Consider the following 144,179-nt stretch of genomic DNA (forward strand, 5'->3'; position numbering starts at 1 on the left):
GTCACCAAATGCTAAAGGCGCAAAGGACTCTAAAGCTTCTCTTAAGAGGTCCAAACAAGTGTCTCCTACACCTGACACTGGTCACAAAGACACCAATTCCACGCTTGAGACTATTCTAACGCGCCTTAATGATGTTCATGACATTGCGCAGTCTACCAAGACTAACACAGATTTGCTGCAAGTGGAGGTGGCAGCCATTAGGAATGATTTTAAGGCTCTTTCCCTTCGTGTTTCAGCCACAGAAACTCGTATTAGTGGTGCAGAGGATACTATGCAAAAACAATCTAGGTCTCTTGGTCAGTTGGAACGCTCAATGGCGGCATTGCGGAGGGATCTCACTGAACAAGAAGATCGTAACCGCAGATCCAATCTGCGCATTTTTGGTCTTCCGGAGGAGGTTGAGAAGGATGCACCTTCTATGATTGAGTTCTTATATCAGTGGCTTCCTTCCACGCTGCAAATCTCTTTCCAAAGAGACTTTGAGTTGGAACGGGCACACCGTGTTCCCGCATTTCGCTCTAAATCTGCCACGCAACCAAGAGCGATAATTTTTAAGCCACTGCGCCATCAACATACGGAACAGATTCTGGCTCATATGCGGAAGGTTAAGGTTGTCTCATGGAATGGCCATCGCATTTCAATTTCTCAGGACTTTGCCAGGGACACGGTAATAAGGAGGAAGGGCTTTCTTAATCTTCGGAAGCGTCTCTCTGAGATGAACATTCCCTTCTCTTTTTCTGGTCCTTCAAAATTCCGCATTACCTTCAAAGGTCGTTCCAGAATCTTTGATGAACCTGCTGATTTGGCCTTGTTTTTGGATAATCAGATGGAGCTGCAGATGGAACTTCAAGTGGAAGCGTCGCTTGCCCCTGGTTCCTCTGGCACCTGATGGGGTTACATATAACTGCAATGAGTTTTCTCTTATTCAGATCTATTAAGTTTATCTTTTTTAGGTCTGTGTGGTGGTCTTATTGTCCATTGTTGTTGGTGTGCTGTTGTTGTTTTTCTTGTGCGTGACGGTGTACGCTCAGTGTGGGCTGTGTTTTCTCTTCGTTTCTTTATCTGGTATACCTTTGTATCTCTATGATGAAGTGACCATTGTCTCCGGTGTGTCTACTTTATGTATTCTCTAATATTTCGTAGTATTGTTTCTTGATAGGTCAATCTTTTTCCTCTTTGCTTGTTTTTTTTTCCGTGTCAGGTTCCGGTTCATTCTTGTGCTTCCTTTCTCCCTGACTTCCATTAATGTTATTTCCATTGTCGTATTTTTAATTTGGTCTTCTCGCGCGTTGTTTCTTCCTTTTGTTGTTTTTGTCTCTATAGAGTATTTTATTGATTACTATCTGTACTGTTTTATGGTTTACTTTGCATTAATTGCATCATAGATACCTATTAATTGCTGTATATAGAGTTAAATTTAAGTTCTGTATAGCCAATTTTTATATTTTATTTCATTGCTATATCACTGATTGGTCTGTTTCCTTATTATTATGAACTGCTTATCTCTATTAGATCCAATTTACCATATTTATATTGCATTTTATTGTCTCATGTTTTTTTACTTATATAGTTATATATTTAGATACTCTTGCCTCTTTAAATTAAATTAAGTATAACAAGTGTTATATATTTGTGGATAGTTAACTAGATGCCTCTCTTTAAATGGTAAATTTTTTAGTATATACTTGCTTCTTCTATTTATCTTCCATAGGGCTTCATTGATTGTTTTCCTGACCAGCTATTTCATCCATTATTTCATTATGTTTCACTTATTCTCTTCATACTATACCATTTAGTCTTCTGTGGAAATGTATTTCTTTTTCTTTATTCTTTCCTGCTCTTCACGAGGTGTGTGTCGGTTTTGTTGTTACCTCATATTAGAGATAGTTATTAGCTTATTTTTCATCATTTCCTCATTTGTAACATTAGATCTCCTTCTTTTTTCTGCTTTCTCCATTCTTTTTGACATAATGTATTTGTTCCTATTTATCAAGTTGGTATATACATGTCGCCGGTTTAGACTTACATGATGATTTGTCTTTGGAATTCTCTAATGAATTCTAGTTCATATTTCAGATATTTCTTTTTCTTAGTTAAGTATAATCAGTTATGTACTGTATTGGGGCTGTTTATGCTGATTGTATTTATTCCTCGTGATGGTCCCCTTGCTCATCTTCCCATGTTCCCCCTAGTATGAATTTGGTCTTTTTCAGACCTTCCTTGTTGGTTCTTCTCTCTCTTCTTCTGTTTCCTTTCCTGCTTTCTTTTTCCTCTTCTTTCTCCTTTTCTCTTCGGATTTCCTCCTTGGATTCTCCCTATTCTGTGTTGTTGTCTGGTGTCTGGGCTCGACTTTGGTTGGTTGTTGTATATCCTCTATCAATTATAGAATATCATTTTTCCCTATTATTGGCTCTATGTCTGGACTGAATATACTTTCCCTTAATGTGAAAGGATTAAATCACCCAGTTAAAAGGTCAAAAATATTAGATTACTGCAAATCCCTTTCTTCGGATCTAGTCCTTTTTCAAGAGACAAAGGTATCGGCCAGAGAGGCGCTATTTTTGAAGAAAGAATGGGTTTCTGATGTTGCTTGTTCAGATGCTTGTGGCAAAAGAAACGGAGTAATTACTTTGGTTTCCAAACATTCTGGATTATCTATTGTTTCCTCTGAACAGGATACAGAGGGACGTTGGTTATTATCTAAGTTGACTGATGGTAATGCTGATCTCTTTGTCATGAATATTTATGCCCCTAACAAGGATGATCCGTCTTTTTGGAGAGTAATCACCAAAAAGCTAAATGACACACCTCATTCTGGTAATCTTATTGTAGGTGGAGATTTTAATTTACCAATGGATCCTATCCTAGATAGGAATTCTGCCTTTAATTTTCGTCCCCCTAAATCACATAAACAAATGATTAATATGTGCTCTCTTATCTATCTTCAGGATGTCTGGCGTCTTCATAATCCCACTGGCTGTGATTTCTCCTTTTTTTCGTCCCCCCATTCTTCTTTTTCACGTATTGATTATCTTTTGGTTCACTCCTCTCTTGTTCAATCTTCCTCATCTCCGCTTATTCATCCTATTTTGATTTCAGACCATGCCACGGTGACGTTCACACTCTTGTTTTTTACCCCTAGAGCGAGGCCTCGATCTTGGAGGCTAAACACGGGAATCTTACATGATGATTCCCAAGTTCGGGAGTTCTCCAATGCTATTGAGACGTTTTTCCGTGAGAATGTTGGTTCAGTTGATTCCCATGTTGTTCTTTGGGACTCTTTTAAATGCACTTTCCGTGGTCAGGTCATCAAATGTATGGCAAGGAGAAACGCTGCCATTAAAAAAGAACTCACAGACTTAGCAGCTGAGATTAAAACTCAGGAATCTCTTTTTCGACAATCTAAAGATAAATCTTGCCTTCAATCTATTAAGAATTTAAAATATACATACAATACTATAGTCACTAAGAGAGCTCATATAGGTCTTCAGGCTCAGAAATCTAAGAAGTTGTTGTTGAAAAACCGTGCTGGCAAGATGCTTGCGGCTACATTAAAGTTCCAGGAATCTTCTTATTAATCTTCCCAAATCTCTTCTATTGTTGATCATCTTGGTAAGAAAAAATTTCAGACTGAAGAAATTCTTTAGGTCTTTCGAGATTTTTATAATGAATTATATACCCCCTCTAATCAATCCTCTTTTGAACAATGTCAAGAGTTCTTAAAGACAGTTGCTGTGAAAACTGTATCGGAGGAAGATAATCATTCTTTGAATGGCCCGATTACTTCTGATGAAATTATTTCTGCAATTAAAGCTACTTGTTCCGGTAAAGCTCCAGGACCTGATGGATATCCTATTTAGTTTTATAAAACCTTTATATCTGAGATTGTGCCGCAGCTTCAATCCGTCTTTGATGCTTTTATTAAAGATGGTTCTGTGTCTGGTTCTGCTGCTGATGCTACTATTGTAGTAATTCCCAAAGAAGGAAAAGATCATTCGGATCCCAAACATTTTCGTCCTATTTCTCTTCTTAACATGGAAGCTAAGATTTTTGCTAAAATCTTAGCTAAACGTCTAGAATCTCTTATTCCTCAATTGGTTCATCCTTCTCAAACAGGTTTTGTAAAGGGTCATCTTGCACGGGATAATATCCGTACTTTTTGTCACATTCTTGGTTCTGCTAAGTGTTCCAATCTTCCGGCGGCGGCCTTGGCCCTTGATGCTGAAAAGGCCTTTGATAAGGTCTCTTGGCCTTTTCTACGAGCTGTTTTATGTGCACACAATCTTGGTGACTCCTTTATCCGTATGGTTATGTCTCTTTACTCCCGACCTAGAGCTAACATCAGAGTAAATGGAGCTACGTCGTCCTTTTTTAACCTTCGCCAGGGTACTAGGCAAGGATGTCCCTTGTCTCCTCTTTTATTTTTGTTATCCATTGATCCTCTTCTTAGAATGATTGACTTACATCCAGACATTAAGGGATTCTCTTTTGGGTCTCATCAGATAAAATCAGCTGCATATGCGGATGATGTTCTTATTTTTTCTGACGATATTGCACTGGCCATCCCTGCTATTTCTGATACGATTTCTCTTTTCTCAAAGGTTTCAGGATATACCCTGAACAAAGATAAGACAGAGATGTTCCCCTTAAATGCTTATTGTTTCTCTTCTCATATGGGTTCGGCGGGTTTTAAGTGGCAATCCAAGCAACTAAAATATTTGGGTATCTATTTTTGTTCCACTCTCTATGCTACGGTTACTTATAATGAATCTCAAACTATTCTTAAGGTGCAACGCCTTTTAGAAACTTGGTCTCCGAAGCATATTTCCTGGTGGGGTCGTTTGCAGACTCTTAAAATGATGATAACACCTATTATTAATTTTGCTTCCTCTATGCTTCCAGTAAGGCTTTGTGATTCCTTCTTTCATGAACTTGATTTACTTACTTCCAAATTCTTATGGAATAACAGAAGGGCTAGAATTGCCTATAAATTCTTACGGAAATCTTATGATATGGGAGGATGTAATTTTCCCGATTGGGGGAAGTATCAAACTGCCTTTCTGGCGTCCCAGGGTGCTCTTTGGTTTTCTTCTCCCTCTATTCATGTTCCATCCTGGTTGCTAATAGAATAAGCACTGGCCTCCCCGTTGCCGACTGCCTCTCTTTTAACCACGAATACTCTTTCTATTCCATTCTCTCGATCTATTATTTTAGATACTATTGCTGCAGTCCGCAAAGTGGATAAGAAAGTGGCAATTCCACTGCATAAAACTAGATGGTCGTCTATTTGGCGGAATTCTAAAATCAAAATCAATATTGATCCAGAGTTAATGTCTTATTGGGCTGCGAAAGGTATCTCACTTGTTAAACATCTCTATGACTCTAACAACGATCCTTTCCCTTTCTCATCCCTAGCTCAACAATTTTCTTTATCTAACTTAGACTTTTATACCTTTCTTAAGATAAAGGTACCACTTGCTAAAGTACACCTTCATCCTTCCTCCCCTACGATTACGCTTTTTCAATTATGGATCAGGACTGGTCATGTAGCGTCTAGGATTTACAAATTCTTGTCGTCCTCTACACTTCCTTCCCAAACTGTTGCACAGCAAAAATGGTTACATCATTTTGATCATAGTGTTACCGATCATATCTCTTCAGACACATGGCAAGGTATTGGTAAACTTTCTCTTCGTAACAAAACCGCCCCCTCCTTAATGCAGTCTAAGTTTTTCTCTATTAATCTTCTTCACTGGACTCCCATTCGTTTGTATTCACTAAATCTTAAAGAAAACAACCTGTGTTGGAGTTGTGGCCTTTTACCAGGCGATTTTCAACATATGTTCTTTGACTGCTCCCTTCTCCAACCCTTTTGGGATTTAATTCACAAACATCTCATGCTAATCTTTAATATTGAATTCCAACTTTCTTTTCCATTAATCCTTTTAGGTCCGTTGGCAGCCCCAGTCCCCCTGCCTTTAGATTCCATGGAATTACAATTGTTGGATCTCTTATTGACTATTGCAGTCAAAGTAATTCTCATGGAGTGGAAATCCTTCTCTTCAGTTTCTTACCATACTTGGTGGGCTTGGGTTTCCTTTTTACGAAGTGCGCATACGTCAGTTGACCACGCTCATCTTTCTCCCTCTATATCTACTGGTGTTTGGAAAGCCTTAGATACGTACATGGACCTGGTCTCCGAGGGGTTGGTGGATCAATATCCTTTTGATTTGTCTGGTTAATGTTGTCTTGTGTGTCGGGTGATTCCTTTGGAAATCCTCTCCTCTTCCTTCACTCCTCCCTGTCTTTCTTTCTCTTTTTTCATCTCTTTTCCACTTTTTTCGTCTTTTCTTCCTTCCTTTAATTTTTCCTCTCATCCCTAATTTGCTATCTGATGGTGATACTTTTCATAATTACTTCTGCCGGATATCAACTTGTTTCTTTTCTCCTTAATTAATCTATCTATCTGATATCTGCAGATTAATGAATGACAATGATGTGTTTGCTTATTATTTAATTTTAATCTAACATATTTATTGTCTTTGTCTGATATTAATTGTATCACTTTTGCTTGTATTTTATGTCCCTATTAGCGTCTTTAAAACAATAAAATTCTTTTGAAATAAACAAAAATATAGAAACAGAAAAATCTTCTGTGATTGTTATGACACAGGTGCTCGGCACTACTAATCTTACTTGTTTGCAACTTTGCGCTCGCTTAGCGTGATTATGTAAGAGTTTCTTTTAGAGGACTTAAATTAGGTAATGCTAGAGAGACTAGTCCTTCCTTTGTCCTCCTGTCACTAAGAGATAGTAGTGGATTGATACTTAGGTTTAGTTACTTATTAGTATGAGTTGGTAATTTTTTACTGGTCTTCGTGACGCACCCTCTGTTCGTCACGTGCTGCTTACCCCAGTCCTTAATAGAACCTTTTGTAGTTTGTTTAGTGAGTGGTAATAGAGGCTTAGCACTAGCAGAACATCAGCAGCAACCAACCAACAATTTGTCCTCCATTTATGCATTATTGAGGACTAAAATAACTGGAAATGCAGACTTAGTGGAAAATTGTGCCGCCTGGAAGAGGTGGGCTAGGTCAGGTGGTACTTAGGCTTAGTTGGAATTCTGGAATTAGATTGGAACACTGGATTAGTGTTGGATTAGTGTTGATAAATAATAACTAGTCTGTCCGCAAATCCCCCGATACTATTAGTAGACCAGAGTAGATAGCTCAATTTTATTGCAATTGTTGTTTCCATACATGTTTTTTTGATCGTTTTTACAAATATTTTATTTGTTTCACATCAATCATCAATGTTTGTCTCTTTCTTTCTTATATCTTTCATGATCAGCATCCAGGGGCAACAAGACTGGGTCGAAGTCTGCAGGAGCAGCTGGCCAAGAACACCAGGCACAGGAGGAACAGGACCAGGACCGCTCCTCTATCAAGGTTTCTGCTGCTGGCCCCAGTAAGTCTTCCTGTTGTTAATATTAATAATTATTATTCCCTAACTTTTACTGCACCTTATTTTTTCCGAACTATTTTTTCCGTTTCCTAATGCTATTTTTTTTACCAATTCTTCTTCGATCTAGACTATCTGTTTCTAAATTCTTGTTATCCCTGCCTCTAACTGCCTCTGCTATGACTCTCTGTACTACTTCTATTCTGTCTGTAGCTAAGCTTGCCCAGTTGGCTACTCTTTATTTGAAAGGTTTTAAATAAAACTCAGATTCACCAATAGCTCTAGCCATTGAGCCCAGTCCTTTGGGTTGTCTTCTTGTACTACTTCAAGTCTTCTGAATCTTGAGGCTTTCTTAATCTTGAGGCTTTGACAATTCCCACCAACAAAATGCCCAACCAGATTTAACTATTTTTGATAGGATAGGACATACTACTACTGTTGTAGGGATTCTGCACATACAGAACTTTGCACAAGAAAATAGGACGTTGGTGATGGGAGGTCGGACCTTCTTCACACCTCAGTCAAAGAACCCACCACAATCCCCTGACCGATAAGTTATAGACAGTGTCTCATTACTGATAGCTCTCCAAACCACCCCCATACCCAATGAGTAAACAACCCAGATTAGAACACTCCCGACCTCTCAGTCATGGAAGCAATGCACATGCACATTGCACACCCTTTCGCTCACTCACTTGTGTAAGTCCACACCAAATACCACAGAGTCTATGTAAATTCAAAAGGTTTATTTTCAAATGACAAGCTCTGTACGTTGTTCTATGATGCAGCACCAACAGCAAAATGCATACGATTAAAACAATAAACATTGTTACAGTTCGTTACACTTAGTTACAACAACTACAAGTAGAAGACAAAAGGCGAAATCATGATAACTGAACAGTGGTGGAAGCACCACCCTCCCTTTGCTAGGAATATAGTTTATATAACATTATAAATGAAGATCTCTGAGCGAATTCTGGGGACCCCACACCTTAGAAGAACCTAGTACTGGTTACATCCTAAGCTCTGTAAAGCTCTGGTTCGTAGAAGGGAATCTTCCATCTGTTATGAGAAAAATTGTGCGCATTACTACTATATTGCAAGCATTTCTCAGTCGTGCCAAAAAGTGTAGCATTTTTATGGATAAGCAATATGGACTAACACCAGAACTCCATAAGAAAGTGGCTTGTTTTTCGACCTTGTACACAGCGCTCATACAGTAGCAGTATGAGTTCATGTGGGCTCAAAGGCATCTTACGCTACAAGCTGCGATGTAACATGCGCAAAAATAAAAGGCACAAAGGTAAAATGGTTGCATGGCTCGGGCTAGATAAGCAAAGACTAAAATGACCCTAGGGACCATATAACACTACTAGTGTCTACTCTACTACCTGATTTGTACTAGTGATGCCTGTTGTATATGTATTTATTAACTTTTTTTTCAATCTTGCTGGTGAAAAATAGGGGGAGGTGTATATGGCATCTAAAAAATGTGTTATGTTTTTTCTAGGCGTACTACCGTCCACCAGTGCCGGGGCCAGCGGTGAAGGCGATGCGGCTGCTGAGGGAGGAGAAGAGGCAGCAGTTGCAGGAGGAGCTGCAGGGGGGGAGCCAGCAGCAGTGGCAGGCGGTGGTAAGTTATATTCCTAATCCTTACTTAATGACAATGCATTACACTCACTGCAAGGGTGTACTGTATACTGTACTGTTGAGACATATTAAGTAAGATGTTGTTGTGAACGGTTGAAGATACTTTTTACTTAGCATTAGTAAAAGCATTAGCGGCGGGAGTGTTGAGTAACCAATGGCCTTTTCTATCTGACTTCAACTCAGCTGTGAAAGTTTTATGGAGAAGACTAAAAGTCAGATCAGATGACCTTGATGGATGGGTTGAACGAAAAGGGAAAGAAGGGTGGAAGGAAGAAGAACGGGCGAGAGTTAATATTTATGACTGGCAGAGAAGGATACGTGGGATGCATGCATGCATAGGTGGCTGATAGGAATCAGATGCATGGGTGATTGAATGTCTGACACTCCCACAAATGTTAGAGGCCGAGGAAGTGGGAGGATAGACCACAAATGTTATGTACTGTGCTTGCTAGTGCTACTGTGCCACTATGTGTAGAATTAATTTGTCTTACTGCAGTGCTTTGTTAAGAGTATATTTTACAATAGTCTTGGTTTTTTTCTTGATATAGCTACTCCTTCCAAAGGGAAACCCGACAGGAAGGAGTTGGCAGCCAAGGCCCGACGCCAGAAGCTGGAGGCCATACTAAGGGAATACCGGCGGCGGGTCGTTTTGGCGGAGGAGGAGGAGGAGGCAGCAGCAGCTGCAGCCTCCTCCAATGCCCTGGGCCCCAGCCACCCCCCTTCCAGCATTACGGCACCACGGTCTGGCAGCCGCCCGTCGCCGCCCCTCTTACATCAATGCTGTCCCCCCTTGTGGATGCAATTGCCGCGCATTGAAGAGCCGCGTCGCTCAGCTAGAGGAGCAAGTCCGTGTCCTCCTGGAGAGGCGAGCCCACCAATAATAAGACCCAGTTAATTGCCCCTTTTTTATTTCTTCGTTTGGTGGGTGGGAATCGGGCATTGGGGTTAACTTTTGTTGGACAATTGGACTTTTTCGTTCCGGATAATGGTTGGGGTAAGGGAGAGGGGTGGGTCAAGTGTTGTTGTGGGTTTTTTACATAGTTTGATTTTGTTAGGGGATTAAATTATATATTTATACTTTACATACGATGTTGTTAATGTTTTGTGGGTGGGGTTACTGTTTTGCATCACACTTTTTCCTTGCTGGTGCAGGGCCACAGCCAGTGTTTGATTTAAATAATTGGCTGACTTTGTAAGACAGAAACAGATAGATGCGGTACTCCTCACCGAGTGACTTGTCCTACTAGTACTGTCAGTCTCTCCTCCTAGTCTATGCATTCTGCAACTGGACTCAAAGGGATGTGTGACATTGAATTAATGAAAAAATTCCCATTATTAATTATGCCTTCTTCTCTTACCTGTGCTTGATGTTTAACTTAGGCACAGCGATGACAGCATGGTGATGATGGTTTTCTTTCCCAACATGCCATTGGTTGTGGTGGTAGTAGTAGTAGACACTGGCAGTAGCTTTTGCAAAAAAAGAAAATGAGACAGTCAGTCGCCTGAGAGAGACTGTTGGAGGAGTAGTAGAACGGAGTATAGTACAGAACTTACTGCCAAACAATAATGTGCAAAAATCCAATAAAACATAATGGTGGTGGGGATAGCCTATTACATAGAGTTACAAACTCTAGTTGTGTCGAGTCACTCGACTAGGTCTACCTACAATACACTCGACACAAGCGTAACCGTTAGTGCTGTGTAGGAGGATGACAACAAATCCAATCGATGCCGGCAATTAATGCTGATGGATTAGGTTCCTTTGGTAAAAAAAATTACCTCGCAAATATATACTGCTCATGGGTGGGCAAGCAGAAGAAGATCCTTGCCCTTCTTTGAAATTGAATTAGTGTTGCTTTTGCCACATCCGCCCCAGCAAGCGTGTGATAAATTATTGGTGTCCATTTAATTTAGTTACACCTCAATAAGTCACACAGCCCGGGGGAAGAGGGTTAGGGTTTGATGAATGGTTGGGAAGGGGGGTTTAGGGAAATGTTTGACAAAGAAAAACAGTACGCATGGACAACAACAAAAGAAAAACAATCTTGGCAGACAACCATATCCATAAATCTGTTAAGGGAGAAAAAGGAAATGCATGCATGTTGATGATGATAACTTGATGGTTAATGAAGTACTTACTAACTACAATTAGAAAGTACAGGGAAGCAGTATATTATGCAATTTGCCTTGCCTGTCTGCCCTCAGAGAACCGAATTACATACGGTTTCTGTTCTGTTGTACCTTCCCGGGCTTACTATTAAAGATAGCAAAGGAAATTCAAGAATAGCTGTAGGGATGAAATGAATTATAAGCAGAGAGCAAACATACTAATAACAACAACACATAGTACTAATGATTGAAGACAACTAATGAATCACATTATTTAAAAGATGATGAAAGTTGATACTGCTACTGTATGTAATCCTGGTTAAAATGGGGAGTTGATTCTCGGCATTCCTCTTGGTCCTCCCTTTCATGGACGTTCCGGCCATCAATCTTGGGTGACACCACTGCCTGCCTGGCAGATGTAGATTTATTGGTCAGGTAAGTGTGAGTTGTTTTTCCCAGTATAACATAGGGTAAGGGCCGGCCTGTAAATGTTGATGGAAAAACAAAAGGCATATTGAAGATCAAGTAGAAAAAAAATGCATAAATTACGGTGGAGTGCAACAAGAGCACTTTCAGAGGTGACCTGGGTACATCATGTTTACTCTAGCCTGTTTCCAGCATTAACCTCCAACAACAACAGGACAGAGCAGGCACATGGCACCCGCCGTGACCCCTCCTCCATTTAGCGTACTTTTTTGGGGGGACAGAGGCAGACAAAGCACATAATATACAGCAACATAGCATTTTACAAATTAAGTGACTAAATCAATGCACCGCTCTCAGTCATACCCCCACACTCGACTCCACCACTACACAGACATGTAGGTCTGCAGTGGTTGTTGTTGACTTCTTTACCTTTTATTCCACTCATGAAACACCCTGAGTTATTCCATCAATCATCTTGGACCCTACTGAGTGACTGTGAAGATATTATGTCACTGGGTCATCTTGCTGTTTTGCACAAAGGGATATTCACGGAGGAGCCTACCTGTCGCCCATCAACTACTCGGCGCACCCGCTTCGCGGGTGCCCCTTCGCCCGTTCTTGAGGAGCGGTTCACAGACAACGATTGGGAGGAGTCCGGAGGCGGGAAACCTGCGGCTGGTGTGTGGCTGCAGCGGGGCTGCGAGCGTGCGGGGACTTCATTGCCCAGAAGTCCCTGCCAGACCGTCAACGAGCTTCCGGTCCGCTCTCCCTGCTGCCCCGCCCCCCATCCGCCCTCCTGAGGCTTAAAAACACCTCATTGCCACGAAATCAAGTGGGTCATCTTGCTGTTTTGCACAAAGGGATATTCACGGAGGAGCCTACCTGTCGCCCATCAACTACTCGGCGCACCCGCTTCGCGGGTGCCCCTTCGCCTGTTCTTGAGGAGCGGTTCACAGACAACGATTGGGAGGAGTCCGGAGGCGGGAAACCTGCGGCTGGTGTGTGGCTGCAGCGGGGCTGCGAGCGTGCGGGGACTTCATTGCCCAGAAGTCCCTGCCAGACCGTCAACGAGCTTCCGGTCCGCTCTCCCTGCTGCCCCGCCCCCCATCCGCCCTCCTGAGGCTTGATAACAACATTCTACTCCCGCAGCGCGGGACGCAGCCCGGGCTAAGACCGGACAAAGAGCGGGCCGTTTGTGGCCGTTCGTGGGCGGCTGTGGTCGGGGCGGGCCCCTTCCCTAATTCGAGCTGACTGGAACAGGCTACATACTCAGCTGGTACTGTGAGTACATGCACCCTTGCTAATCGGTGTCCTGCTCACATAACATTGGCCGCCCATTTCTTGAGTACAAACATTGTAGTGTGTGTTGGACATTTTTATTGATATTTATCCTCCTGTTATAAACGGTGGTTCTTCTGTTTCCTATTTTGCGAGCTTGATCGCCTGTTTGTTCATTCCCCAAATCATGACCTCCTTAAGGTCTGGCAGGAAGGTGGCTAGAAACAGCGTAGGGGGTCAGGTTACAGGGACACTTGACAATTTTATTACTAGAGCTGCTCGTGTTCTCGAACACGAAATTTTGTTAACGGAAAAAAGACTGTCCCTAGAACTTTCTGCCAAAAGTTCATCCCTTGGCAATATCATGTTGGCTGTCTCGCCTGAAAACAGCCTACCTCAAATTCCTTCTATTTTGTCTGGTGATACTTTAAATGTACTACCAGACACTCTTGACCATTGCCCGTTGGTGGATATTCAGGAGATAACTAGTATCCCTGATACTAGTAGCGACCAAACCACTGACAGTACTGATATCCCGCAACCTACCACTGTCCAGCAAATTACAGGAACAATGACCCAGGTCCCTAGGCCCAGGCATATTCCAAGTAAAAGGAAACGTATGGGAGCACCCCCTAAGGGGAAACGAGCCAAAATCCCCAAAGCGTCCAATCCACACAAATCTGCACCCACTAGCGAAGTCCTAAATCCTGCTATGTCTGCTAGTTTACATTTGGCGTCTGGTGCATTGAAGTCCCCGTTCCCTCCCCCTGTTCAATCTAACGCAGACTCTTCTACCTTCGATCTTCTCAAGCCTATAGAGAAGTTATTTAAATCATTACTCCTCCCATTATTAGAGCGAGTTACGCGTCTAGCCTCTGCACTTGAGAAGCTAGAGGGTATGGTATCTGCTAACACGTCCCTGTTAGAAAAGATTGCAGTGTCTTCTATTGGTCATGCACCCTCCTCTAACAACGACATTGTCGATAATTCTAGGCTTGCCTCCACTGCCCATCCACCCTTGGATGGAGTAATACCCAGCATTCCGACACACAATGTCCAGGAGGTAGACGTTCCATGTCCTCAGGCTAACACTGAAGTCCCGAGAGAAACTGTTTGTAATACCAACCCAGAGGCAGCTGTTTTATACCAATACTTTCCGTCTATCAATCTCCCACCTGAGTCGCAGCCATATACCATCATACTGCTGGATGTACCCCGGCTTCCACAGTCAAAGTCCGAGTGCCATAGTGACTTAAAGAATAAAGTCTCACATTGGCTAAATACCAACAGGCCATTACCTATTGGTCTGCGGACTGAAATATTGACCGTCCGCAGGGTAAGTTGGTTGGGCACTAGAGTTAAACAGGTGCAGGGTGATTGTGTGATTATAAATTTTCGCGACCCGAGAGCTGTCAGGCATATCTGCTCCTTTTCCAATATCTTGAAAGGGACTGGCATTTCTACAGTGGATTTGTCATATTTTTTTCCACACAAACCCGCTGTCACTACACGTGATATGTCCTATGTCTGGGAAAGGGTACAAAGGCCTTCATATCACCAGTTAAGGCCGGATTTCCATCTCCCCTTGTCAAACTTCTACACACCCTTGAGTTCATTAGATGGGGTTGACTGACAGTCACCCCACCTGGTAGATTCGAATAACTTGGGGGAAGTCTGTTTTAGTTTAGTTAACCCAGTGCAAGTTAGGAGTGGGTGTTCCCGGGGTGCTCGAGTTGGCTTGGTAAATATGTCTTCCAGTACTCTGTTTTCCCACCCTACTGGCCAGTCTCTCTCCCCCATTGACCCTTCCCTAACTAACAGCGGGACTAGGGGCCCCATTAATATCGATATCACCCCGACATCTGTAGTACCATGCACAATGCCATCTAGTTCTATGCCCCTGACCCTGGTCTCGTGGAATGTTGCGGGCCTTGGTACCAGGGTATCCTCTGAAGAATGGGTAGGCTGGGTCGACACCCATGATATCCTGGTTTTCCAGGAGACATGGGCTGTGGACCCGATCTATCTCCCAGGGTTTGTGAATTTTTTCAAGGGGGCTATTCGTGGCACTAGGGGCCGCCCGTCTGGTGGCCTTTGTATCTGGGTTAAGCAATCCCTTGGGTATTCAATCAAGGAAATAGCTATTGATAGCCCTGACCTACTAATTATTTCCTTGCAACATGACAATGATCCTGTAGTCTTAATTGTTAACGTCTATAATAGAGGCCTCCCTGGGGGACGTGGCACCAATACCTTTTTACTATTAGACGGGTTTCTGGACACTATTGACATGTATACAAATGTTCTGATTGTGGGTGATCTAAACTGTTGTTTTGAACCTCTGCTCTCTACTCTAGACTCATTAACCTGGGAAGTAGACGCAATTTTAAATATTCCTTCCCTCGATCTCCCACCTATTAAGAGGTGGACAGAGTCAGCCACTCAGTGGATGGGACTATGTTTGGAGCGGGGATTCAGGGCCGCCAACGGGAGGACTGCCTCTGACAGGGGTGGAAAGATGACGTTCTCAGACGGCCGTCGTTGTAGCAGCAGAATTGATTATGCTCTAGTTAAAATCGAGTTCTGGTTCACTCTAAGTGATATGGCGATATTAGACCGCCCGGAGAGTGACCACAACCCGCTGGTTTTAAGTCTCTTACTCTGCTCAGCCCAGAGAGCCAAACCAACAGAACTAGTCACTGCGGAAGCCGTCTTAACTAATGATCAACGGCGGGTACGTTGGGACAAAGTTGCAATGGATGCTGAATTATTGTTCAGGATTAGCTCCATGGTATCCGGTGCTCTGGCGGACATTCAGTCCCTTCAGTACACCGAGGATGTGACAGGTAAAGCAACATGCATACATGATCATCTTTTCTCTGGCCTTAAATCCCTTTTTTTAAAACCCTGTAAGGCCAAGAAATCCATAGCTCCAAAACCATTGTCCTGGTACAATAAAACTTGTCGAGAATCTTTTAGCAAATTAAAATCTGCCATTGCTAATAAAGAACCAGATAATGTTAGATTGGCCAGGATAAATTATAAAAAGGCAAAGGCCAAGGCCAAACAGGAGTGGGATAACGATCACTGGAACAACCTCTTGGCTGCTAGTAAGCACCGGAACCTATCCCTCTTCTGGCATACTATTAAGTGGGGTAACAGCCAGAATAGTCAGGTCCCCTCTAATCATGTTCCCCCGGAAGCCTGGGTGACCCACTTTGAATCCCAATTTTCAGATCCCACAGTTGTCGAGGGGCCTGCCCCAGTTATAACGGGGGACCCTTTCCTCCCCATAACTTTAACTTTTGACTGCGCTGAGGTCAAACAGGCTTTGAGCAAGGTTTCAAGTGGCAAGGCGCCGGGCATGGACTGCGTTCCCGCAGATCTCTTTAAATCTGATACAGTGAACTGGGTGCCCTACATCGCACACTTTGCCAATGCCGTAGCCAGAGGGGCAGATATTCCCGATTCTTGGGGGGGGGCCGAGATTCTCCCCATTTTTAAAAAAGGTGACCGTTCATGCCCGGGGAACTACCGCCCAATTAGTCTTATTGACTCGGTCCAGAAAATTATCGCCAGAATGATCTTGGCACGAATCCAGGCTTGGATTGAGCAGGAGGATATCATCTCTCCTCTCCAAGCCGGTTTTAGACCGTGTACTAGTACCATCGATCAGGCATTCAAATTCCAACTGATTGTCTGGAAAACGGTCTATTTGTGTGGCGGTACCTTATATGCTGCCTTTGTAGATCTTCGGTCAGCATTTGACCTAGTCAATAGAACTAAACTTTGGAGCGTACTGGCGGAGCTTGGGCTTCCCCCAGCCCTTTTGAATATCATCATTAGGCTCCATGACAACAACTACGCACAAGTCCGCTGGGGAAAACAGGGCCAGGTTACTGGACGGTTCAGGGTCAATCGGGGTGTCAGGCAGGGGTGTGTACTTGCTCCCACATTGTTTTTATTGTTCATTAACAGTGTTGTTAAGTACTACTCCAATACATCGACGGACGCTCCCACGCTTGGAGGTATTAAAATCCCACTCCTTATGTTCGCTGATGACACCCTACTTCTCTCTCAGACTCTATCTGGACTACAGGCGGCACTTAATGTTTTTACACATTTTTGTTCCGATTTTGACCTGGCGGTCAACGTGTCCAAAACCAAGTATATGGTTTTTAATAAAGGGAGAGGCATAAAGGGACATGTTTTTATGGACAAAGCTCTGCTTGAGCGTACACACGTTATGACCTATCTAGGGGTAGTTTTCGAAAATAAGCTGGACTGGAGGCCGCAAATTGATGTTTTATCTCTAAAATTTGCCCAGCTTTCTGGTTGCCTAGTTAAAGAACATAAGCAATCAAAGTCGAGAATGATGGGCCCCCCCATTAAAATTTTTAATGCGAGGATAAACTCTGCAATCCTCTATGGTGCTGAGCTCTGGGGCTTTGCAGATCTTTCTCCTTTGGTAAAGGCACAATATAAATTTTTTAGATTACTCACGGGCCTTCCATGTTCTACTCCAGTTAAACCTCTCCTGCTGGATCTGGGCTGTCGTTCGTTTGACGACATTGCGAGGTTTAAGCCACTGGCCTTCTGGAGGCGTTTATGGACTGTCCCTGAGTTGGCCCTCTATGCAAAGGCCTTCCTTGATGTACGCTCTATTCTAGGGGCTGGTAACATACCATGGTTCAAACAGACCAGGCAGCTCCTGGAATCTATGGGATTGGGCAACTTATGGACCGACCCGGTTAATAACCCCTTTCCCTCTAAGAAAGACTTCAAGAGTCTCTACTGGTCTATGGTGCAGCAGAAACATATTAATTCAGTTACTGCAGAGTCCTTGACGGGAAGGTTCCTGGCCCAAAAAAGAACACCATTCCTCGAGGCATACTGGGATACCATCACTAGACCTTGTGACAGAAAACTTTATCATCAATTCAGGGTAGGCACTCTTCAGACTAACCTTTTCACTAAAAAGTGGAAGGGTATGTCTAATGACTCATGTAAAAGTTGCCCTGACTGCATTGATTCTGTTGGTCATATTTTTTTTGCATGTCCTGCCTATGCTGCACCCCGAGCTAAATGGCTCAAGCCCTTATGTCGAACATTGGGCACTAGGCAAGGGTCAGAAGCCCTCGAAATGTTGAGATTTGAGCCCAGTGAATATGTTGCTATTGCTGTTGCTAAGTTCTTGGCTTGGGTTTGGTTTATTAGAAACAAGAGGCATTAAGACATTGACCCATTTTTAAACATTTTGATTATGTTTCCTTTTAAAATCGTGTTTTTAAAAAATTTGTATCTTTGAAAATATGTACTTTTATCTTTTAATGCTTTGTAAATGTCTTTTATGATGAAATGCATCGACAATAAAGACTAATGAAATGAAAAAAAAAAAAATGTCACTGTGGTCATCATCATGGTGTTGTCCAACTCAGTGTGCAATGTACAGATTGAGTCCCCTTTCCATATTCAAAATGCAATGGATCGGCCTGCAGTAGAAGTACAAATGTGTTATTAAAAACGAGAAGGGAAACAAACATTGCCTTGAGTTAATGTTAGTGTGTAGATTAGATAATAGTACACGATGAATAACTTCATGCACTACAAACAACAACACAAATCACTCAGTCAGCGTCCAATGCATGTCATCATTAGGTTCATTACCTGTTCCTTCGGATCTTCAATTAATGGGCAGTCTCTCTCTGCTCGGAAAGAGGATAGCTATAGTAGTCATCCTCATGTTCCACTTCTTTTGAAGGAACTCAACGAGGCAAGATTTTCTTCTATTATGCTAATCATCTTGCTTGAGGGCAACAGATTTAGGGCGATTCAGAAGGATGGAGGAGCAGGACTCGGAGGAGTGGACTGAAATGCAGAAAGCTGAAACTCATTTATGGCAATAAAAGACTAGAATACGGTGGTGATGGATTTGTTGTGATTCGAAGTTTCCAACCAGAAAGACAGACACACAAATAAAAGTCAATAAGGGAGAAAGACAGTAAGAAGTGGAAGTCTAGTTGTCAGGGAAGTATAGCTCGTCTTCAAACTCTGGGGGTTCAACCAGAAGTAGTTAATCATCATCTAAGACGCTACTTCCGTCACCTGAGCCGATGTCCTCACCTTACTGCGTTGATTCATGTATTATGTAGTTTGGTGGTATAAAGTGCTGATTCATTTTGATCATGGTTAACCTCTCCACGTTTTTGGGCGAGAGACTGGTCCTTCTCACTGTTACAATGGAATCAGCAGCACTGAAAACACGTTCAGAAGAAACACTTGCAACAGGGCAAGCCAGATAGTTTATCGCCAGCCTGCTGAGCAGTGGCCATTGGCCCCTTTTCCCATACCAATACCGCAATGGGTTTTGATCAATGTACACCTCTGTCGTGTCATCCAGATAGGCCTGGACCAACCGCCCAAGTTCAGGGGTGCTACACTTTGTTCGGCCTCTTTTGTCTTAGCATCAGCACTGGACCTTGCAAGCTCTTGCTGTAAATACCAATCCTTTAACGATTTTACTGGGGCTGATGATCCGGTTCTTGCTGTTGTCGATAGTGTTGGTGAGTGTTCTGAGCCAAACGCACTACCCTCAGGCTCCGAAGTTGAACTTGACGCCGGATGCACTGCTGCAGTACTTGTAGTGGTTGTGGGTGTATGGAGCGGGCTTTTAATTACCATCCGTTCATTTTCAACTTACTGGCTGCCTCAGCTATCCAGGTTTTGTACCGGGCAACATCCACTTCAGAAAAAGGAATTCATGTATTACTTTTCAGTGCTGATTTGGATCGTGGATCCAGAATTGTGGCACCAATGTAATGTTCTTGTGTCAAAATCTTATTTTGCACCCTTGTATTGTCAGCTAAGCGACGGGATAAGCTCTCCACCAATTTGCATGCTTTTTTTTTTCATCTACACCTTAGTACACTTCAGACACCTCCTTCAGCTGTTGCTCTAGCATTTGCAACAATGGGATAGCTTGGCCCATAGTACAGTCCTCCTTGCTGACTTCACGTGTGAAGACCTCGAAAGGAAGAAGCATCTCATTCAGGCATTTAACTAGGCACCATTGGTCCATCTGAAGGGTCATGCCTTTCACAGTAGCATCCCCTCTTCGCATGACATATTCATTGATTGGTCTGTACTGCTCAAACAGACGGTCAAGCATGTAATAAGTTGAGTTCCAACGTGTTGCCGCCTCCTGGATGAGTTCTTTGACTGGCATTCCATAGTCACATTGAATGATCCTCAGCTGCTTCCGAGCTTTAAAAGAATGGCTGAAATGAGAGCATATTCTTCGGCAGGTGGTCAGTAAGTTGCTGACTATGGCTTCTTTTTTCAGAAAGTCTTGAACTATAATGTTAATGCAGTGCGCCAAACACGGCACCCTGAAATAGGAACCAAGCTGCATGGCCTTAAGTACATTACTGCCATTATCTGTGGAAGCAAAACCAATCTTAAGCCCTCTTGGGTGCAGCCATTCAAAGACCTTGCTCTGAAACTCTTCCAAAATGTTTACAGCAGTTAGAAATTTCTCCATGGTGAACATGGCTACAGTTGCATGTTTCCGAGTAGCATTAAAGATCTCAGCTGTATCAACAGCACCTACTTCAGGTAGCTTCTCTCTAACCCCCACAAAAGAGACCCAGTGTGAAGTGATGCACATGTAATCAATTGCTTGGCAACTGGTCCACATGTCTGTTGTCAGGTGGATTTTGTGAACAGCACTCTGCTGCAAAGCTTGTCCAACCAATTCCAGCACATCGTGATGTAGTGCTGGAAGAGCAACTCTTGCGAAATAGGACCGGCTGGGAACCTTCCATTTAGGGCAGATGGCTGACACAAAGTCAAGGAAACCCAACCCTTCCACAAATGAAAAAGGGAGAAGGTCCAGCGCTAACATTTTAGCCAGCTTCGCATTGTACAACAGTGCCATTGGGTGGTTGCGTTCATACTGCCCCTCCGACCTAAACATGCTGAGAATGGTAGGCTGGATTTTTTTACTTTGTGGGGCAGCTGTTTTCTTGAACCCAGTTATGCTCAACAACACACTTTTTTTCATTGCAGTACTCGGTCGCCTTGGTGTCTCAGTCTGACTCTGAGTATGACTCCTACTGCGGTGCCACTGAGATGTTGCTGAGGATGTGGGCGGTACCACTGCACTGCTGGGGACAGGGCTAGAAATGTCTCCCTCTTGTTCACCTTCCACCGCGATCATATCTTCCCCTAATTCTTCATCCCCAACAACAGCAATGGGTTCAGTTCTACTTTTTTCTAAGCAAAGTAGGTGAGCCTCCCACTGGATACTGTGGTGTATTTTGAGATGACTTGTTTGGCCTCCGGTATCATAGTTTGTACCAAGCTTACCCCGTCTAACAGCCTGTCGACAAATTGAGCATATAGCAATGTTCTCCTCCTTACTGCTAACCGAAAAGAAGTCCCAAACTGGGGAGGAGAACTTTCTGGCGCTGCTGGATGTGCCACTTTCAATACCAGATGAACTGGAGGGTGTGCCTGGAATTTGTGCAGTTACACTACCACTACCTACTGAGGTGGTGGTTGAGCTAGATGTAGGTCCCTGCCGGGCCTTTGCAAATATGGAAGCTGGAGGTCATGTTGTTGTTACCGGTGTTGGAGGTATCCGTGCTACATCCCTCGCAGCGATTTTGGATAGGGTAATAATGTTGGTCTCCATCTCCTCGGGGCCGGGAGTGATGCTTGTGATGACTGGTTCGTCATCATCATCCCCCTCTTGTACATCTACCTCCATAACTGTAAGGCTTTCTGGAATCTTCCTTTTCACTAGCCTTGTCTTGTGGTGTGCATCACTTTCAGACTGAGCTGGTGGCTTCCAAGTGGCATCAAGATCATCAGAAGCGGGGCTTGAAGAACAAGATGATGGACTAACTCTTCTTTTCCTTGCTAGGGGTCTGGAAGACAATGGATCTTCTGAAACAGTGGCTTGCCCCTCTTTGTCTGCAGGAAGCTCGATCTCCTGAAATGCCCCTACTTCAGGAGGAACAACTACTATTGTGGGCTGTGGCTGCTGCTGTTCTTGCGGCTGCTGCTGTTCTTGCGGCTGCTGCTGTTCTTGCGGCTGCTGCTGTGCCTGCTGCAGCGCTTGCTGCGGCGCCTGCTGCTGCCCACTTATCTGCTGAGTTTCCACCTGCGTTGATTGTGTACTACTTTGCGATAATGACATTTCAACATCGCTGCTCGTTAGTAGACTGGCTACCTCTGCGACGCTCATGGGCTTGGGCCTAGGTTGGTGGGTCTGGCCCGATGATGCAGAGGTGCTGCTCCCAGCTTGGTCCCCGGACAATGCTGCTGCAGGTGTAATTTTTTGATTACCAAAAAACATCTGGGGCGGCACACCAGTCTTAGTAAGTGCCACTTCCTTTTTCTGTTCCTTCTCACTGACAACTTTCTTGGTACTGGATGACCTGCTACCTTTCTTTGGGCCATCTTCTTCAGATGTCAGCAGGACGCAGGTGCTCAAGTTGCAGAGATATCTGTGGTCACACGTGGACGTGATGTGGTGCGCAGCAGGACTTCTGTCTGGCAGTACAACGGGTGATGATGATGACACCTCCTCCTCTGTCTTTTTGTGCACCTAAAAGCAAAGAAGCCATGAGAAGAACATCAGTGAAATGTTGCATTTGTTGTTGTGGTTCAATTACTACTAGTACAAACAAACAAATAAAAGTTATAGCTTAGTGGAGCCATTTGTGAGACTTTGTCAAAAAGGGCTTTCATGGTATACTGTGTACACTCTCAGGAAGGATAGGAAAGAAGAAGAACAACAAAAATAAAAATGTAATGAAAGTGGACCCAGTTTGGCATTAAATTATTTGCTCGTCATCTCATTCCATCATTCAGCGAGCTTCAGCTGGCAAAGGGGATGGATGGAAGCAGTAAGCCAAGAGGAAAACCATGCAGGCCTATATGGCAAAAGCAGCACACTTATATAACTCCCACCAGAAATGGCCACTCACAAAAATTCACAAGCACCAAGCAGGAGGCCTGGAAAACAATGTACTGATAAAAGGCCTATAATAGCCAGGCAAAGGATGAATGCTAAACCACATTGATTTGCCTTTAATGCAATAAAATGCAGAAACAAAAATCCACAGGGCTAAACAAGGTCTGCAAGATACACACCACACAGGCATTTGTCTAACACACACCCAAAAAGAACAGAGGTACCCACAAAAATACAAATTTTGCAATTCAATCCAATGCCATCCATGCCCTAAATGGTGTTTAAATTCAACAGAACACACAGAAACAGCTGTATCATGCACCCTTGACTACCTATGAGCATACTGGATGAAAGGCCTGTCGGCAGACTAGGCCACAAGCTTGCAGGCCTATGGCAAAAGCACACTACCGTCCTTCAAAATGGCCACCAGCCACATGGCCAGGCCCACACACTACAAGAAACTGGAGACAGACAATGCAGGCCTATAGCAAAAAGCACACGGCCTGGCTTCAAAATGGCCACCAGCCTCATGCCCAGGCCCACAATAACAAGAAGCCTAGGCCACAAAGGAATAACATTCAGGCCTATATGGCAAAAGCATCACACTAATAACTCCCACCAGAAATGGCCACCAGCCAGAGGGACACTCACAAAATCAAAAGCAACAAGCAGGAAGCCTGGAAAACAATGTACGTACAAAAGGCCTATAATAGCCAGGCAAAGGATACATACTGCTAAACCACAATGCTTTGCCTTTTAATGCAATAAAATGCAAAAGCGAAAATCCACAGGGCTAAACAAGGTCTGCAAGGTACACAACAACACACCATACACAACAAAGGCCTTTATATAACACACACCCAAAAAGAACAGAAATATCCCCAAAAATACACATTTTGCATATCAATCCAATGCCATCCATGCCCTAAATGATTTTTGAAATAAATTCAACACACACCAAAGGAACAGTTGCTTCATCATGCACCCACCCATGACTAGCTCTGGGTCTACTGGCTACCCACAACAATTTTTTAAAATAAATAATAATAGGTACCAAAATTGTAGTTGCAGCAACTGCAATGCCCCAATCAAACAACAACGACACCAACTTACTTGTAAAATATCAAATTCAAAAGTCCTCAAATCCAATGATAATGATGCAGCAGACACAAAGAGTGATCCTTCCAGCTCAAAATCCAAAGGCAGAATGAACAGGAGAGGGACAAATCACTGGGAGGAGCCTGCTGGACAGGAACAGGAAGTTGGAAACATTGTGGCACTTCCTCCCTCAACCCCCCAATTTTTTTTTTTAAAGGACTCTTTGCACAAAAAAGGACAGCCAAATGTCAATCTGAGGAGTTCCTAAATCCAAATCATCATTTACAGAAAGTTTTATGCTGCTCGAGATATTATTCTTCTCCAGATTGAAAATTTTGCGTGTTCGGGATCGCGAGCTTCACCACACTTCTGCAGGATGTCGGATGGCGCATCCAAATGACGTGTTCGCGATCGCACGCTCACTCATGCGGTGGTGAATGACATGTTCGCGATCGCAGACATCTCGCGGTGTCCGATGGCGCTGGGAATGACGTGTTCGCGATCGCAAACTCTCGCGGAATAGTGCGACCGGTTACCAACATCTCGTGGCGCACGCGAACGGATCGGAAAACTCACTTGCGAATGCAGGGATCCCGGTAAGTCGACCTCGTGCGTGAGAACGTATTTTTAAAGCGTAAACATGAAAAAAATCTCTGCTACGCCGCATATCGCGGAAATTTGGACACCTCCGCGTTCCCCGCAGAACGCGAAAATGCCTACATTTTGCAAATTCCGCAAGCGGAACGGAATTTGATGCCCACCCTTAGTAGTAAAGCTAGGACTCCTATCTTTACTACTACTAAATACCTTTTGTGAATACCAAAAGAAGTAAGTTTAGGATTTTATCTCAGATTAGTTCTGTGAATCTGCCCCTTCCAGTATAGAATGGGGATTAACTACCCATACTACAAGAATCTGAGGACCTCAGGGATTCTACCCAGGAGAGTGCTGCTGGGCTGATGTTAAGAAGGCTGTGTGGATTATTTAGTGTGTCATACATGCTCTGTGTATTTACATTAAAAACTCCTTTTTTCATAATTGCTTTTATTTAACTGGACAGTTCATTTATTGCTGCTAATGTGTGTATGTTGAGATGCGAACCTGTGTTGCCTAGCTGTTACTTTACCCTGAGAAGTCTTTGACTGCTCGACCCGAGCTATCACTGATAGTCAAGTTCTGGGTGGGGTAGTACTTGGCACCCATAGTTGGTTGCATCGTGTGCCATCAGGAGTAAAAGGCCACAACCCTCATGGTTGGTCCTAGTGGCTGCTGCTTGCACCGTCGTCCTCTGAAAGGGGTTCTGATAGTGTATGATAAGTGAGCCCAGAATAGCAATCTTGTTTGGACACTCCAGAATCGACCAATTAATGTATCTCTCATAGATTGCATGCTGTGTTGAAATCGTTCCATAGTGGACAATGTTGATTTCACATAGAAAATCAGAGTAAGATTGCCCACAGCACAGCAGTAAAGACTATTGAGAGACCTGAAAAAATTAAGATTACAAACTTAACTAAAGGTAAAGCAGGAAGGGCCTGATTCACAGAACTTAAGACAAAATCCTATACTTACTTCCATTTTGGTATTCACAGAAGGCCCTTACTAATTTTGGTATTCACAGAAGTTAGGAGTCCTAACTTTAGGACTCCTAAATGGCTTCTGTGAATACCTAATATCTTAAAGTTAGGATTTTTCTCAGTTTAGGAGTTGTAAAGTTAGGACTCCTAACTTTAGGACTCCTAAACTGAGAAACATCCTAACTTTAAGACTTTCGGTATTCACAGAAGGCATTTAGGAGTCCTAAAGTTAGGAGTCCTAACTTTACTACTCCTAAACTGAGAAAAATCCTAACTTTAAGACTTTCGGTATTCACAGAAGGCATTTAGGAGTCCTAAAGATAGGACTCCTAACTTCTGTGAATACCGAAATGAGTAAGTGCCTTCTGTGAATACCAAAATGGTAGTAAGTTTAGGATTTTGTCTTAAGTTAGTTCTGTGAATCGGGCCCATAGAGAATTATATAATATCATTGCCAGTTGCATCCTGCATAGATTGTGATTAAAAAACACATAGATCAGAGGCGAGGCTCTGACAGCTACAAAGCACTGATCCGAGGAATTTTGGGGTCAGTGAGGTAAAATGATTGCCTCAGACCTGGAGATCTGCTGTACTTGGTTTGGATGTGAAGACAGCTCGATGCTGATTTGTAGCTTTGGCACTCCATCTGCGAACATCATTTACTTTTCCTACTTTTCAAAAAGCATTTATCATCAATAGTGAAATGCCAGGGCTTCGCGGTCAACATTGCCAAGAAATTGACGTCCCGTGGCCCTTCCCTTTCCCCTCTCATCCCACATGGGCATCCCCACCCACAGTTTGGCACACTCTCTGGAGCCTGCCAACAAAGCAATTTTGGAATACGTAAAGTATTATATAGTCCTCTTTTACATACTCCCACATGCCCAAAATGGTCCAACATGGAAATATGAATGTACAATTTGTACAGATAGAAATGACTGTGTCCTCTAAGCACTTTTATAATGAGTGAGATGGACGTTTCGAGCTGATTCAGGAAAGCATGTAATAGTGCGTAAAAGAGTACTACATTCCTATATTACTGCCTCCCATACTCATGAATGCTTTTGGGTACAGGCGCCCTGGTGTTTCTCACGAATGCTACCAAAGGAAATACGTTATCATACCCCCAAAATAGACTGTAAATGATGTTATGAATTAAATCGAGGCCTTAAAGCGAAGATTGGTGGGGCAATAGCAGCATTATCAGCTGTTCCATTTAATTATTTACTGATATAGCACAAAGTCCACCAAACTGGGTTTCAAAGCGCTGTACAATGCATATTTTAAAATGGAAACTGTGGTATAGATGTTGGAGAATGTTTTTGCAAGGTAAAGGCCAACTGTGTGTGAGCTCCTCTGTGTCCATTTGTCTGTCTGTGTTGCCACTGGAGCCTGCTCCCTGCTTGTTACTTCTAACACCTGGATACCTTATCCTTCTTCCAAATAAAGGACGCCATTTTTAACATATTGTTATCAGAAGAACGGCAACGCATTGGATATTGCTAATATTTCCCCAGGCACAACTCGCCAAGGCCTGCCGAATGATGTATGATGTGTCTGGCCTGTGTGCCAGGAACAGTGAAATGAATGTGGGATGAACAGACATGGAGGGTGCCTCCACCCTGGAACGTCTCACTCCTTATCTAGAGGTTGAGCCCGCACTGACAGGCTCTCTTGCTTAATTACACAGGAGGGGGAAAGCCCTGCTAGGCTCGGTTACATATAGGTTGTTTAATTACTTTGGGATTTTATCACCTAATGCTATTCTTTGTGCATAGGATGAGGGCTGTATGGGATGAGACAGCACCGTGTAAAAAGGATGCTATATTCCTCTCACACAGATGCTGTTGCTGCATCTTGCTTAATGCTTAAAAAAAGAGTCTAAAATCATACAAGCGCATTGCTAAATGTCACTGACCTGCCCACGAGCTCTCTTTTAACCAATCACGGTCCCGTAGCCTTAGCAAGCGTTCTAAAGGAAGTTCACAAAGCGCATTGTTGTGCAGGGTTTCATTGTGGTTAGCCTGGCACAGGAAAATGGCGCTCCCCTCTCACTGTGGGCCTATTCATGTAAGCAGGCTGCAGCATAATGGCGTGGTTTGCTCGAGACATTAAAAAGAGGCTGCTGGGGCATGTTCGGAAAAAAATATGCTCGAATAGCTATTGAGCCGAACAATTGTATTTTTGTCTTGGCAACCTGGCTAGTCATTAACACTCTAGGCAGTCAGTGTAATGAGTGGAAAGAATGTCACTTGAGAACATGTTGGGAAGTTCAGATTCGCAGGTATCCTAATGCATTCGGTGCTAGGCAGGCTGCCAGTGGCGGGAAAACACCTGGGTGCAGGGAAGGGGGGTTGGCAGCCTGTGACGCAGAGTTCAAACCTGGCTGGTGGGTGCAGGGAGAGACCCTCCGTGCTTCGCACGAAAGAGGCCTTTTCAGCAATAAATGCAGCCAGTGGCATTTACACGCAAATATAGAAGGCTACATGACGGATTGACTTCGCTAGATGTCACCGAACATCACAATAAAGTGGCAGGTTATCACACCAAGGGCCGCAGTCAGCCTGATGGGGATGGGGAGTTAAATGGCAAAAGTGCTCGTGACATTCAGTGATGTCCCATAATGAATTCCATCTGGGAGAATACAAATGTCAAGTGCTGCGGCTCTTTGTCGCTTTGCTTTTGCAGTAATTGGATGTCACAGGTTGCATAGCAATATCAAGTCAATGTTTCCTCTCCCTGACGCTTGGCAGCAGAGTGTTGTTGTTTTATAATGCTTCATAACCATGATGGGGGTCTGAGGCGCGTGTGCGAACAGGGCACATCGTCAGGTGTGCTGTGTGTGGAAGGCTACTGCAGTGTGGCCAGAATGTTTGTGTTGTGCTCTTGTCCTGTCATTGGTGGCTGCACTTAACACAACGTGTGTATTTGTAAAGCGCACTTTCACCACAACGGGTATCTTGGCGCTGAATAACAGATGTCTATTGTTACCCAACTCAATGGTACTCATTTTATCGACCTCAGAAGGATGAAAGGCCCGGATTTGAACCTGTGACCATGAGGTCAAACACAAGCCCCTATAGTGTACACATTAGTCCACTAAGCAACCAGACCCGGCATGGCTTTGAGTCGAGCGAAGAGGAGTAAGGGAATAGAGCACCTTATGGTAGTTTATTGTTGCATCTCCTTGGAGTGTTGTGGGTTATGATTGTGGCCTATAAGGGAAGTGTTTTGGTGTTGTGCATGATGGCCATTGGGTGGTTGCTGTTCAGCATGCAGTGGGGTGATAAGGAGTGAGGTATAGAATGCATATTGCGTATTGTTGCATCATGTTGGAAGGGTGTAGGTTGTGAGGAAAGTGTTTTGGTGTTTTGCATGATGACCATGGAAGATCTCTTATCCTGTCTTCGATGGCTGCTGTTAAGCATGAAGTGGGAATATAAGGAGTGTGGTATGGAATACAATATGCATATTGTTGCATCTGCTTGCAACTGTGTGGGTTGTGATTGTGGCCTTCGAAGGAAGTGTTTTGGTGTTGTGCATGATGACCAGGATGGATCTCTTATTCTGTCTTTGATGGTTGCTCTTAAGCATGGAGTGGGGTGATGAGGAGTGAGGTATAGAATACATTATGCTTATTGTTGCATCAGGTTGGAACGGTGTGGGTTGTGATTGTGGCCTATGAGGAAAGTGTTTTGGTGTTGTGCATGATGACCAGGGTGGATCTCTTTTCCTGTCTTTGATGGTTGTTGTTATGCATGAAGTGGGGTGATGAGGAGTGAGGTATAGAATACGTTATGCGTATTGTTGCATCTGCTTGCAACTGTGTGGGTTGTGATTGTGGCCTACGAGGGAAGTGTTTTGGTGTTGTGCATGATGACCAGGATGGATCTCTTATACTGTCCTTGATGGTTGCTCTTAAGCATGGAGTGGGGTGATGAGGAGTGAGGTATAGAATGCATTATGTGTATTGTTGCATCAGGTAGGAAAGGTGTGGGTTGTGATTGTAGCCTACATGGTAAGTGTATTTGGGGTTTTGCATGATGACCAGGGAAGATCTCTTATCCTGTCTTCGATGGTTGCTGTTAAGCATGAAGTGGGGATATAATGAGTGTGGTATAGAATACATTATGCTTATTGTTGCATCAGGTTGGAAGGGTGTAGGTTGTGAATGTGGACAGTGAGGGAAGTGTTTTGGTGTTTTGCATGATGACCAAGGAAGATCTCTTATCCTGTCTTCGATGGTTGCTGTTAAGCATGAAGTGGGGATGTAAGGGGTGTGGTATAGAATGCAATATGCTTATTGTTGCATCTGCTTGCAACTGTGTGGGTTGTGATTGTGGTCTATGAGGGAAGTGTTTTGGTGTTGTGCATGATGACCAGGATGGATCTCTTATCCTGTCTTTGATGGTTGCTCTTAAGCACGGAGTAGGGTGATGAGGAGTGAGGTATAGAATACATTATGTGTATTGTTTCAACAGGTTGTAACGGTGTGGGTTGTGATTGGGGCCTATGAGGAAAGTGTTTTGGTGTTTTGCATGATGACCAGGGAAGATCTCTTATCCTGTCTTCAATGGTTGCTGTTAAGCATGAAGTGGGGATATAAGGGGTGTGGTATAGAATGCAATATGCTTATTGTTGCATCTGCTTGCAACTGTGTGGGTTGTGATTGTGGTCTATGAGGGAAGTGTTTTGGTGTTGTGCATGATGACCAGGATGGATCTCTTATCCTGTCTTTGATGGTTGCTCTTAAGCACGGAGTAGGATGATGAGGAGTGAGGTATAGAATACATTATGTGTATTGTTGCAACAGGTTGTAACGGTGTGGGTTGTGATTGTGGCCTATGAGGAAAGTGTTTTGGTGTTTTGCATGATGACCAGGGAAGATCTCTTATCCTGTCTTCGATGGTTGCTGTTAAGCATGAAGTGGGGATATAATGAGTGTGGTATAGAATACATTATGCTTATTGTTGCATCAGGTTGGAAGGGTGTAGGTTGTGAATGTGGACAGTGAGGGAAGTGTTTTGGTGTTTTGCATGATGACCAAGGAAGATCTCTTATCCTGTCTTCGATGGTTGCTGTTAAGCATGAAGTGGGGATGTAAGGGGTGTGGTATAGAATGCAATATGCTTATTGTTGCATCTGCTTGCAACTGTGTGGGTTGTGATTGTGGTCTATGAGGGAAGTGTTTTGGTGTTGTGCATGATGACCAGGATGGATCTCTTATCCTGTCTTTGATGGTTGCTCTTAAGCACGGAGTAGGGTGATGAGGAGTGAGGTATAGAATACATTATGTGTATTGTTTCAACAGGTTGTAACGGTGTGGGTTGTGATTGGGGCCTATGAGGAAAGTGTTTTGGTGTTTTGCATGATGACCAGGGAAGATCTCTTATCCTGTCTTCAATGGTTGCTGTTAAGCATGAAGTGGGGATATAAGGGGTGTGGTATAGAATGCAATATGCTTATTGTTGCATCTGCTTGCAACTGTGTGGGTTGTGATTGTGGTCTATGAGGGAAGTGTTTTGGTGTTGTGCATGATGACCAGGATGGATCTCTTATCCTGTCTTTGATGGTTGCTCTTAAGCACGGAGTAGGATGATGAGGAGTGAGGTATAGAATACATTATGTGTATTGTTGCAACAGGTTGTAACGGTGTGGGTTGTGATTGTGGCCTATGAGGAAAGTGTTTTGGTGTTTTGCATGATGACCAGGGAAGATCTCTTATCCTGTCTTCGATGGTTGCTGTTAAGCATGAAGTGGGGATATAAGGAGTGTGGTATTGAATACATTATGCTTATTGTTGCATCTGCTTGCAACTGTGTGGGTTGTGATTGTGGCCTATGAGGGAAGTGTTTTGGTGTTGTGCATGATGACCAGAATGGATCTCAGTGACAGAGTCACAGTGACTGGATCACTGTTGCTCTAGGGTGTGCTGCTTCGTAGGCCTGCCCGCAAGACTGGAGATGAACTTCGGTATGGATTGTGGTGGACAGGCCTTCAAGGTTACCCCACAATTGACACCACTAGGGTACACCTGCTTGTGCTAAGACATCAAGCCTTCTAAGATCTAGTGGGGACTTCTAAGGTCTAGCATGGGAATATGCTCCCTCAGTAGAGTGGTCTGGTGGACTGGTCATGAAGGCTGAACTCAGATCCCCAGTTCCAAATTCGACAGCTCTGGCCATAGTGCCACATCCTCTCCCCCACTCAACACCATACTGCCCCACTGAGAGAAACTCGCACTGCCTTCAGCTACAACCTAATTGTGCCCGCTACAAACACTTGGATATGGCTCAATTCAAATGATGCACTTGATAAGAGTAATATGCTGCCTAAAAAAAAAAAGTAAAAGCAAACACTCATAGGGAATGCAAGATTAAGTAAAGCATGTGAAATATAAGCAGAAACAACATGGTTACCTTAATGATCTCTCACTCACTATGCAGAAATCAGCGAGTTGTTTTACCTGAAAAGTTAAGGACATGACTACAGGGCCCTGAAGGGAACCGTTTCAATGTCCATTGCTTCTATCCTTACAAAACGTAAGCAGTATGGTTTAAAAAGACTACATCCATAAACACAGAGCCATGGTACACATTTTGTTTTCCAATCCACCCATCAACCAGGTATCGCAGTACCTCCAGGAATGGTACACTTTCCCACCTGGAGACAACAATGCTGTTCAAAGAAAGACTAGAAAACAAAAGTAGCGCTTCACTGGCAAACTCTGTAAAGTGAGGCTGATGTATTTGGATGTGAATAAAACCAATCTGGCCACTTTGCAACCACTCTGTCTTGCTTTATTTAGTTATGTATTTATTTTTCATATTTAAAACCTTCTATTTCTCTCCATCCCGCTGCACTTTGGAATAGAAAAATGTCAGAAAAAGGGCATTTCCTGCAAGAGTGTTTTTCTTTTTTGGATCCATTTCACAGGGAAGCAACTAAATGAAAGAAGGAAAGAGAGGTTGTGAACCGTTTCTTCAAGTCACGGTTTTCAGTAAGTGAGGAGCAAGACAGAAAGAGAGGGAATAATAGGAAGAGAGGGGGGAACAGCTGCCAGCACAAAAAAAGAAGAGGACATTGCCCGAGTCCTATTTCTTCTCTGCCCGTCCCCGAACGTCCACGAAAGCAAGCCGTGCCTTATCTGAATGCCTTTGTCCACCCCCAAAATAGTGCCGCCTGGGGCGGACCGCCCCCCACCGTCCCGCCCCCCCCAGCTACGCCACTGTAGAATGCATTATGTGTATTGTTGCATCAGGTAGGAAGGGTGTGGGCTGTGATTGTGGCCTACCTAGGAAGTGTTATGGTGTGATACATGATGACCAGACTGATGCTGTTATTGTGATGCCACTGGCTGCACTTAAGCATGTAGCGGAGCAAAGAGGAGAGACGCATACAACACACTATGTTTATTGTTGCATCTAGTTGAAGGGTGTTGGTTGTGAGTGTGGCTTTTGTGGGAAGTGTTGAAGTGCGTGATGACTAGAGTGGAACATGGTGCAGAGTGAAGGATAGAACACATTATGTTAGTTTATTATAATGTCTGGTTGGAAGGGTGTGGATTATGCGTGTGGCTAACTTCAGAAGTGTTTTGGTAGTGTATGTGATGACAGGATGGGTGGGGCTTGTATCCTGACAACAGTGGATGAAGTTAAAAATGGAGCTGTGTGAGGTGTGAAGAGTAGAAAACATTCAAAGCTAGCTTTATCCCTGGTGGAACCTAGTGCGGCAATCTTTTTTGGCGCCCCCACTCCCCATTACCTCCTCCTTGTATTCCCTCACTACCACATCACCCAGCAAAAGTGCCACTCATCTCTCCATAGCACCTCTCTCACATACATTTAATTTGTTTTAAAGAGCTGGTAAAGTCTGACTTTACTAATCCACTCAGCTATCCACATAAAATACAGATCTGGTCTTTACAGCAGGCATATTAACCCTCTGCGTTACTTTATGGTGAGTCAAAACTACCACAAGACAAAACTCATACCTCTCTCTCTAGCACACAAGAGTTGCCTTGACATTTTTATTGCTGCCTGGAAGCTGGATGCTCAAGGAACTCTGCAGCAGGTGTTTTAAATCATAAGTTATTGCTAAAAACAGCGGCCCTCCTGAGGTCAGTGGCCCCCCTCCCCAGGTCAGCACCCAGTGCATTTGTCCGATTTGTTCAACAAAGTGAACCAAGACTGCACCAATTTGGGAAATGGAACTTTATGGCTGTAAACATGTCACTGCAACATGGGCCATCCAATATGACCTATAATAGAGACAGTAGTACTTCTAACCAGCAAATCCACAAGTGACTCCATTTAATGAAAACTGTTGCAGCACCAATATAATAATTAAGGAAACATGTGAAATTAGTGTCAGCATAATATGGGCCTACTACCTATCCAGTGATTCTTTTCAAAGTATAATGTTGCCATAGGAAAATGCATTTTTATGTCATTATATGTGACCATATATACTTGGGCTTAAAGATGTTCAACCCATGCATGGAGTTTCGACTAAAATTGAATAAAATATTGTGATATATAAAAATCAGGTCAAGAATATATAGATGACATAAATATCATTGACAGGGATATCGAAGGTGAGAATATAATTTATTTAATAAATTACAGAAAAATACTTAGAATTAAGCCACAAAAGCGAAATGTTCCCAAATTATATTTTTTGCCACAAGATTTTGTTGTAAAAAGTATAATTTGTGAACATTTTGTTTTTGTGGTTTAATTCTAAGTATTTGTCTGTAATTTGTTTTATTTTAGTTGTAAGTTAATGTTTATCTTAGTATGTTTTGTAATTATTTTTGATATGTGTACAAATTTACAAAATTATTTTATTGTAAATGTTATTAAGGTTGACAGTGAATGTAAATATAACTGTGTTATAGGAGCGGGATGTTGGATTTTCAGAGGAAAGGGTGGGTAGATTATTAAAATTGGTGAATATTAATGTGTTTGTATGTTAATTTTTAATAACATATATTAATCTTTTTTTATTAAATTGTTTAAATGTATTATTATTTTTTCTATTTAACTATTTTTTAATTTAAATTTTTTAAATGTATGCACATTTTCTCTAATATTTCTAAAAGTTAGTGCATTTGTGTGTCTGTAATTTAGTAAACTTAGGAAATTTGTAAGAATTTTATAAATATAAAACAAATAAAAATAAATTGTCTTTTTTTAATTTACCATAACATTTTATTTTAATTTGCAAACAATTTGTAAATATTTATTTGTTTAAACTTGAATTTCTAAATTATGTTTTTTTATTTTTTAAAAGATAATCGCAATATATAATGTTTTACTTTAGGGATCAATGTTAAGGTATTTTTTAAAATAATGTGTGTATAAAGTACGTAATAATTGTATTTTTAAATGAAATATTATCATGTTTTTCTAAATGTGTTTTTTATATATTCAATTTTTTATGCTGGAAATGTAATTAGCATATATTAACATCAATGTATTTAAAAAAAAAATTATTATCATTTTGTATTTTATAATGTATTCTATTCTTTAAGTAAATTAATTTTAATCAGTAGATAAAATATGTTTTCAAGTGTTTTAAATTAGGTAAATGTGAATATAATTGACGTATTTATGTGTATGATCATAAATGATTATACATTATACACATATTTACATTCATACAAGCTATATAAATATATATTAATAAATAATGTTTTCAGCTTTTTCATCTGAATATATACAGTTTTATTTTGATTGTATACACTTTAAAAATTATTTATTTAATAACATTAAAAGTTTTGTATAAATATTTTCATGTAATATATTAGAAATAGGTATTTAATATGATACTTAGTAATGTTTAATATATAAGAAATATTTATTGGGTAGGAGTGAATTATAAGTAATGGTTTTAGGAACACCATCCCCAAAATGTTTACTATTTGAGTGGGACTAGTAAATGTAACCCTTCTAGTGTCCAACACCTTCCTCAAAATGGTTTAGATTGGAGTGGGAATAGTAAGTGTAACCCCTTTAGTGTCCACCACCTTCCTAAAAATTATTTAGCACCCCATTACGATGGCTAGCGGACACCGTAACGGTAAACGGGACTGACCGCCAAAGGTGAGGCGGTCCCGCAATGCCAATTAGGATGCGACCACCACCCTCACAGCCGCATCCCGCACCTTTTACATTGCAGCGGGCGGTGCTGTAAGCAGCACCCGCCGCAATGTAAAATATGCATGTTGTGCATTGGCATGCACAACGTGGCAGGCACCACGCGGCGCCTGCCACCTTGTGCATGCCAATGAAGGGGGGTACCATGGGTAACCCCCAAGTGCAGACATCCACCCCCCCACCCCACCGGGGCCCGCAATGGGCCCCCAAAGCCAATTACAGTATGCCTTTCCATGGTGGAGTCTCCGTCATACACACCGCAGGCATGCTAATATGGATGGTGGTGCCTGCAAGGCACCGTCACCATATTGTCTGCCTTTTCTGCCAGGTCGGCAATCCGACCGGCGGATAAATGGTGGACGGACTTTCCGTCCGCCACGGTACCCCCGCGATAGTAATATGGCAGGGGGTGAATTGTGCCGTGATGTCGTGCGGATCGCCACCACCCACCACCGCCGACCGGGCGGTGGCAATCCGCACAACATGCTAATAGACCCCTTAGACTGGAGTGAGAATAGAAATGTAACCTCTTTAGCGTCCAGCACCTTCCTCAAAATGATTTAGATTGGAGTTGCAAAGTCTAATGCCTACCTATTGACATTGGGCAATGCACTGGCAATCCCATACCCTTTATTTTTAATCTTTATTTTATTGCTCTGAAATGGTCATTATCTATGTTGAAACAGTAAAGTAAAAAAGCCAAATTGGCAGGCAGCAGTTGATGTGTCACAACAGGAGTGGGATAAGGGTTAAATGGATTAGTGGGGGCGTGAATGTAGAAAGAGATGGAGGTTGGGGAGAAGAAGCAAACAGAGTTCAGAGCAAGAAAAAAGATGGGGCATATTTACAAGGAAATATCGCCACCAGAACGTCACTTTTAGTGAAGTTCTGGTGACGATATCACCTTCTCCTTATTTACGAGGCTTAACGTCACCTTATAAATAAGGCCACGGTTCACGCTTCACTTGGCGTGACGGGGCGTACAATGGGTGTTGTAGTGGGCGTTCCACTGCAACACCCATTTTTTTATGCTGCCTCATATTTACAAGGATGGGGCAGTATAAAAAAACTAAGGCCAGGTAAAACCTAGTCTTAGGATGGTAATACTTGGAGAAAATATGAATTTCTCCTTATATTTTGCTCTTTCTATGTATGCTACATTCTGCAGTACACATAGAAACATCAAATCGCCTTTCAAGATTGTTTATGTACAGGAAGCTGTATCATGACAGAATATTGATTGGTCACAATATGATGACCATAATATAAAGGGCCAAAATATTAAAAGGTAAGTTTATATAGATTTCCTATATCTAACTCCATATACATGCACCTAGGTAACATATACATATGTTCAAGATACCTATACATAGAGTTAATTATAGTGTAAGACAGGATAAAGATGGCAATAGGGTGCCTAATACAAGATACTAAGGAGCAGATTCCGATCTCCCTGGGAGAAGGCTCCGTCCGACTCGGATCCGGAGGTCTTTCTGACCGGGTCGTGCTCCGGGGCTCCAAGCGCTTGAGTACAATGCGAACAAGCGCTGACGGACACGGGTCGCTTGGTGCTCCATTGAAGGCAATCGGAGCCTGTTGTACGACTCGTACATAGGCTCCCATTGATGAAAACGGTACTGTTAGACCGGGTACCATTGGCGTGAGTCTCCCTTCCATTTTTTGGCACTGTGCCACCGCTATTCAGTGCACAGTGCAAGTGCTCCCTATGTTAAATTGATGTATTGCTTAGTGACTCCATGATTGGGTTATTTGATGATTTGCTTGTCAGACCCTAGTACAGTGCACCATGTGTGCCCAGGGCTTGTAAATCAAATGCTGCTGGTGGGCTTGCAGCTCTGGTTGTGCCACCCACAGGAGCAGCTTGTAAAGTGTGTCCCAGGTCTGCAATTGCTGAGCCTATGTGTAGTCTGGTACTGCCATGCTGACAGACCAAGTGCACCCACTTGCCAGTCCCTAAACCTTCCCTTATCTTCATATCAGACACCCCTATGGTAGGCCCAAGGGCAGGGTGCATTGGAAGTATAAGGTAGGACATGCCCTGGTGTGTGTGGCATGTCCTAATAGTGAATTACAGCCATTTTCGTTTTTCACTATTGCAAGGCTACCTGTTCCCCATAGGCTAGAATGGGCAGTTTGATTATTACATCTTATAATCCTAACTGACTCAGGGAACATGGTAGAAAGTCGAATTTAGTATGCCTGAACTCAGAATGATAAAATACATATTTTAGTAAAGTTGGTTTTAACATTCTGTGTTTGAAAATACCACTGTTAAAAAGTAGGTATTTTCTTCCTTAACTGTCCAAGCCTGCCTCTGCTAGGTTGTGTATTGTCTGTCTGGTTCTGTGAGTGACAGGGGCTGGGGATTCCAGGGGAGAGGGTGAGTCAGCACAGGGCTGAATAGGAAGATCTGCATGTATATGGGTGGGAGGAGTTGCACCTGGGACCTGAATAGGGCTGTGCCTTCCCTCCACAATGCTGGCTCCACCTCCTGTCTTGTGTCTGATGTCTCTGCCCTACACTGTGAAAGGAAAGAAGGAGTCAGGTAAACAAAGTGCTCCAGGACTGACCAGAACTGGTTTGGACTAGGCAATGGCCTCTCTGCCTTCAGAGAACAAAGGGAAAAGTAGTATAAAAATGGGGACCCAAACTCCAAGATTTTAGATCACTTCTGGAACAACAAGAATAAACTTCTGCCAAGGAGAAGAACCAAAGGGAGCTGTAGGAGTTGGACTGCCCCCCTGCCATTGTGCTGTATTGTTGGGTTGGCCTGCAGTGGTGTCTTCATTGCCAAGGAGAGGAGAAGGAACTTTTACAGAACTTTTATCTTCTTTCAGAATATTTCTCCAAGGGCTTGAACTTGTGCTTGCCTCCTGCTGAAGTCTCAGGGACAACAGACTTCACCACCAGCTCCCCTCTGAATTTCCTTGCTGGGAATTCTATCTGCAGAAGCCTGCGTGTCGCAGGGAGCTGGAAGCGCGACGCAACGAGAAGAAGTGTGTTGCCGCCGCAGCTGTAGTTATTGCATCGCTGGAAAAGCATGCCGCTGCCGCATCTCCCAGAAGCGTGCCTTCGTCGCAGCTCTCTGCTGTCGCGTCACCGGAGAAGCGTGTTGCAACCGTGAGGGTCACCGTCGCATCATCGGAGAAGCGTGTCGCAGGGCCTGTCGCGGCTCCATGTCGCAGGGCCTGTCGCAGCTCCAAAGTGCAGAGTCGCCGCAAGGCTGCCAGGGCGTGCCCGCATCGCCTCAACATTGTCGCATAAAGGGCGCCATCTTATCGCATTGCACCAGATTGTAGCATCGCATCGAGGCGCCATCTTGCCGCATCGCAACCGGGCTGCAGCACGAGAATCTATGCATCCCCTACTCTGCGCAAGCATTGAGGCGCGACACATCGTCTCCCCCGAAGGAAGGAACCGGCGCATCTCCAACGCTGTGAGCCTTTTGTTTATTTTGCGTTACGCATCCAGGTACTTTTGTGAGAACTGTGTTGCATTTACCATCAACTTGAACTAAGCTAATTCTATCATCTTTAAGTCAATTTTGAGTACAGTATTGTTAATTTTTGTCGTTTGTGGTCTTGTGTTAAGTCTATATAAAGAATACTTATTTTTATAAAACCTGTGTGGTGTCCATCTGTAGTGTTTTCACTGTATTACTGTATGTGTTCACAAATGCTTAACACACTGCCTCTGAGATAAGCCTGTCTGCTCGTGCCAAGCTACCAAGGGGGTGAGCAGGGGTTATCCAGTAATGTAATCTCCTTTCCCTGACTTAGAAGCAAGGGTCCCTATTTGATCAAATGTACCTACCTCTGCCAACTAGAGAGTATCCCAGTTCTAACAGGTACGTTGCGCACAAGGACACCCACTGTAGTGGGGACATGTCTGTGCCACCCGCACCGTATATGCATTTGTAGGGGGGACCCATGGGTGCCCCCCTGTGATCGACTTGTAAGACTACGGGTGAAGGGGGGTCAAGCGCGGACCCCCGAAGTCCGCATCCTGGAGCGTTTACGTGTCGGAGGCTCCGACTCGATCTGGCTGTCCGAATCATGCATCGTACTGGATCGGTCGGAAACCGCCTCCATTGCAAGGTACGGTTTGCTTACGGATGAGACGTACAGAGCGGTTCGGACCCGGAAACGATTCAGTCGGCGTTTTCGCATATCTTGCATCTTACTTGTTCACTCGTACAGCTGTACGAGTCGGTCCTAAACACGCCCTTCCGAGCGAGATCGGAATTGGCTCCTAAGTGGCGAACCTAAGGTCTGATAGTGATGATCTTGATTTGGTATGAGAATGTTTGTGAATAAACATAAAAATAGCGTGTATCTTTAGGTGACTACTAGTATGAAAACTGTAGACAAAGGTGCCTAGGTAATATACCTGGAGATTTTTTAAGATGGATTACAGTTCTTGTTTCATTTGTACTTTTTTAATGTTTGTGGATTAATAGTAGAGGGCACTTTTACATTAACCAAATATGTGATAGAATGAATGATACAAAATATGCCCCTCACCTCAAGTAAAAGTGCATATTTTTTTAATAACATGAGTGATCTACCGGTGAATTATAAGTAAGGAGGATTTTGTGAGATATATGAAGATAGCCGCTGTAGTTGTATTATGCTTGACATTGTCTATTTTTTTTTTAGTGTGACAATAAGGCTCCCTTTTTGGTATATGTATGTTTGTGAATAAATATAAGAATAGTGTGTAGTTTTAAATGACTACTAATGTGTAGATTGTAGGAAAAGGTGTTAAGATACAATACCTTGAGATTGATTATGATTGGTTGCATTTCTTGTTTCATTTGTATTGTTTTCTTGATGTTCTTGGATTAACAAGAGTGTGCTTTTGTCTCGAACAGAATATCTAACAGAATGCGTTATACGTGATAGGCCCCTCACCTCTTCTCCTCAACTAAAAGTACAAACATTCTTAGACTGACAGGAGCAGTCTACTGGTGACTAATAAGTAACAATGATTTAGTAAAATAGCCGCCACAGTTCTATTATGCTTGACCTATCCATTTTTGGGGTGTGACAATATGGCACCTGTTTAGTACGTCATAATTTTATACATTTTCTGTTTAGGATATTTGAGAATATTCTCCTTTTTGTAAATTGGAAATTGTCAAGATGGAATGTTATTTTAATAAATCTGTAACTATAATGTGGTAATAGTTTCTGCTTCAAGAATACATTTTATACTATATGTTAATCAGTTATGTCTAGACGAATAACGATTGACAGTTGCCATAAGTGGTAGTGGCTGAGATGTCCTTTCTCTTTGTCTACATAACTATTTATTCTGGGGTAATATGGCACACTGGGAGAATGTCAAATAAAGTGTCATGTGGAGTACTCTCGGTACAGCAAGTGTGTAAGTCTAATTTGATTGCAGTCTAGTGGGACATATATTACGTTTTTACTATTCAATGAGTGGTCTCGTATTACAGTGAGGTGTGGGTCTGGTCTGCTGTTTTTCTTTATTGTGTTGAGTTGAATATTAGGCCTGGGCTAAAATTCTGTTCCGCTCGCGGAAATTGCGATAATTTGACATTTTCGCGTTCCGCGGAGAGCGCGAAAATGTCAAAATTTCCGCAATCCGCATTTTACCGGAAATATTTTGCTTGCTCGCGCTGTAAAATAATACATTCTCGCGTGCGCGCGATCGCCTTACCTGAATCCCCGCGTACGCTGACAAGTTTTCCCGATCCGGTCGCGTTCTCCACGAGATGTTGAATTGTTGGTAGCCATTTGCGCTGTCTCGCGACAGTTCGCGCCCGCAGTAACGTCATTCGTCACGCGATCACGTCTTTCTTCTCGCGATCATGCACCGCGAGACAAGTGAAAACAAGATGGCCGCGCCCGCGAGCAACCGCATGGGTAAGTTGGCGAGCCGCGACCACGCAGAAAATACCGCGAATGGGCGGGAAAAAACTTCCGCATCATCGTGATATTTCCGCGTGTTTGCGGAGATTTTTAACATTTTCGCGATAATTTGCGAAAGTGAATTTCGCAAATTCCGCCCACCCCTATTGAATATGCAGTGTTTGCTTAATTTGGAATGCGCACTTAGAGAACATTGTTACTGATTTGGAGGTATCACTTACATGCATAGGTGTTACAAATGGGAGTCTCTAGTTGGCAGGTTGTTACCCTGTCCAAGTAGGTACCCTTCTTCCTAGTCAGGATAAGGGAGTTACACACCTAAAATAAGCCTTGTCCCCCCCCCCCCTTGGTAGTTTGGCACAAGCAGTCAGGCTTATTTCAGAGGCAGTGTGTAAAGCATTTGCACATAACATACAGTAATACAGTCAAAACACTACAAAAGGACACCACACCATTTCTAGAAAAATAACCAATACATATCTCTGCAACACAAGACCAAAATGAAAAAAATCCAACTTACGGTTAATCAGGAATATCAATAAATGAAAATAGACTTGGGAAATAGTTCCTTGAAGTGGACAGCTCCGTCCGGGGCTACCATGGTGGTGTGGATCAACAAATCCCATAGTACCGCCTGACCGCTGTGGTGCAGCCCGGTGGTATCGGAAGACCCTTAAACAGTACCTTTTGATCTGGCCGACCGCAGTGGTGCGTGCCGGCTGTGGCGGGCATCGAGTTTTCAGTGTAAAGCAGAAAGTTTATTCCAGTCCTTTCACTGCCTAAGACAGAAGCAGCCACTGTAGGGCAACACAGCAAAGCACACAGCAAAGTGGAAGTCTCTCCTCACAGCTTCTCCAGCTCTTCTTCTTGGCAGGTTCCATGATCCAAAAGAGCTCTGAAACACTGGGGTCTGAGCCTAAATATGTATACAGCATTTCCCTTTGAAGTTCTGTGGTGTTGGCACAAACAAAGTTCTCCTGGAACACGTTGTCCAGTTCTGTCATACTCAGGCCAGGTTCACCACAGGAGGTGGAGACAGCATTGTGGAAGGCAGACACCATCCATTCAGGTGCAGGTGGCAGCTTCTCCCACCACTCTAGATGCAGGGCAGACCCATCAGCCAGGCTATGAGTCACTCATGAAAGGCAAGACACACCTCAGCCCCCTTTGTGTCCCTGTCTGGTGTGAATGCACAAACCAGCCCCAGTCAGTCTAAAACCCAGACAGCTAATACACAAACAGGCAGAGGCACATGGATAGTTAGAGAAGGAAATATCAATTTTTCTATCAGCTTCCCCTGGCAGCGACATTTGCAAAAGTGTTACAAAGCTGCTCACATGCTAACCTATGGGAGAGATAGCCTTTCAACAGTGAAAACAAACTTCACAGTATGTCACTACATGTAACAAACACCAGTACATGTCGTACCTTTCCCTCACACTGCCTACAGGAGTACCTTGGGCATACCTTAGGAATGTCTTATTTGTGTGAAAAGGGAAGGTTAGGGTCTGGCAAGTGGGTGCACTTGCCGTGTCAACATGACAGTGAAAACTGTGCGCAGACACTACAGTGGCAGGTCTGAGAACACTTTGAAAGGCTGCTGTTGTGGGTGGCACAATCAATGCTGCAGGTCCAAAATACAGCATTTGGTTTACATGCCCTGGGCATACACAGTGCACTGTACTAGGGACTTAGGAGTGAATCACAAAAGTCAATCAGGGAAGCACCAATCCATAAACACAATTTTCAGTAGGGGCATTTGCACTTTAGTACTGATCAGTAGTATTAAAGTGCACAGAAACACTAAACCAGCAAAAACAAGATCCAGAGTACCACAAAAATCAAGAGGTCAGAAGCAAAAAAGACAGGGCAAACACGCCAAAAGATTCCAGGTCTAACAGTAGGTGTAAGGCATGTTGCACCTTACAGGTGATGCAATACTTTGATTAAATAGGTTGTATTTGTTATTATTGGTAAGCTTTTTTATTTGTAGCATGAATCAAAATGATTTTGCATTTGCACATATATTTTAGGTCTGAAGAGATACTTCTCAAGACATATATTTCTTTGGGGATATAACTTTGAAATGGTGAGTGTGTGTCTTTCACTTTATTACCTTATAGACTTTCTCTTTTAGGCTTCCAGCACATACCGATTTATTTATACTGATTTTATTTAGATTGCTTAAAGATATGTATGGCAAATGATATATTTTGAGGGGGAACATCCTTAACATCGCGGTTAGTACACCGCGATGCAGTTACATCGCAATCGTTACAACGACTGCATGTTACCACGCCATGCCATTACAACGCAAGTCTTTACATCGACTTGCGCTAGATGGCGTGCTAACTTTACAAATAGTGTAGTTTACTATCCCAACACCTTCCCTACTGTTAAGTGGATTGGAGTTGGAATAGTAAATTACGCTTTTCTAATGTTAGCACGCCATCTAGTGCAAGTCGATGTAAAGACTTGCGTTGTAAAGGCATGGCGTGGTAACATCGCAGTCGTTGTAACGACCGCGATGTAACGGTACGCGTTGTAAAAACTCGCGTTGGAACATCGTACATCCTATTTTGAGGTATGTGCTATGTCATTTTGTTTTAAAGATTGAACACCTATCTAGGTGAGGGCTTGTGTGGGGGGATTTTCTTTCACATGGTGATGGAGTGGCAATTTGTAATGTGGCACAAATGGGTGTATTATTGAACCTTGTTATGTAATTGTGGTTACTGGATTAATTCTTAAGTGTTTTTGATTTATTAAGTTGATATACTTTATTGCGAATAATGTTTTCACAAGTCTATTTTGAGGTGCCCACTTGGGATGATTGTTTGTAACTTGGCACATGTGAGGAATTTGGTGAAGGTTATCATCACAAATATTTTGGGGAATGTATTTATTGGGTTTGACAAGATAACTCAAAATTAGTTAAGGTTTGTTTACCTTTAGCCCTGATGAAGTTGAAGGCATACACTATCACAAGGAAGAGATACAAGGGAGAGCTTAAGCCTTCTCTGACTCCCCTAGCAAACGTTTAGAACTCACTATACAGAGAAGAGCTACCAAAACTTATTAGTAACAGGTAACCGTGATAGTAAGAGAGACACACTACTATCCCTTACTATCAGAACCTAGAATATTTGTGAAAAGGGAAAAACATTATTCTTTTAATACTGCCCTCACACACTTTGCAGTGTCATGCTTCATCATTGGGCCGCGTCAAACGCCCCGTGCAGACCAACACAGAGGGCGGAGCGCAATGTTTTTTAAGAGATGAAGAATGTAGTGGTGAGGTCACAGAAAGATGAAAGGTGATAACAAATACAAATAGTGACAACAAAAACAAAGCAAGGAAAAGTATTCCCTCAAGAAGGGACCACAGGTGTGCAGACATATATACTAAAACTACCTAGGGGGAGACTGTATACAATTTTATTCCTGTCACCTCCTGGCAGAATTTAAAAATAAACTGTTGGGATTGTTTAGGGGAGGTAAAGACCCCTAAATCCCAGCTGCTTGTACCAACATGTTTCTGCCAACATTAAACGCTCACAAGAGTCGTACTGGCATTCATCAGGGTGTTGGTCCCTTAGATGTTTAGTCTAACCCCTATTTGGGGATTCGTTACCTTCTAACGACAGGCAGCCGCTTGTCGTTTTTTGTCCTGTACTGTACTCTGAACAGTTTCCAAGAGTGAACAATTTCTGAAAAAGAGTAGAGCATATTCATTATCGTTCTACTTCTCTCATATACCTTTCATGAAAGTAACAACTTTCTCCTAAATTAAAATGCCACCGAATATCGTGTCTCCCAGGAGTAAACACCACACTACACCGCTAAGGTGAAACTGACACAGTGCGTAATGAAACGGTATCCATTATTCCCCCTAATGTGAGGAAAACAAATATCTTACCACCAAGCCTAAAAAAATCAAGTTTGAACACAACTTTGTGGTGCTAGAATGCCATGCTGTTACCCACTTGTCACCCCAAAGTACGTGCGGCTTCCAAAGAATATGAGAGAGGATGCAGAAAGGACTTACAAGGGTTTATTGGAAAGTCTCCAAACCCGGGACCGGCGAGGGACCGTGGTCCTGTAGTCACACTCTATTTACCAAACGAGATGGAAGGAACAAACACCGCCATCAGTTCAACTTCCCACTCTCTCGTAATTCATCACCAGTACTAGTCTCTCACATTCCTTCTACTCGTATTACTTACTACTCCAAGGACCCACGGAACTGATCGCCCTCACATCGGTCCTCCGTCGATGGAGACAGAGCCAGATAACATTCATTTAAATATCTGCATGTAAACTACCTCGACCGGTAAACGCTCTCCTAACACACGTCATTCCGATCATCAGGTACTATGCGAAAGGAAAGATGGACTACTCCCGAATGGGACTCTGTTCGTATGAGGTTTCAACCGCAGCCATGTGTGTGAGGGCAGTATTAAAAGAATAATGCTTTTTCCTTTTCACAAATATTCTAGGTTCTCATAGTAAGGGATAGTAGTGTGTCTCTCTTACTATCACGGTTACCTGTTACTAATAAGTTTTGGTAGCTCTTCTCTGTATAGTAAGAAGTTGAAGGCATAACACGAGTACAACGAAACGTGTTGGCTAAAGGCTTGAAGAATATAATTAAAAAATAACAAGTATGGATACTTTTGTTGTAGATTATTAATGACAGTGTGCTCAAAGGTCTTTTCAATAACAGAGCTATTATTGGCTATTGAAAACTGTGTGGTGGCCACCTTTCCTTGTAGAGCACCACAGGTTGGATAAGATAAACAGAGGTTGACATTTAATGTAATGGAGGGTGTGTGCCTGACAACAATGTCCCAAACACCTAGTGATGTATGATGAGGGGTAGATAAGGTTCAGGCATTGAACACGTTAAGGGATAATTAGGGGCTATTATAGTTGATGGAAGGATAACATTATGGGATATTTTGTACGGTTTAGGGAAGGGCTGCATTAAGGGGTGGTTAAGGGTTTTAGTGGCTTAGGCATGAGAAGCGTTAATAGGTACGGTTAGATAAATTAAATAATGCATGTAATAGAAATGACTTTTAAAATTTGACAATTTTGGAATTGGCATACGTAACAGTGGAGACGTGACATTATTATTATTTTGTTTTTTTTGCGAAAACCTTTATTGTACATAAAAAACTCAATACAAACATGGGCCTACAACCACCAGGGCCGGCCGCTAATATATACATGGTCATCAACATCAAGGCAGCAACAGGCCCCCTGGGGCTCAGCCGAATTAACAAATTACTGAGTGCACATCAGAGGCTATCAGGATACATAAATTTTTGAAATACAAACAAAGGAAGAAAAAATTAAATAACACCAAAAAGCAAGGCAGAAACCATCGAAAAAGGGGCGTCTAACCACAGCCAGGGGACCACACAATACATACTCCACCCTCGGGTGGTCAATGAGGATGATCAAGGGGGAGGTGGAGGCGACGGGAGAGCCACAACCATCTACAGGTAAAATGTAACAGTCCGGGAACCTCAGGATCAGGGGGACAAGGCAGCAGCAGATGTGTCCACGAGGGGGGGCGTGCAGATGTTCCCTCGGTACGCGTTCCACTGACCCCAGATTCTACCCCATGCCCCCGGCTTACCCCGGGCCACATACACAGTCTTCTCTCTGCACATGCACCAGTCCATGTTCTCCTTCCATACTGACACGGTGGGAGGCCGCCGGGAACCCCAAAGCTGTGCGATGTCCTTCTTAGCAATCATGTTCCCAAGGGCCGCCCACCGAGTCTGAGCCGCATTATAGTCATTAGGCTCCCACACGTTCAGCAAACATCGGCGAACCTCAGGCAACAGAGCGACCCCAGTGACACGTTCCATGACAGCATGCACCCGGCGCCAATACTCCGCCACCTCACAGCACTCCCAGAGAACATGGAGAAAAGTGGCGCTGAGCCCACAGCCGCGCCTACAGAGCCCGTCTTCAGAAAAACCCATCAAAACTAAACGAGGGCCCGACACGTAGACACGGTGGAGAATTTTAAGTTGGACAAGACGGAGACGTGCGGGTATGGCCACCTCCTTAGGGGAGGACAGCGCTGACTGCCAATCCTCATCGTCCAGTTCCACCCCATCCCCGATCCACGCCTCCCGAAGACGCACGAGGAGATCCGCCCGAACGTTTATTAGTTTTTTATAGATAAGGGAAATAGTACTGTCGGGCAAGTGACCGTCGAGTATGCGGTCCTCGAGTGGCGAAGATACAGGGACTGCAGTCTCAGTCCCGAAGACCGAGAGCAAGGCGTGCCGAACCTGAACATACCGAAAGAACTCCCTCTCACTCAATTCGTACTCACACTGCAGCGCAGCAAAGGATTTAACCGCACCCTTCACCCAGAGGTCACCTACTCTGCTGATGCCAATCGTGTCCCAACGCTCAAAGCCCTTCGTCTTCCAGAGGCTTCCCAATCTTTCAGACGCAAACAAAGGGGTCGCACCCGTCAAACGATCATTCCAGCCCATGGCCACATTCGCAGCCTTCCACAGGCGTACTGCAATCTTAGTGGGACCGGTTAAGTTCCTCCCAGCCGATCGAGAGTAGAACGCTCTGTTAAAGTTGCCGCCAGGCAACAAAAATCTATCCATTTCGAAAGCCGGATTCGGACCAGGTGCGTACGTTGCATGGTTAGTAGCAGATAGCTGGGAAGCCCAATAGTACCTCCTGATGTCCGGGAGCGCAATGCCCCCGTCATACCAGGGGAGAGTCAGTTTAGCAAGAGCAATACGTGCACGACCGTCCCAAACAAGTCTCCTTTGTAAGCTCTCCACTTCCCGGAAGTAGGCCGCCGGAATAATATCAAAGGAGTTCTGAAGTGCGTAAAGGAATCGGGGAAGAGACATCATTTTAAAAAGTGCCGCACGACCGAGGGGAGACAAGGGAAGCTTACGCCAACGAGCCACATCTAACCTCAATCTCCGAAGTGGAGAGAGGAGATTATGTTCGTAGCGGACAGTCGGGTCCAATGAGACGTACACCCCCAGGTACGTAACGCCGGAGTGGGACACCTTAATGGGAAAACGAGAAGGCAAGAGAGGAAAGCCACCGGATATAGCATAGACACAAGATTTGGACCAATTAATGATCAAACCAGAGTTCTTGCCGAAGGAAGTGAGGATGTCAAAGAGCACATTAAGTGACTTACGTGGTGAGGTACAAAAGAATGTCGTCCGCGTACAACGAGACACGATCCTCAAAGCCAGGGGCCCACTGGATCCCTCTTATCGACGGTTCCCAACGAAGCCAAGAAGCGAGCGGTTCCAAAGCCAAAGCGAAGAGCAGGGGAGACAACGGACACCCCTGCCTAGTGCCCCTCCCAAGAACGAAAGGCCGGGAAACCCTCCCATTAACGACAACCTGTGCCAACGGGGCAGCGTATAAGAGTTTAACCCAACTAATAATTCCCGCCCCGCAGCCAAACTTTGCCAGGGCGGCCCAAAGATACGGCCATTCTATCGTATCAAAGGCCATCGTGGCGTCCAAAGAAACCAAGATGGCCGGCTCTGAAAGATATTCCGCCCTTGCAAGTACGCCATGTAGGCGCAGCAAGTTAAGGGCCGTATTCCGGTGCGGGATAAAACCGGATTGGTCCGGATGTACCACATCACAAATAACAGTAAGCAGGCGGTTAGCAAGAACCTTGGCAAGGATTTTCGGCTCGGCGTTCAACAGAGAAATAAGCCTGTACGAGGCGCAACGGTCCCGAGGCTTACCGTCCTTGGGAATCACGACTATAGTGGCCAGACGTTGGTCATCAGGGAGAGAACCAAGTTCAAGCGACTCCGAAAACATACGACGGAGAAATGGCGCAATTTTATCCGGTTGCAGTTTATAGAGTTCAATCGGGAGTCCGTTGGGGCCCATAGCCTTGCCTGAGCGAAGGGAACGAATCGCGGTAGCAATCTCGTCGACCGATAATGGGGCATCTTTCTGCTCACGCTCATCCACCGACAGGCAGGGCAGAGCAAAATCCGTCAACAAGAGACGAGAGTCAGCCTCATCTCTAGCAGACACCGGGGAGTACACAGCACTGAAGTAGTCAGCAAAACACTCCACAATCTCACCAGGGTCAGTCACACTCACTCCCTCCGGCGTCTGAAGCACGGGGACCACTCGATTCACTCTCTCCTTCTTATCAAGCCAAGCAATCAATTTACCCGCCTTATCCCCAGCATCATACAATCTACCCTGCTGTTCCCTATACATTGTCCGAGCAGCATCCGTAACAAGGGACTTATATTCGAACTGCTTCAGACTGAGGGCGTCGTGCCCGTCCTGAGTGACACCCGTCTCCAAGGCAGCCTCCAACCCCGATATCTCAGCCTCCAACGCAACCACCGCCCCGTTCTTAGCTTTCTTGGCCTCCACGATCAGGGATAGGGCGTGTCCTCGGAGAACCGTTTTGAAAGCCTCCCACAGGGACACTGAGGACAAGACGGACCCCTCATTCTCAAGAAAATACTGTTCAAGCGACTTAATGAGACCCTTGCGAATCTTGGGGTCACACAGGTACCAGGGGTTAATGGGGGCGATCGAAGAGGAGCCACAATGGGGAATGATCGGAAATGCCCCGGGCCAGGTGCTTAACCTCCCGGACCCGGGTGGTCTGGGCCGCGGGCATAAGAAAATAATCTAATCTGGAGAGACTCCCGTAGGCCCCGGAGTGGAATGTGTACTGACTCTGTGTCGGATGTATCAACCTCCAGCAGTCCACTAGACCGAAAGTGTCCAAGAACCCGCCGAGCCACGCCTGGGCGGCAGAGAGGGCTCTGGGAGGGTAACGATCCAACTCGCCAGAAATCACGGAATTAAAATCCCCACCCACAAGCAAGAGACTATCAAGAAGTTCAAGTAACATACGACCCACATCCGAGAAAGTGGAGGTCTGGAGGCCCGGGGGAACATAGACCGAAACCAAGGAAAGAGTCTGCCCCTCCCACCGTCCAGTCAAGGACGCATAGCGCCCTCTATCATCAAGAGTGACTTTGTCAATCTCAAGCGGGAGGGAAGATCGCAGCAAGATGCCCACCCCTCTGGATCCAGTGGTGAAGCCAGAATGTGCAACCAGTCGGTAGCCCCCCCTGTTCATAGCATGACAGACATTGCCCACCAAGTGCGTCTCCTGAAGAAAAACCACATCAGGGGCCAATCGGCGCAAATATTGCAACACTACCCCACGTTTGATACGGTCCCCCAATCCGTTGACGTTCCAAGACATCAGTTTCAACCCGTCCCCCCCCATCCCAACACAAGAAGCTGGAGTCCCCGGGCACGCAGCCAGACACCTGAAACTGAAAGGGAACAAACATACCGCCTTGAAAAGAAAAAACACACAACCCAACAACCACTGCCACCTTCCCACCCCCACACCATTGCAACTCCCCCCACCCTGCACCCCTGCGGACTATACAGCCCCCCCAACTTGCAGTGTGCCTGTCGCCCTAACAATCCCATGACACAGAAAGACTCTAGAGGAGGAAAGGGACCCGTCCCCGCCCGCACCCAAACGAAACATTAATAGACAAAATATACAATTGAAGTAGAACCTGGCTGGGCGCAAAAGGAAATGTCAAAGTGGAGAACCAAGAATCATTCCTGCAGAGGCCCTCCGCCCTCGGCACCGCCAGTACGCCCAGGTCGTTCGCCCCGGTCCGGCAGGGAATCCAACCAGTCACTCACGGTGTCAGGGCGTTCAAAAAAGATAGTCCGATCTTCATATTCCACACGAAGCCTGGCAGGGAAAAGCATAGAGTATTTGAGTTCCAGATCTCGAAGACGGCGCTTCACCCCCTGAAAGCCCATTCTCTGTTTCTGAACGAGTTGGGTGAAGTCCGGAAAGAAGTTAACGGAGGAATTCTCATATTTAACTGGGCCGTGCACCATCGAGGCCTGCAGGATCGCATCCCGGTCTCTGTAATGAAAAAGTTTTGCAATGATAGGCCTCGGGGGAGCTCCTGGTCGAGGCCTGCCACCCGGGACACAATGGGCACGCTCCACGGCGAAGAACTTGATCAGGCCTGAAGGAGCAAGATGATTAAGGATAAGATCTTCGACCATGAGGTCCACCGGACGATTGTCGAAAGTCTCCGGTACACCTATGACGCGGATATTGTTGCGTCGTGCCCGACCTTCGAAATCCTCCAGCCGCCGGGACATCGTGTCGTTTGCCGACTTTAGATCGCCAAGAGTTGCCTGGAGGTCTGATACGTCCGTAACAAGAGTGGATGTCCTCAAGTCCAGCGACTGAACCCTCTCGTTAGTCTTAGAGAGATCTGCCCGAATTAATGTACATCAATGGCAACCATGTCAATTTTACGGGCCAGAGCCTCGTACTGCTGGGCGATGGTCTCCCTTATGCCGTTGATGGCGCCCATAACGTCCTGCAGCGACAATTCCGTGGGGACGGACGGGCCACCACCGGAGTCCTCCACGACGGCACTTGCTGGCCCGGGGGATCCTTTACCCTGGGTATAACGATCCATGATGTTACTCTGGACTGGTCCCCCACGATGGGATGTCTTGGCCCTCCGTTTCTCGGGATCCCCCTTCCCCGCCATGTTGAGCGATGCTCACCGGAGGGGTCCACCCGGACCGATAGCAAAGGGGCGCCAGCAGATCAGACACAGACTGCCCTAGAGCCCGCTCGGAAGCGTTGAGAAAAAGGCACAAATCAGTCCAGTACAAAGGCCGGAGGACGCCCCAGCCGCGCGAAGTAGCTCCTCGATCAGGCCATGCAGAAGTGCAAAAGCGAAACTGAAAGTGGGGGCGCGGTCGTTGGCAAGGCTCCGATGCCGTTGTTGTTCAACTACGCCCCGGCCCCACAGTTCACCAAAGCACCGGGCACAGTTTCCAGGTGGGCCTCCAAAATGCAAGACGCTGTATTTTAGGTCTCCCAGGTCCGATTTACGTTCTGAAAAGAGTTATGGATTCAGCCAAGGTTCATCTTCCAGAATCCGTCCACAAATCCAGGACAATGTCAGGATAAGTTGCGAGGAGCGGCAAGGGTCCGGGGAGCCCTGTGCTCACGCGACCATCTTGGATGCGCGCGAAGCTCCTCCTCCGAGACGTGACATTATTACCTTAACTTTAATCCTGTTGACTTTTTAAAAGTTAACTTATTACATGCAGCTGTTTCTTTTGGCCATCCTTGCACTGCTAGTGCTTAGAGAATAGTGAAATACTGACAAACTTGAAAAAGCTGTTATGGGGAATTTTATGTATTTTCTGCAAGGAATGCTGCAGGAATACATTTTCTCCAACTGTTCATTGTAAACAATTCTCGACACATATCCACATACAAAAAAACACAAAGACACACACATATATATAATTAAATCTTGTACATACTTATCTAGAGAAACTTGAAAACCTAGAAACATAAAGTGATGATTTGAGGTAAAATATGGACTAAACAAAACACTCTTTCCACTGAGATGAAAACTGAGAGCATATTGGAAATGAAGTGGTTTGTGATCAATCAAGAGTTACAATGTGTGAGTATACTACATTATCCATTGGAGTAATTTCTTTATTCAGTATACTTTAATACTTTCTGCTTACTAAACACTGAGAGTTGTAGAGGTTTAGATCACCTTCTGTCTGCAGAGAACCCATTATGTTTTTTTTGTTTAAAAAACATGACCTCTAAAACCAAAATCGAAAAGTCTGTGATGTCTCGTGGAATGGTCTCAAACGTAGGGTGTGCTATATATTTCCCTATCATATACTGTGTGCCCTCCTCTGCTAGTCTATACCCTCTTTCTCATACAAAGTATACATTGTTTGGAAGAATGTGCGAAGCTATGACTTTGTATGATGACAAGTGAATATTGGCATCATGTTACTTGATGGATTCTAAGGGCCCTTTGCCAGGATTTCAGCTGAGAGTTCTGTGGTTAAAGCTCTAAATATTCTCTTGTCCAATTCTGAATCCAGACTGAGTTGGACGTATAGGTGCTGAGGACGTTCAGTGAATTGAAGCCAGAGACAAAATCCTCTGCCTCAAAGTCATTGCCAAGCAGCTTGGAACAAAGTGAAATACGTGGAGGCCACAAATGGACCAGTTTTGGTCACCAATACAGAATCATTTTACATCTTTACCAAATTCAGAGTTCAGACTGCAATCAACATTTACACAATGTGAAACCACAACCTTTCAGGAAAATAATATGTGCCCATAAACGGATCCAAAAGGCTAGAGCACAAAAACAATGCTTAAACATATCCAGAAGCAAACACGGGCTGCTGGACTTAAGAAAGATGACTGTCACAGAAATGTAAAAATGTCACTGTAGTTGCATTAACACAAATGGTAACGAAAACCCACTGCTTAAAATAAATTACTATAATGGGTGTCTACCGTCAAAAGGTTTTGGGCTGAACCCACTCTAGAGAAAATTAATTGCTCATAATCGCATGTGCCTTGCAGAACATAAGGTTTCTTCTGATCTCACAGCTTGCGACCTCTACAAAAGCCATTTCCTTAAACCCTAAGGCTTGGCCTAAAAATATCTACTTTTGTGAGGTTTTAAATGCATTTTTAGACTACGCTTTTAAAGGCTATGTAGACACTGCAGGACTCTGCTCCAGACACAAGCACACAGCACTTGCTTGCCAATATGTGAACACAAGTTCCATTCAGGTAGTCACGCACTATATCAATGAGTGCTTTCAATGCTGAGAACAGGTAAATCCTCAGAGATTGGCTGCCTTAACCACCAATCTCTGAGTCTGTTTCTGAAGAGGGCAGGAGTTGGGGCGGGCTTGAAGGCCCTCACACAAAGCTTAAGTGGATACATGGCCCGGCAGACCCAGATTCTTTATTCTGTTCAGGGATGACTGCACATTCCGTAAGGCAGTGGTCTTCAAACTTTTTAATGCCGCGCCCACTAGGGGGGGAAAAAATCATCGCCCCCCCCCCCTCAGAATTTTTCTCAATTAATTTGTTAAATTGCTAATTCTTAAATGTCTATACATATTTAAATATTGCAGTTACGTTTTGTTACTGTATAAAAAATGCCATCAAATACATAATTGCCAAACATACTATTCCGGCCATGCAGGCTCCTTACTAACATGTACCAGATTCCACAGTGTGACTATTAGAAGTTGGGGTGAAGGGTTTGAAGAATATTTGGAATCCCTTCCCTTCTGACACCTTCTCCCAGCTCCAATAGAAATGACCAAACGTTTGTGATGGCCCATTACAGAGCGGCTTGGTGCCACTCATATTTTTAGGTCTCGCCTGGCGTAGGCTGCGCGCATACGCAGTCTCGCCCGGCGAGATTTAACGTTTTGAGGGATTTTCTGTAAGGGGCATTAAGCCCCGCCCCTCTTTTCCATTGGCCGGCGTCACCGTTTATGCTAAACGGTGGCCAGCCATTGGAAAAGAGGTGTTGGTGACGTATTTGCTTGGCTTTCTGAGCCGTCCCATTTGGACGGCCTGGCCTGCTTTGCGTTTGTCGCAAAAGGTTTCTTATCTTTATGGGGCCAAACACATGGCCCCATAAAGACAAGAAACCTTTTAGCAGGCGAGGCCGTCCAAGTGGGACGGCTTTCCGAGCAAATAGTCACCAGCGCTTGTCATGATTGGTGTGTGCGCCCCGGAAGTGGCAACAGCCCGCCTGAGACCGATGACGTGTGGGGGTATGGGGGTAATACTAAAGCCCTTTCAGCCTCATTGACGCCTTTTCGCGCTACAAAAAAATATATATATGTCCATGTCGGGTGGGCGGAGGCAGACTGGCCTATACCTGTGAACTACGTGGATCTTCTGGCAGGATGCAGTATCACTCCATAATCTCGTAAACGTCAGCCACAGTGTCGGTATACGATTCTGGAACATTCCGAGAGTTGACCTTCAGAAATGTCTGATAAAACAATGACTGCAGGAGCTGAAAATTTGTACCAACGTCGTGTGATTCTTTTCTACAGGGGAAACAGGAAACGCTTAGAAGTCTCGGGAGCAGAGGGGTTGTTAGAGGCTTTATACATTTCTATTTCCGTAGGAACTTCTTGGTTTAGGTCATGGCTTCCGGCCTTCGATCTTCATTACTCAGCTATCCATACCACCTCCTCTGCCCCCCCCCCCTGCTTCCCTCACATTGTGCCGTGCTCCCTGCCCCCGGAGTCGCTCTTGCAATGCCTGCTAAGGGATCAGAGCCCAGAAGAACACAATGGGCCCGCTTCTTCTGTACACACTGGGCTAGCCTCCTAGGTACACAGCGCCTGGTTTCATAGGTACACAATGGGTAGCTTTCTAGGTACATTCTGGGGTACCTACCTAGGGTGACTTTCGCCGCTTCAACTCCACCCCCTCCCTTTCTCACCTTTACAAAGCAATTGCTAAGCTCCATTCACAGGTGACACGAAATATGAATAATCCGCGCATAAGAACAGAAGGAAGGGGTGGGGTGAAGCTGACAATGGTCACGCTGATCACATCAAAGACTTTGCACGTATGCTCCTTTGCTCCGTGTCCTAAACGAATTAACCCCACCCTTGGGCTGCCTTAACCAGATCGATCTGATGCAAGTTTTAGACACTGTGTTTGGATAACATTAACATGGAGATTTATTTCATTACAAACGAACTGCTGGAGCTGAGACGAGTAAGGCTCTTACTATTTCGGACTCACAACACAATGTATAAAGCGGTGAATGCCTACAGGGGCCAAGGGCTACACACTCCAAACCCTCTTAAACCCAACATCGAGGGTGCGCGGAGGCAAGATTCTTGTTTTTACTGTTTGGTAAAGTGCATCCCAACTCTTGGATGCAAGTTTATTTAAAAATAAAACCGGGCAGCTCTCTGTCCCCGTTCGAAGGCATCGGCTCGCCCTGCTTGAAATAAATCGTGAAACATGTTTTCCACCACATGAAGACAATGCTGGCTGAAACGCTACTGCACAGCCCACGTGCGGAAGAGCAAAACACAGGATCGTACATAATCTACAGTAAATCAGTTTGCTATGAAGGACGGGTCCAGAGATAGCTGCTCGGGTTACCCCTAGCCTGGACACGTAAAGGGCTGATCAATTCTGCAATAAACGCATGCTATATATATAAAGCCGGGCGTTTGCATGCAGCCAGACCTCCATCTACAAGAAAGGACCCGGGCCGGGGAAGGCAAAGCCGGACCCGATGGAGGCCTGGGTAGAACGCCGGCCGGCGGCGGGACCCCCCCCACACCACGCCCCCGCAATTAGGAAACCCGGCTAGGCCGGGGAGGGCATGGAAAGGCCCGCAAACAAAGGAAGCTCCCCCCCCAATCAGGGGGCGAGAAAAGTAGGCAAGGGGGAGGTTAAGAGGGGCCAACGGCCCAGGAAATCTCATTTCAATCCTCCCCCTTGCGTAAGAAGAAGAAGAGAAAAGCGCGCAGCGATGGCAACAACATGGGGGAGCGGGGAGGGAGTGCTCACCGCCTGGACGGGGTTAAGGAAAAAGATAAGTTTCAATGCAATAAGTCTCGCATTTGCCAGAGTTTAACCTATTGGCATTATAAATGCCAATGCCTTTTATTTATGTTTTAAAAACCAACACATAAATAAAAGGCATTGCCATTTACAGTGCCAATCGCTCAAACTCTAACAACTGTGAGACCTATTGCATTGCAAATGCTTGTTTTCAGCTTAAAACAAAGCACAGCTATCAGCCCAATGCCTCTTTTGGCCACAGCCTTGGTCCCCCCCTGGGATCACTTGAAGCCCCTCTTGGGGGGCCAGCCCCCCAGTTTGGGGACCCCTGCCTTAAGGTGTGAACGGGTTGATGAGGCTCTCCAACCCCTTTCCTGCAGCCTATTATTGGGGTGGGGGTGCAAAATGCATTTCACCCAGTCAGTTTTCTAAAATTTGTGACCCCTTCCCTGAACTAAATTGCCCTGGTGCATTTTCTGTGATGGGGCGTTCAAGAGAAAATGAATCATCACAGCTTCCTGGAGAACACAACTATGAGCAAGAGATAATTCAGCACACCGGCGGAGAAACTTGGCTGACACAATATCATAGTAAGGTAGCAGAGCCCTTACTGCACTAACAAGCGGTGTGGAGATAGCAGAAACTGACTAACTCCTGATATTCCCTCCCCACCTCTCCCTCCCTTTCATACAGGTCATCTAAAAGATCTGCTCTGGTTGTTTGTAAACCGGTCCCACCTCAAAAGATAACCAATTCACTGGTGGATATATCTTTGTTCTACAGACGCATGGTCAATTGGGCATGCTTTTGTCAAATCCTTATGCCTCCAGTCCATTCCCAAAAGTTGGCACACCCACTGTCTATTGAAGACAAGGAACTGGAATCCTCGGTGCCTGCCAAGCAGGGATGATGCCAGCGTTTGAATGGGTTACTATTATCGTTGGTATGCAGACTGGGCACAGAGCCCTTCCATCTTTCTTCGATGCTTTTTTTCCCTCAAGTTGTGATTACTGTCTGCATGATGGGACATGGTTTATGTTCGAACCCTGGGGCTGCAGTAACATGAAAGGAAGCCAAGACATGATAGGACTGCTAATGAAAGCAGAGATGTGCTCGCGGAGAATATGGTACAATCGTGGCCCACGGCCCCTGGATTGCCAAAGAGAATTTAACACGGTAAATGTAGTACAGCTTTTTGTAAAGGCAGAACAGTGTCTTGTTTTATATGCGACACGCGCCATGACAGAAAAGCAAGAATAGAATTAAGCATACAGACGAGGCAGATGTCTCCACCGTGGTGCAGGAATTCCAGACATGTCAATGTGTTTCTTTGTGTAGATCCCACGGTCTGTGCGTGGACGGCCTGCAGTCATGTATGCACACATATAAGGCTCACTGGGGGAACGGAAACAGAACATCGTGATGCAAAGGGCGGTGATCGCAAAAAGATTAGTAAAAAAAGTGTATTCTCTAAGATCAACCGATCCCAAAAAGATTGGTAATTAAAAGTGTTTTCTTTCAGATCACCTGTGGGCAGTGCATAGACGATTGGTTGCATTGCACCGAAGAATAGGGTGACCAGGCCTCCCGGATTTGCCAGGAGGGTCCCAGGTTTCCACCAGCTGTCCCGGCAGATTTCAGGAAATTTATGTCATGGGTGGACTGAAAACGAAGTTTTTGTTTTTGTTTTAAAAAGCAGGGATTGTTAGCAGTTGTTTCAAGAAAGCAATTTAATTGACAGGCAAGCTACTGGCTTTAAAAATTGCATTTTATGTATGTTCTTACTGCCTGTTCTGTAATTCTCTGCTGAGGAGCGCTGTCATTCCGTGCGCTCACTTGAAGCAACAAGCATTACAAATGCCATAGGTCTCGCCTTTCATTAAGTTAAAGCCATTTGCTTTGCTATACAATACCATTAGCAAACCAAATTGGTGGGGGTTGAAAGCAGCAATGCGGGATGGTGGAAAGATTAAAGCAACAATGCGTGACAGGGGGGGGATCAAGCAACAACGCAGGGCCAGCTGTATAGCTACTATTGGTGCAGCAGATGCTGTGGTACGGGGTCCCACAGCCGTGCGTGACACATTTGAACCATGTTAATTGCTGTATTCTACTGCCCCAACAGCATTTAAAGGGGCCATTTTCCCTGGCATCCTTGAAACGCTGCTGTGCGGGACGGAGGGCAGTAGGAGCAATGGGGGCAAGCAACGGTGCAGTTTGGAAGTGTGAGGGTTGACAAGAAAAACAAGGCGGGACTGGATGGTGGAAGGGAAAGCAACACCTCTGGAAAGCAACAATGTGGTGGGGGCAGTGCTCTGCAAACTCAGGCACTCTATGGAGTGCTGCACCTAAAAGAAACAAGTACCCCCGAAAGCATGAGCAGTGGAAGGGAAGTGAGCCCCAGGAGGAGTGCTTGGGCCATGCTCTGGTGAGGGACAAACACATGAAGTGTAAGTGAAGCTGCCACACGCTGGCCAAAGAGAAGCAAGGAAACGAGAGTGACAATCAAACCAACCAATAGTAAGCAATGGACGGGCTCTAAGTCCCCCATAAGTAGACAACATGTCTTGCAATAGACAGCGCATGTGCTGTCTCAGATGAGACCGAAAATTGGCAAACTAGGAGAGCAGACCAGGCTGCTGCTGACTTTAGTGTGACGCTGTGTATTTACATCTGGTCTGAGCACTCTCCTGCTGACTGCTGCTCTCTCACTTTTTTCAGGTGTGTCACTCGTTTTACCATTGCCCAGTTATGCTGCTTGTTATTTAAAACTTAGTCCAGCTGTGTTTCTTGCACCCTCAGCATAGCTCACTGCCTCTCACTTTTTTACAGGTCTGTAATATCGGAGAGCCCCACGGTCATCTCTTGACGGGGAGTGCACCTGCCTGCATGGTGGCTTACGATATTCTGGTCTCTCCAGCAATGCCTTCCGTATCCAGGCTGTCGTTGACGTCCATGTTGTCTTGTGTTTGCCTGGTGATATTTTGGTGGCTCGTTGCTTTGCTGTTTTTTGCTGGGTCTCGTGGAATGAGGGGACAGCTTTTCGCATTCGCTGTTCTCAATCAATGCCTCCTTTCCACCACAGTAGGTGGGACTCGACAGCCCCGGAAGTTTGTGAGGGGGCAAGAACGCTTCCGAGCCTTGGGCGGGTTCGTAAACGCTATATAAATGCAATTACGATACGATACAATACAAGAACACGTTTTGTTCGGGCTTAAGCAGCCCTCTCTGGGCCTTATCTCTGATCTCTCCCGGCCACGCTCTGCTTTTACTATCCATTCCATTACATAGGAGTACCAGAATTGCAAATTGTGTGGCTTTTCAGACACCTGCGTAGAGGCAACCGCAGCGCCATCTCACTTTCACCCAAGGGAGTGCGTTATCCGCTCGTGTGTAAATGGGAGTGGCCTGCTGAACCCAATGCCCCGCCCGAATACAACAACACAGTCGTGGGTTGAAGGCATTGCTGCAGCCTGTCACCTCCCCCAAGCTGGACCAGGTCAGGTCTTGTGTGTTAGGGTGGCACAGGAGGGGCGCCAGCGTCCAGACCTCCTGTGCACTGCCTGTTTACTCAAGGAGCCGAGCTGCCCGCGTGGAACGAGCTCTCCCAGGTGCACATTATTAGGCAGCGGAGCATGGAGGGCTGGGTGGGGCTGAGCCCAACATAGGGGAGGCTGAGTTCAGCGGTAGGCCGGGGAGTGGCACCACGGACTTCCCAGCTCTTCCTCTAGGACTGGAAGAACCTGTCCTGGCACATTCTGAACATTCTGGGCATGAGGAAACCAGAAAGTATTCACTTTTGCGGGTGCGAGTACCTGCGTATCCAGGGGGCGAGCAAGCAAAGAGACTTAACCCTTTGAAGTGCCATTGCCTGAGGTGCCAAGGGCTTTTTTACCCCTTGAAATTAGTGCATAGGTCTCATAGAGATCCAGGACACGAGGCAAACAAGTCTGTGTTAACCATTCAAGGTGTGTCTCACCTAGTGCCTGAGGCAACCAAGTGTCAAAGTTAGAGGCCCAAGCGCCTTAGAACCTGGAGCATGAAGCTGGCGCTAGCATTAACCCTTGAATCGCAAGTCAGCTGCAGCTTCTGCCACGAGGCACCAAGTGCATATCGTTATGGCATGATCCTTCAAAGTCCCTCTACAACTAGGACGCACTTACCTTGAGGTACATTGGCCTGAGGCAACTAATCAACTTTGAAATTACCTTTTTAATTTTGAATAGTCCAGAGGTCAAGTAAAACAAGTGCGGTGCCGCAAATTCAGCCGCGTGTTTATTTTCGCATCGCGCTTTCACTTTAAGTGAAAGCGCGATGCGAAAATAAACACGAGGCTCACTTTTCCAAAGCCGAATGTGAAGAAAAAAGTGAGTACCAACTAATGAAGGAGAGAGAGTCATGCCGCCAGTAAACGATCCAATCCCAGTGGGCGGGGCCAAAAGGAGACAAGGCAGCAACAAGGAGGAACTAAGAAGCCTCCTTTACAATCAGAAGCCAGCGTTTTGCATGGAAGATGATGCTAGAAAATTAAAAAGATAGGCGGGGCTTCAACTCCGCCTCCGAGAGCTTCGGAATCTGTACTTATTCCAAGAAGCTCTCGAATGCTGAGAGCAGCGCATCTGCTCTGCTATCGCCAGCCGAGACCTAAAAATTGTAGTCCTTCTTCTATTATCCTGAAATGTCCCGGTTTTTGGCTTTAAAATTCTGGTCACCCTACCGAAGAAGCAGTTGCATAGCAAGGGCGAAAGGGGGAGGAGGGGTGAAGCACCAGCAGGGTAGTAAAACACACGCATACTTGGGATGCAGAGCCACTGCACCTGCTACACTATTCATAGCCATGCCCATGTAAGGATATAACCTTATAAAATGCGAGCAGCCTTCTTCCTAACAGCATCTACTACGAGCAGACAAACTTATTTTATTGAACAATATGATATTGCTTCTGGTAACTGATGTGACAAGAACAGTAGAATACATTGACAAAGATAATCTTTACCTGGTGTGGCCCGCGCTCAATGGTGCATCAAAGTTTTAAAATAAATAAACTTATTTTCTGGGGATGAAGTCAATATTAGATCTCTCTTTTTAATGAATAAAATTGTCCATAAAGAGACTGCTATTCCAGAGCAGCAGTTTTGTTATTATTGTTATAATTATCTCAGTAAATCGAGGCTGTGTGGCAGGCAGGGTGCACTTGAGGACACTTCCATATGTCACATGATGAACACACAAAATATAGATTCTTTGTAGCGGGCGAGAGAAAAAGTGTATAGGCGACCAATGACTAACAGGGGTCTTTGGGGAGATGAGGACCAAGCATGATATATTCATTGGGTAGCACGAATGCCTCAAAACAACAGGAATGCATTCTCCCATTGTAAAATAGGAGGTGCAGTTCATCCCTGCCACAGGATGCAGGGATCAACAGGGGGGCTGCAGGGCCCCAAAGTTGAGTTCCGGCAGCCTTTCTGTGTCAGAAAGGCCAGCACAGAAAGGCTGCCGAAACCCGACATCGTAATCCCTAGGGTAGAAAGAGGCACCCTTGGGATTACTGGACGCATTCCGACTGGCAGACGGGCTCGAGCCTGTTGGAAGCCAGTCGGAATGACAGCTCGGATTCCTTTCTGACCACCTCCATCGGAATGAGGTGGTCGGCAAAGAAGCCGACCGACATATTACGATGCGTTCGGAATGGCTCCGACTGCATCGTAATCGGCCCCATAGTGGGCATGACTGCTTGGCCGGGTGTCTTGGCCGGCCAAGCAGTCATGCGCACTTTGCATGTTCCTCACCAGCCTGATGAGGAACATGCACAGAATCTCTGTCCCCGACTGAGCGCTAATTCATAGTGTTCAGAACAATTACAATGCTGCATTGGAGCGTTGTGATTGGCTTACGGGACCCTGGATGCTTCCTGGGTCCGGGACTCGCCAGAAGAGAAGCAAAGAAAGCAACCATGAAAAGGTAAGTGTTTTTTTTATTTTGCTGGGTTTTTTCTTTTTTCAACCCTCCTCCCTGCCCTGCCACCCTTCTTCCCAGCCAGTCGCAACTGGTAGGAATTCCAATGTGTGTAGTCTGCATTATTCAGTTCCATGCCCCGTCTTCTAACCTGCCATGACTTGTTTGGTGGCTTAGATTTTCATTATTCTGAAGTCTATCACTTATTGCAAGCACTCAACACTCCCTTTGCCCCCTGCGTACTGGTAGAATTTCTGCCCTAAACCAAGCTCCTTGAAAGTTATCAGCAATCCACCCCACACATCTATGCCTCAGTCATTACTGCTTACCAAACAAACAGATTCCTTCAAATTTTTTTGCCTCGGGGCAGTAGGAATTGTCTTAATGCTCCCTTTTAATACAAATAGAGCCACATTTTATACACAAGTGAGCAGTCCCTTTCAGGTCATTGATAGTGGGTGTCTCATTTGACCCATTCATGAAGTAAGCTTGGAGTATTTTTCCTTTTTAAAGTCATTATTTTTTCCTTTTACCCAGATAGTGATTCTGTCTCTTTCAACTTCCAAGCAAGATTATAAATCATTGCCTTTCGAATTATTATTGCAGCATCAAGTCTTTATAGGCCATCACACAGGCTTTCTGAACTTTAATATTCAGGAAAAGCTAGAGGGATCCCTAAACTACTATTTGTCAGTAGATTCACCACACTTGTTTAGAAAATGGGCTATCGTGGCTACTCACACTGCTGCACATTGACATTACTCCCCTAAGCCATTCTCCCTTGTTTACAGATTACATAATGGAAGCGGAGACTCTTTCACCTGCCATCAACCAGGCCAAAACTGTTGACTATTTTGTAAAGTTAATGTAATGGTTACCGGATAGTGTTGACCTGGGAATCCACTGGCAATTGTTGGGTTTTCTGGGTTGGTCTACATTAAAGTACATTGTTTGATGTAAATCTTACTGGTGTCAGTGAATACTCTAGACCAGCGGTAAAATGATTTTTTGTTTTACATGAAGATATGTACTGTTGCCAGGTGTCTATATGTATCTATCTACCTGTTGCTGAATTTGAAAAATAAAAAATAAAATGTTTGAAGAAAACACAGAAGGCCAGCACTGTGGAACTTTTTGGTATTTCCCCAAGGAAGTAGGATGCCACTTTGGGAATGATATCCACTTTGCCAGGACAATTCTGCGTAATACGACAGAAGGGATAGTGCAAAGTCATTTGTCCATGGCCTCAGATCGGGGCTGAACTGAACAGGACTTGCCTGACAAGCCAAGGAATTGGTAAGTTAGAAAGAACTCTGTATCCTCTTGCAAGTCTGATATTTTGTGCCTATTTATTATTGTCAGGGTAGATTGAGCAGAAGTGTTGGATTCCACAGGTTGTGACAGAGGACAATATGTGAAGAGGGACAAAGGATCCTGACCTGTGAGAAGAATGTGTTGCTTGCAACTATACAAGCTCAGTTGCTCAATGATTAAACCTCTGTACAAATTAGAGGCAACCAAGCTTGCAATGTTAGTCACCACCAAGTTCAACTCTAATATTGAGGTACTACTTTGCAGCTAACGCCACACAACCCTGTTGACAGTTAACATCCATGCACCACACACCCCTATTGACAGTTAATATTCATGCACCACTCAAACACTGGTCACAGAAATCAAAAACCACCGCCCCTCTCCCTAATAACATCCTACCTAACAGCATACATTGCCAAGAGTCTTAAGAAATATGATCACCTCAGCCCACCCTACTGGAACTCCACTGGCTTCTCTTGCCAGCCCTCATAACCTTGAATTCTGCTTTGTCTTCTGTAAGATTATGATGACTAGCATGTTCACCCATTCAAAACACATGAGCAGCCAGAACAACCTCAAACTGGGGGCCTTTTCTGTCTCAGCACCAAGAATTTGAAACAAGTTCCCTGTGTCCATCAGAACCGTCCATCCCTCCTCTAATATAGGAACATGCTGAAGACATCTTTTTAAAGAACATCACCTCAAAATGCAGTAAAAGTATAGTTCTGCTCTCAGAATCCATTAATTACTAATTGACCATATTTATGCCTTGACATTGCCCAGTGGCCCACTTCCTTTTGGCTAGGTTTGTGCTATGCAAGGAACACATACAGACTTACATAGATACAAAGAAGCATAAAAACAACGAAGTGGGCAACAATGCACTCCACATCACTTGCACAGGCAAACCCTGATGGCTCATTCTCTTTGATCTATTAGCTGCCTTCAACAAACTTCTATCGATTACCAATTACATTGTCTCTACCTGAAAGTGCTTTGAAGAAAGCAATGGTTAAAGCCATACCTAAAGAAAAATGTCCAACATTTCCAGAAGAGCACCTCCAGATTGAAACCACCCACAAGACTTGTGGCATATTTCACAGCTCCATCTTCTCTCATATGACATCCAGCCTCTGCATGATGAAACCAGTCAGAGAACTTCTGGCTGACAAGGATATGAAGCTACATCAATATGTGTATGACATCAAAATATACTTGACAATTGCATACTCACATGATGATGACCACCTAAACAAATGACCAACTAAGTCTGGATATCTAAAGCTTACCTCAACCTGTTGAACATTAGGGGGCATATTTATAATAACTGACGCATCCCTGCATATCAGCAGGGATGCGCCAGTTATTTTGCGCCCCAGCTCCGCCACCATGGATGCGCCGCATTTATAATGCGGCGCACCATGGGGCAAAAACGGCACAGATGCGTCACGCATCTGTGCCGTAAAAGTGGCGCATTGCTGGAGTTGCGTCGTAAGCGCGACGCAGCTCCAACAATGCTCTGGGGGGCCCTATCTTCACAATGCTGCGTCAATCCTTACGCCTGCTTCAAGCAGGCGCAGGGTTTTGACGCAGCATGGGCTCAAATGTGACTGAGTGAAATCTTGTAGATTTCACTCAGCCACTTTTAGGAGGCGTTCCTGTGCCGGAACGCCCCCACCTGCCCTGGAACGCCTACATGTGGAGCAGGGCTTTACAACGTGACGCATCTGCCAGATGCGTCACGTTGTAAATACCCCGCACCATGGCGCAGGATTTGTGCCGCTGCTGCGTCACAAAAGTGACGCAACGGCAGCGTAAATGAGGCGCAAGTCAAACATAAATCTGCCCCAATATTTTTTTCATTGTACCCGTGACTAAGCAACAGCAAACTTAGTACTGGCTCAATGAATCTTGAATGCTTCGCACTTTAGCTAACCTACAATTCCATGTCACTTTACTTCCACTCACATGTCAGAGTTTCAAGAACCACATCACTCAAAAGATGTCAATTGCATGGCACCAAATATTGCTGTTTTGAAAAGTAAAGTCCCTTCTTCCTAAAGCAGACTTTTAAAAAAGCTGCATAAGCTCTAGTTCTCCAGAACATAGATCAAAGCAAAGCTCTGATGACAGGCGTTTCAAAATCTTATTTCACCCATATGAAAAACATCCTCCACACTGAAGCCAACCTGATCATGTTTCTGTAGAAGTTAAACATAATTTCATTTACTCTCAGAGCAATCTCCTGGCTCTTTCATCCATTCCTGGCCAAGGTCTTAGAGAAAATCATCAAAAGATACCACATCGAATATCTCAACGACCACCAACTATTTGAAACCACTCAGACTGGATTCAGACCTAACCAAAGTATGGAAACTGCTCTCATTGTTTCCACAGATGACATCTGCATGCCTCTGGACAGAAGAGACACAGCAGCTTTCATATTCCTGGGCTTACCTGCAGCATTTGATACAGTTTTCTACCTCATCTTCAACGCCTGCACAACATCGGATTCCAAGGACAAACACTGTGATGGATCTGCTCCTCCATGACTGCAAGTCAGCCTGGCAGCATAAACCTCTGATGCCCACGATCTGATCTGCGGAGTTCCGCAGGAATTCTCCCTGAGCCTGACCCTCTTCAACGCATACATGATCCCTCTAGCCAGCATCATCCGCTCTCACAATATCAATGCCCTTTCCTGAGCCAATGACCTCCAACTCATTCTCTCCCTCACAGACAAAACACACAGTATCTGGATAAAATTCAATGCCTGCATGACTGAAATCACCCATTGGATAAAGACCTGCTGTCTATAGCTGAACACTGACAAGACTGAAATCGTGATCTTCAGAAAGAGCACATCAATGTGGGCTTTCACGTGATGGCCAACAGAGTTAGGACCGACACCCACCTCCAGCACCCATGCCAAGACTTTGGGTATCATCATCGACAGCAATCTCTAAATGACCACCCATGTCAATGACGTCACTGCCTCATGCTTCCATATCTTGAAGATGCTGAGGAAGATTTTCAAAGGGCTTCCAATCAGCACCCGGAAAACCGTCGAGCATGCCCTTGTCACAAGCAGGACTATGGAAACACCCTCTATGCCGGGATCAACAAAAAACTCACCAGAAGGCTGCAGACCATTCAGAACTCAGCGCTGGAATCACTCTCAACCTCCCATGCCAAATTCACATCATACTATACCTGAAGGAGCTCCACTGGCTCCCGTTACACAAACGAGCACAATTCAAACTCTTCACCCACACTTTCAAGGTACTACATAACACTGGCCCAGCATACTCAACAATCACATCTGCTTTCAAAAACCTTCCAGACACCTCTGCTGGTCTGGACTCCTACTTGTAAAAAATCCCACGCATACGGAAAACCAGATCTGGCAGTTAAGCCGTCTCCTACATTGCTCTTAAAGCAAGGAATGACCTGCATCTATATGAAGGAGCCTTCTCCTCACTTCTTGAATTCCACAAGAAGCTGAAGACCGGGCTTTTGGAGTAGTCCCACTAGGCCCTACTTGGGCCTGGACTCACATCTGTTGAATGCCAGGATAACCTTCTGGGTGATAAGGCGCTATAGAAATCTGCATAACATAAGAAAATGTAACATAACATAACATTACCTTCAAGAAGTGTTGCATCCTTTACAATGCACTTCAACTAAAGATGTTCCCAAAACTGACCTCTATGATCAGAATCTCTTGGTGTATTCAGAGTTTGAGGAGTAGCAACACTGTAAGACAGAAAACCAAGAGATGCAACAGAAATTGAGGAGCATGCCTTCCGTGATCCATAAGAATATGGAACAAGATCCAGGTCTAGGTCCAACAAGCACACCTTCCTCCTTCGCTTCCACAAGTGATGAAGATACTTGTTTTACTGTAGCTTTCTGAAACAATATATCTCCACACAATTCACCAATTTAGAATCTCAAACCCTCTAGTATCCATTTCACCTATGTACCCCCTTTCATTGTAAAGGGCACTGCCTTATAATCTGGCTATTGTCATATAGCGCTCCATTGCTTTGTAGCTAGGTGTATAGTTGTATTACATACTTGTATAAATACATTTAGTCAATGCTAGTAGGGAATGGTAGAATTCTTCTGGAAAAAGGCCAAGCGACTGCAGGAGTCTCCTTGTTTTTGGAACACTGTTTCCTATTGACATCATGTCTGCTTTTAATTGAACTTTTCTTGATGTATACTATTTTTCTTAAATCACTATAGATTTATTTTATATTCTCAAAGCATCAGAATATCCACCAGCAGGAAGGCCACTGCCAGGTGATTTATAATAACTCCTGACATGACTATACCTGGCAACAGTAACTAGAGCACTATCTGCTGCTACCACCAAAAACACAACCTACCCTCTTCAGTATTTTAATTTAGAAAAGTAGGATGAAGAGCGAACATGATCTGAACTTTCAGTGCAAAGGGTTCAAATACAGAATCCTTTTACCCAATCTGGCGACCAATGGACCAGATTGCAGAAAACTGAGTTACGCGGCCGCCTACTGCCACTGGACCTCATTTCAAGCCTGTTGGAACCTCAAAGATTGCTTCTGAATCTGTGTCATATTCGCAAATCCCAGTTCATCTACAATCATTGGTGTGTAACTATTTTAAATGCTTTAATCCTATATACTTCAGCTTTATTTATATGATCATGCCTTTAGTGACCCATCTGAAGTGTCCATTATCCAGGCCGGGTTCATATAGAAAATAAGTTCAGGGGCCTAGAGTTTGTATTCAGGATTTCCCCTTTTCTCACTGTTTTCCTCTCTTTCTTTTTCTCCTACTGCTTTCTCTCTTTGTTTCTCCTGCTCTGGCTCAAGACCTGATGGTGAGGTGAGAAATAAGTGCTGGTCCCCAACTATGAGTGAGGATGCACAACGACTGCACAAATTAAGCATTAGGGTCAGGTGTACATAGATTTTCCAGGTCTCAAATGGCCCAATTTTCAGAATCGGGGCGTTTTGCGACTTGAAAGATGCCATATTCTATGCCCCTACCTTTTTTTGCAATTCGGTAACCTATTACCAAATTGCAAAATGGATTAGCGATTCGGTAATCGGAAGGGGCGTCTTAAGTGCGTCCCTTCCTAATAGTGACATGCACGGGTATATAAGAAAGTTTGGCGAGTGGAATGCGGACGCAAAACAATCACATTTTACTCATTCGCAAATGGGAACGGATCCCCTGGGGGCCCCTACCCCATTGTGAATGAATGCAAAAAAGATTTTTAAGGAGAGCAGTGGTCCCGCGGACAACTGCCTACTTTTAAAAAATGAAACTGAAAAGACTCATTTTTCTTTTTGAAATGCATCTCATTGTCCTTTAAGGAAAAAGGGGTGTGTATTTTTTTTAAACGTTGCTTTATTTAAAAGCAGACACAGACATGATCGTCTGGTGTCTCCAGCAGGCCACCATCTCTGTGTTTTAGCACTTCCTTATGGGTCACAAATTGCAAAGTACCTCATGAATATTCATGAGGTAGGTCGTTTGCAACCCCATTAGGAATCGCTAAATGTGTCTAAGACACATTAGTAGATAAGTATTTGTGATTTCGTAATAGCGAATTGCTAAAATTTGCTATTAGGAACTCGCAAAATAAAACCTATGTAAATGTGGCCCCTAGATTGGTTGATTGGCGTAATTGATCATAGAAATGTTTATGAATCACAAAAACAAACATCTTTTCACTCACAAGTCCTGAACATTGGCTGGGTGCGCTGTGTGTTATGAGATGTAATAACCTGACTGTGGGCTTAGAGACCACCCATTGCTTACCATTGGTTGGCTTCATTGTCACTCTCATTGGCCTGCTTCTTAATCCTTAGTGTTTCTGGGCTTACATTCCTCTTTGTGTGTTTGTCCCACCCATGGAGTGTGGGTATACTACTATGTCTTTACACTGCTGACTTTTTTCGATGCTACATTCTTCATTTTGCTTAAGCATTCCACAAGAGTGCATACGTTTTTCAACTGACTCCCTAGTGTACTCCTGTTCCCCTCTCCACACTACTCTATCTCTCGTATGTAGATCTCTCCCACTCCCCTCCATGATGCACTTGCGTGCTCCACCGATATTGCTTTCACACCCATGTTCTTCTCTCTTTCCAGCTCCTAGTTGCTCTCTCTCTCTCTTCTCTGTTTGTTTTTCTCCACAACCCTCCACACTCAACATTTCTCTCACTGCCACCATTTTCCCTCCCTGTACCCTTCATGTTACTTTCTCGCACCCTCCATGGTGCTTCTGGCCGCCCTAGTTGCTCCAGCCCTGTCTGGCAGCATGTGTTGGTTCCATACCCTACCCGTGTTGCTTCCCTCATGTGGTTTGCCTCCATTCTGTGTCCATACCACCTGCATGTGGGGAATAATCACTGTCCTGGACTTGTGAATAGCTGGCTGGGCATATGGCTGTATAATACACTATTGATGGAAAATCAAGCAAAAAAACTAGCAACAACCTGCTTTGGCCTACTCCGAATGATTTGGAAGATCATAGGTCTTATCCCAGAAAAGTTAAGATGAACTGTGATACAAGCCCTGGTGGTCTCACGTCTGGACTATGACATCTCTCTATATCTGGGCCCACCAAGATATGTTACTAATAGACTGCAGGATGTACAGAATGCAGCGGCCAGGTTACTTCTAAAAATCCCAAGACACAAATTAGTAAAGACCTCCCTGAAACAGCTTCACTGGCTACCAATCGAAGCCTGGATTAAATTCAAATCTCTCTACCTGGCCCACAAAGCAATGAACGGCAGGGGCACGATTAAAATCAGAGAACTCATTTCACCAAATGCACCAAAGGTGTACCTCAGGTCATCACAGGGCCGCCTTATAGGGATGCTAAGAATCAAGAATCAAGAATAAGAATCATTTATCGTCCCCTGGGTCCGGCTGGCACCTTTCTTAAATCCTGTGGGGATGCGGTAGCTGAGCGAGCACTGCGTTTTCCCCATTACATGGTTCTGGGAGATGTGAATCTTCACCTCGATCAACTTGAGGCTGGAGATTCAGCTGATTTATTTGACTCCCTTCAACTGGCTCAACTTTCTCAGTGGGTCATTCATCCCACTCATCAAGGGGGCCATATTTTAGATCCCATCTGCTCTAACTTCCCTATTCAGGTGGCCAAGCCCTCTCCTGTTTCTTGGTCGGATCACTTACTTATTTGTTTTCCTGGGAAGTCCCCCAGCCTACCAGGCTGGCTCACTGCCACCGCCCCCGACATTCCGCAAAATCGATCCTCTCCAGTTTATTAGCACTTTGGCTCCCTCCCAACCTTCCCTTCAGCAGGATCTGGAGGGGAATGTGACCAGGTTTACTGAATGGATCTCTGATTCGGTGTCTGCTTTATCTTCACCATGCCGGCGTAAGCTAGCAAGAGATTCTCCTTCTAAACCTTGGTTTTCTCCAGAGTTGAAAGCCCTGAAACACGAGTGTAAAATATTGGAGAGGGCTTGGCGTTCCAGCGGCTATTGTCCTATGGCGAAACACTCACTCAGATCCAAACAAAAAAGCTATTACACCGCGTTAGTGGTCGCTAAAAGCCGATACTTTACTTTACGTATCGACCGGGCCACTAATAATTCAAAAGAAATTTTCTCTATTGTGCAAAGTTTTATGTCCCCTAGTGCTCAGGCTCGTGACGCCCCAGTTTCAGAGTCTTGGTGTAATACTCTTGCTAAGTTTTTTTGGGACAAAATTTGCACCATACAAGCTAGTTTCTCCTCCTGTGCCACTCTGCTTACGGCTTCCCCTTCTGGCCGACCTTTAGCTGACCTTGCTAATACACTTTCAATCTTTGTACCTATAGATCTGTCTGGAACCCCCAAAATCCTTAAGGCCCTGAAGTCGGGCTCTCCAACTGATCCCTGTGCTGCCAGACTTCTGGCCGCTGCGGCGGACATTATCAATCCCAAAGTTCATCAAATTGTTAACATGTCCTTGTGGGAAGCCTCTGTTCCGGTGTCCTGGAAGCAGGCACAAATTCTCCCCCTTCTTAAGAAGCCGTCCCTGGACCTATTGAAACTACCGCCCAATCTCGCTTTTGCCAAGTCTGGCTAAGGTCTGTGAGAAGGTGGTTACAAATCAAATTGCCAATTATGTCGAGGCATCAGGTTTGTTACACCCTGTACAATCTGGCTTCCGCGCATCGTATAGCACGGAGTCCACATTGCTAGAGGTGTCTGAATACCGGCGGGAGAGTCACATTGGTTATGCTAGATCTCTCGGCGGCATTCGATACAGTGCCTCACTCCCTGCTCCTCGATCGCCTCTCGGAGATTGGCATATCCGGCTCTGTTTGGGGCTGGTTAGGTCCTTTTTGGAAGGCCGCATGCAGCAGGTCTGGCTTCCACCGTGTGCCTCTACGCCCCAACAAGTGGCTGCGGGTGTCCCGCAGGGGTCATCCCTTAGTCCCCTCCCTTTTAACATTTATGTCACCCCGCTGTTTTATCTAGTGGAGTCATTAGGGGATAAGGTGATGGCCTACGCGGATGACACCCAGCTTCTGTTCTCTTGGGGTAGGGACGATGACTCAGTCCTCGCTGCTCGCTGTTTGTCCTCTGTTTTTCACTGGCTCGCTCAGGCACAGCTGAAGTGTAATGAAGAAAAGTCAGATGTTCTCTTGTATGGCGTATTTCCTGTGAACTTCAGAGAGAGGCTATGGCCCCCGGGCTTCCCATTGCCTAGTGCTAAGGGAAACGTTGCAAAAAATCTGGGGGTTTGGTTCAATGAGAACCAGACTTTTTCTACCCAGGTCAAGAGTAGGCTGGGACCTACTTTGGTACTCTGAAAGCTCTGAGGAAGTTTCTTCCTTTCCTCCCAAGATCTGCTAAACATTTGATTCTGTCCCGCCTGGATTATGCCAACGCACTTTATGCTGGCATCCCCAGCTACCTTTTGAATAAATTGCAGGTGGTTCAGAATTCGGCTGCCAGACTCCTGCTGGGTCTGTCTAGCGCGCTCATTTGCGAACTCTACACTGGCTCCCAGTGGAGTCCCGAATAAAATTTTTAATTTTGGCTATTGCCCATAGTGCTTTATATTGCTTGGGACGTATTTACCTACAGAAGAGAGTAGCTTTTTACACTCCAGTGAGACAGTTGCGTTCTTCTTCTCAACTCCTGGTGCAAACCCCTAAGTTCAACCGACAAAGGCTCGGTGGGAGCTCCTTTGCTCGGAAAGCTGCTTTGGCATGGAATGTACTGCCCCCGGTCCTGTGCAGCATTCAGGATCCTGTAATCTTCAAGAAAAAGTTAAAAACCCTTCTCTTCTAGTTCTTTGATCTGGCTCCTGTTTCCTCTTTTGCTTTTTCCAAGTTCGCTCCGGGACACTCTCTGGAGTATCTGCGCGCGCTACAAATGCATTTAACATAACATAACAAGACATCAAGATGGGGAGGTAGATCATTCTCATACCTTGCCCTGAAGTTGTGGAATTCCAAGCCCAGGGAGCTGAGATTGCGGGAAGAAGAACCCAGCTTCAGGAAAAAATTCAAGGATGGCTGTTCCCACGATAGTTGTCCAACTTGTAATGCTGCTAACATCTCTCTCTTAGCACTGGGATGCCCTAGGGCAGCCATGAGCTTTACAAAATCCCAAACATAAACATGTGTTGCTTTAACTAACAGCTTTCCCTAAAAAATGCTTTCAAAGGTTTTTTTCTTTTCATTTGCCAATCTGAGTTGGATTTGCAAATAAAAAGAATAAAAGCAGCTGCAACATTTTATAGATTACACATATATGGTGCTTGTGCATACAAAATTATGAAACCAGCTTGCTTTTTTTGTCCTTATTTAGTCATGCCGCACAGCATCAGCGATCGGGTATTGGCAAAGCCATTAGGTCTCAAAGGTGAAAAGTGTTGGATTTGCCAATGCTTGTTTCTTTACCTTGTGCACTAATCAAAACGCTATACTATTTATGATTATTCTGTTTTATGATAATAAAAACTGTACCAAACTGATTACAAATTTAAATTCTTACATGTCACCAAGTCGGACCAGGTTTATTTAATAACTAGGAAAAAGAGTCACACATTTTGTTTCCCTCTGTTAGGAATCTCCAAGCCTGCTTTACTATGTGATCCTCCTTTGCTATAGAACATCATTTACATTATTCATTCCTGGGACACTACCTTGGGATGCCCCCTTTTTATTAATTAAAGTGTGCATATGTTATGTACCTTATACTTTTGCATCTCACACATACCTCTAAATGACACTACTGCTCTCCTAAAATCAAAAGGTCCTGGCTAACACAGACCTAGAAATGTCTGTCAGTCTAGCATTGACTGCAATCCTCTTGCCTTTGATGAAATAAGAAGGAAACAAACAAACAAATAAACAAAGAAAGAAAGAAAGAAAGAGGGAACAGGAAGGAGAAAAGAAAAGAGAAAAAGAGAAAAGGAAAGAAAGAAGGAAAGAAAAAGAAAAAAGTGAGAGTTAGAGAAAGAAAGAGAGAAGGAAAGAGAATGAGAGAAGGAACGATAGAAAGAGGTATAAAAGAAGGTCAGAATGAAAGGAACAAATTAAAGGAGGAAAGAGAAGGAAAGAAAGTATGAAGAAAGGAAGTAAAGACGAAAAGCACTGAGCAAGGAAAGAAAGAAAGAAAGAAAGAAAGAAAGAAAGAAAGAAAGAAAGAAAGAAAGAAAGAAAGAAAGAAAGAAAAAGAAAGAAGTAAAAAGAGGATAACTTAGAACAATTTAAAATTAGCACAATCTGGCATGCTGTGAAATAACAGCAATCAGAACAGCAAAAGATTTCAAAAGGAATATACATTATTGGCAGGAGATAGGGTCTGATAAAGATGGAATCTGCTCAGAACCATCCTGCTATAACATCAGGCTCTAAACACAAAGGCAACACTAAAATAATTATAAAGTAAAAAAAAGAAAGCACTGGCACCCATGGGAACTAACTTGTTTGTGGATGTGCTCCACGTGAGAGAGCAAAATGCAGTCACTCAAACTGAAGCTAACCAGTAGCTTAAGTAGTTTGACCCCTGGCCCCATGCTATATATGACGTAGTGGGTGGAAGCATGAATGACACAGCAACATATCAATGGATGAAGAGAGGTACCTGAAAGCCCCTTTATGTAAGTATATTATTCATATTTTAGTCAAATCCAAAAGGTCTTAGTTAATGCCTGACCTAAAAAAGGGGCTGAGAGAATTGAAATTGTGCCCAGATCCCAGAAAACACAAAACCGTGACTTATTATGAGTTTGACGGTCCGATTGACCACCAAACCCACGATGGGGGTGCGGCTACCGCCGCACCAGTTGTCCAACCACCCTATTACAAGTAGGGCAGTCGTACAGCCCTGGGACCGTTGTAGTGGTCTTGGTGGTCTTGCAGCGGTCTGAGGCCCCTAATATGCTGGTGGTGTCGCTGTGGCACCGCCAAGCATATTTGGAGAGGAAATAAAGTGGCCCCTACAAGGTCCCCTGTTGCCTCTGTGCCAGTGGATACATACAGGGGGCACATTGTGTGCCCCCTGGTATGCATGCACCCCCAGTTCCTGCAGGGCATGGACTTGACAGTCCATGCCTTGTAGGAATGTGCAATGGCGTTCCCATTGCGGTGCCTTGCCTTAGCACTGCACTGCCATGGGCCAGCCACCGCAGGACCGCCCAACCTGGATTCCACTCAGATTCCGGCGGGCGGTCTCAATATGGCTTTGGTGGTGTGGCAGCGGGGCACTGGTGTGGCGGTCCGCTGCCACACCACCAAAGTCATAATAAGACCCTTTGTACATACTGCCCCTAACATAGTTCCACAACACTACACACAGGTTTTATTTTCACTGTATGAAGCAACATGAAGAGCACGTCTCACTGAAAGATGCGTTTAGCACTGTCCTTGTTGAGTTCTAGAGAATAAACTGATGGTTCTGGCAGTGAGTGAGCTGGTTGAGAATACTTTTTATCTAGGTGGGTGATATTTTGTATTTTGTTATGGTAACATGTGAGCTGAATCTCCTATTTAGCTCCTGACTAGTGGATAAAGGGGTTTTTTGGTAGCTTTATACTGACCTTGTGACAATGTATTGAAGAATTCCTACCCCGGGAAGGATGGAGTCTATACGGTGTAGCCCACACACTGGCTCTTCTAGAAATTCTCAGAAAGCATGAGACTGGTAGAAAGAATGTTTTAACTTGGGTTATGTGCTGACTGACTGAACTATAAGAGTAATATCTAACAGAGTAATAATTCTGGTGGAAAAAGTGGGAAGATCCAATTTGCATTGGTCATGCCCACGCAAATAGAGTCCACACATGTGGATAGAAACCAGGGACTGTATTCCGCATGGGCTTTTTCCCATTGTTCAGTGCACTGCTAGACACCACTCACATTGTCATTCCCAATATGGCCTTGTAGCCCGCCATAGCAGGCTATACTGACCATGAAATGCCCGCTCCAGCGTTAAAGGCCCAAGGGAAAGTCGAGGGCCTTTAACAAGGGAGCGGAACTTTAATGCCGGTAAAGCTCTGCTACGGAGGGCTATAAGGTTATCAGAACATTCCACCACTAGAAGGCAGAATCATCTAACAAATAAGACAAAGGCCTCAAGGAGCCTGAGGGTATTGAACTCCCCTTGGGCTCTGTGAGGCTTTTGCTCACAGCAACACCTGTGAACGACAACCATTGGAATGTTGGAGCTCCGGGCTTTTACCAGCCATTAGAAGCCCACAGCACTCTATTGCTTTCAATGGAGCTCCCAACATTCCAGTCTTCTAATTTGTCTTCACTGTTTGTCATGTCTTTGCTACCCTGAAAAACTGACTTTATAAAACAAATCAAGAGTGTTTTGATATAGTGCAAACTAAAGTACAAATCATTTAGTTAAAGTAAAATAAACATAAAATTGCATTCATATGCTGCACACATAGGTTTACTATTTCCTATACATTCAGAGAGATAATACAAGCTCACATATCATCTATATTCATCATATAAAGTTTATGTAAGCGCTTACAGTAAATTGCTTTAAGTTCACATTATACAACCATGGCAACCTTGCCCATAAAATGGCTGCATTGATTTTTCGACTGTTTCTTTTTTCCAGTCCAATGCAACCCTCAGGTTCCTCGTTTCCTTGATGGACGATGACATTCGTTGCTCCTTCCTCTTATTGACTGCATTCTACTTTAGTTATGTCTTCATTGATTTTGTGCCAGCATCTTTATGCTTGTGGACGGTGCCTCATAGCTGGCTGGAAGGATGGCTAACTGTACGAAACGCATGGGCTGCAATCCTTTCGCTTTCAGTGGTGCCAGCGGAATAGACAACATTACGTGCACTTGAGAGATGCACTTGATTGTGGGTCCAGTGCACAAGAGGAGGTACGCAGATTCCACAGCACTAGCGTCTTCATACACTGGGGCATATTTACAAGGGGATTGCGCCACCCGGAATGTCACTTTTTCAGCGTTCTGGTGGCGCAATGCCCTGCACCATAATTGCAAAGTGGCGTTACGCCACTTTTTGTGGCTTAACGCCGCTTTGTCAATATGGTACCATTTCACGCAGGTATCTGCATGAAAGGGGCATGCAATGGGTTGGGTGTTGCTGTGGGCATTCCACCTCAACACCCATTGCTTTTTGACACTGTCCCAGATTTACAAGGAGGTGTAAATCTGAGGCAGCGCCAAAAACTAACGCCATGCAATAGCAGGAATTAGAATGGCGCAACAAGGAGAAATACTTTTATTTCTCCTCGGTTTTGCTTTTTCTATACATGCAGAACACATAGAAAGAGCAAAAAGCCATTGCTGATTGTTTATGTGCAGGAAGGTGTCCCTTCCTGAACATAAACAATCTTTAAATAAAGGCGATCTGCAGCTTCTATATGTGCTACAGAATGCAACACACATAGAAGTAACAAATCGCCATTATGGATTGTTTAAGTGGAGGAAGGGACACCTTCCTGCACATAAACAATCATTCCCTGCAAAGCAGGCACCCTTGCACTATGAGGCAAGGGTGTCTACATTAGCGCTAGGCAGCTATTTTTAGTGCCAGTGCTAGGGAAAACACAGGGGTGCGCGGTATTGTTGTAAATATGGAGCATCCCTGAGTTTTGGAAATGGTGCAGCATGGCACTGCAAAATTTGCCGCAGCTCCAAGCTCCCATATTTCCTTGTAAATATGCCCCACTGTCTTTTACAAATCTACCTTGTTTTGGGTAATACATCTAGGTCAAAGGTGCCTGACTTATATCTGGATCCATGCCAGATGTTTGAGACAACTTAGCCCTGTATAAATTAGTACCACTGAATTTAAATGATGGCAAATTTGTCTTTTCTGGATGTCCTAAATATCTTCCATGGATCACACTCTTGCAGACCTAGCCTAGATGCCCCTGCCTTATGACATAGCATAAAGAGCCACATACAGCAGGGCCATTTGTTTTGTAGTATTAGTATTGATCTTTACGTCCAAACTGGGGGCAGATTTATCAATTTTTCAGGCAGCGCAACTTTCCTAGCCACCTTGCTGCACTGCACGAAAGGGCAGCAATGCACTGTATTTAACAATAAACTGCACAGTGCTGTCCTTTCCTAGCGCTGGGGCTCTTTTGGCTGGCTAGCTCCAGCACAGGCACCCTTGCGTCATGTTGCAAGGGTGCCTGCGTTGCAGGCAGGATGGTTTTTGAGACACCTTTCTGCACAAAAACAATCTTCATAGACATTTTCCACTTTCTATGTGTGCTGCAGAATGCAGCATGCAAAGAAAAATGAGAAAATGAGGAGAAATAAAGATATTTCTCTTTGTTATGCCTCACTTGGTGAGGGGTAGCCTTTTAATGCATTCCCAGGTCCACCACTAATAGCAAATCTGGGGATGTGCCAAAATCTATGTGTGCTGGATACGTGGGAACACCCACGCTCCACCCATGGAACACCTCCCTGGAGCAGAATAACCCATGGCAGCGATTTGCGCTGCCTTGCTTTACTCTAGATTTAGCGAGCCATGCAGGGCCACGCAAGGATGCCTTGCGTGGCTTGATAAATCTCGCTTAGGTTTTGCGTCACCCATGCTCCCCCTTGCAAGGCGCAAGGGCGTCGCATAACCTTGATAAATATGGGCGTGAATGTGTTAGCATCAATGGTATGCCTGTTCGGGGATGTTGGGTGACAGCAGTGAACTTGTCTGAAATGAATGCAGACTGAGATCCATCACGTAACTGTACTGAACCGGTTCCTCTGTGTACAGTGAACACTGCCCGATCTTTGGCTGTATCAAGTCGTAATGAAGATTGCAAAAACAATTTACTACTCCCAATTATGAATCATTAATTAGTGATTTTCTGTTGACAATGATAGGCATTGTGAACATCCTTTAAGAGTGAGGTGTCGCGTACATTTTCAAAGAGGGCTGAGCTGCTGCAAATCACAGTATGCATGTAGTATCTAGTGGTACTTGTATAGCACAAACCTAGCTGGAAAGCAAAGGACGCTAACTGTGTGCAACGCCTAAGGTACCATTCACATTGTTTACAACTAGGCAGGTGTAGGTAGTACTACTGTGTGTGTATCAGGTAATGAAATGTGTGTTTGGTTTCTTGTTTAATTGAAGGATGGTCAGAGCAATCCTGGTGTCAATGGGATGTTATTCCAAATTCTAGGGGTTAGAGCTTTCCTTAAGTTTGCATCACAAATATGACGCAAACTGTTTTTTTGTTTAACTTTGTTTTTATTGATTTTACAACAATTTGTAGTTTACAGTGTATTATTATCTCTTCTGTGTTCAGATCACATTTTTAATAAAAGACAGAACATGGTGTTATAGAAATAGATCACGCATATACTACCTCCACATCAACCAATGTCAACTGGATGACGCAAACTGTTTATTTGAAATTTACTTTCCAATACAGACCTTGTTTTGTACTGAAAGCTGTGTGAAAGTAACACAATGTTTGGCATTGCTTTGCGTCAAGGGAGTGTTCCATCGGTGGTACATGGGTGTTGTGTTCCCATACAACCACCCATGGCTTTTGATGCAAAGTTCGATCTGGTGCTGGAGTGTATCCTTCCATTACAAAACCAATACTGTGCAAAGGGCACATGGGTGGCATTAGACAGCCTTATTGTGCGCTAGTATTAGGGAGACAGCGAGATAGTGCAAGACCTCAAAGATGTGGACCTTCCCTGCTCTCTACCTCTGACATAATGATGCTCAGAAACTTTGGTTGCTTTGCTGCACTTGAGAGCTTTTAGCAGATCTGCCCCAATGTGCTCAGTATTTCAATGCATGAATTTGCTCTTATCCTCTCTCGTTTACATTAGTTTGATGTAAGGACAGTACTAGATTGCCTTTACTACTTACAATATGTTGCAGGACTCCTGGCTTTAGCTTCTTGACAAATCTTTTGCCTCATTGGCACTTGTAATCCCACTTTGTATCTGTTTGATATCTACCTTTTGAAGAACGTGTCAGCGCACGCATTGCACAGAGGGTGTGCTAAAACTGGTTTTACTGTTTGTTTCCCAGGAATTGGGCACCCTGTTTGAATGTGTATTTATGACTGTTTTCCAGGGGATTTAAATAAAGTATATAAGAAGGTGCACTTGTCTTGGTAGTGAATGAGCCCTGTCTCCCCATCAGCATGTACACCCTCTAGAAATAACCTCCAACCCGTTGTCCCAGAGTTTTTAATATCAGAGTCCCTTCCCTCTTCTCCACCATTGCTCTCCAGCTACCTCATGACTGAGGCTGGTCACATCTATGACTGTTCTCAAGATAGCAGGAGTTGAAAGCTTAAGAAGACAACAAGTAGGTTTACTGGGCTGGGGCAACTGATGCCTTGCTAAACCAATTTCCGGTTCTGGTTGGGAGGTGAAGTCAGTATATCCTCAGGACTCTCCATCACCTTCTGTGAGCATATTAAGATATGTGAGGATGCTAGAGTGGTTGAAGTTGCTGGTCACCCCCATATACCCTGCATGCTTTTGATCCCTTAATCACCTAGTTGTGTCAATGCACTGCCCTGTAGGACACGCCAGGCCCCACATTTTATCATCTCACCGTAGGTAGGCTTTATTTGTGTTTCCATTCAGAGAGGATATTGCATAGTTGTTTAGGATGATATTCTCTCCTTTTTGGGTAGGACTGAGAAGGATTTGCCTATGGTTAGGGTCCTTTTTTCATTATAAATGATTATGGAGAATGCTACCCATGGGCTGTCCTAGGAACAGATTTATCATTGTATTGCGTTGCACTTGCGTAACGCATGGTGTTGCAAAGGCAATGTAATACTTAAGTCAGATTTACCAAGCAATGCAAGGTCCCCTTGGTAAGCCTGGAGTAACGATGTCTCAAACATTCTCTTACCTATCACACGCCACGCTGCAGCTGGCCATACAGCTCCATATCAATTACATTCCTTCAAGTACCAGGAATCAATCTTCGCTCCTGGATAATCAGGTTCTCCAACAGATTGTCTGGGTCCCATGTAAACCTTCCTGACTATACTTAATTTCCAATCAGTTACTCAACACACCACACACATCTGCAGATAGTATCTCTCACACACAATCACTCACAAGCTCAAAACATAATGGCACAACTCGCTGACCTCTACCAGAATCACATGCACAAGGCAGAAAGTAAAAATGGCAAACATAGTCACATGTCCTGGAAGAGGGGAAAAGCAAAGGGTAACAGCATGCCATTTTAACTGTTTTACATGGATGCTTATGTCATAAGACTGCCATGCCTAGTGTTGTGTTAGTAGACCAATGGGGGCAGAGCAGTGCGGTGTGCTGGTGTGGCCAGAGCACAATGTTGTTGGTTTATAATTAAAGATTCAGCACACTGTGTTGAACTTTTGTCTCTTGAATGCAGTACATTCTGGTGTGCTAGTTTTGAGAATGCATTACAAGGTGTGCAATTAGCGCACAAGAGATGCAGTGACAGCCATTAGCGTAATAATATGCAGGGCTGTATAGTGCCTTGGTGTACCGCAGAGCCACTTCAGTGAGATGGGAGAGCAAACCTAGGGCGCAGTATTTGTTTATTTAATGTATGTAAGGATGTTATAATGTGCTTCATGTTGTTGCTGTTTCATTGCCCTGCAGTTTAACAGTGAGAGCCTAAGTGGATTATTCATCATAAACGGGTATCTTATACCAGGGTAAGAAGTGGATATGTCAGTGTTAAGAGATTTGCAAGAGGTTATTGCTACATTAGTTCATCGCAATCCAGCAAATGGTCTCTTAATGTCAAAGGACATTAATGCTCCACATCAGTTATATAAATAAGGGAATGGTGAGCAGAAGGAGTTGCACGTTCTACTGGGAATATTCTTTGATCCTTTTCTATTCTAAAACTACCTCTGTTAGAACTGATATTTGTTTAAATTTTGCTGATGTGATACATTTCCATCTAACATACTGACTACTGGGTACACAGCCTAAATTCAAGGAAGCCTCCTAGACAGTGGCGGTTCCTCTTGCTATGGCGGAGGAGCGTCACTCCACTGCTTTCACAGCAGTGAAAAAAGGAAAAATAAAATAACAATGCCATTGTCATTATCATTAAATATTTTGTAGCTATGGGGCTAGGTTAAGGTGGGGCGGGGCGGGGCTGGGGTCACAGGGGGAGGGATAGTAGGCATACTCTAAGTGCGCATAACAGTTTTGCCGGCCGTCTTGAGCCGGCCAAACAGTCATGCTCACTTTGCATGTTTCCCAACAGGCTGTAATGCACAGCTTGGTAGGAAACATGCACAAGCTCATATACCCCATCTGAGCACTGAAACACAGCGCTCAGACCAATCACAACGTTGCACTGCAGCATTGTGATTGGAGTAGAGGAGCCTGTGTGCTACTGCTTCCTACTTCCGTTCCGGGACTCGTTGGAAGGGAAGCAGAGAAGAGACGCGGCCTGCCAAAGAGGTAAGAGTTTTTATTTATTTCTGTTTTTTCACTCCTCCTCCCCCGCCACTCCTCTTGGGCCTACTTTGCTTCTTCCTTTAGTTTTACATTTTCAGATTTTAGCGGACTTAGTCTTAGCCCTGTTACCTCTAAGTGCAAAGCAACAATATCTTCCTCAGAGATTCCAATTCTTAATGGGGATGAATAAGAGTATTCCGTAACTCGTTGAAAGCATATGTAAAAACATAGAGTAATCTAACTGAATAACCTTCCAATCCATAGCAAGGATAATCACCTAAATATAGTAAAAAACCTGGAAAACAGTCCTAATCTTCAAAAAACTGGATTGAAGTACTGATTTGGTAAAGATATTCTCCACATCACAATTTAGAATATTGAATAGTAAGGTCCCTATATATATTCCGACCAGTTGCACAAGGATCACCCATAGAAGCACAATAATTATTCACAGTACCTTTATTAATGTGTGATTTATTGAAAGATAATTAGACTTGTGATTTCACCATGTGTGGAAAGTGATCACCTAAAAAGGGTATCCAGTTCCTATGCAGGTAAGGGGGTGAAAGGGCGAGAGAGGTCCGAAAAAGGGAAAGAGGAACCCCTCCTTTCGGAATCAGGGCCCTCACACACCCAGCCAGCTGTCATGCTTCATCATAGGGCATGCTTCTCGTCAGGTCGGCTCTGCAATACCTGACGGGCACCCTATGAGGGGATCTTTGGTGGAGATCTTTTATTCCGTGCTACCGGAGGGATCCGTGAACGCTGCAGGATGAAGGCTCCCAGCAGTGGATGGCAGTGACCACAGAGTTTGCCCTCTCTGTCACATACACATGGTACCTCCAGGGGCTCCATAGAAAAACCAGGTTAGAAGCCAGTTTCATGAAAATTATTTTGTCTGGACTTCCATTCCCTGTTTTATCCCCGCACGGTCTACTGACCCTCACTTTAGCACATCTACACTTTTAGGTCCCTCACACCCATGGCACCATACGGCAAGTAAAAAAAGATCTCCGCCAAAGAGCCCCTGGGAAGCAGCTGTCTTTTAGGCCTCGGAGGTGATCTCCGGTCCGATCACGGAGTTTTTCGCACTCCGTGCTCCACGGAGCTCGCAGAGTTCTAAAATACTCTGCTCTGCGGACCGGAGTTTTTTCCCCACTTGCGCTTGCCAACGGTAAGTTGACAAGTGCGAGTGAGGAAAATCGAACGCTAGACCACTACCCAACAAGATTTCTCAATGCGGATGGTCATGGATGGTCGCTACCGATAGCATTGAGAAACCTTCAGTTCGCATTGAGGAAGCTGCTGCTCTTCTATTCGAGTGGCAGAAAGAAGCAGCGCCCCCTTGCACTGTGCGTGATGCCGATGACACTAATTTTACAGTATGGGACATACACCCGGCGCTAAAAATCTGTGTGAACGGCACGAGGTAACACATTCCGCCACTCGCGGAACTTCGCGTAGCTTCGCAGAGTTTTTTTTTGCTTTGCGGAGTTTCGGGAACCGAAACTCTGCTAACTCTGTCCAGGCCTACTCTCTTTATCAAGAAATTATATGCAATAAAGTTGTGTGTATCACACTTCATCAAAGATGATGTATGAGTCATTATTAATTTCATAAATGATTGCTTTTATTCAAATAATTGCCTGTAGATGATGAGTCATGTATGAATTTTTACCATACACCAGAAAAACATTCATAAAGTTGAGACAAGTAAAGGTTTGTGCTTTGATGGCTTTGAGGCTTGTATAGTCAACTGGTTTCGTTTACTACAAAATCTTTGAAAATGTGCTACATCTCTTCATCTTCAAGTTGATCTGACTTAAACCTATTGACGTTTTTGAAGGGTGCCCACATTTTCAAGTCTAAAATCTTGCACTTGCAGCAGGTGGAGACAACAGATAGAAAATAATAACAATTCAGAGTGAGAGAGATATATCCCACAAGGGTAATTGGCTCGGCCTCATACATATTTTATAAATGGTATGCACACTAATTGTATTTTTAACTGAAAAAGGGTTCATTTCAAATGACTGAAGGTCCAAACTAAATTGGGGAAGAAGGCAGAACCCAGGGCTACAGTTTTACTGCTGTGAGAACAATATTGTCACTCTTCTGTAGTCATTTTGTGTTCATGTCTTAAAAGGCGCTAGTCTTAAATGGAGGGCAGATAGTGTTGCGCCATGTTACCACTAGCATTCGTAACCCCCTGTTCGTGATTATGTAGCCAGAAATCACTTTTTTTCCCTTATTCTTGGGGCTATCATGAGTTATTATTTTAGCTCATGCTGAGTTATATAGTGGATGTTTTTTCCATTATTGTTTTTGCAATGTCTCCTTCTATATTTCTCCATATTTTTTTTAAAACGTCTCTGAGAAATCTGTTAAAGCTGTAGTATGGGGAAACCCTGGAAGAAATATGCTATTGCAACCCCCCTAGGAATGAATGAACCTGGTAATCATGCTAAGGATGTATCAACAGCAAGGACCCTATAATATTTGAATTGATACAAAAATATAGATCATAGCTGTTGCAGTTTTGCAATTTACAAACAAATTGAATAATAGATATTTCAATTACCTAATTAGTTTCCCCTATTTTATCAACCTCAAAAGAATGTGGCCAGGCTCTATATCAAACATTCAATCTGTATGCGATATAGGGCTTGCTAATACAGTATTGAAATTAGGTATATTTTGTTACAGTCGTGAATTGAAAAGAAGAAACAAAGTGGTGGAAAGGTGCTAACACTTTATTGAAATAGGAGTTAGACTTCATAAATTCAGCTACTATAGGATACCACATAGGTTGCTTTGGACCATTGATAGGCAATATAAAGCGCGTTTGCCCAGAGACTTGCAATGTTTGAGATATGCATCTCTAAATAGTGACATCGTCCATATATTGTGGGAATTCCCCATCCTCCAACTCTACTGGAAAGAGGTCTGGTCCAGCAACAGAGGGATAACATCGACACTTAATACGAAAGTAGTATTCTTGCACAACACAACAGAATACCCAGAAATTACTGAACGTAAAGGTAGATGGTTCCCAAAACCCTTAGCGACTGCTAAAATCTGTATATTGTGCCTTTTGATAACGAATAAACCCCCCTATAGTAGAGACATGGACATGAGAGATGAACCAAGCTGCGGAATTCAAATTTGTACTATACAGGTTAAGTGGTCAACTGGACAAGTTTACAACGCTATGGAGACCCTTCTTCATGGACACAGATGAACCATAACAAAACTAAATTAAAACTGATATACGAAAGAATATATATTCAATTAATAATGACTTGGTCAACTTTTCTAGTGACAGATAATGCAATCAATGGAGGATGCAACCAAGCCTCTCATACAGACCTACGCCAATGTTGGGATAAGCTGACAGAAAGGTAGCTCTGGCAAGGAAGTGAGAAACTGTGTGATATAAGAACAAGAAGCAGTGGAATATCCCTGATGCAGACTCATTTGTACCCCTTGTCCCCTCCCATTTCCATCTTTATTATTATTTTTTTTGCTATCATTGAGTTGTTCTTCTCTGACTACCTTCAGGGCTCCTTTGAGCAGCTAACATGCAAGTCAAAATCGCATGAGTGAATTTTGCCTTAGCATCGTTTGCCTTGGTCGATACTCCTTAATTAGATACTTATAACCAATTGTACTGTATCAGTCAATGAGAGCTGAACATTTCTTATTGTATTTTTACTTTTTTTTGTTCTTCATTTGTTACAATAAAACTTGATTTATTAAATAATGAAGTATGATGTAGACAGGCATGGTAACTACTACCTCACATTCACATTTAATTGTAGAGACGCGTGAATTTGCGGATAACTACCTTCGTTAGAACTGCTATCCCAACACCTTTAATGAAAGGGAAGAATCTAGGCTCTTGGTCTTATGTTAGCCTATACTTCACCTCAGACATCAATACATTTATGTTGAACACAAATCTGAAGACCAAGAAAGTCCCACAGACTTTCCCTCCTGCATGTTTAATGAATGGGTATAACTAAATAGAGCAACATCCTGTACCACCTAGACTAGCCGTATAGCATAAGTGAGGTCCAAAAAGAGGGAAATCCAAACACATCAATTGGTTCAGTTCAATGCCTCAGGTCTAAACCATGATACACTACCAGAATATTGAGCATAAATTATTGTTGTACACGCTGTGACCTTTACTTTGGCATCGCTTTGTTGTTGAGAAGCGTTTGCCACTGCTGGGGAACTGTTCTTCCATCTGCCCGGGATGATGTGTGTGCCACAGGGGGTGAGCCGCTGCGAGGTACAGCCGCTAGGGACTACATCACCCAAACCCCTCCCAGTGGGCGAGTCTCCCCCCCTCCTTTACACCCTGTCCTCTCCAGCAGTGCATCCTTTTCCCCAATAATCATTCTACTGAAGACATGATATGGTGCATAGAAAAGGCTGCAGTTTTATTAAACATGATTCACACATTTCACAACTTTTGGTTGGTCATTCATAAACATCATGTTAATTTCACATTGTGCATTGTCCTCAAACATTTGTTGTTGCTCATTTTCTGACAGCATTATCCTTATTCGAGGTGCCCCTTTAAGCAAGGTCGCTGTGATTATGGTTCCAGGCTTCCCTTGTTACTGAATTTGTTAGAATCCGTTAGGACCTGCCCAGGCTGCAAGTGCTGTTCCACTTGCACTGGACCCTTGCTGGCCACTCGCCTGCGCCTCAGTGCCCCTGCAGTTTGGCATCCCAAGGACCATGTGCGAGCATCTCATCTACTCTGTCTGTGTCTGTGTGCAGTCATTTGCTCACTCAGTGCCCCTGCCGTGAGGCAACCCAAGCACACTGTGTGACCAGCTCATCTACGTAACATAACTGCTTTCTTTTGGGTATTCTACTTGGGTTTCTACCACCTTGCCTTTGCCCTTCCCTTTGACCTTGCGGATGTGACGCCCGATTCCTTTTGGTGTGGGTGGGTGGGATTCTGATTCTTCCTGGGGGGTTCATGTGCCCAGTCAGGGTTTCCCACCCTTATTGAACCCCCAGGCAGCTTGCCACCTCCTTCCTTGATTGGGTGGCTAGCCGTTGGCTTGTGGGCTGCCAATTTGGTGCGCCCCATTTTTGCGGGCTTGCCGTGGGGGGGGGGGGGGGTTCCCGCCCCAGGGAGGCATTTGCCACAGGCCCCTAGGGGGCCCGGCTTCACCTCCCTGGCCCGTGTTTCAACCCCTCCCAAGGGGTGAGTCTCCCCCCCTCCGTTACACACTGTCCTCTCCACCACTACTCCCTTTTCCCCAATAATCATTCTACTGATGACATGATATGGTACATAGAAAAGGCCAGCGTTTTTTTAAACATGATTCATACATTTCACAACTTTTGGTTGGTCATTCATAAACATCATGTTAATTTCACATTGTGCATTGTCCTCAAACATTTGTTGTTGCTCATTTTCTGACAGCATTATCCTTATTCGAGGTGCCCCTTTAAGCAAGGTCGCTGTGATTATGGTTCCAGGCTTCCCTTGTTACTGAATTTGTTAGAATCCGTTAGGACCTGCCCAGGCTGCAAGTGCTGTTCCACTTGCACTGGACCCTTGCTGGCCACTCGCCTGCGCCTCAGTGCCCCTGCAGTTTGGCATCCCAAGGACCATGTGCGAGCATCTCATCTACTCTGTCTGTGTCTGTGTGCAGTCATTTGCTCACTCAGTGCCCCTGCCGTGAGGCAACCCAAGCACACTGTGTGACCAGCTCATCTACGTAACATAACTGCTTTCTTTTGGGTATTCTACTTGGGTTTCTACCACCTTGCCTTTGCCCTTCCCTTTGACCTTGCGGATGTGACGCCCGATTCCTTTTGGTGTGGGTGGGTGGGATTCTGATTCTTCCTGGGGGGTTCATGTGCCCAGTCAGGGTTTCCCACCCTTATTGAACCCCCAGGCAGCTTGCCACCTCCTTCCTTGATTGGGTGGCTAGCCGTTGGCTTGTGGGCTGCCAATTTGGTGCGCCCCATTTTTGCGGGCTTGCCGTGGGGGGGGGGGGGGGGGTTCCCGCCCCAGGGAGGCATTTGCCACAGGCCCCTAGGGGGCCCGGCTTCACCTCCCTGGCCCGTGTTTCAACCCCTCCCAAGGGGTGAGTCTCCCCCCCTCCGTTACACACTGTCCTCTCCACCACTACTCCCTTTTCCCCAATAATCATTCTACTGATGACATGATATGGTACATAGAAAAGGCCAGCGTTTTTTTAAACATGATTCATACATTTCACAACTTTTGGTTGGTCATTCATAAACATCATGTTAATTTCACAGTGTGCATTGTCCTCAAACATTTGTTGTTGTTCATTTTCTGACAGCATTGTCCTTATTCGAGGTGCCCCTTTAAACAAGGTCTCTGTCCGTACGGTTCCAGGCTTCCCTTGCTACCGAATTTTTGGGCATCCGTTAGGACCTGCCCGGGCTGCAAGTGCCGTTCGGCTTGCTCTGGACCCTTGCTGGCCACTCGCCTGCTCCTCAGTGCCCCTGCTCTGTGGCATCCCAGGGACCCTGTGTGAGCATCTCATCTACTCTGTCTGTGTCTGTGTGCTCTCATTCACCCACTCAGTGCCGCTGCCGTGACGCAACCCAAGGACACTGTGTGAGCAGCTCATCTACCTAATGTAACTGTTTTCTTTTTGGCATTTTAATTGAGTTTCTACCGCCATGCTGCCTATGGTTACCCGATCGGAGGCAGCTACCCCTTTTCCTCTTTGACCTGTTCACAAGAAACCCAGCTGTTCTAGGACTCTCACCACATTAAGTGTGAACATGCCCATCCCCAGCCCTTTCAGGTTTGCCCATCTTCCAGGTAGTACCCTGGGGACCCCAGGTTAATGAACCCATGTCTCACAAAGCCCCAGGTATTGGCCCTGCATATTTTTGCCATGGTGATATTCAATTTGCGTCTGGATCTTTTGACTGCTCCCTGGTCTCTGGACCCCCTCCATACCTTGCAAACTATTATTTTTGACCAAATCACCTCCGCCGTGCGGATTAATCTGGGAAGTGCTGCAAGATCGGCCATCATCTGTTCCAGGAGACATCTTCTCCCTATTGTGGCTAGGTCATTCCCCCCAGGAGGACCACTAACGCATCCGGCCCGTGGTCCTGCTGCAGCACCCTTTGTACTGAGGGGAGAAGCTGGTCCCATTTCATCCCAGAATGATCCAGCCAGGGCACCTCAGTGTTGCGGAGCCAGATCCTCTTGATCTTGTGATGTGCCGCCACCCACTGATGCAAAGGAAACAATTGATGGACGGAATGCTGGACAATGCAAACATTCACCCCCTGTCACAAGGATCTGGGTTAAATCCAGCCTTCTTTTGCTCACCACACCACCCCAGTCTGGATCCAGCTATATGCAAATCAGTGTTGAACCTGTTCCTTATGGGAACAGTCCAGCCCGAACAGCCAAACCAGGTCCTCCCTGCACTGGAAACAAGCATTCTGGGACCGGTTTCAGGGCATCACCCTTCATCAGCCAGGCCAGCCCACTGCTGTGCCCAGGTTATGTAGGAGTGCTCCACGATCCATACTTTCTTGTGACCTTCCGATGGACCTGGATGGGGGGGGTGGCTAAAAGCCGAGCTTGATAAGATGCTGGGCGTATGTACCGTTTGAAGGCACTCGATGCCCAATGCCCTACCGCCTTGATTCGCTCCATCACAAAACCCAGTCTCGCCTTGTAGAATTCCAATTAGTCAGCCCGGGCCCACAGTTCCCGCCATACGAGAGTGCCATTAAAATTGGTCAGGAAATGTTCCCATTGCCCCAAGTCCTCCTTGACGCCTTGTGTAAGGCAGACCCTGTGGTGCTTCTGTGACAAATTCTTAGTCAACCAGGCCAGGCGCCTAGCAAAGGGGATCCCTGCCAGTACTACTCTGGTAGCGAAGTTCAGTTTGCCTAGCAGTTGCTGTATCACGCCTAGTACCACCTTTTTCTGTTGCCGTAGCTGTTGTATGATATGCTGCAACTCAGCGACCTTCTCTTGCGGTAATCTGCATGTCCCGGCCACCGAATCTAGTTCTATCCTGAGGAAGGACAACCTGGTGGTTGGGCCCTCTGTTTTTTCCCGTGCTAGGGGGGCTCCCAATTCCTTCGCCATGTCCAAAAATAGGCAGAGGGGTCCACACATTGCCGTGTTACATCCTTCCCAATGAATAGGAAATCATCTTAGTAGTGGACCCGCCCCCCAGCGGGATAGCGGGCCCCCAGTTCCCATTCCAGAAAACTGCTTAAGGATTCAAAATAGGCGCAGGATATGGAACATCCCAAGGGTAGGCATTTGTCATAATCACACTCCCCGTCTAGTTGGAAACCGAAGAGGTGGCAACTGCTTGGATGCACCAGATCAGATGGAATGCTGACTCTATATCTGTTTTGGCCAAGAACGCCTCCCCCCCGCTTGTCTGATTCGGTCTATAGCATCGTCAAGTGAAGCGTATGCTACCGAGCAGCTGCCATGCTCCAACCAATCATTGACTGAACCCCGTGCAGTGTGACAGGTGGTGTATTAGCCTGAATTTTCCTGCTTCTTTCTTAGGTACCACTTCTAATGGTGTGGCTATCACGTGTGGTAGCGAGGGGGGACGGGAAAGGGCCGGCCACTCTGCCCAGTTGGACCTCAGTGTCCACCTTCTGTCTAGCCACCTCAGGGTTTTCTTGCCCTGATTTTAAGTTGCGACTGTCCTGCTGGGCCACCAGTCCTTTGTGAGGGATGGAAAAACCCGATGTGAACCCTTCTGCCAATTGTTGTTTGTCTGCTTTTTTGGGTTGTTATTCAATAATGTTATCAGTCTCCTCGTGTTTATGGGAGTGGGCATTGCTGGTCCCCTGCCCCTCCCTTCTTTCTCGGGAAGCCCCGCCTTGGTCATTACTTCTTTAGGAGAGGCCCGCCCTACTTTGGAGCCTTTCTGTTCTTTCGATTGCCGGGGCAGGACAGACCGCTGCTCCGCTGTAATTACTCCCAACCGCCGCCCACGATGCCTCACCTCGCTTCTTCCTGGTGGCGGCCTGATGTTAGGATGGGCCAGCAGCCTTGCCTCCTGCCATAGCTTCGGTGTCAGTACGGACCCTCCGCACTCTGCCGACGGCACAGGGACCAGTTCTAACTAGTTACAACTGGGTCCTCGCTGCAATCCTGCTGGTCAATCCTGCCGCACGATCAGCTGCTCTGTAGGGTCCCTCTGGTCCGCTGTCCTCGGACTCGTCTTTCTGCCGCCGCCGACTGTCACTGACTCCACAGACACTCACCACGTCATTGTCTACGGCACAGGTATGATTCTGATTCTTCCTGGGGGGTTCATGTACCCAGTCAGGGTTTGCCACCCTTTTTTAAGCCCCCGGCCACTTGCCACCTCCTTCCTTGATTGGGTGGCTAGTGGTTGGCTTATGGGCGACCAATATGGTGCACCCCATTTTCACGGGCTTGCCGTGGGGTGGTTCCCGCCCCTGCTCCTGGGAGGAGTTTGCCACAGGCCCCTGTGGGCCCATGTTTCCAACTCACTGAAGGATCATCAGCTGCTCACACTTTATGCTATTTAAGGGCCTCACAGTCCCACTGCGTGGGGGACATGTTGAACCCTTGCTTTGGCACCACCTTTGTTGCTGGGGAACATTTGACACCAACCCTTGTTCGGCACTGCTGGGGAACTGTTCTTTCATCTGCCCAGGATAGTGTGTGAGCCACAGGGGGTGAGCTGCTGTGAGGTACAGTGTGGTGTGTGGTATGTGTTACTTTGTCCTTTGTAGTGGTACTGTAAGGCCCTCGAAGAGTTGAGCACGGAAAGCTCCATGGAGGAATGGTAGCATTCAAACGGAGCAGAGGTTGAGCCGTGAACGGTCGTTGATGGATGGGGTTGATAACGTTGTACCTAAATAAAGAGGAGTTTATCCTAACTACAGGGTTCAAGTACATTTCCACATTGGCGACGACTGGGCAATGACATCTATGCTCACACTTAATACTATTTAAGGGCCTCACAGTCCTCCTGCGTGAAGGTCACACCCAGGCAAAGCATGGGCCATATGGCAGGCCGGTCAGCGCCAGGAAGAGACAGGGCAGGGCCACCCCCCTTGCCTCTGCTGCTGGACAGTGCCAGGACACTTGAATAAAAGGTACTTTCGTTATACTGGCCCCTTACTATGTTTATGGACTTTATCTGATATTTTGCTCCTAGACAAATTAAGTGCTTGCGATCTCTGTGTGGAACTGTATTATCACATCCTTCATACTGCTCTGGTCCCTTTCTCCTTCCTGCTTAAGCATGGGAAGGTGTTGGTTTTATGTACAACATTTCTGCTTTATCACGTTGAGGTGTCACATGTGGGCAATTTTAAATCTATTGAGGGTGGGGGAAGCCAAGTATACAATGCAGTGCCAAATGTGGGCTGTCAGGCAGAATTGGGTGTTGGGTGGGGCTCTGCTGGGAAGGAATGTTAGTCCCAAAATGATTGCTTCATAATCAGGTCTTAGAGTTCCCCTTTGCATTAACTACTTAGCAGTGTTAGATGCCAAACTCTAGTCCATATGGGTGGTCTAAATAATTAATCTCATTGTTGATATCCTCCACTGGGATCTATTGATTTATTGGCACCGTGCTGGATATATCCTTTCACTCGGCCCGTTTTGCTGAGAGCTCAGTGGCTTCAGCCACTGTTTTTGACTCGATGGGAAAGAGGAAAGCCACTGAAACTTTGCCGATTGCTGCACACCCTGCAAAGTGCACCTCCATAGAGAGGCTGCTCCATAGGGCCCTGGGAGTTATAAGTCTGAAGATAGGGCCTACTGAATGCCGCCTGTCCTTACAATCTGGGTAATCTCCAGGACAGGTTTGAGTACTAGTTCTATCATCACAGACTATAGAGTTTATGCCTACCCCATATTACCCTGTCCCTAGTGACCATGTCTCAGATTCTGCATCCGAAACAGGGCCATCCTCTAAGGAGCTGCTAAAACTGCAGACAGACAGCTGGAAATCCAAGTCAGGCAATTAGTGACATCTGAACTAGTCCCTTGTACTCAATCAGAGATCTGCATAGTGCATCCCATAAAGTTCTCAGGGTAGAATACCCCATTCCCAAGCCAGACTAGGAAGAGCAGTTCATTGAGGATTGCATGCATAAAGTCAAAGACATCATTCTGAACGAACTTTTCCCTTTCTGTGCTTGTCTGGCAGCCATTGAGAGGGAGTTAGCCCTACTAAGATAGGCTACAGCTCCTTCTGCAACAGTAGATTCCTCTGAATGTGGGTACTCTAGGGATGCCCAGGTTACAATGATTGAGGAGTGACATAGTGCTATCAGACCGGGCCTTCCAAAGGCATATTGCCCTTAGAGGGACAATCAGCAGGCGATTCTTTTCAGGCTCATGATCGATCTGGTACTGACCGCTTGCCCATTTCTCCTCCAGTGCAATCAGGAAAATCGCTTTTTAGCAAAGCAGGGAACACACCAGGGGGGAAGTCCCCTTTTACTAACACTGGATCTAACAGTCCTATGTGGTGCCCAAATTTACCAACAGTAAATCTTCCCTCTGAATCCTGACCATAGGTAGCAATCCTAACTGGAGTCCAAAATGTGAGTGCAGACCAGAGCAAGTCATATGAGAAACTCTTTAATAAAACACTGTGCTGCCTTAAGCAGCATAGAGAACTTCCCCCTCCCACAGGCCAATAACATATTACTCACTCAAAGGGTTGCTTGGATTTGGCCTGGCAGGGTGGGCGGTGGGGAAGACTGTGTTATTGTCAATTTTAGATTTCCCTTAATGGTCCAAAAAGTGCTATTTGGGCATGATGGCAATAATGTATTGGCAAGGAGTTGTATGGAGCCACCGACTCCGGGCTACTTTTACAGTCCAGCTGCCCGGTTGCGTCGTCTATTGCACCTTCAGCCTCAGAGATATGGCAAGACCTAGCAAAATAAACAAAGGGGCAGATTTACAAGCCCCTTGCGCCACTCTTTTGTCACTTTTAACATGAGAAAAGTAACGCAAAAGTAGCGCAACAGGCTTGTAAATATGCCCCAAAGATGGACCCTGGGTTCCTCTCGTAAATCATCTCTCAATCCTGGAAATGTCAACAACGTTGGGCAAAGGAGAAGGTCTATGGCCCTCCGCATCACTGGGTCATTTTGATTATTAAAAACAGACAAGTGAAAAACAACATAAGACCTTAATAATGATCACAACCAACAAGAAGAGATAGGAAGGAATCACTAAGGGCTTGACATGTCACAAAGATTTCTTAACCAAAATTTAAAAAAGATGTTGAGGGATTCTCGTTTGAGAAAGTTTGCCCCTACTCATCTCAAGATTATGTATCATCTGTCTCACAGAGTGGGGACAAATCAGACACCCAAACCTCAGGCGAGGGATCATCAGATTCTAAAGGATAGAGGAGTGGAGCGGAACAGATGGGGGTAGGGGAAAATCAGGAATTGGGGAAGACAACGGACTCATCCTTGGCACCGCATTGCACCATCCTTCCTCTAACCCCCACCACCAGTCCAACCGCACCCCTGGTACTAAGGTTGGGGGTTTCCAAACCCTCAACAATTTCCACAGAGGTTTTCATGCAGCATCAGATTGCCTTTTTTAGGGAGGAGTCAGGGAGTCCTAAAAGGAAGAAAGACAATCATTGGCACCTTATAAGTGTTTAGCCATGCAACAGTTGCATAACTAAATACTTATAAGGTCCCAAAACTGAGACCTATTGGCTATGCAAAGCGGCCGTGAAAGTGAAAGTGATCGCGATCGCGATCAAACATCAAAGCGGCCGTGCGGTCGCGAAAGTGAAAGTAATTGCGGTAAAGTGGGGTGCGCGCGCCCACGCACCTGCACTGTAGCTCTAGGCTGGCCTGGTAGCACTTTTTGGAGCCCTCTCAATAAGTCTCGCCAGACCAGCGCATGCGCAGGGTCAGACGAGACCTAAAAAGAGACACACAAATAGAATGAGAGGAACAAAACAAAACACAGATAATGCCACCCAAGAGATCGAGTGACCAAACCCTTATGGAAGGTGTAAATGAAATGTAAACTAGCGACTGAACAAATGTCATGTGACTTCAAAAGCTAACTAATTTTACACAGAGAAAAAAGGTTCTCTTTTGTCAAATCTGTTTTTCAAAACTTTTCAAAACAAGTCTTCCCTAGAAAAAGAACCCCCTGCTCCCAGACAGCTAAAAAAGCACAATGTGCATTTTTGCAAGATTTCTGACCTGCTCTTGGACATGCCACTAATTCCAGTGTCACAAAATCTGCAAAAGAGAATGTTTTCTAGAAGGTGCAGTATACAGTAAGGTATCGAAATCGTTGCCGTTTTTTTGGGGTTGTGTATTTTCACAACTAAGCAACATGCTACAGTGAAGGCCACCACCCCGGGCTATGGGGCACGAGCAACAAATCCCACAGAGTTGTTTAAATAAGGGAGCTATTCCTTTCAATCATAACACATTCTTTTCCTTTTACATGGTGCTCTGAACAAGCAGCGCGAGTCAATCACTGACACTCCAGCTTCCATTAATTGCACCAACAACCACCATGTTAATTCATCCCCCATTAATGTCTCCAGGTTTTTCTTACCATAACATGGCCGCCTAGGGCCGTGTCATTCAACAGCGAGCAAACACTGTTTTGGTAAACTTTGAACCTACTTTGTGATGTGTGGAGCTTAAACCTTGCCTAACAATGCCGCCTCTAATGGACTTAATGAAAAATCTCTAAATTGGAAATGTACACGGTCATCGAGACCTGTAATTGGAAGATTTCTTGTGAGAAACATGATGTCACCACATATGTAGTTCTATTTTCGGAACAAAACCGTGAAACCCGTGATGGTTCCGTAAACAAAATGGCTGCCAAGTGAAACAGAGCATAATGGGTAATATGGCTAAATCATTATTGAAGTCTCGATAAGACAGCGAGATGTTGTATAAAATGTGGTATTTGCGAAACCTAAGAAGCAGAGTGGGTGCACGCGTTTATATGGCCCTGGTGATATATCCTATCATATTTAAATACACTGACATTATCGGATACCGTTAGAACAATGTCGTACCTACTAGCCTCACAGCCCTAATCTTAAATCAATAGAAATATTGTACATTACTAAGGGTACGTCAAGGGCTGGAAACAAGTGCTTCATTCAAGAAAATATTAATTTGTGTTTTTGTAAAGGCCATTCCTGAGTGACTTATTTGATTTTTTCTTAGACTTGCTTATTTAGGCTAACAGGAAGCTGGATCGGATAAGGAATTATAAAAGGTTAATGGGCAGAATTTGTTTTAGATAAGCAGGTAGAATGACTTCTCTGTGTGTTTGCAGTTACAGATACCAGGCACGCACTGTATAACTTAATGGACCGAGGTACAACGTTTTATCAGTTAGGGGTGACGAAGCTACAAAAAAAAAAAATTATAATAATAAAAAATCCTGGCACTTGATAGGCAATTTATACAGAAAACAAAACTGCAGGAACATTGCATCGCAGTGCATCTGATGGAGCGCAATGGTGCTGTTTTATTGTAGGGGTGCACTATAATTACGGATAGCCCGCATCCACATATACTCATTGATCGTGCTAAGAATTTGTCATTAGGTTGCGTTTAGCAATAACATGTGAAAGTGTAATGGTAGGAAAAGTATCGCGCTGTGCAAAGAAACAACGTGGCATTTGTGTTTTAATATCGTAGTTTATAGAATTTGATGTCACTAGCCTAGCGAAGTTGCTCACATGCGATGTAGCGTATTTGATTTAAGCGTGCACCATATTAAAAGTTGCACATAGATGTGATTAATTGTGTTTAACGTGTGGGATTTCATAGGTTGTTTGCAATGAAATATGAATTTGATGTGCTTTTGTAATACTATGATGTAGAAAGGCCTAAATGAAATGTTTACTTCTGTGTATATTTGAAGGGCCTGTGTATTTCATTCTTATGTTGGCACAGGGTCAAGACTGATTTGCATATGGCCAGGTCTAAACTGGGGTGGCATGGTGAGCAAAAGAATGATGGATTTAACCCAGATCTCTTGACTGAGGTGAATGTTTTGATTTGTTCTGCATTCCGTCCATCAAATGTGTGTCTTTTTCTTTCTTGCCCTAAGTGCGCCGGGTATGCCTAGACGTAGGTCCCGGGCTCACTGTGCCACTGGATTCAAGCTATCCTGGCTGAAGAGGGGTGAAACCCCGAAACCGGTCCTAGGATGCTTGTTTCCGGTCCAGAGAGGACCTGGCTTGGCAGTTTGGGCTGGACTGTTCCCATAAGGCACAGGGTCAAGACTGATTCGCATATGGCCAGGTCTAAACTGGGGTGGCATAGTGAGCAAAAGAATGATGGATTTAACCCAGATCTCCTGACTGGGGGAGAATGTTTTGATTTGTTCTGCATTCCGTCCATCAAATGTGTGTCTTTGGCCGATTTCTGTAGGCCAGAAATGTATCTTCCCTGGAGGCTCTCTGGTAAGTCTTGATAGTGAAATTCATGTGTATATGTTGAATTTGTTCTGTTCTCACGTTTCTGTTGCAGGTGGAAAAGTCGTCTTTGTTAGTTAGAATAACGTCTTTTGTTTAGGAGAGTTAGTCTCGGGGAGGATGCGATACAAATGTGTAAGGAACGCTGATAATAGGGAGATGGTGTTCTTTCTCATGGAGGGAGGCCTGGGAATCAAGGTCTTCGAGCCAGGAGCTGAGAGTCTGATGCCGGATGGAAAATCACCTGTGAGAAGTGTCCAGCGAAGTGAGATGATTTGGGCATGTTTTACATTTTGTTTTTTAGTATTAGGGACAGTGCCCGAGGGTGGAGTCAGGAGAAGAGGTGAGAAGATCGAGAGAGAGAGAAGGAGCATCTTAAAACGAGCTTTGTAGCTTTAGCTACTTGACCCATTCAACGTGAGTGTATTTCTTAGGAATAACTCATGCGCTGACACCTTTTCCTGATCTTGTCTAGGGAAATGCTAAGTAGGGATGTCACTATAGCCTTAGTGTAGGGATAGACTAATGCTCTTTATTCATTCACCGCAGATGAAGAAGAACCTGGACGTGAGAACAATCATTGCCTTCGTTCTGCTTCTGGAAATTGTTATTCTGTTTATGATCCATCGTGTAAAATTGGCTCAAAGGTTTGGATTTGTATTAGTTCCCATGTATTTCTACAACCTCGTAATGAGGTGCTTGTATATCCAGTTGTTTTTGGCTTTGTAAAAAACCCACTAACTTGGAATTCGGAGTCAGTGTTTCTTCTGAATTATTGTCTTATAAATTGTAGTCTGTCTAAATGAGAAATGTCTCCCCTTTATACTTCTCAGCAGGTAGCAAAGGTCCATCGGCCAAGAATTCCACAGTAAATTGGTAGGAAGGAACTCAGCCCCATCACATCGTATGCAGGCAAAGATGGCGGACTGGTAAGAACAGGCTGGGGAGCCGTATCTATCCGTACCATGACGTGATCTAGATTTACATGCTCAGTCACTAGGAGGACCCGAAATACATTTCACTGATATCCAGTGAATTCATTTTTAAATTTAATTTTTATTAGTTAGTGGCACAAGATGCGGGCTATTCTTCTTTATCCTATTCCTTACTGTAGTTTTATAAACACCATGTCATAAGATGCCAGATCCTCAGAGCTTAATCTGTATTATAAAAACAGCAAGTGTACAAAGTTCTCCTTAGGTGCGCGCCGCTGGAACTGCCGAATGCCTGGGTTGTGAATACCAACACTGCCTAGTTTTGACTTAAACTCATTCTACATGTCCTGTCTTTTTTTTTCTCACTCCTGCAGGTTATTTTTCATTTCTTTTTCTCTCTTTGCCACTGATATTCTTTCTCTTCCACCTTCATAAATTTTCTTGCTTTCTCACTCTTGCTCCTCTGAGACAAAGTCTGATAATGAATACTAAGGGCCTGCTTCACATAGGTAAACTTTAACATTTGGTTAAGTTCACTATTTGTTTGCTACTACGATTAGTAGTACGTTTACAACTGTGGAGACCCCGCAGCTGAGGCAGAGAACTCCGCACTTAAAAAGGTTGGGCAGGATTATATTTTAAGTGACTGCGGACTCTCTGCAGTTGTTAACTTACTATTAAATATTAGTGTGTTAATACTCCACAAAATGTAAACTTACACAATAGTGTAAGCTTACCTTTGTGAGTCAGGCCATTTGGAAAATGATTAGAAAACGATATCCCACTCCACCTAGGATGCTGAAGAAGGTGGTTGAGTGAATCATTTTGCCACCTGCCCAGTCATTTGCTCCCAGTTTCTGGGTGGAAAAGGTTGTATAGGGATGGAGTCACTGTGAAGCTCTCCCTAAAGGTACATGGGGTACCCCAAGACTTACCACGTTAGTGCTCTCTACATAAGAATGCCACACTGAGGCTCACAAAATGCTTAGCTAAATGTGACCAGTGATTAACCTTACATTGCTAGAACCATAACATTGAAATGGCTTTGGTCCTTACATGAAGACAAGACAACATTAGCATGACGAATGCCCATGATAATTCCCACATAGGGTAGTGCTAACTGTGGCCACTCCTGCTAGCACTAGCCCCAACAATCAGCACTGGAGTGGCATAATCCATGTTAGCCTCCATCTGGCACTGGATTCATCAACAATTAGGAGGAAGTTAATGTCACGTAACATTTATCGAACCCCATTAGATAGAATTACCCATGATGGTAGCCCGAAAAACACGAGCCCCTAATAACAGAATTGAAGAAATCAGCATTGTAAATTTAAGATAGGATTTGACAGACTTCATAACTTTTTGGGATTTACAGACTCCCAAGGGGTGTACCCTGGACATGAATGTAAGTCTTTGAATTCCAGATATAGTCCCGCTCCAGTACAATTATTTAATCCGATTGACAATAAAGGAGCTAACATATAGGATTTCATTTTTCAAAATTATATTAGCCTGTTTTGCTTGTTCCCCTCTTTTCGTGACATAAAAACATGTTTACATTTCGTGAAAGGCTATTTCTGATATGTTTTAGAAATATGGGGTGTCAGAGATTCATTATACCCTTATAGCCCGCTGCCGAGTTTAATAGTGGTTGTTAAAGGCCCTGAACCAGAGTTATAGGCCTGGTGCCAAGTATTTCGAAAGTGAGACTGCTGTCCTTAATTCTCATTTCTCCTACATCTCTAGTAGCTTCTCATATTGTGAATTTCCATCCTTTCAAGGCAATGGATATTTTAAACTCTCTTTATTCTACACAAGCTAACATACTCCTCACTTCTAGTTTTTAAATTCCTTTCGGTGGGGTTCCCACTTAATTTTCCTCCAATCAGTTTTTACTGCTATCAAGCAGGAATAAAATTAGTCACCTCATAACAGTTCATTTCTCTGTGGTAGACCCAGGACTTGTTCCCGCTATGTGTCCATCATTTACTATAAGGTAAATGTCTCTCTTACGGTCCATTTATTCAGAAAATATTGTACTATCATCTTCTTCTTTCATTTGAAATGTCACATGATAGAACAAATAAAGCATCCTCATTATTCAAGATCCTTTTGTGCAATACCTCCAGCTATGAACTTTACTCTAACGTAAGGGTAAAGTGGTGAGCTCAACCCAAAGTGGGTTTTAGGCTATATTTACCAATGTCTGTCAATTTTCTTTTCTGCAACAGAATTCAAATCGAAAGTGAGCTAGACTTAGGGGGAGATTTTCAAACCTTTTGCACTGGTTTTGCATCACAATAGTGACGCAAACATGCGCAAACTTTTTTGTTGCTATTTTCTTTCCAGCGCAAAACTTGTTTTGCGCTGGAAAACACACTCTAAGTAGTGCAAAGCAGGGAAAGGGGAGGAGAGAGCCATACCTCTGAAGATATGGCACTCTCCTGCCCCCTCCCTGTCGCGCAACGTAGCGCAGCCTAGCGGGTGGGGGTGCGCTGCAATGCGTGACTTCTTCGTAAATCTCCCCTTAAAAGTAGTCTCCTCTTTCTTAGGTTTGTTAGCCTCAACAGGTATTGCTGTAGGGTCTGTAGGGCCATCAAGAAGACCACTCAAGTTCGCCAAACCATATCTGTCCAAAACCTGCAATCTTGCTGCTTGCAGAGGGGCACAAATGTAATCTTTACCATGACATTCATAGCTTTTGTTGATGACTGTTTTGAGTTGTGCAGAATGACACTGAGTTCATGGCTTAACTGACCTGCTTCTGCTTTCTAAGCACACATATTTACTTTGTGTGCTCATTCCTGAGGGCTCTCTTCAGGTCTTATCAATCAGCCTTCTTGTGACCAATGCAGAAAGGATGATCACATATTTTAGGGGCAGCATTCAGCATTTATTCTGGATGGAGTTATACCTGTCATCGAGCTCCAAGGCAATAGTGGGGAAGCCCTTTGAGAACTGGAGCAACATCTTCCAGGACTTTCTCTTATGGGCACCATTTTGAACACATTTTTGTTCACATCTCAGGTATCGGACTCATACGATATCTAGCTTCCTACTTTAGCCTAATTAATTATCGGGCAGAATATTTTTACATGGTGGCCTGAAATCCAAGATAGGGCGATGAACAATTCTTCAGATTTCTGTATTGCCATTTTACCATTCTTCTACCAGTCAAGGTAACTTGACAATGCTATGCACAGGCATGGGAAGGGAAAATGAAAGGCCACCGAAGGGAGGGGATGAGTCTTTATCACATGGGAGGTTGGACCACTATATGTCAAAAGACGAAGAAGAGAAAATACCTTAAAGCAAAATGATCAAGGAAACTAATCAATTGATCATCAAATCTTTTCCTAAAAATTATTTCATCATTAATCTCAGCAAACCATTGCTGTGCAATATAACTTATTCATGAAACACAAATCAAACACATGAAAACCTAGAAACTTGGTACGGATAAAATTCGTATGGCTATTGACAGTATCTTGGCCTTCAAAATTATTCAGGAAGTGGAATTGAATTCCATATTTTTTCACATTTATTTGGCATTCACCAATGCTGCACTCATTTAATTGTGATAGAAAAAGCACAACATGGAATTTATGTTAGTTGTTATCATGTTTGTGATTTGTCAACGTTTCTATGTTTTCATGTGTATGGGGGAGAGAAGTGAAACTGACATATCAGCATTGGGGTGGGTAAATGTGGTGTGCACCTCTTTTTCCATACCACTTGTAAAGAACTTAGCATTACCTGCAGAGAAGTATAACCCCAGTGATGACTGTTTGCACTATTTTTACACTCTGCATTTTCATGTGTAGTATTTATTTTTATATGTAGTATTTAGCTGCATGGCAGGACTAAAGCTCTTTTTCTTAAGTAAAGGCCATTTGTTGCACAATAATACATTGATCATTTGGGGAAGCTTTATTGAGTTCAACATTTCTACAAACACCCAAAAGTTGAAGTCCTAATGAGTCTCTTCAGTCATGTCAATTTTGGTTCCAGTGGCACAGTGAGCCCGAGACCCCCGTCTGGGCATACCCTTGGTCACATAGGGCGTTACCTTAAACACACAAAAAGTGATGGGAGGAATGCTTTCAAATAATCTAGCCACTGGCAATTTCTTGTGGTAACATTTCAATCCGTCATTTTTTTCCCCAATTTGCCACCTTAGAATAGACCAGCCATATGCAGATCAGCCTTGGTCCTGCTCCAATAAGAACAGTTCAAGTCAGGTCCTCTCTGAACCAGAAGACAAGCAACGCAAGACCGGTTTAATCCAAGATGGATCTATTATGTCCGGTGCACCTTGATTCCAGTGGCACAGTGTGCATGAGACCCACATCTGGATATACCCTTGGCTACGTAGGGTGTTACATCAAACACACAAAAAATCAACAGGTTGAAATGCTACTCTGAGCCATTGCCAGTTATACTTTTTGTGAGCATTCCTCCAATCACTTTTTGTGCATTTGTCTGTGTTTATACCCCATACCACCTTCTGGAGAAAGACTTGAACTGTTCCACTTCACTACATCTGGGATCCAGTAGCTAAAGGGGTATGAATGAAGCTTAGGTGTTGGTGCAACAGTAAGATAACGCACCAGGGCACCACTGGTAAAAGAGTTTCGTTATTCCAGTGGAAGCCTAATGCCTATGATTGTCCTGGGTGTCTCACAACATTTCCCACAGTTGTGATTTCTCATGCTCTTAATATCTTCTAAATTCCTTCCTGTTCGATTTAGATTTTTGAGATTTTCCTTCTGTTGTTTACAGTCATCATCATAACAACCAATGGGGCTGGTTGTAGGTGTGCAGGGGCTGAAATATTTTAGCAGAGTTCTATAATGTTCCAGCTGTGCATTCAGGATTCTGATAATTGATTTTCTTTCCACCACTCCTCCAATTTGGTTTCCAAATGATGATGCCAGTGGACTCTCACTCTCAAATTAAATTCACAGGTGCTATTAAGTTCACTGATTTTGACTGGGCAATACATTATATTTTCTTTTATGTCCAGACAGTGGTCGTTGTGATCACTCTCAAGGCTCCAGCTCATGCCACAATTCTTATATTTGTGCCAATCATTAGCTAATAGCAAGCTGAGATCAATTACTGTGGCATCTCCCCATGAGAGGTGAGGATTTTTTTGTCAATTTAATTGCAATCACTGTGAGAAATGTTTAATTCTAAATATGCGTAAATTTAATTTCAGGCAATACCGACCAGCTTTATACTTTTTACGAATGCTGCCAGACCCCTCAACCTGTTTGTGTGTCACCTTCTTTTTGTGTCTATCGTTGAAAACTAGGAAATTGCAGATTTGCTGATATTAATTGGATCTTCATTGGTTGCTTTGCTTTTTTTTATTTCTTTAACGGATTTTTAACTGTATTTTAATATTTTTCTCAGTATATATGTTTGTGATGTTTATAGGAACTTTTATGATTAATAATGTATTAATCGAATAAAGTAATTGAACTGAACTGAACTCGTAGCAAGCTGAGATCAATTCCTGTGGCATCTCCCCATGAGAGGTGAGGATTTACAAGTTGTTGTTTATATATACATTTCTTACTCAAGTTAAGCATTCTCTTTCACAGAAGAATTTCAGTCATCTTCGTGGATCTACTCTGATAATTTTATGATGTATTAATGGAATTCCAAGTAAATTAATCAGATATTGTGTTGCCTCTTCCTCATTTTCCCATTCACCCATCTTGCTATTGAAGTCACCACAGAAAAGGGTGAAATGCATTGAACGTATTATACTTTTCATCCTCTCATTAATAGAGTTTTAGAATTATAAAAAAAATCTCACCTTTGGGCATACACATTGATTACCCATGAAATTGCATTTTATTATCAATGTGTAGTGCTTCCCGATTCTTTACATGTTGGCAATCCTCCATTCGGTCGCTAGCTGTTTGGTGGCCCCAACTATTTCTTGTACTTGATTTCTGAGCTGTACATTTTGTTCAGTTTACATTGTTTGGGATCTCCGATGAGGATGCCTTTCATGTTTATTGTAGTTTTTCATGTATCTTCAGGTGTGTGTCTAATATGCATCTCTCAATTTCTGAGCAATACCTTTCATATTTAATGACAGGAGTGATGTTTTCTCCTACCTTAGCTGATTGTCCTCACTATATGTTCTGATTGATTGACTATATATCCCGAGGGCCTGTTAGTTGGACCAATTCTACCTCGATGGGCTTTAAACGTTTCACTGTTTTAATTCCTTTATCACAACAACTTGACTTCACAAGTAACAAGGTTTTTCTCACCAGTAATAGCACAGTACACCACTCCAATGCAGTGCTGGCAGGACTCACACCATGTAAAATGGGGTGAAGAAAGGTAAACATTTTAGTATTTTAGAAAATCTCTAGACAAATGGGCATCAGTACTATGTTTTGCAAATGAAGGGCTGGTGGGAGTTCTGGAGAAACTTATCCCAAATTGGTACATTTGACCATGCAGTATGGGTTGTCTAGAGAATCTTATTATAGGAGGAGAGCCCAGTAGAGTGGAGTTGACGTGTGGTATTTGTTCTTTCTTTTATGCTCTGAAGTTCAGTCTTGTTGCCTGGTTTTGCAAAACTTGAGTCCGATATAGACTTGATGTAATCATTTCAAAACATAAATTAGTCAAGACACGAATTACAGATTAATGGTGTGGGGAGCATTAATATGGGCTTGGAGCCATCCGCTGATCAATGTTTGAGAGGAACTTGGCAAGAGATTCAAAGTTGTTGCTGATCTTTACACTTATCAAGAGGTAGGTCTCAAACACACAATGATGCGTGGGCATGCCTTGTATTGGATTTAACTTTCCACAGAAAGAAACACAGGCTTTGAAATGAAGCTAGGACAAGGCACAGCCTTAAAGAGTATCAACACTTATGGGCTGTACATTGGGTTGGTGAAGACCCATGATCTCTCTTCAGCGAATTTAGCTGAAAGAGTCTCCATTGATTGGTTCATGACTGCTTAGTTCCATTTTATTGTCTAGGGTAGTGGGTATGTGATAAATGCCATTAATAGAATGAGGAGGAGCTCAAACTGCTATTTCATTTTTTTTCCTGGACTTTTTAGATTTATGTGGTTTATGTATATATGTAATAAAAATATTATACCATATGAACGTATATACTTAGGAAACATTAACAGATTTGATCGGTGTTTATTGTAATCATTGTATTTATGATGTAATAGAGCAATCTCTGAAATATTGGTCTACTCGAATCATCATTAATAATACAGCTCTGTAAATTAAGAGTTTATTATTACGATTTGTGCAGCATCTGCATTTCATTAGATCAAATCCAGTACTGTCTAATTTAACATTTCTTCATAAATTCACATTATCTTCCAAGCCATGTGAGAATAAAGTCTAATATTCTGAATAAAACATGTGCTTTGAGCAGCAGCCTGTCAGTTGATTCCCCAGTGTTCCACAGCAGCTCCCACGGTGTTCTAATTAACAACTAAAAAGATTCTGTGGTACACCTGAAGCCATCTCGATGGCATCAAAGATGTAAAACATAAAACATGTCCTTTAGAAATGAACAAACTGTGGGGGTTCATTTTCTCATAGAAATTATGGTTAGTGCTCTTCTACAAAGCTAAAATGAGGAGACATTTTCTGTGAGTTCTTACATATCTTTCTTATCCATGTCAGTGAATCATTCTGCCAAGCAGACTGAAACGTGTACAGAGCTGTCTATTAACTCTCTCTCTCTCTCTCTCTCTCTCTCTCTCTATATATATATATATATATATATATATATATATATATATATATATATATATATATATATATATATATTACCTACTGGCGGTCGCCAGTAGGTAGTTATAGTTATAGGACCCTGTTTCCATAGGAAATCCGCAACATTCTATTTGGAATAACTTTGGCGCAGGTTGACGAATCCTCGCGAAAGTTTCAAAATAGGTGGGGCGCTACGCTCCGCTCCTACCCTGAAAGTCTCGGGGGGATTCGTCAAGCGGGGGCTGAGATAAAAGGGGGGTCCCAAAACGCGTTTTTCCCATGCATTTTTCCATAGGACCTTTAGACACAGCTACAGCCCGAACGGCTGAACAGAATTACTTGAAATTTGGCAGAGAGGTAGTCCTCAGGTCAAGGAAGTGCCTTTTGTAGGTTTGGTGTAAATCTGTTCAGTAGATTCTGAGAAAATTGCCTTTAAATCAATATATATATCTGAGCCAGCTTACGGTGCGCTTACGGTGCGCTTACCGTACGCGTACGGTGACGTGCGCGAGCGCGATTCTGATTGGCTCTTAGATCTTAGTAAACATTCGAATCGGTCGAAACCAGGAAGCGGCGGCCGCCATTTTGTGTATTTCACTCAGAAAAAAAAGGGTGATAACTTGAAAAGGGGGCAAGGAAGAGAGTTACAGACCCCCTAACATTTGTAAGGGGGTCAAAGAAGGACAGAAAAGTACAAAGAAAACATTTATTGATTTTAAAAAAAATCGCAGGGTACGCGTACGGTAAGCTCACCGTACGCGTACGGTAAAAAAAAAAAAAAAATGAAATGAAATGCAGATTTAAGTGTTTAGATATTAGGGGGCTCTAAAAAGAGCCGTTGTGTTTATGAAGTGATTTTTTATTGGTACCTACAAGTAAGTACCGATGCAGAGTCTAAGGTTCAAGAGGAAGACTCTGTTCCCTTCATCAGTGAAGTGTACACCATCTCCTCTATAAATGTCTTGCATGTCGTAACGCAAGTTGTTGTGGTAAATGGAACCCATACCATAGTCACGGAGGAAAGCAGAAACAGATTTGTTGACGTGCTTTCTTGCTTTGTCAATCTGTGGACAAAAATGATTGGACCAGTTCCATTTTTGCCTTTGGCATATGTTAGAAAACACAAAGGCAGTTTTAGGGAAAAGTGAAAACAGTTGTGCAAAGGTCTCCTTCATAAGCATTTCCAGACCTACCCCAGTCAAAGTGCCTAGGTCATTTCCACCACAGTGCACTATTATGAGGTCAGGGTGTTGGATTTGCATGAAGGATTTCACCAATGGCATCAATTGGTGCCACTTTAACCCTCTCTGACCAATCCATTTAATGTCTACATTTGGCAAAGCAAGGTCTCTCACCATACCTGTTTTCTCTGCATACTTTTCACTCCAGAAGACATAGCTGTGCCCTACAATCCACACTGTGAACATCTTCAAAGGAGAACTGGATGCACTCAGGAGGTGTAATTCAGTAGAATGGTAAAAAGAAATGAAAGACAGTTTGGAAATGGAGGCATACATATTTTTTTTATAAAAAAAAGAACTGATTGGCTGTTTCATACCATTCTAGAATAAAAACTAGGCTGTATGTGTAAATTTATAGAAGCATGTTTTGTATTGGTACAGAAAAATGTGTTACCAAAGAACAGTACTATGGATTTGCTGTTAGGTTTGAAAAGTCAAGCACTCCTGCTCTTTGGAAATGAAACATTGTGTGGCGAACTTCTGACCTAACTCCACACAGCAGTGTTCCATGAGCTGTTGCTATGGTAGCAGGCAGAAGTCAAGTTGGGGGAAGGGTACTAGGCAGAAGTCAAGTTGGGGGAAGGGTACTTTTGGAAAAGGGTTGGTTTTCAACCAATAGAAATGTGTGATTACATTTGAAAAAAAGGGGGAAGCACTGAGATTTTAAATTAACATGTATATGTGTGGAAAAAGAGAGGGAAAGTTTGCCATTATCTGGTTCTGCTGAGAGGAGAGAGGTGTACAGAACAGAGATCCTGGCTCTGATAATCTGCTGTTTGAGTGCCACATTTCTTTTACAATTAACTAATTTTAAAGGTGAGTTTAGAGTTTGAGAGGGGATGTATATGGTAAATTAAGAAATGAATAATAGAATTGGAATTCCTTTTGTTGAAGTTGTGTTTATTATTTTCTGTTTTGGGAGAAATTTAAATGTGAGGAACATGTAAAATAATATGGACTATGTTTTCACGAAAAATTAAGGTGTACTGGTAAAAATAAGGAATACTTTAAGGGTTTGGGGTTGCACTCAGTAATGCAAATACATTCAGCATCAGTGAGGCTGGTTGCCCTTGCTGGAGTGTAGTGAGTCACCCAGGTTACACATGTTGCTGGTCTCAGAAAGCTGTTTGGTATTGCTCTGGTGATTTTACATTTGCATTAGATGGAAAGGGGGAGGTTTTTTTTATGCAGAAGCAGACTCTTAGCACACAGCCAGCTGGTTATCCTGTGGAATCATGGATAGTATTCACAACCGAGTGGGGTTTGAGGTTTCAGTTAGAAATGCAAATACATTCAGCATCACTAAGGCTGGTTGCCCTTGCTGGAGTGTAGTCAGTCACCCAGGTTACACATGGTGCTGGTTTCAAAAAGCAGTTTGGACATGTGCTGTTTTCAGAATCTGAAAAGTGGATTCAAAATGTGTCAGTCTGTAAAAGTGTTTATCACTTGCCAAAAAAAAGAGTAGTAAGTGTGCTTTCAAATTGGCAAAGAAATTTCGTTTTGTGACTAATATGAAAACATGACTCTGTGTGCAAATTGGAATTACAGGCAGAGATTAATTGCGTATTGCTCTGGTGATTTTACATTTGCATTAGATGTAAAGGGGGAGCCATTTTTTTGTATGCAGAAGCAGACTCTTAGCACACAGCCAGCTGCTTATCCTGTGGAATCATGCATAGTATTCACAACCGAGTGGGGTTTGAGGTTTCAGTCAGTAATGCAAATACATTCAGCATCACTAAGGCTGGTTGCCCTTGCTGGAGTGTAGTCAGTCACCCAGGTTACACATGGTGCTGGTCTTAAAAAGCAGTTTGGACATGTGCTTTTATCAGAATCTGAAAAGTTGATTCATAATGTGTCAGTCTGTAAAAGTACTTATCACTTGCCAAAAAAAAGAGTAGTAAGTGTGCTTTCAAATTGGCAAAGAAATTTCTTTTTGTGACTATTGTGAAAACATGACTCTGTGTGCAAATAGGAATTACAGGCAGAGATTTATTGCGTATTGCTCTGGTGATTTTACATTTGTATTAGATGGAAAGGGGGAGGTATTTTTTTATGCAGAAGCAGACTCTTAGTACACAGCCAGCTGCTTATCCTGTGGAATCATGCATAGTATTTACAACCGAGTGGGGTTTGAGGTTTCAGTCAGTAATGCAAATACATTCAGCATCACTAAGGCTGGTTGCCCTTGCTGGAGTGTAGTCAGTCACCCAGGTTACACATGGTGCTGGTCTGAAAAAGCCGTTTGGACATGTGCTTTTATCAGAATCTGAAAAGTGGATTCATAATGTGTCAGTCTGTAAAAGTGTTTATCACTTGCCAAAAAAAAGAGTAGTAAGTGTCCTTTCAAATTGGCAAAGAAATTTCGTTTTGTGACTAATATGAAAACATGACTCTGTGTGCAAATAGGAATTACAGGCAGAGATTTATTGCGTATTGCTCTGGTGATTTTACATTTGCATTAGATGTAAAGGGGGAGCCATTTTTTTGTATGCAGAAGCAGACTCTTAGCACACAGCCAGCTGCTTATCCTGTGGAATCATGCATAGTATTCACAACCGAGTGGGGTTTGAGGTTTCAGTCAGTAATGCAAATACATTCAGCATCACTAAGGCTGGTTGCCCTTGCTGGAGTGTAGTCAGTCACCCAGGTTACACATGGTGCTGGTCTGAAAAAGCAGTTTGGACATGTGCTTTTATCAGAATCTGAAAAGTGGATTCATAATGTGTCAGTCTGTAAAAGTGTTTATCACTTGCCAAAAAAAAGAGTAGTAAGTGTGCTTTCAAATTGGCAAAGAAATTTCGTTTTGTGACTAATGTGAAAACATGACTCTGTGTGTAAATAGGAATTACAGGCAGAGATTTATTGCGTATTGCTCTGGTGATTTTACATTTGTATTAGATGGAAAGGGGGAGGTATTTTTTTATGCAGAAGCAGACTCTTAGTACACAGCCAGCTGCTTATCCTGTGGAATCATGCATATTATTTACAACCGAGTGGGGTTTGAGGTTTCAGTCAGTAATGCAAATACATTCAGCATCACTAAGGCTGGTTGCCCTTGCTGGAGTGTAGTCAGTCACCCAGGTTACACATGGTGCTGGTCTGAAAAAGCAGTTTGTACATGTGCTTTTATCAGAATCTGAAAAGTGGATTCATAATGTGTCAGTCTGTAAAAGTGTTTATCACTTGCCAAAAAAAAGAGTAGTAAGTGTGCTTTCAAATTGGCAAAGAAATTTCGTTTTGTGACTAATGTGAAAACATGACTCTGTGTGTAAATAGGAATTACAGGCAGAGATTTATTGCGTATTGCTCTGGTGATTTTACATTTGCATTAGATGGAAAGGGGGAGCCATTTTTTTGTGCAGAAGCAGACTCTTAGCACACACCCAGCTGCTTATCCTGTGGAATCATGCACAGTATTCACAACCGAGTGGGGTTTGAGGTTTCAGTCAGTAATGCAAATACATTCAGCATCACTAAGGCTGGTTGCCCTTGCTGGAGTGTAGTCAGTCACCCAGGTTACACATGGTGCTGGTCTTAAAAAGCAGTTTGGACATGTGCTTTTATCAGAATCTGAAAAGTGGATTCATAATGTGTCAGTCTGTAAAAGTGTTTATCACTTGCCAAAAAAAAGAGTAGTAAGTGTGCTTTCAAATTGGCAAAGAAATTTCGTTTTGTGACTAATGTGAAAACATGACTCTGTGTGTAAATAGGAATTACAGGCAGAGATTTATTGCGTATTGCTCTGGTGATTTTACATTTGCATTAGATGGAAAGGGGGAGCCATTTTTTTGTGCAGACGCAGACTCTTAGCACACACCCAGCTGCTTATCCTGTGGAATCATGCACAGTGTTCACAACCGAGTGGGGTTTGAGGTTTCAGTCAGTAATGCAAATACATTCAGCATCACTAAGGCTGGTTGCCCTTGCTGGAGTGTAGTCAGTCACCCAGGTTACACATGGTGCTGGTCTGAAAAAGCAGTTTGGACATGTGCTTTTATCAGAATCTGAAAAGTGGATTCATAATGTGTCAGTCTGTAAAAGTGTTTATCACTTGCCAAAAAAAAGAGTAGTAAGTGTGCTTTCAAATTGGCAAAGAAATTTCGTTTTGTGACTAATATGAAAACATGACTCTGCGTGCAAATAGGAATTACAGGAAGAGATTTATTGCGTATTGCTTTGGTGAATTTACATTTGCATTAGATGTAAAGGGGGAGCCATTTTTTTGTGCAGAAGCAGACTCTTAGCACACAGCCAGCTGCTTATCCTGTGGAATCATGCATAGTAATGACAACCGAGTGGGGTTTGAGGTTTCAGTCAGTAATGCAAATACATTCAGCATCAGTAAGGCTGGTTGCCCTTGCTGGAGTGTAGTCAGTCACCCAGGTTACACATGTTGCTGGTCTCAGAAAGGTGTTTGGTATTGCTCTGGTGATTTTACATTTGCAATAGATGGAAAGGGGGAGCTATTTTTTTATGCAGAAGCAGACTCTTAGCACACACCCAGCTGCTTATCCTGTGGAATCATGCACAGTATTCACATCCGAGTTGGGTTTGAGGTTGCACTTAGTAATGCAAATATATTCAGCATCACTAACGCTGGTTACCCTTGCTGGAGTGTAGTCAGTCACCCAGGTTACACATGTTGCTGGTCAGAGAAAGCTGTTTGGTATTGCTCTGGTGATTTTACATTTACATTAGATGGAAAGGGGGTGTTATTTTTTTATGCAGAAGCAGACTCTTAGCACACAACCAGCTGCTTATCCTGTGGAATCAAGCACAGTATTCACAACCGAGTGGGGTTTGAGGTTTTAATCAGTAATGCAAATACATTCAGCATCACTAAGGCTGGTTGCCCTTGCTGGAGTGTAGTCAGTCACCCAGGTTACACATGTTGCTGGTCTGAAAAAGCTGTTTGGACATGTGCTGTTTTCAGAATCTGAAAAGTGGATTCAAAATGTGTCAGACTGTAAAAGTACTTATCACTTGCCAAAAAAGTAGTAGAAAGTATGCTTTGCAATTGGCAAAGAAATTTCGTTTTCTGCCTAATTTCAAACCATGACTCTGTGTGCACACAGGAATTGTTTTTAGATATTTAATTTGTGATGGTGTTATTGTGATTTTCACTTGTAGGAAAGGGGTACATAGTATTTTAAGATTTGAAAAGATCATAAAAAATGTAGTAATATATTTAAATAAAATAAAGGAATTTTTTTTTAGTTTTTTTCAGGTATTGCTGAAGAGCAGTGAACAAAATTTAAGATGCCTACAAAATCCAGACTAAAGAAAGACCACAAAAAAAACCTATATTTGAAGACAACTGGAGGACCTAAGTTAGTTGGAGATGCTCATGTTGGGAAAAAGAACAAATCTTCTGGTAAGCAGACAAAAGATTTTTTAAAGAACATCTTCAAAAAAAGGAAAAATGTACAAAATGTCTGTACTGGAAAGAATGTTTTCAATAGAAAAAAACAGGAAAAAATTGAGAATTTAGTTAATGCAAATATACCTTCTGCAACAATAAAGATTAACTTAAACAGAAAAACAGCGTTTAAAGAGATACATAGAAAAATGTTTCAGAGAAGAGTTATGTCCAATTTGATAAAGGATGTGAAGAAATATAAGCAAAAGGCAAAATATTACAAGAGAAAAAAAGAAATTGAAGCCATTGCAGCAAAGGCATTAGAATTACAAAGGAAACTATTCATTTTAATTTTGAATAGGATGCGTACATTAGATAAAATGGTTAATGTACTGAAATCACAAAGCAAAAGGAAAAGAGTAGTGAACAGAACAAACTTTTGTAAAGTGTTTTTAGGAATATGGATGCATAGTTCAAGTAGTGAACCTTTTTTTAATGAAGAGAGTTATTTTCAAAGTAATAGTTTGCTGCATGCAGTTGACACCAGAGGTCGTGCTTATGAAGTGAAAAATGGTTGCATAATGGAGAAGGAGATAATGGTTCCAAGAGATGAGGTACAAGTGATGGCGGATGAGGCTATGGGGAGACGTCCTAAAGCCCCAGTGTACACTTGGAATTGTAGTAGTATTTGCACTGTGCGTCAGGTATCTATTGATAAATTTCGTGAGTTTCTAAGAGAATATAGTAAAAAAAGTGTAAAACAGAAGATTAAGGTGCTTCAAAGTCTAGATCCATGCAGAGTGAGAGAGAATACTGGTTTGCAGGGTCATTCTCTGGCTTGTCTATCTAAAAAAGTGTGTAATAGTGTTTTCCATCATTTTAGGATGCTGGCTGTTCATCATACTGAAATGAGAAAGTTTGTGAGACGGTTGTATTTTGCTAAAAGTCCAGCAATAAAGTTAGATGAATTGAATAGGGATCTGTTCCGTGGATCGGTATCAGATGTAGAGAAGGTTGTTGATGAAATTCAGTTTTGTTACTTTGGTCCTGAACAAAACAGTGCAGAAAAGGACACAGTAAATGAGGAAGAAGTGGAAGAGAATGTAGAACCCTCTGTAAGTAAGACATTTAATGATCACATAACAAAATTTGAAAAAATCTCTAATGAAAGACCAAATATTACTTGTATTTGTTGCCGCAGAACTCATTATAGAAAACAAACTAGGAATGTTGATCTCTACAGAAAGAGTGAAAATGAAGATAATTATAAGTGGAAAGATTTTGCCACATATATATTTCTAGAAAATTGTTTTGAATTGGGTGAAGATCAGCGTATTTGTAAATACTGTTACAACAAGTTAGAGGAAAATAGAATGCCGACCAGAGCTGTACATAATAATTTAGAATTGGATGCTATTCCTGCTGAACTTTCTGAATTAAATACATATGAGTCTATACTTATTCAATGTGTTCATCCGTTCCAGACCATAGTACGTATGGAGCCCAAAACTGGTAAATTACCGCCTTCAGATTTACTGAGAGGTTTAAAAGGTAGAGTGGTGTATTTGCCCTTGGATTTGAAAAAAAATATGGAAACTATTGATGCGGATACTTTGGAAACTGAACCATTAGTTATTCTGGTTAATGGTGTACCTACAAAGAATAAGAAGATTTGGCAGGAGCTGGTAGATGTACGGAAAGTACAAAGAGCAAATTTGTATTTGAAAAGGAATAACAAATGGTATGAATCAATTTATATAGAAGAAGAAGAAGAAGATTTACAAGAAGACACAGAAACATCAACTGGACAAATTGAAAAAGTGGACAAGTCAAAGGAAGAAGAAATTTATGAACATTTTAGCATACATCCTCTTCATTCAAAAGAAGTTATGGGAGACAATATTGATCTGTTTCAGATGAAGAAAGCAAAAGGAACTCCCGTGAGTGTATGGGAGGAGAGCTTGGAAGCTCGATGTTTTCCCCAGCTGTTTCCTAAAGGAAAAGGAGGACGATACGATGAACGTCCAGAACAGATTCCAGTTTCTGAGTATCGGACTACAAGACTATATGCTGAAGATCCCAGATTTCGACAAAGTATTCCTTATTTGTTCCATCTTTTATTTGAAAGCGACTTGTCTGCACTATCTTATGCAGTAAATCACATTTTAAAAAGTGGAGTACATTTACAAAATGTGTCTGCTAAGGATTTTATGGAGAAAGTGCAGCACCGAGATGATCATTTGGAAACACAACTGATCAATCTGATGGCTTGTCAGCGTGGGACAAATGAATATTGGTACCGACGCCATGGTGAATTAAAATGCATGTTACGAAATTTAGGAACACCAACATGGTTCCTTACCCTAAGCTGTGCTGAGTACGCTTGGGATGATTTACTGGATTTTCTACGAGAGGCAAATTCAAACATTAAAAACATCGAATACAAGACAGCAGGAGAACTGTGCTCATTGGATCCGGTTAATGTTTGCAGATATTTCAATCATAGATTTGAGGCTATGATGTCCTTCATCTGCAATAAAAAAATCCACCTCTAGGAGAAGTAGTGGATTTCTTTTGGAGAAAAGAGTACCAGGCACGAGGTGCTCCTCATATTCATATGCTGTTGTGGATCAAGGATGCCCCAAAGTTTGGAACAGATACTGATGAAGCAGTGTTATCTTACATTGAAGAATATGCAACATGTGCTATACCAAAAAGCACAGAAGAGAAAAAGTTAAAGGAGCAAGTTTTACGTTTCCAAAGTCATCGGTGTGGAAAATACTGTCGACGGAAATACAAGAGCAAAGATAAATACTACACTAAATGTCGATTTGGATTTCCTAGACCTGTTCTTTCAAATGGAAGAATAAACAGTTTTATGTCATCTGTGAGACATACTATCACAAGAAAATCACCTAAGAATTCCTACAACCTAAAAAGAAAAGAAGAATCAAAAAATATAAATGACTACAACCCAGTCATTTTATCCATGTGGAATGCTAACATGGATATACAGTATGTAGCTGACAATTCCATTGCTGTTGCTCGATATGTAACGTCTTACATTACTAAATCTGAAAAAACTGAATTGAAAGAAATGTGGGAAGAGATTTCTCACGAGAAGACTGTCAGTAAGAAGCTGTACAGTTTCAGTTTAAAGATGTTATCGCATCGAGAAATTGGATCCTACGAATGTTCAGATAGGTTATCATCTGCAAGTCTCTACTCGAAATCAAGAAGAATAATTTGGGCAAGTTTAGGCCTTGCAGCAATGAGAAATCGGGTACTGAAATCTGTTGGAGAAATTGAATATTTGGCCGAGAATGACCCAGAAAGTACAGATATTTTGAAATCAAACATGTTGGACACATATTATCCCAAGAGAAGTCAACATCTGGAGAACATGTGTCTCTATGAAGTGCTGCAGAACTACATTTATTCACGGAAAGCCGCAGAAGACATCAAAAATGGAAAATATAAAGTCATTGGTGAGGAAGGATGTTTGGTGAAGCAAACAAAAGGAAGTTTGATAAATCACCGGAAGCTGAGTTGCGACACTACTGACAAAAAGGAATTTTACTACTTGGCTCTTTTACAGCTGTTTAAACCATGGCGTTCAGAGGATGAACTACTGGGAGAATTTCAAAGCTATGAAGATTCATTTAATGCTTGCAAAGACAGCATACAATGCAATACATTCACAACTTATCTGCAAATGTTAAATGAAGAAATTGAACAGGAAACTACAATTGCAGCAGAAGTAGCTAGAGACAGTTCTCAGGACAGCCAAAGTTCAGGAACACTCAGTCAAGATCCCCTAGGACAACCAATTGTTGAAAATGAAGCATCAATAGCCATGAATGAAGTGGAAACGGCTTTGAATCAAGCTCAAGAAGAATTTATAGACTTACAAAATTTGGAAAGACAACTGAACGAAGAGCAGCAACAAATTTATGAAGAGATCAGAAACAAAATTGATCACGGATTTCTACATGAAAAAAAAGAGTGCTCATGCACATCATTTCATCCAATCAGGATGTATGTAAGCGGACAAGCTGGAACTGGAAAACGTTTCCTAATAAAAGTCATCAGAAGCTACCTACAGCAAAAAACGGATTCTACTTTGTCTTGTGTGGTTACTGCTCCAACTGGGTTAGCGGCATATAACATAAAAGGAATTACCTTACATCGTTTGCTAATGTTACCAGTGGAGCATGAGAACAAAATACAATACAACAAGCTAACTGGAGAAGCATGCTTGGAAGTTTCAAGAGTATTGAAGAAGATGCAAGTTCTCATTATTGATGAGGTGAGCATGGTATCAAACTTAATGCTTGCCTTTGTGCATTTAAGAATGCAGCAAATTCTAAAGACAGACTATGACATGTTATTTGGTGGAAAACATGTCATAGTTTTTGGGGATCTTCTACAGCTTACTCCAGTTAAAGGACAACCAGTGTTTAATACTGTGACACATGAAGACACAAAGAAGTCATTGGGAAGCATCGGTAATGCAAATATTTGGTCCTTCTTTGAGTACAAGGAACTTACTACTAATATGAGGCAAGCAAACGATGAAGAATATGGAAGTATTCTGAAAGATATCAGGATTGGACTACTCACAGAAGTTGGCAAAAAAGCATTACAGAGTCGGCTGCTACATAATTTATTTCCAAAGGAAGAAATAGTTGCAGAGAAGATATACAAGAACATTGCAGAAAAGAAAAGTGTCATCTGCTTAATGCCAACTCTACGTGAATGCTCAATATTCAATGAGGAGCTTTTAAAATTGGAAAAGGAAGATATCAGGAAATTGGAAGCAGTGGACAAAATTGAGGATGGAAGAATTACTATCACATTAACAGGCACACTGAAAAATAAATTGGATTCACTAGAGAAGAACATTTCCAAAACAGCTGGATTAGAAAAAAATCTATATGTTTGCATGAACTGTAGAGTATTTTTAAGGAGAAATTTGGATGTTGAAAAAGGTTTAGTTAATGGAGCTATGGGAAGAGTTGTGGGTTTTATTAATTATCAGAAAAAAGATGGAATTGAATGTTTAAAAATTAAATTTGATCAGATAGAAGAAGTTAAAGATATTTGTCGTTGTTCAGTTCGTTTCATGCTTGTGAAAGACTTATATGTACGTAGGAAGCAGTTTCCGTTTTCTCTAGCATATGCTGTAACTATTCACAAGTCTCAAGGATTGACTGTAGATTGTGCTTTTGTGAACATTGTTTCAACTGTGTTCAAAGAAGGTATGGCTTATGTAGCTTTGTCACGAGTGAAAACATTATCTGGTTTATTCATGATAGACTTTGATGACTCAAAAGTTAGTGCTGATACAAATTGTGTAAAGGAGTATAATAGATTAAGAAGAACCTATGCTCCTCATTTAGGTCAGTATCCTGTGTTGGAGAAATGTGTAGTTTCTCGTAAAAGGAGAAATTAGAATATCTGTAATGAAGATGTAGAGAGGAGGAAAAAAAAGAGAAGTGATGTAATTGCAAGCAAAAAGAAAAAGGAAAATGAAGAAGAGGTTGTAGGATGTCATTTTGAAAATAGCTCTGGTGTCAACTGCTACGCTAATGTAGTGCTGAATGTTGCATTTTATCTGGAAAGTGTGCAAGAGCAGATAATAGTAAATCAGGGAAAAAGATTCTGTTCTGAGTTGAGTCTCCTTTTTCAAAAGCTGAGTAATGATAAAACTCAAATAGAAAGTGCTACTGAAATTAGAAAACTTTTAGATGTATGTTCAGGACGAACACAGTTTCCTCAAAATGTACAGCAAGACGCACAGGAATTCTTGATGTTTTTTCTTCAGGTACTGGAAGAAGAAGGGGTTCCCATTGAAAATTTGTTTGGTCTCTCTTATAAATGGGAACATAGTTGTGAAAACTGTTATAATATATGTGGCTCTAGTGTTGATTCTGAAAGGTTTATTTATTTAACATTGCCAGACAGTAAAACAGTCACTTTTGCTAAATTAGTTAAAGATGCTAATCATAGCATGGAATGCAGTGAGTGTAAATCTGAAATGTTTTCAACGTTAATTTTAAAGGAATACGGACAATATGTAATTTTAATGATGCAACGATGTAAAGCTGATGGGTCAAAATTAGATACTTTAATAAAGAAGGTTACAGGATAGCAATTATCAATTTCAGGAAAAACTTTTGTAACAGTTGCAATAATTTTCCATGAAGGACCTACTGTTACGTCTGGACATTACACAGTTTATCTTAAATGTGAAAAAGGCTGGACACTGTGTAATGATTCAAAATTGATTTTCAAGCAACGTTTGCCTTTTGATTTAGCAAATTCCTATCTAATCTTCCTGAAACCAAAATTTTAGAGAGACTTGGCAAGATCTGTACAAAACAATTTTACTATTTTATTGGATTAACATTGGAATTTTCAAAAAAAATGATTTTACAAATTATCATTTGGCCTAATGGAAAGGTAACCAATTGCAATGTGGACTTTTTAAATTTTTAATGAAACTTTGGAAAACCAAAAATTTAGACAAAATCGGTAACATCTGCACAATTTAAATTTTGGAATGTTATTGGATTGCCATTGGAAATTTATTCAAAAAAGATTTTTAAAATTACTATTTGGCCATGAGGAAAGGTAAACAATTGTATTGTGGACTTATTTAATTATTAATTAATCTTTTGGAAACCAAAATGTTACAGAGAATCGGTGAGATCTGTACAATTTAAACTTTGGAATTTTATTGGATTAACATTGGAAATTTAATCAAAAAAGAATTTTAAAATTACTATTTGGCCTAAAGGAAATGGAACCACATGTATTGTGGAGTTATTTGAGATATAATATTTTTGGGATTATACTTCTGAAACAAAAATGTCAGACGGTATTTTAAAGAAATAAGTATTGATATTAGATGATATTTTTTAAGAATATTATGCATTTCTATAATGTTATGTTTAAGTTAAAAGAGATTCTGGGCTTTTTTAAAACAATCTTTGAGATTGTTATTTTTTTTTGCCCGCTGTTAAATGATGAATGCAATTGCTTTCACAATTTATGGTGAAATGCAATATATTCTGAAAACAGCAAAAAAAAGGCAAACATTTTTTGGGGAAAATATGTAAATATGTGTACTGTATTATAAAATGTTTTATTAAATATTAATACTTTTTTCTTTTTTTTCAGATTGAGATAGAACATTTTCAAAAACTTGAACCATTTTTAAAGCAATTAAAATTAAATTTTAATTAATAAATAATTTTTTGAGTGGGTATGGTAAGTCAAAAATTTCATGGTCCCTTTTTTCCACTTCTCCACAATCACATTTTCAGTTTATCATTGTAGTCTCTCAAGGACCTTGTAATGTGATAATTGATTATGAGTGTTTTTAAAAAAAAAAAAAAAAAATTACGCGTACCGTACGCGTACGGTAAAAAATAAATAAAAAAAAGTTAAAAAAAATATATAAAAAAAGTTGAAAGGTAAGGTTGGCTCTTAAAAGAGCAGTTGTGTTCATGCAGGGACAGGGGAAAGAAAGAATGGGAATATTAGTCGTTACGACAAATGTGCTGATCTATTAAATTGTTCACTAGGGCAACACTGGTCTCCCTATGAGCAATTAGATCATGACAAGTGGCGCACCGAACTAAAACCCTCGCAAACCGATGGTTGATTTCCAGAGGACGAGAAAAAGGAGATGCTCCCCCCACAGATGAAGGGCTCAGCTGACCTGCCGAAGATGGACTCGGCCCTGCAGATGATGGACCAGGCGGAGCTGCTGTGGATGTGCTTGGTTGACTTACTGAAGGGTTACCTTCAGTATGTCGAGCATGTGTCCTACCGTGTACATCTTGAAGGTGTCTCAACATGGTGTGATTCCCGAAGGAATACTTCTTGTTGGGATTCCCTCTTGAAAGTACACGGCCACAAAGCTTACAAGTCACTAAGGGTGCATTTACCTTTTTCTTGTCCTCTGGAAAAGAAAAATACTCCCATATAAAAGAGCTCTTTTGTTTCCTCCTTCTCTGCCTCAAGGTAGTGCTGCTAGCCTCACTCTCAGAAGAGTTCTGCTGTTCTGCCATCGTATCACAAAGACAACTCAGCTCCTTCTCCTAAGGGATCACAAGCAGAAATGAGGGGAATGGGTGTGGTGTAGGAGAGTTCTAGAACTGAAAGTAGTTTCAACCAATCAAAAGTTGTGTTTCATGATCACATGACCCACCGTGCGCGTACGTTACGCTTACGGTAAAAGTACGCATGCGCGTAAAAAAGACACGCGCACGCGAGCATGCGCAAAACAGGCACGCCCCTTCACTTCCGCGTAACATGCGCGTGCAGCGTACGCGTTACGCGCTGCACGCGCGTGATGTACGTCTACGCAAATTGCGTAAACGAACGCAAACAGCATAGAAATCTAACGTAATGAAAGCACAACGTGCGCTTACCGTACGCGCACGTTAAAAAAATAATAAAAAAAATAAAAAAAGGGGAAAAAAAACACTATGTTATACTAATAAATCTTACCTGTTTAGTTTAAAAAAATGGTAAAAAAAAATATATTGTAGAATTTTTAAAATTTAACCATAGTCTTTAAAAAAGGATAGAAAATTAAAATAAAAATATGTTAAAAAAATTGAAAAAAAAAAAAAAAAAAAAGAATTAGCATTTAAAAAACCTTGCAAATTCACTGAAAAAACCATGGGTTTCACACACGTTATAGTTAGGAATTAGCATTTAAATAACCTTGCAAATTCACTGAAAAAACCATGGGTTTCACACACGTTATAGTTAGGAATTAGCATTTAAAAAACCTTGCAAATTCAATGAAAAAACCAAAGGTTTCACACATGTTATAGTTAGCTGGACATTTCACTCGTAAAAAACCAATGAAATTCCCCCGTTATAGTTAGTTCAGGTAACTATAACTCGCGCGCCCGCAATGCACTACTGATGACGTCACATATTACATCACTCATGACATGGTCACTGACATCACTCATGACATCACTGATGACATCTCAAATGACATCACTGATGACATCACTGATGACATCATCCAGTGAATGTGTGTATTTCTGAAAATTAAATATGTTTAATATATGTATATCTCAAGGTCAATGAAAGAAAAAAAGGGTATATACGTGTCTAAATGGATGCTTTGTCTTTGAAAAATATATTGTGAATCTGACTGATTAAGTGTATCATACTGAATACATGGCTTACTGAGTAATGTTTAAATATGAAAATATCTGTATCAGTCTCTCACTTTGTGTATAAGTGGCTGCATGGGTTGGTGAGTAGCTTCTTGGGTGTCTATATAGGTTATTAGTTGTTTTTTTGAGTATCAGTCTGAGTGTCTGTATGGTTCGGTGGGAGGTATTACCTAGTGCATAGGTGCATGAATGAGTGACTCACTCTTTGTATGTGTTGAAGACAGCATGTGTGCAGGACTGTATGGGTGGATGAGTGTGTGTATGGGTGTGTTAGTGAGTGAATGACTGTCTCAATAGTGTCTTTATGAGTAACTACATATCTATTAAACTAGTATATGTGACTATTGGTGTATATAAGTGAGTATATGTGAGAGTGAGAGATTGAAAGAGTTCCTGTATGAATAAGTATGTGTTTCTATAAGTGATTGTTTATAAGACTAAGTATTTGTAATTTTCCGTAGAAGTAAGTGTGGTGGTGTGTGTATAACTGTATAAGCTAATAAATGTATGTTTGTTTCTTTATTAGCATGAGTGAGTATGTGTGAGTAACTCTATGGATGAGTGGCATTGTGTAACAGGATGTATAGGTGTATGAGTACATATGATGAGTGAGTGCATGTATGAGTGACTGTATAGGACTGTTGGTGAATGAGTGGATGTGTATGTGGTTCTTAGAATTACTTAAGAGGTTCTTGTAACTGGTATTGGTATGTCCATTGTTTTAAAAATTTTAGTCTCTATTTTTGAATGTGTGTATCAAAGGATATATTAGGGGAAGAGGAGGTCTGCCACTCTATCACAAGGAAGATGTCATCAGTGATGTCATCAGTGATGTCATTTGAGATGTCATCAGTGATGTCATGAGTGATGTCAGTGACCATGTCATGAGTGATGTAATATGTGACGTCAACAGTAGTGCATTGCGGGCGCGCGAGTTATAGTTAGCTGAACTAACTATAACGGGGGAATTTCATTGGTTTTTTACGAGTGAAATGTCCAGCTAACTATAACATGTGTGAAACCTTTGGTTTTTTCATTGAATTTGCAAGGTTTTTTAAATGCTAATTCCTAACTATAACGTGTGTGAAACCCATGGTTTTTTCAGTGAATTTGCAAGGTTTTTTAAATGCTAATTCCTAACTATAACGTGTGTGAAACCCATGGTTTTTTCAGTGAATATATATATATATATATATTCACTGAAAAAACCATAGGTTTCACACATGTTATAGTTACGAATTAGCATTTAAAAAACCTTGCAAATTCACTTAAAAAACCATAGGTTACACACATGTTATAGTTAGCTGGACATTTCACTCGTAAAAAACCAATGAAATTCCCCCGTTATAGTTACCTGTCCCATCTTATCTGATGATCCCACCACCGTTACCAATCAATTTCATGACTGGCTTGGAAAGGCCTCTAATCGCCTGGTACCCACCAAGCGTTTCTCTAGGAATAGAAGCACACCTACTGCTCCATGGTTTACTGATGAACTAAGAGCCCTAAAACAAATAAGCAGGAACAAAGAAAGGCATTGGCCCAGAAATTATTATGCCAAAAGCAAGACCATATATAAAGATTCACTGGCCATCTATACATCCATGATTGTTGCAACCAAAAAGATATATTTCTCGGAGCAAATTGAAACAGCTAAAAACTCCAGCAGACAACTGTTTACCATAACTAAAACACTGACTGGTAATGAGCCAGATTTAAATCCCCCCCCCCCGTCTCAATTATTTTGTGACGCGTTATCTCAATTTTTCTATTCAAAGGTTAATGACATCTACCAAGCTTTCTCCTCTAAAAACAACATCAGTAAACCCTGCCCTGCCTACACCGTCTCTAGTAATTCCTTGACCAGCTTTAGAACTCTCTCTAATGACCAAATAACAACTATCATGAAATCTATTAAATCAGGTTCGGCCATGGACCCCTGTCCCTCTTCAGTACTCTCCATGGCTATGGACACAACTGCCCCTGTCATCACCCATGTCTGTAATACCATACTGACCTCCGGGAGCTACCCTGATTGCCTCAAAATTACGCTGATTAAACCCTTGCTAAAGAAACCCAGCCTTAACAAGGAAGAGCTCAAAAACTATAGGCCCATAGCTAGTCTCCCTTTCCTAGCTAAAGTGGTAGAAAAAGCGATGAACCAGCAGCTTTCAGAACATTTAGAGACACATCAGCTCCTGGATGATACACAGTATGGCTTCCGCAAATACCACAGCACTGAAACCGCCCTTCTTAAGGCAGCCGATGATATTAGAACCATTCGTGATCAAGGCATGACAGCGTTGCTTGTACTGCTTGATCTCTCGGCAGCCTTCGACACGGTCGACCATAAGATTTTGGTCGACCGTGTCGGGAAGATGGGTATTGCCCATAGGGCTAGAGATCTACTCTCTTCCTTCCTGGCCGACAGAACTCAGGTGGTCACCTTGGGGCCATATCAATCCGCCAAGCTGTCGCTCCCGTGTGGGGTTCCTCAAGGCTCGTCCCTGAGTCCGACGCTATTTAATATATATGTGTCGGACCTTGCAGGTTTAATCAATGCATCTGGGATGAGCCTAACCTCATACGCAGACGACACGCAACTGGTGCTGGCTATTAAAGGCGAAGGGACGGAAGTGGCAGAGCGCTTCCAAAATGCCATGAGCTTGATAGGAGAGTGGATGGCAGGTAATTGCCTAAAGCTTAATTCCGATAAAACGGAGGTGGTCATCTTTGGTTCCCTCTCTCCGATGTGGCCCGATCCTTGGTGGCCCCCAGCTTTCGGCATACCACCCAGTCCGACTTCCAAGGTTAGGAATCTGGGGGTCATCTTTGATGATCGTCTTAATTTTATGGCACATGCTAACAAAATAGCAGTTACAGCCCACTATAAATTGAAGATGATAAGAAAAATTACCCCATTCCTCCCTGATGTAGCTGTCAAAACTCTGGTTAGTTCTCTGGTCCTTTCATCCTTGGATTACTGCAACGCGCTTCTCCTAAATAGCCAAACTAGAGTTACAAAAAAACTACAAACTATACAGAATGCGGCAGCCCGCCTCCTGTCTAAAACACCTAAGTTTTTACCCATCTCTGACACCATTAGGACACTCCACTGATTAACGATTGAAAGCAGGATCAAGTTCAAATCTCTCTGTATAATCTATAAGGTTCTACACGATCAAGGTCCACGCCCTCTTAAGGAACAGCTCAAACTTTATAGACCGACCAGACAACTCAGATCCTCGACTCTCAATCAACTAGTGGTTCCACGTTCTAAAACAGTTTCTTGGGGCGATCGCCGCTTTGCGGTAGCAGCTCCCAAGATCTGGAATATGCTGCCACAACAAATTAGATCTACCAAATCACTACTCCAGTTTCGCAAGAGCCTGAAAACCTGGTTGTTTAACCAATAAATCCCTCCGGCATCTTCATTGCTGGGGAGAATCAGTTGCCAGTCTAGCGCCGAGACGCCCACGGGTATTCGTTCGCGCTTTATAAATGCCAAAAATAAATAAATAAATAAATACATAAATAAGTTATGTTTTTATTTATTTTATTTTTTTCAGGTTTTACACCGTTTTACACCGTGCGCGCACCGTGCGCGCACCGCGCGCTTCGCGCACCTAGCACCCACGTTTCGCGATTTAAAAAAAAAAAAAAATAGTTTTTTTCTCCCTTGGGGGGCCTTCTGTGACCCCCTGACCAAGGCTAGGGGGTCAGGAACTGTCCACTCTGCCCCCTTTTCACGTTCTCCACCTTTGTTTTTCACCCCCTCAGACTGCGAGAGACAAAATGGCGGCCGACACTTCCTGGTTTCGACCGATTCGAATGTTTACCGACATCTTTCAACCAATCAGAATTGCGCTCGCGCACGGCAGGGTGCGCGCACAGTGCGCTCACGGTGCGCGCGTATAGATATTGATATGCTTTGAAATGCTATTTTCTCAGGAAATACTGAACATATTTACACCAGACCTGCAAAAGACACTTCCTTGACCTGAGAACTACCTCTTTGCCAAATTTCAAGTAATTCTGTTCAGCCGTTCGGGCTGTAGCTGCGGCTAAAGGTCCTATGGAAAAATGCATGGGGAAAACGCGTTTTGGGACCCCCCCTTGTTCTCGGCCCCCGCTTGACGAATCACCCCGAGACTTTCAGGGTAGGAGCTGAACGGAGCGCCCCATTAGTTTTGAAAATTTCGCAAGGATTTGTCAACCGGCGCCAAAGTTCTTCAAAATCGAATTTTGAGATTTCCTATGGAAACTAGGTTGTAACTATAACTATCTACTGGCGACCGCCAGTAGATAATATATATATATATTTATATATATATATGAGAAGATAAGGTTGCCGTAGCTTGAACCGCACTCTCAAGAGACAAGTAAAGATCAGGGGAAATGAAGTTGTGCCCTTTGCGCCAACGTCCTGACACGTTTCAAGCATGCGCTTTTCATCAGAGGACGCCTGCAAAAAAAACACCAGCATCAAAGGTTCCAGTAACTTCCCTTTTATTAAGGCTTCAATCACATTCAGGTGAGTATATTACCAAGCATCATGGGACTGGTAGTCCTTTAGTCCTTTCAGAGTATCACCCCAGTGGGCTGCCGATGGACTGCAGTTTGCACATGAAAAGAAAGAAAGAAAAATGAATAAGAAAAAGGAAAAGCAAAGAAAACTATTTTAAGGGGAGTGGCTGGTATCCCAGTGTAGGCTTTAAAGTTCCGAAAAGTTCATCAGTGTCCTGTTTGCCAAATGCATGAATATTTACTCCAAATGTACAAACAATTCTTCGTCATTATTCATGCCTCTCTGGGACTTGGTCTTAAGTCTAATGATGTAACGGGACTCAAGTTGTCCCGGTTTTTTGTTCTATTCCCACCACGTTCATCTGGAATAATGGTATCAATTCCATAATAGCACATCGCTCGCCAGTCTCCATTCTGAGATAAGATCATGTGTTTCGCAGTTGCATGTGAAGTGTCTTTATTCTTAACTGCCCGAATATGCTTAAGAATGCGTTTTTTCAGAGGGCAGATCGTGCTGCCAACATATTTTTGGCCGCAGGTACACTCAATGACATAAATGACATTTTTGTAGTACATATTATTTTCTGATTTAGTACTATTATATTCCCATTTGGTTCTGTGATGTTTTTCAAGTTCTTTCCAATTTTACATGCTTTGCATGAATTACATTTTGTAAACCCATTTCGTTGTTCCACTAACCAATTTCTTTTCTTTTCTTTTTTTCTTATTCCTTTTTCTTTCTTTCTTTTCATGTCCTTTTCTTCTTTATTCTCTCTGTGTTAAATTGAAACATAAAAGAACTGATGGTATACTTAGGATATATATCCAATTATTTAATAAAAGAAAATGGACAGATTGTTTTAAATGAATGACAAGGTACTAGCCCGTCTCTAAAAGGAAACAATATTTCTCTTCTTTTCTGTCATTTTCTCCCTTATTTCCTCTTCTCTACTGCTCTCCCCTTTATTCATTCCCTCCTTCTTTCTTGACCTTTCCCCTTGATGTTTATCCCATCCTCTTGAACAAATTCCCCCTGTAATAGCAACATTTTGTTGAATCATGGAACTTGAAAAATAATGTTATTGTTGAAAAAATGTATTGTTGCCAACAACTAATGAATATTCATGTACTAGACAAACAAATGAGGACTATGAATAATTGAAAATGGCACTATAAAGACAGTTATTATTCTGTCTGGTACTATACCAGTGAATCACTGTCTTGTAAATAACAGTGGAATTCATTCCTTTCATGTAAATATTGTAAATATACAATTCCAATGCACTACAATTCCCATAAAGCCGCATTAAGGCCACATGGGTGTGTATATATAGTGCAACTAAGAACTAAGAAAGGACTCACTGACCGTGAGCAAGACCGTGAGAGGGCCGAAACGCGTTGGTTAAGCTGTGCAAAATAAACACATTTTGAAAATCTCTTCCTGAGTGCCGCGTCAATGGTCTTGTGATATATATATATATATATATATCAACACACATACAAAGGTCCAAATGGGACTCAAAGACCTCAGCAGGAAATCTCTTAATTTGCAACCCAATACTGATTGGCAGAGCAAGTATCAGTTCTGAGTCTTTTTTAAACGAGTTCTTGCTCATTCCCATTGGCCAACGTGTTAGTAACCACCAATTTAACATTCAGTAATGCTCCAACTTACCCGTTGGCTGGCGTGTCATTCAATTCAATTCAAGTAATTTAAAAAAGACTCACAACTGATAACTGTTTTGCCATTCAGTATTGTGAATGGATGGCAGGCCCTCCAACAGATAAGTTTGAGAATTATTAAATGTTAAGTTTTTGGTTACTAAACCGGCATTTGCGGGGATATGCGTTGCTTCATTATGTGATACTGATGGTCGGATGAGGCATACAAATAAGTACAGCTTAAGCCATCAATTGCTATGGTGGGGGCTAGAGGACTGCAATTGGACACCTAACAGTGTGGGATTATTCTATCTGCTGCGTGTCTTGGATTAATTGTGGCCTAAATACTACTATAACCATGAATATGGGCATGTGCAATGCTACTGGTGGTACCAATGAATATCAAATAAACACACACTGGTATGGTCGATATGAATGTCATCAATTTTGAAGGAACATGAAGTCTTCTCTCGCTAGCTACGACATGTTGGCCAATGGGAATGAGCAAGGACTCATTTAAAAAAAACTCACAACTGATACTTGTTTTGCCTATCAGTATTGAAAAAGGCGACTTCGCCGAAACGTGTCTACATGGTTGCATATAAAGAGATTTCACACTGTGTCCCATTTAGATGTTTTTTTTTATCCAAGTTTAAGTTGTGGCCACTTAATATGAAGGAGGCACCCATCCTAAAAAAAATTCAACTCTCCGGCAGAACAAAGAGTGTCCGCCTCCCCCCCCATCCCCTCTGAAGCCACCGAGATCATCTGCGGCATGCCCCAAGGCTCATCCCTCAGCCCAATGTTGTTCAATGTTTACATGGCACCACTCGCCCACATCGCATGACGGCACCACCTCAACATCATCTCCTACGCCGACGACACCCAGCTGATCCTCTCCCTCACCAAGGACCCCCACACCGCCAAAACCAACCTCCATGAAGGAATGAAGGCCGTCGCCGACTGGATGAGGAACCGCCGACTGAAGCTGAACTTGTGTAGTGGAGGCGGAGTTTTAGATGACATGCATTGCTATGTTAGCATACGCGTCTTAGTTGTTAGAAACGCCATCTTGCCACTTTTGCTGCTTTTGCACACGACACTGCAGATAGATGGTATTATTTGAAAACTGCTTGCTTGCCTTTTCTTCACATGAGAACTGTCTGTTGTTCACATCCCTAGACGTGCACTGCGACCTTGGTCTGAACATTGTGTGCAGAAACAGTCTGAGCCACCAAACAATGTATGTTTTTGAGTTCAGCTTGATCGGCCCACGCTCTAGCCATAACACGCACACAGCTGCAAATATCTGAAAGTCGAGCACGTTTAATATTGCAGTTTGCATGCACTAGACACACATTCTGGAGAATAACTTTTCCAGGCGCAGAGCAAAGCTGATCCTGTGATGTGATTCACCTAAGCTGATCTTTACGATATGGGGTTCCCTATTCAAGCCTAGAGACCTTCTATTGGTATAATAATTCTAGTTCACTAGCGAAGGGAGGGTGGTTGTATTCCACTGTCATTTGTAATATGATTTCTCCCTTCCTTTTCTATGGTATTGTAACAATGCTGACGGTTTTAATTTTAATCATTTGTCTGCTTATGTTAGCCAAAGTACTGCATCTTCGGACACGTAGTTTATAAAATAAACATTTTAAACTTTACTGTGTCTCTGAATACTCTTGGACTGATATGAGAATAATAACGAACAGGCATTTCTGATTCCCTCCATTCCTGAGAGTACTCTAAGTCGCATGTTCTGGGTTGTCTAATCATTGGTAGCTTCTATATGGTATGAAGAGCAAATGAGACCCTGATGCTGGTCGGATAGGGGTTCTGGGTACTGAGGTGAGTTTTTGGTACACCGCAATTCACTGAGGTCCTGGTTTCCTGCGCATAGTTCTGTGCATGAGCAGAATCCCTGCAACATGGCACACCTAACGTTTGGTATTCTGATTTGGGACGCCTTAGTAGTGCTTATATTAGTCCACGACACCCTCACTCTTGTTTCCGGATAGCGGGAGTGACGGTTTTAACCTACCTATTGGTCTGATAGGTTCAATCAAGCTTGTTAATTAAAAAGGCTTTATGCCGGGCACCTCTGCGACGTCATTTGACGCAATTTGGGGTGCCGGACGATGGGATGGCTGTTATTTATGTGGTGAGTGCCGATGCATCATACCCCTATGAGTTGTTTTACTCCTGGGTGACTATGCCGGCGGTGAATGGGGATGATAATACATTTCACACCTATACTCCCACACGGATCCCAGCAAATTATACGCCATACAGGACGCAAGAGATTCCTATATCGGCTTGGCAGCATCGCATTTGGTTTAAAGGCGCCCTTCCCCATATGGTTGCACTGGTTCGAATGGGCCCTTTATCAATTCCAGGGGCCACTTGGCCGGTATTAGCCGGATTTACGCCTCATCCTCGTTATTTGAATGTTGCGGTGGATGAGTTGCGTGTCCTCCATACAGCCCTGATTATTGTATATCGGGCTTTAGTGCAATACATCTCACGTAACGTGCAGGTGGGGGCACCTGTTGTTGCGGGACAGCCAGCTGGCCCAGCCGGGATTGTCATTAGTCCCGCCATGGTTAATTCGGTAATGGGCAAGCGCCCCCAGAATAAGGACGATTTACCTTATTGGCTTGCTGAGAAATTTGACCAGCTGGAAGCAGTATTTTCCGCACTCTACTCCTGTGGAGAAACAAAGGATCCTCACCATTAGTTTGCAGAAGGACTTAGTCCCAGTGGTGTCAGACTGTGACAACTGGGGTAAGGTTTTTGCAGCGGTTTACTCGAAGTGGTTTGGCACCCCATCTATGGCAGTGCTTCCCTCCATCATCAAGCGTGTTCAAGATCAACACGGTCCAGAGGCGGTGGTCGAATTGGGAATGTGGCTTGTCGGTGTGTTCGACGTAGTGCCCTCTCTCATCCTTGGTAATCTCAAGGGAGATGCGGTACACTTTCAAATGGTGAATGGCTTGGCCCTCGTCGACGAACTCGATAAGCCCCGAGAGGTGCCCAACAAGGATGTGAGCAACCTCGTCAGTCTGACGGTAAAGGCAAGCAGGACCAGTTTGCACGTCAACGTCCCCCGTTTCAGAAGAAGAAAGTTGCTGCTCTAACAGCGAGGTATGCCACAGATAGTGAGAACGCAGCTTCGGAACCTGACATGGGCACTAACGCTGCTCGACAGCGCTGCGGAGGTTAAAGTAGTGCGGCAAGCACTGCATCCATATCTGGAGGCGACAGCAACTGACACGTTCATAACTGTAGAAACTTCAGATACTAGAGTGGCTCCCCCTGACAGACTATATAACATAGTCCTCTTAATTGAAGGTGACATACAACGTACAATACAAGGGATTTTTTGGGATAATCTGACCTCTTCCTATGATATTCTCTTAGCAGAGGCGGACTGGCCCCCGGCTTTCATTTTGGATGCTCCTAGAGGGGAGGAGGTAATCCTGCCGTCCTTTGCGCACACAGTGCCAAAGGAGCACGCTGAAAGGTTTGTCGAAGAGTGGGCTCAGGTGCTTGCGCCGGCGTTGTACCCTACTCAGGTTGGGTGGGATAAATTGTCTCCGAGCCATGAGATTCCTTTACGGTCTATGCCCCAGCAGCAGCCCCAATATCCCATGCGCCGCGAAGCTAGATCTCACGTCGCAGAAATCCTTGAGCAATTGGAATATCAGGGTGTTATTGAAACGTGTGTCACCAATGAATAATCCTTTATTCACTGTAACGAAACCTGATGGGTCGTACCGCCTAGTTTTGGATTACCGGCATTTGAACTCTCATTGTCGGACATGTGCTGTACAGAATACCAACAGTTCTGCCCTTGTTGATAGTCTCGTGAGAAAAAGGTTTAAAACCACACTTGACATATCCAATGGCTTTTACAGCCATAACCTGTCCTCTATTAGTAGTCAGTGGACAGCGTTTACTTCTGACGGCAAACAAAAACAGTTTAAGAGATTAGCCATGGGCTATAAAAACAGCCCTGGCGTCTTTGCTGCACGTGTTGTCTCTCTATTGGAGAGGATAGACCCTAATGCGTACTCGTATGTTGATGATATCTATCTCACAGACGACGAATTATGGCCGCATCTGTGTCATGTTGATCGCATCATTGTTATGTTTGCGGACTTCGGTGACAAATTCAACTTTGCGAAGTCCCACATTGCAGAGTATACAGTGTTGTTTCTGGGCTACAAGCTCAACAATGAAGGTTGAGGATTAGCTCCTCACTTCCTGGAGAAGTGCGCATGTTTGCGTGCTCCAACAACACTGAAAAAATTACAATCTTTGCTGGGTTTTCTGAATTTCGGGCGTACTTACATTCCCGATTATGCCCAGCGTATCAAGCCGCTATATGCCTTGGTACAACCTACTTTTTCCAAATCGAGCTGGCTGCTAGAGCATTCACCTATCTTGCAATCTTTGCAGGCTGATCATCTTGCTTCGAAATACTTACTGTCACGTGATAACCACACTAACCTGGTAATAAGAATTGTGCCGTGCGCAGTGGGTTCACGTACTTAACGTTCAATGAGGGCGACACAGTCCCCATTGCCTACAAATCACACCTGTACACTTCGGATGAAATGTGCTTTTCCACGGTTGAGAAAGTTTTGACTACGGTGCAGATGCGATTCTTAAAGAACGAGCGCTATCGCAAGGAAAACGCATGTTGGTGGTTACGCCATATCCTGCTCGGGAGGCAGTGACGAAAGCCAGTGTACCTAATTCTAAAGCTTTGCATCCACGTTTGATACAAGGGGCCACTTCTTTGACATCGCCAGATGTCACCTACATCTTTGATGCATCATTGCAAACTCAGGAGTACTTGCAGTATGAATTAGTTCCTCCAGCTCCTCTGTCTATGTGCCCGCTAGAAGATTACCATTGTGTCATTTACACTGACGGTTCAGCGCAACCGGCAACGGAATCGAAGCATGCCTATTCAGCGGCCTGCGCAATTGTAGCGCGTACTTTCGTGAATGGAGAATTCAAGTCCGATGTCGTGCATACGCAGTCATTGGGTGATTGTACCGCACAATTGGCAGAGCTTCGTGCTCTGGTACTTGCACTGGAGTTTGCTGATCCTAGGGTTACTACTCTTATAGTGAGTGACTAGTTTTACTGAGTTCAGTCTTTTAACGACAGTCTATTCTTTTGGTCTCAGAATGAATATCGCGATTCCAAAGGTAGCACAATTAAGCATAAAATGCTTTGGGTTCATGTGGCAGAACTTAAACAGAATCTGCCTCTCGTGAATGTAATTCACACTCTTGGTCCCCAACGATTTGGTGTCCACGCTGTCGGCAACAGCTTAGCTGACAAAGCAGCGAAAACAGCAGTGTCAACATATCTAGTGGCAGCAGTTACAAGATCCAAAAGTAAGATCGATGATGACATCTTGGCAGCTATTGCTGCAACAGAGAAGGGAAGTAATTACCCGAGAGGTTTCCCTTCTCTGTACTCTTATCATTTAAGTCCTGATAAAGTCCCCTATGTGAGAATTAACGTTGGTGACAGATGGATTCCCAACGCGGACTGCAGACCTTCTTTGATAACAGCAGCTCACGAAGGTATGGCCTCTGCCCATGCCGGCGTTTCAGCTACTGTTACTCTGTTACAACAGCGTTACTGGTGGCGCGGGTCGTATAAATAGACTCGCACTTATGTTCTTGATTGTGACATTTGCCAGCAGATTAAACCTTCAACTGCTGCGCGCCCACCACAAACTCAGTTGTACATATCTAATAAACCACTTGGGTGTGTTTATTTAGATCACTGTGGTCCTTTCTCCTCTGATACTGCGTACAAGTATATCTTAGTTGCAGTGGATTCGTGTACACATTTTCTTTGGGTATGGCCACAAAGGAGTGCTGATGCTCAAACTGTCATAAGGGATTTGCGTGTCTTTGTGGGAATTTTTCCATGTGGTACCTTTCATTCTGACCAGGGCCCTGCATTTGCCTCTAAGGCGTACAAGGAAGCCATGAGATCTTTGGGGGTTCAAGTAAAATTTTCGTCTCCATACCGGCCTCAAAGTAATAGTGTTGTGGAGCGAATGAACCGTGACTTAAAGCAGTCCCTGACAGCTAGGGTTTTAGGCACTGGACGATACTGGTTAGCCCATCTGTATAACGTACAATGTGCACTTAATAATCTCCCTAGAAGGTCTCTGGGTGGGTGGACCCCATACATGATGCTCTTTGGCATAAAAATATTTGTCCCGGACCTTGATGGTCAAGACATGGCGGCGTCAGCCGCACCCTTTGACATAGATGATCACTGTGCTGTATTACAGAATCTACAAGAGACCAGAGACAGTCTTGCAATAGAACACTTGCCCTACACATCTGATGCTGCGCTTCAGATTCCGGTAGTCGGCTGGCTACCTTGAGTTGGTGACCTGGTCCGTGAGAAGGTGGAGAACAAGAAGCAGTTCGGCCCCTCTTATTGTGCACCGGTTCCAGTGCTTGGCGTGCAGGGTACAAGAACAGTCATTTTACCTCCACTTCCTGGTCGCAAGGATAACAGGTATATCTCCATTGACAATGTCAAACTACAGCGAGTGGCCTATTCTTCTTAGTATGATTCCAGCGGTCTCTTGCCCTGCGATGCTGAGAAATTCTGTTTTGGCTCCGGCTTCTACTACCATGCCTGATATTCTCATCGAGATGCGTACAGTTACTGATACTTTGTTGACACCACCGGCTGGTGGTCCGCTTGAAAATACTGAGTACGCTTAACCCACAGATGTGTCATTGCCTGTTTTACAATCAACTGCAGTTACCCAGTCACGTTTCTCCTTTGACAATAATTCTATGACTTCCAGTTCTCCATCGAAGATTTCTATTTTTGCTCTCTGGTTTAAAAGACATTTTTTAATTCCCCCTTGGACTTACATTTGACTGGTGCTCATATGTGTTTTTTGTTTATGTCCATTGGCTTTGTGGTAGTATTTTTTCGGCTTGTAAATGGACACTACCTCAAGGAAAGATCAACGATTAGACTAATTGATGGAACTTTGGCCCCCCACTCCTCATCACACATCATGAAGAGGGACCAGACTTTTGTGAATATTACTGCCTGGCCTGTGTTAGATGGGATTGTGTGGGATGCTGTTAAATTTCAAATTCATGGACCCACTGAGGTTATTAATGTTCCGAATGTTCTTCGTGTTTCTATGGGTGATGTTGTGAAACAAAACATCCGTTCTGATGATTGGGACATTCAGGCCATAGAGGCACTGTTTTCTGATTTAAATATTATGCTGCCTTTGATGCTGAATATTTGTATTTAGACACTGCTAATTATGGGGAACTGTTTTGCTATCAACATTATGGCAATCATTTCCTACATAAAGCCAATACATTTCGGAATTTTGTAAATTATACACAATGGGAACATTGTCCGATGCCCCTGCAAGGCAGCTCCAAAACATTGGTGAACAAATTTGCATATTTTACTGACTTTAGTGTCTCAGAACCTGCCGCCTTTTATTTTAAATTGGCAGCTGAGTCTGCCTCGAAGGTTCGGCTGACACACACTAAATTATTGTATTCCAAATCCTTTATAGATGAATTGGCTATCGGGGGTCATGACTTGTGGAAAGCTACTGTTGATCTTAAATCTGTTTGGGGTTCTAAGGCGTGGCAGGTACGGGGAACGGAAGCTTTGCATCATGCCTGCCTCATCCCAAACCACATGCTGTTTTTGAATTCTTCTATTTTTCAAACCACCTGCTTTAGATTGGCTACTTCTAAAAAGTTGAATTCCCCCTCCGTTCCTGATCTGGGTGCTTATCCTAAATGGGATAATCTCACAGATCTCTCCCTTGCAGAATTGCAGTCATACATTACTAATACATCCTTCAACATTTATGATTTTGATCGTGAAGGATGGTTACTATGGCAGAGGAGCTCTGATTTCTGTCAACATCGTTTTCTAGGTCTACACCCTGGATATACCCAGGTTCGAGTGGACCCCCGCTTTGAATCTTCCCATTCAGTTACTACCTACTCTGTAGGGAAGTTATGTCAGAACTGGCTGTAACATTGCACCTTGGCATCTGTTAAACTTCATTTATCTAAATTACATGACAAAATAGATTTGAATGATTTTGTTAAGGGTCCTGTAGGTGGCAGATCCAAAAGATGGGTGTATGCTGTTTATAACGAAGTTTGGAAATTATCGCAAATTGAAGCGGCTTCCAGATTGAGAGCCATTGATCAAACCAATTTGGAGAAAGTACTAGCTGTTATCGATAATAGCATTAACACCCTTTCTTCTAGAATTTACACATTAGATAATATTGTTTCATCGGTTGTTGATATTGTACAGGATGATATGTCTGTTTTATATCATGGTCAAAATCAGTTGCGTTCTGTAATGCAGTTTGCATGGACTTTGCAAACGTTGAAGGCTGGGAAAGTTCCCTGGGACTACATGAATACATTGTCTTTATTCCTTCCGTTTAATCTAACTGCGAAACAGCAATTCATGTCCATGAAAGATGCAACATATTCATTACTGCATATTGAAAAGTTAGAACCTTTGCCTTTCTCTGTGGCCGAATTGAACTCCGCTGTGTGGCTTATCCACGGGTAAATCACGTTACCATTTCCTTTGTTTAAGTTCAGTTTGTGCATGAAACATTATGCCCTAGGTAGATGTGAACCGTTGGTTACTGCTTTCCTGCATGAGGTTTGGTCACTCCCATTTACATACAGATGCATGAGAGAAGGGAATGAAGTTTATTTGAAGGGTGAGGAATGCACTTCCACGCCTGATCACTCAGTAGTCTGTAGGCACATTCAATTGCATGGTGCATGTAACATTCAGGCACCGAATTTAGCTTGCGTCCTGAAAGGGGTTCCAGTGCCAGCTATTACGCCCTCTTTCACACTGTTAGCTAACTGTAGTTATTTGCTTTTAAATAACGAAGCTTGCTGTGGGATGCTAGTGGGAATTCCCTACATTGTGACTGTATCACAAAGAGTAGTCTGCTGTAAAAATGTCCTTTTCCCACTCCCGCATGGGCGGCTGGATGTCTCCATCTGGCCTTCCATCCCAACCTTGAAAGCAGAGTTCAACAAGATGAGCAGAATAAGGGCTCTATTGTCTCAAAAAGAAGTCGCTCTGGCTTCCTCCCGTGAAAAATGTGTCCTTCACGTGGCTAACACCCGCACCGAGGTGCATGCGCTTTTAAATACTGATCTCCTCCTTCATTTCGTGGCTCTGATTCACACTATATTCAATGCCTCGTCAACCACTGGCTTGGTACATTTTTTCAAAGTTGTGGGCTTCGGCCTCGTGACCTCCTTCCAAACTATCTTTGGTGTGATACCGGCATTTTTTCATTCTATTTTTTCCAGCGTCTTTGGCGGGCTCCCGTTGATTCTCGCCCTCACGGCTGGTGTGCTGCTGTTGGTCTGCTTACTGCGCAATGGCTGCACAATTTGTGTCACACGACAGCCTGTCCTGACTGCTCCATCTTCGTAGCTGGATGCTTGAATATTATGGAACATTGCCACTGTCCACCTTAAGCATAGCCTATGGATTGTCCTTCCGGTTTTCATACTTTACTTGCGTACAACCTGTTTTTCATTGCCTAGATTGTCCTTTCGAATGGGCTCTGGATTTGTGCTTGTCAAACTCGGTGTCTCCTGCCCCGGATTATGATCGACTGATGAGTCCCTTAGTGGCTCATGAGTTGGACTGTTCTGGTGTCAGGATTATGGCCTGTGGAGCGGCACATGGAGTCCCTGGGAATTGGGACATCGGTACGGCCGTGTATGACTTCTTGGCAAGAAGTTATCTTGAAGAACACGCCAGTTGTCGTCTGATTGTGCTAGAGGCTCCAGTTGTCGAGGAACATGTATGTTCGTTTACCTTATTAGACTGGATGGCGGAAACTTTTGCAGAACATTCTAATGACTTCCTCTTGGAGGCTGTCGCTACTTACTGTGCTGACAAGTTGATGGATTAACTTGGATGTCATCCAACTTTCCTTATACGAACTAATCATTTTTTCCCCCTCCATTTCCTTCATTTTTTACGCGTTTTTTAAATTTTTTATTCTTTTTTTCTTCGAACATTCACTCCCCTTTATATGGTTTTCCAATACACGCACTTGGTTCCGCTCTGTCGAACTTGAACTCTGCGTTCCTTAATTGTATCCCTAATAGTTTGTGGTCCGATCAAGGGAGGGTGTAGTGGAGGCGGAGTTTTAGATGACATACATTGCTATGTTAGCATAAGCGTCTTAGATGTTAGAAACGCCATCTTACCACTTTTGCTGCTTTTGCACACGACACTGCAGATAGATGGTATTATTTGAAAACTGCTTGCTTGCCTTTTCTTCACATGAGAACTGTCTGTTGTTCACATCCCTAGATGTGCACTGCAACCTTGTTCTGAACATTGTGTGCAGAAACAGTCTGAGCCACCAAACAATGTATGTTTTTGAGTTCAGGTTGATCAGCCCACGCTCTAGACATAACACGCACACAGCTGCTAATATCTGAAAGTCGAGCGCCTTTAATATTGCAGTTTGCATGCACTAGACACACATTCTGGAGAAGAACTTTTCCAGGCGCAGAGCAAAGCTGATCCTGTGACGTGATTCACCTAAGCTGACCATTATGGTATGGGGTTCCCCATTCAAACCTAGACACCTTCTATTAGTATAATAATACTAGTTTACTAGCGAAGGGAGGGTGGTTGTATTCCACTGTCATTTGTAATATGATTTCTCCCTTCCTTTTCTATGGTATTGTAACAATGCTGATGGTTTTAATTTTAATCATTTGTCTGCTTATGTTAGCCAAAGTACTGCATCGTCGGTACGTAGTTTATAAAATAAACATTTTAAACTTTACTGTGTCTCTGAATACTCTTGTTGTGGACTGATATGAGAAAAATAACGAACAGGTATTTCGGATTCCCACCATTCCTGAGAGTACTCTAAGTCGCATGTTCTGGGTTGTCTAATCATTGGTAGCTTCTATATGGTATGAAGAGCGAATGAGACACTGATGCTGGTCGGATAGGGGTTCTGGGTACTGAGGTGAGTTTTTGGTACACCGCAATTCACTGAGGTCCTGGTTTCCTGCACATAGTTCTGTGCATGAGCAGAATCCCTGCAACACTTGGACAAGATGGAGGTCCTCAGCCTCGGATCCGCCCCCTCGGCCTGGGACGACTCCTGGTGGCTGACTGCACTAGGAACACACCCAGCACCCACTGACCATGCACACAACCTGGGGGTCATCCTCGATTCTACCCTCTCCATGACGAAGCAGGTCAACGCCATCTCCTCCTCCTGCTTCAACACCCTCCGCATGCTTTGCAGGATCTTCAAGTGGCTCCCCAACGAAACAAGAAAGACGGTCACCCAGGCCCTCATCAGCAGTAGATAGGACTACGGAAACGCACTCTACGCAGAAGCCCCGGCCAAACTCCTGAAATGGCTTCAACGCATCCAGAATGCCTCCGCATGCCTGATCCTCGACATCCCTCACCGCAGCCACATCACACCCCACCTGAGAGACCTACACTGGCTCCCTGTCAACAAGAGGATAACCTTCAACCTCTTCACCCATGCACACAAGGCACTCCACAACACCGGACCAACGTACCTCAACAGCCGACTCAGCCTCTACACCCCCACCCGCCAGCTCCACTCTGCAGACCGCACCCTCACCACCGTCCCCGCATCCGAAGAGTGACCGCCAGCGGCAGATCATTCTCCCACCTCGCCGCCAAGACATGGAACACCCTCCCCATCCGCCTGTGGCAGACCGAAAACCTTCTGACCTTCAGAAGACTTCTCAAGACCTGGCTCTTCGAACAGTAGCAGCTTCCCCCCTCCCCCCCAGTGCCTTGAGACTCTCGTGGGTATGTAGTGCGCTTTACAAATGCCATGATTGATTGATTGATTCAACTTTCATTTAGTGGCTTTGTGAATGGACATATATATATATATATATATATATATATATTCACTAAAAAAAATCAAAGGTTAATGTGACGTTATAGTAAGACTTTGAAATAATAAAAAAAACTATAATTTTGAAGCAAAAAAAACTGAAATTCACTAGTTATAGTTTACTGTGCTAACTACACCTTGATGCCCTACTATGCACTGCTTATGGCCTCGCATATTACATCACTCATGACATGATCAATGACATCACCCATAGGTGGATCTAGATGTAGCTCAGTGATACCTTCCAGCATGAAAAGCTTACAGCAAACTGTCACATTCATTGGATGATGTCATCAGATGTCATTTAACATGCCATGATTGATGTAACATATGTACATTATTATGCACAGAGAAAAGGGAAGGTATGATAATCACCGCCATTCCACAAAAGGGCACACAAACCAAAAAATTTAATACTTATACGAAACACCACTGAAAGCAACATTGAAGGATTGACAGAGTGAGTGTCCTAAGTCCATCATTGACTGGGCATGCCAAAAAGCAGTGCACAGTGGGCTTAAGCTACTCTCGCGTATTGTGCACAGGGTGTTGTAGATCGCCGGGCCCCGTTCCCAAACTCCAACGGCTGGTCCTCCACTTGTGCAGGACCTGGGGCAAACTCCCACTGCGCATCACCAAAGGCCTTGTTCAGTTACCATGCGGGTGGAAAGTTTAATACAGTATTTCGTAAACTAAAATAATTGAAAAAAACAAAAATAAATATTAGTAATGGTTCAATGAAATACCACTGAAATTAGCCGTTATGGTAGCGAGCACTGGATGCCATAACTGATGCACCCACCATGCTTTACCAAAGGCACGTGAAAAACAAATCTGTCGACAGATAGCAAAACATGTCGGTGAAGTCAGTCATCAGGCAATCTGTGCAAAAAAAAAAACACTTATTGGGGCATATTTACAAGCCCCTATCGTCGCCACCACAATGTCACTTTTCAGGACGTTGAGGTCGCGATAGGGCCTTCACCTTATTTACAAGGCAGTGTTAAGCCACTTAACATGGCTTAACACTGCCTTGAAAATAAGGCACCCTTTCACGCTATACTTAGCGTGAAAGGGGAGGGCAATGGGTGTTGCTGTGGGCTTTTCACTGCACCACCCATTCATTGGGACGCTGTCCCATATTTACGAGGGTGGCATAAATATGGGACAGTGCCACAATTAAGACCAGGGAAGACCTGATCTTACCATGGCGCAACATGTGTGCTGTGTTACGCAGCACACATGGAAACAGCAAAGCGCCAATGATTGTTTCTGTGTAGGAAGGTGTCCCTTCCTCCACATAAACAATCATTTAAAAAAAATTCAATGCAGCACACATAGAAGTAACAAAACATCATTTAAAGATTATTTATGTGCAGGAAGGGAGACCTTCCTGCACATAAACAATCACTATGGTGCAAGAGGGCCTGCGTGGGCGCTAGACAGCTAAATTTAGCGCCAGCGCAGGGGAAACGCAAGGCTGCAAAATATTCTTGTAAATATGATGCAGCCCTGTGTTTCTAAAATGAACAAGCATGTCGTTAGTCTTCTTGGCATATCGACACGCTTCGCCACATTCCCTGTAAATATGCCAAATCAACTGTTGCCAGCCCATCGACTGGTTTTGGAATGTCATAAATATAAAAAGTGCATGCTTTTAAAGGCCGATGAAACACAAAATATTGTACAATACAAAACAATAGGCAAGTGGAATCAGAGAACAGTCCCAGGTTACTTGATTCAATTACAAAGAGCAACTTTGTAAAAGGCTTCCGATGCCTCACAAGTAGTTTCATTTTGATGGGTTGTTTACAACCATTCTGAAATATCAGATTTCAAGTGCAATCAAAAGGAAAGGTTTCTTTCTCATAATCTCTGCCGGCAGCAGTGTGGAATGAGCTGCAGAAGCTTATCTCCAAGACACAGCTTCATGTTCTTTGCTTCTGTGTCCTTGGGGCTAGGGTAAGCAAGACTGACAACTTTTTAGTAATGCTGTAGGAATACAACACAGTTCTCTTCTAGCTGCTCATTAATTATGTGTCATAAATGGAACAAACACTGAGTACTTGTAATCCGAGGAAGTAAAATATTCCTATGTCACTTTTGTTATAAAGTCACTTCTCTCTGTCCAGAGTCAGAGATGTTTTGAGGCATGGCCAAAGTGGGAAATTGCTAGGCCTGGGCCAAAATTCCGTTCCGTTTGCGGAAATTGCGATAATTTGGCATTTTCGCGTTCCGCGGAAAGCGCGAAAATGTCAAAATTTACGCATTCCGCAGTTTAGCGATAATTTGTTTCTTGCTCGCGCTGTAAAATAATACATTCTCGCGTGCGCGCGATCGCCTTACCTGAATCCCCGCGTTCGCCGACAAGTTTTCCCGATCCGGTCGCGTTCTCCACGAGATGTTGGATTGTTGGTAGCCATTTGCGCTGTTTTGCGACAGTTCGCGCCCGCAGTAACGTCATGCGTCGCGCGATCACGTCTTTCTTCTCGCGATCATGCACCGCGAGACAAGTGAAAACAAGATGGCCGCACCTGCGAGCAACCGCATGGGTAAGTTGGCGAGCCGCGTCCACGCAGAAAATA

This window comes from Triturus cristatus, chromosome 10 (genome assembly GCF_964204655.1).
Source record: "Triturus cristatus chromosome 10, aTriCri1.1, whole genome shotgun sequence".
Taxonomy (NCBI): Eukaryota; Metazoa; Chordata; class Amphibia; order Caudata; family Salamandridae; genus Triturus; species Triturus cristatus.